The sequence below is a fragment of the Oryzias latipes genome, chromosome 21, assembly GCF_002234675.1.
Source record: "Oryzias latipes chromosome 21, ASM223467v1".
In the NCBI taxonomy this organism is placed as follows: domain Eukaryota; kingdom Metazoa; phylum Chordata; class Actinopteri; order Beloniformes; family Adrianichthyidae; genus Oryzias; species Oryzias latipes.
In genome coordinates this window covers 27020791-27164969 of record NC_019879.2, presented here as the reverse complement: position 1 = coordinate 27164969, position 144179 = coordinate 27020791, and the positions used below count along the sequence as shown (strand labels likewise).

At 39.8% G+C, this 144179-nt stretch overlaps 3 protein-coding genes across 3 annotated transcripts in view; all 3 read left to right on the top strand.

The window, feature by feature from the left end:
- Positions 1–57292, top strand: part of LOC101167579 (transmembrane protein 163) — a 71940-nt gene extending 14648 nt beyond the window's left edge. Inside the window, exons 3-8 of the mRNA XM_004082023.4 lie at positions 43402–43445; positions 44029–44120; positions 46152–46248; positions 50071–50182; positions 51967–52108; positions 52257–57292. Coding sequence (XP_004082071.3) covers positions 43402–43445; positions 44029–44120; positions 46152–46248; positions 50071–50182; positions 51967–52108; positions 52257–52317 — 548 coding nt within the window. The 3' untranslated portion in view covers positions 52318–57292. The remainder of the gene's footprint in view (positions 1–43401; positions 43446–44028; positions 44121–46151; positions 46249–50070; positions 50183–51966; positions 52109–52256) is intronic.
- Positions 57293–78850: 21558 nt separating this feature from the next.
- LOC111946805 (serine-rich adhesin for platelets-like) lies at positions 78851–101879 on the top strand. The gene is made up of 9 exons (XM_023951187.1): positions 78851–79163; positions 81801–81959; positions 82031–82216; positions 98460–98542; positions 98628–98772; positions 100293–100476; positions 100916–101045; positions 101119–101263; positions 101421–101879. The coding sequence occupies exons 1-9, from the start codon at positions 78851–78853 to the stop codon at positions 101837–101839; spliced, it is 1764 nt and encodes a 587-aa protein (XP_023806955.1). The 3' UTR covers positions 101840–101879.
- On the top strand, positions 101880–138315 carry LOC101167330 (polycystic kidney disease protein 1-like 2; the record flags this gene model as incomplete). The annotated part of the gene is made up of 26 exons (XM_023951186.1): positions 101880–102050; positions 103018–103155; positions 104846–104992; positions 105548–105672; positions 106219–106241; positions 106865–107049; positions 107163–107294; positions 110990–111220; positions 112205–112306; positions 113637–113815; positions 113926–114072; positions 115200–115399; positions 115499–115729; positions 119808–120054; positions 121851–122091; positions 122214–122304; positions 124513–124647; positions 124851–125036; positions 126599–126929; positions 127822–127955; positions 128126–128253; positions 130080–130240; positions 130815–131025; positions 132312–132413; positions 132634–132765; positions 137092–138315. Coding segments are annotated over 26 exons (4248 nt in total), but the record flags the coding sequence as incomplete, so codon positions are not given.
- Positions 138316–144179: the final 5864 nt, after the last annotated feature.

Below are 144179 nucleotides of genomic sequence, written 5' to 3'. Positions count from 1 at the left end.
CAGAGTGAGAAGAGAGCACAGGGACCGAGGGGGACGTCGGTCAGTGGGCTAATGCATGCATGGTCATGCACTTGATGCACAGGTCCTATTCTCTGCTGATGATTATGGTGTGAGAGGTCATTGTGGAAGAATAAATAAAACTGGGATGAAGTCTATTCCAACTGCCATTTGGACTTCTTTGAGTGTTTCAGAATTCTATTATTTTCCACAGGGCCCTCCTTTTCGGAGTTGGAGGGATTTTTTTTCTATCCTTCCTGTTAATATACTCCTTTAGATCACACTGCACAACAAAAAAAAGGAATAGGAAGAAATTACGGCATCTGGAAATTTGCTGAATCTGTGTCGGACTAAAGTTGGCGTGAAATTGCGTGTCACTCGCTCACACACAAATCATTCGACTGTCACTAAAGCTGGTTCATGTTTGTTTGGAAATCTCTGGCTTTGTCTCCAGGAACTCACATTTTTGATTCTTAGCTCATCACATCATGACGTTTCCTCAGGATGCAGCGCCTGGTTGTGGTCCATGTGATGTTTTGCTGCATTTCAACAGAGAATCGTAGCAGATAAAAGCATTCTTTTAAAAGACATGTTTACCTTTCTAGTTTTGACACTTGAAAACTAAACTGAGTTTCTGCTACAGTCGCTTTTGTTGTGAGCTCTAACTGTGTCTGGGCCGTTTAGTTTCCACAGAAACCATTTTTAGAGTTTACCTTTCTGGGTGGATACGAGCCGTGGTAAATGGGCGCGGGCATGGGGGGGGCTGCATGAAATATCAAGGTCATTTACCGATCTGTAAACCCATAGAGCAAAAACGTTTATGCATGTTTTCTTTGGGCATACTGCGGGCGACAGGTAATAGTTACTATAATATACAATTATGTTAATCTTACGCAATTATGTGCGATTTTTTTTGCATTAGCAAATGTGTAGGTTTTCGCCGTGCCACGTATGTCTAGTGGACTTTTCACGCATGTACAACTGATGTATACATTTTTTATCGCGTATATGTTCCATATATGACGTTAGAATTATGCAAATGACGCACAAATCACCAATGAATTACAAATAAACACTGCGATGATCACGTATGGTTCATGTTCTATGTTGATTTACGTGTTCTTTTCATGGTTTATTCTGACTTTTTCCAAGGTTCAATTGTGACACATCTGTGAAAATTCAACGGAAAGACCACAATTTTTCTAACTTTCTCAGCGTATTTTCATGTATGACCAATCATTAGCAGTGCAATATGTACAAAATGTATTACATGGCTTTTCAATCTGGTCGCCAGCTATGATTTGTTATTTAAGCATAGAGGAGGCTGCAAGAACAGAAGATGGAAAGAAAAAAAATAGAGGCTGGCAGGGTGAGGAATAGAAAAAGAAAAGTAAATAAACAGGAAACTTTTTGAGATGATGGAATGAGACTAGCCAAATAAGATATTGAAACTAAAGGATTTTAATTGAGGTTTTTTTCATGTGTAAATTGAAATAATCACTTTTTTGTGCAAAAGAAATTTCTACACTCCTTTTACGGTTGACTTTTTGCACCAACTGTAATTTTTCTCAATAATAGTCATCTCATGTCCCTGTTTTCTGTGTCAAAGTCTGCACCTGGTTCCTCCATCATGAGTGGCTGTGTGACACGGCCTTGACTAACTACTAGAGTGTGGCATAAGGGCACCATATAAATAAAATAGGAAGACTGTAGGAATAAAAATCCAGATGTCGTGACTTCACGTCAGACTACAAGTAATTTCCATCCATCAATTTTCTGAACCTCCAATCTAGCCACAGGGGTTGCAAGCCAGTAACTTCTGTGCCGGTCCCAAGCCCGGATAAATAGAGAGGGTTGCGTCAGGAAGGGCATCCGGCGTAAAAATTGCCAAAATAACCATGCGAATCATCCACAACACTTTAGACATACCGGATCGGTCGAGGCCCGGGTTAACAACGACCGCCACCGATGCTGTTAACCTACAGGGTGTCGGTGGAAATTTGACTACTGTTGGTCGAAGAAAGAGAGGAGGCAGAAGGGTCTGTGGCCAGAGAGAGAAGGGAAAAGGCAGGAACATAGGTTTGAGAATAGGGACTCTTAACGTTGGCACAATGACAGGGAAAGGCAGAGAGCTGGCAAACATGATGGAGAGAAGGAAGGTAGATGTACTGTGTGTGCAGGAGACAAGGTGGAAGGGCAGCAAGGCACGTAGTATTGGAGGAGGATACAAACTGTTCTATCATGGTGTTGATAGGAAGAGAAACGGGGTAGGAGTGATTCTGAAGGGGGAGTTTGTAAACAGTGTTCTAGAGGTGAAAAGAGTCTCAGACAGGATGATGAGCCTAAAGTTAGAAATTGAAGTGGGTGATGGTGAGTGTAGTCAGTGGGTATGCGCCACAGGTTGGCTGTGAGTTAGAAGTGAAGGAGAGATTCTGGAGTGAGTTGGATGAGGTCATAGAGAGTTTTCCCAGAGGAGAGAGAGTTGTTATTGGAGCAGACTTTAATGGGCATGTTGGTGAGGGCAATAGAGGTGATGAGGAGGTGATGGGCAGGTTTGGTGTGAAGGAAAGGAATCTGGAGGGACAGATGGTGGTGGACTTTGCGAAGAGGATGGAAATGGCTGTAGTCAACACTTACTTCCAGAAGAGAGAGGAACATAGAGTGACATACAGAAGTGGAGGTAGGAGTACCCAGGTGGACTACATCCTATGTAGACGAGGTCATTTGAGAGAGGTTAATGACTGCAAAGTGGTGGTAGGAGAGAGTGTAGCCAGACAGCACCGCATGGTGGTGTGTAAGATGATTCTGGAGGTCAGGAAGAAGAAGATAGGGAAAACAGAAAAGAAGACCAAGTGGTGGAAGCTACAGAATGAAGAAACTTGTGAGGAATTTAGGCAGAAGTTGAGGCAGGTCCTGGGTGGTCAGGATGAGCTTCCAGATGACTGGGAAACTACAGCAGAGATTATCAGGGAAACAGGTAGGAAGGTGCTAGGTGTGTCATCTGGAAAGAGGAAAGACGGTAAAGAGACTTGGTGGGGGAATGAGGAAGTACAGGAATGCGTCCAGAGGAAGAGGTTGGCTAAAAGGAAGTGGGATGTAGAAAGGACTGAGGAAGGTAGACAGGAGTACAAGGAAGCGCAGCGTAGAGTGAAGAGAGAGGTGGCAAAGGCCAAACAGAAAGCTTACGATGAGCTATATGACAGGTTAGACACAAAGGAAGGAGAGAAGGACTTGTACAGACTAGCCAGACAGAGAGACAGAGATGGGAAGGACGTGCAACAGGTAAGGGTGATAAAGGACAGAGATGGAAAGGTGCTAACAACCCAAGAGAGTGTACAGAAAAGATGGAAGGAGTATTTTGAGGAGCTGATGAACGAGGAAAATGACAGGGAAAGAAGGGAGGAAGATGTGGTTGTTGTGGAGCAGGAAGTAGCAGAGATTGGAAAGGATGAGGTTAGGAAGGCTCTGAAAAGGATGAAGAGCGGAAAGGCCGTTGGTCCTGATGACGTACCTGTGGAGGTATGGAAGTGCTTAGGAGAGACAGCAGTGGAATTTCTAACAAGGTTGTTCAATAGGATTTTAGAGAGTGAGAAGATGCCTGAGGAATGGAGGAGAAGCGTTCTGGTTCCGATCTTTAAGAACAAGGGTGACATGCAGAACTGCAGCAACTATAGAGGAATAAAGTTGATGAGCCACACAATGAAGCTGTGGGAAAGAGTAGTGGAAGCCAGGCTTAGGAAAGAGGTGGAGATTTGTGAGCAGCAGTATGGTTTCATGCCCCGTAAGAGCACCACTGATGCCATTTTTGCTTTGAGAATGTTGATGGAAAAGTACAGAGAAGGTCAGAAGGAGCTGCATTGTGTGTTCGTAGATTTAGAGAAGGCGTATGACAGGGTGCCGAGGGAGGAGCTGTGGTACTGTATGATGTCGTCTGGAGTGGCAGAGAAGTATGTCAGAGTAGTTCAGGACATGTATGAGAGAAGTATGACGGTGGTGAGATGTGCTGTAGGTCAGACAGAGGAGTTCAAGGTGGAGGTGGGACTACACCAAGGATCAGCTTTGAGTCCTTTTTTGTTTGCTATGCTGATGGACAGGCTGACAGACGATCCCTGGACAATGATGTTTGCGGATGACATTGTAATTTCCAGTGAGAGTAGAGAGCAGGTGGAGGAACAGCTAGAGAGGTGGAGGTTTGCTCTGGACAGAAGAGGCATGAAGGTCAGTCGTAGTAAGACAGAATACATGTGTCTGAACGAGAGGGATCAAGGTAGAAGCGTTAGGTTACAGGGGGCTGAGGTGAAGAAGGTGCAGGAGTTTAAGTACTTGGGGTCAACAGTTCAGTGTGATGGGGATTGTGGAAAAGAGGTGAAGAGGCGAGTGCAGGCAGGTTGGAGCGGTTGGAGGAAAGTGTCAGGAGTGTTGTGTGACAGAAGAGTGTCAGCAAGACTCAAAGGAAAGGTGTACAAGACAGTGGTGAGACCAGCTCTGCTCTATGGGTTAGAGACGGTAGCAGTGAGACAGAGACAAGAGGCTGAGATGGAGGTAGCAGAGATGAAGATGTTGAGGTTCTCCTTAGGAGTGACCAGGTTAGACAGGATAAGGAACGAGTACATCAGAGGGACGGCTCATGTTGCCTGTGTTAGCGACAAAGTCAGAGAAGCCAGACTGAGATGGTTTGGACATGTTCAGAGGAGGGATAGTGGTTATATTGGTAGAAGGATGTTGGAGATGGAGCTGCCTGGCCAGAGGGCAAGAGGACGGCCAAAGAGGAGATATATGGATGTCTTAACAGAGGACATGAAGTTGGCTAACGTTAGGGTAGAAGATGTTCATGATAGAGTGAGGTGGAAAACGATGATTCGCTGTGGCGACCCCTGATGGGAAAAGCCGAAAGAGAAAGAAGAATTTTCTGAACCTCCACTTTTATTTTGTCGGGGGGGGGGGTCTCACAGGGTTGCTGGAGCCTATCCTAGCTACTGTTAGGATACACCCTGGTCTGGACCCCCGTCTATCAAAAGGTCACACGACCACACCCACGAGACAATTTGGAACCATCAATAAACCTTTGAAGCATGACTTTGGGCTGTGGGAGGAAACCAGAGTTTCCCGGAGAAAACCCACACATGCACAAAGAGAACTCAACATAGAAAGGTGCCTGCTGGGATGCAAACCCTCCCGCTGTGAGGTGAGAGTACCAACACCACCATGCACCACCCTGTAAAAGTAATTTGTAAAACTAAAAATAAATACAGTGGTAGCATTTTTCTTGTAGTAGAAATGTCAAGTATTGAACAAAAGGCTAAAAGATCCTTTTGCATCGTCTTTGCTCGCGTCCTACTCTCTCATTTCTGCATGTTTGCATTGGAGGAAGTACCCTGTAGGTCTGCAGCAATGTTCATAAAATATGCACAAGGTTTCATGTTAATTTTCAGGAGTTTTATTTATATATTTTATTTTATTTATAAGTTAAGAACAGATGATGACTGCTGCAAAAAGAGTAGCTCTGCATCATGTTTACGCGATGCCTGGTTTCATTCTGCATGGCTAAGCAGCCACAGAAAGAGCTGCTCCATATTCAAAGCTGCGAACAAACAACGCACTGACAGCAATGATTTTTAGATTGCCTTACAGGACTTCTAGGACCGGGCCGTACTCCTGCATACTAATAGGCTGCTACATGATCCATCAGTGCCATCGCCAGCAACGATTTGTTGTTTGAGCAAAGAGGAGGCTGCAGGAGGGGAAGATGGAAATAAAAAAAGTAGAGGCAGTCAGGGAATTATTTGGTGAGGAATAGAAAGAGAAAAGTAGATATATAGGAACTTTTTGGCATGATGGAAGGAGAATAACCGAATGAAAAAGTGTAAATAAAGGATTTTATTATGTCTAATTTTAAAGTAGCCACTTTTTTGAGCAAACATTTTTTTGTTTTACACTCTTTTTATGGTTGACTTTGCACCAACTGTGCTTTTTATCAATAAAAGTGATCCCATGCCCGTGTTTTCTGTCGCAAAGTCTGCACCTGGTTCCTCCATCATGAGCCAAAGCACTGGCTTGATCTCCCTCTGCCTCTGCTGTAGAGCTAATTTAACCCAGATACATAAAATAAAAGCTGAGACTCAGTTATAAATAAAATATCTTTCAGACGCCGATGTGTGGCACAAGTTTGCAGCTGAGAGCAGAAGCAGAATCACGAAGCATTTACAAAGTTAGCTCTGAAACAGAGTTAACCCAGCTATGTGCAGGAGAAAATCTGCTGCTGTTAACTGCTAGTTAAATATTTTAACTCCACTCAGTAAAAGACAAAACTTTAGAACCTTTTTTGGTAAGATTTCGGTAAATTTGCTTTAAGACAATAAATGTATTTAGTTTTTTTAATCTTGAAAGCAACTGAAGCAAAATCTGTAATAAAATTAATTTTCTTTTACTTTACAGACTTTTTTTCAGACGTTTTCAACTGGAAAGACTTATGTGACTCATAACAAATGCACTTCACAACAGCATGACAAGTTTGAAAGTAAACATTCATTCATTTTCTATTCCGTTTAGTCCCTTTTGGGATCACGGGGCTGCTGGAGCCTATCCCGGCCCCTTGCGGGCGAAGGCAGGGGACACCCTGGACAGCTCGCCAGTCTGTCGCAGGGTAGAATGTCCTTAATCACACACCCATTCACTCTCACACTCACACCTAGGGACAATTTAGATTAACCAATTAACCTATGGAGCATGTTTCTGTACGGTGGGAGGAAGCCGGATACCCCGGAGAGAACCCACGCATGCACGGGGAGAACATGCAAACTCCACACAGAAAGGTCCCCCCATTGAGGTTCTGTTTCAGGTCCCCCAGCCGGGGCTTGAACCAGGGGCCTTCTTGCTGTGAGGCACCGTGCAGCCCTGAAAGTAAACATATTTACTTTTAATTTTTTAAGCAGACTATCCTAAAAAGTGTGACTACTACACCAGCCAAACTGCAAAAGGAGGGATTCCAAAACTAGGAAGTTTTTATGAAGAAAATCCTTAGAAACTATTTGCTCATTCACCAATCATTCATAGTTAACAAAAAATCCTATAAGATATACAAATCTATAAAACAAGGAGTTTTAAATAATATTAAATAAATAGTTATAATAATTAAATAATAATTAAATAAATTTAAATAAAAAGAACACACCCAACAAATTTAAAATAGATTAAATTAATTATCGAACCCTGAGAAAACTACTAAAAAGCTTAAAAGATGAGTTTTCAGTTTTTGTTGTTGTTATTGATGAAGGCCTCACATCCTCAGGCGAAGACCACGCTGATGAAATTTGGCTTCGCCGTGGGTTTTAAGGAGGATTTCAGAAAATTAATGCAATTTCAACACTTGAAAATGTAAATAAATATCATGTGTTTTTTTTTGTAATTAAGCAATTTGAGTTTGTGTTTTGCCTTGAATCGAGGTTATCTTTGTATGTAAGGAGATGAAAGAAAGGAAAAAGATTTGAACTCACTAAAAAAAAAAAAGTATTTATTTCCAGATCCGAGATCTTAAATATCTCAGCTGTTGATTTTAGGAAAAAATTAAAAGTTGTAGAGCGGATAGAAGTTAAAAAAAGTTAAACCTGATCAAATAGATTGAATACTTAAAAACAAGGTTGTTTTTTTTTTATCTGGAACTGGCCTAAAAATGGTGGCAGAAAGTAAAAAATTTGATAAATTTACTGAACCATGACCAAAACCTAGAGAGCACTGAGGGGTAATTAACTAAAATGAAGACAGATGTGGATCAAGCCCTGAAACTGGTGCAACTGACAACTCAGAACATGAGCAAAAACAACATAAAAACCCAAAAAAACACAGAACTCTTTAAATCTTTTAAATATCCAAAGTTGATATTGATTTGTACTGCTGTAGCTCTTAAAATAGAATTTATTGGGGGGAATAATGTATAAATATAACTACTTTAAAGATATAAAATTCTCTTTTTGAGCAACACATACTTATTTTAAGACATAATATTTCCAATTAAGTGATTTTTCTTGTTTAAAAGGAAATCACAACTTTTTGAAAGAAATCTTAACTGAGACAAATTCTGAATTTTTCATTTATAATGTCTTATATTCTAAATATTTTAACGTTTTTACAGAGGAACGTTTTCCAGGACTTTCAGTTACTACAAACTGTATGTTGCAGTTTGTGCTGGGATTTTTCCATCACAGCACCATCATGAGTGTTTTTTTTCTTTGATACATCATTTCAGGGACATGAGTACATTTTGTCATGTTGACAGCCATACAGTTTCTTTAATCTATAGACAGTTCCCCTACATGTCCAACAAAAATAACAAAAGAAAAAACTGTCAATATATATAGAAAAAAAGTGCAATCTTTAAAATGTTCTTACATTTATATAATGTCCCACTGGGATCATCTTTTGTTCTTTTGTATAAGTGTTTCCAGTGGTTTTTGAATTATGATTATGTTGTTTTTTAGCCCAAATCAAAAACATGGTGCTGTTTTTCTAGGACATAGTTTCTGCATTCATTAGAAATTCACCTTTGAATTGCCCATTGGGGCAAAGCAACCCCGCCCATTTTCCCTCTCACCGTATGTCCTCATTATCAAAAAATGCCACAAAAACTTATTAAAAACACCAAACCTGTTCACTGGAGTGGACCTTTAAGTAGTCTTAGGGCTCAGATATGGCGCTTGGCTACAGTGCACAGGAGGTTTTGATCTATTTCAACACTGGGGAATGTTAGAGGATCGGAGCAGATCAAAACACTTTTTTACATTTGTCACTTTCCCACTCTGGTTTTGGACATCCAAATGACCTTTCAGAAGTCTGAGGTTCTAAAGTTAAACAACATATTGATGTAAATGTGAGGTTATGGTTGGGAACCTACAGTAGCTTGCATGTCAGATGTAGAATTGAGTCAGAACCAACACATGCAGAAACGGCATGACCTGCACGTCTATCAGCCGTCTTATGTCATGTGGGTTACCAGTTAGAAACTGGTGGTGTGGGACCCGAAACTGCAATAGAGCTGCAGGTTCATGGCAGACATTTAAACGAAGATGCAAAAGGATGTAGTTGTATTTTCTATGTCACAAATAAGCTCTTTTTCCAACGTCTGCTCCTGATTTACAACAATTTTAATCAAAATTGTGTTGATCTCAGACTGAGAAACAGCTTCTTCCCCAGAGTTGTGAGGTCCAGCCACCCCCTCCAACCCCCCAATGACACAATTATGCCCCCCCCACGCAAACACACACAAAGACTTAATATAACCCACTATTCCCCTGTCACTCTACTCTGTTGACAATGCTCTGGCTGCACTGTAACATTTCTATGTGCAATTATTTAATTATTCATTGAAAAAGCGCTGCTGAAATTTTTTTCCGTTGTGAACTGCATAATGATAATAAAAGATTCTGATTCTCATCTGTAGTCAATAAATCAATTGATTGAAAAGACTGCAAAAACAAAATGTGTTTTTGCCTTTAATATCCCATTTCACTCAATAAATTGAGTTACGTTTTGAATTGATGGATCTTAAAAACGTCTCATTTTAAGCAATATCTCTAACAAAACTTTTTTTGTCGCTTTAGTTGTGCATTAAAGTTCTTGGGCAGTTCAGTGAAATCAGATTTCAGAATCAACACATTTTTAATCAAAACTCTCAGAAATTTAATTTTAAACTTAAATGTCCTTAATATGTGTCCTCCATCGTCAGAAAAATGCCACAAGAGCATGTCGAAAACACAATTTTCATTGGAGAGAGTCTTAAATAAACACATGGAAAATACACGGCAGACGTCTAATTGAGAGCAGAAGCTGATGATCACGAGGGACTATATGTTTCTCTCCGAGTGCCAATAACCTAATTGGCTTATGGCTTGAAGTTAATTTGCTGGTATTTTCATCTTCAGTGTCTTGTCATGTATAGTTAGTTTCATGTATGTTGTAACAGAAAAGGTTCTGCAAGAATTAATAGGTGGACACAAGAGGCTGCAAGTGATTGATTGGTTTACTGAGCTTGGATGCGGTTTGCAGAGTTAGCTGTCAGGAGCGGAGAAAGGAAGACAGACTAATAGGGATGGAGAAATCAGCTGTAAAGGAAACAGAGAGGGATTTATTGAAAGAATGTGAATCACTTAAAAGACTTGTCAGACCAGCTACTGACAGGTGAAAAATTAAATAAATTAGAGAGCAAAAGAAACAGGTAGAGAACAAACAAAACCAGACCCTGGTGAACTGGGGAGAATAACTAAATGGTTCTGTCAGGATATTCCGATCAAACTGCAGTGAATCCCAAATCCCTGCCTGATGTATGAAAATCAGTTCAGATTTTTCCTCTCTTCACAGGAAGATGTTTTAGCTTATTGATCTTAAGCAATGAGAATGCAGCAATAATGAACAAAAAAATTGATTCTATTTGCAAACGGCTGACTTCCATCTGACTGAATCAGCTAAATGTTGAGAGTAGCGATCCTAATAGGTTGCTTAGCTCGCAGCCTTTAGGCCCTCCTGTATAGCTTGTAAATGTCTAAAAAAAGGAAAATGAAACAAACAAACAAAAAAAGGGTAAATTGACAAATGTATTTGAAAGTATGTCTCACTGCACTGAGAAAACTGAATCTTAAGGTAAAAAAGACACTTTCTTCAAGAAAAACTATCTTAAGAAGAAAGAATAAAATATGTCTTAGTTACAAAAATCTTTTTATTTTATTATTTGAGGATTTCTCTTAACCCATTGGCAGATTGTTTTTGCCTATTTAAACATTTATTTTAATCATAGGAATGTTTTACTTATTTCTGGGGGGCTGATTTTGCAGTGTGTGTCTGGAATTGTTGTAGTGCTGCATGCTAATGCGGCTAAAAAGGAAACAAAGCATTTATTTCAATGGAAACACTTAAGGTTGGGTACCGTTTAGATTTTATCCTGTCCAGGTGCCGATCCAGTCCTTTTGAAATGGTCCTGGTGCCTGAACATTGCTCAAACCTGTTCTTCAAAAAGGAAACGAACAGGCCCATTTCTTTGCAAAAACATCTAAGTGTGATGAAGGACAAATTTGTGGCTTTCCAAGATCATTCCATATATGTCAACGTGTGTCTAATGGACTTTTCACTCATCCACCACTGATGTATAACTTAAATATAACATTTGTACAGCGCAGATTTCACGCTTAAATGATGTAATTAACGCACAAATCACTAATGAATTGCATATAAAGAGTGCAATAATAATAACATTGATTGAACTGTTCTTTGCATGGTTTATGTGTACTTCTACAGTGGTTTTAACCTGGTTCATTAGTGATACATCAGGGAAATTTTCCCGTAAGAGTATGTGGAATGGAAACGCAGCAAGTAATGAATGTTTCTTTTTTTTTTGGGACAATCTTTTGCAAGTTTTGAAAACACTTTTTTTTGGGGTTTCTGGCTGCATTTTGTGCCAGAGTAGATGCGTCAAAGGTTATCCTGCTGACAGGTTGGAAATTTCACAACAACAAAACTGTTTTGCAACACCAGTGAGACACTTTGCTCTCTGTGTGCCTGTCTCAACATTTTTTTCAACATTTTCTAACTTTTTTCAATCCGCTATCTTTTGGTGAAATGGTTGGGAGCCGGTTTAGCTCGTGCTGGTTTGCGGCGCCTTCCGTCTGTGAAACCAGGGTTCGACTCCGGGCTGCTCCCTGTTCCCTTCTCCACATCCGTGCCAGTTCCAAGCCCGGTTTGAGAGGGTTGCGTCAGGAAGGGCATCCGGCGTAAAACATTGCCAAGTTTACCGTGCGACTTGTTCGCTGTGGCAACCCCTGATGGGAGAAGCTGAAAGAGGGAGGAGTTGGGGGCCATGACAGGAATGGCAAATGGTACATATTCAGTAAATATTACGTATAATAATAATAGATTGGATATTTCTATGCTATTCCAGACACTCAAAGCCATCCATTGTTCAGTCACTCCTCATTCATTCTTGGTGATGGTAAGCCCCTGATGTAGCCATATATGCATACACAAATCCTAATTTACGCACAAATCAAGAATTACGCACGCACAAATCCGACTGAGTCTAATTTCTCTCCATATTGCCACAGCTGCCCTGGGGCAGACTGACAGAGGCATGGCTGTCTGTACGCGCCTACGGCCCTCTGACCGCCACACGCATTCACACTCCACTGGGGCCACAGTGGAGGCAGGGAGGGTGAGGTGTTTTGCCCAAGGACTGAACAACAGGTGGCTGGGGGGGGTGCGGGGATCGAACCGCCGACCTGCTCAACCCCCCGAGGCACTGCTCTACAGACCCATTCACCCACCCACACACATTCAAACACAGATTAAGGCATAGCTGCCACAGACCGACGCCGACCTGTAACCACCAGGAGCAATGAGCGGTTCTTGCCCAAGACTCCGAGACACATGGGCAAGCAGGCCGGAAACCGGGATCTTCCAATCAGAGGTTGACCCTCTGCACCACGGCTGCCTATGAAAGAAGTGTTTGCGAAAACATCCTTTTCCTAAGAATAAACACGAGCATTTCCACAACCCTGACAGGTTACAGAATAATCATTCTTTGTGTTCTGCCTTTTCACTCTGCAGTAAGACAGTATTCTCAGATATTAAAACTCTGTCACGGTCATTAGAGATGCCTCTCCTCTCATTTGCCGCTGTCATTCTCTTATTTATCAGATCTAATAGAGTTTTAGAGCAGCGTGAAAAGGTGTGATGAATCACAGAAGGCAGAATCCCTGAGTCCTGGTATCTGTATTTTATCTGCAGCCCATTTATCACGTCTGTTTTGTCGCTGCAGAGGCACCGTCTGACCCCCTCCTCATGTACTCCCATACCTCCCCTGCTCCAGTTCTGCCTCTACTCCCCCAGTCTCTTGTGCGTACCTTCCTCCCCTCTTTGCTCCCCTGCATTCCTCAGCTTTTACACGTCACGTTCTATTTTCTGCGCCGTCTGCCACCATCCAACCCCACCCTCCGTCTGTGTCAGCATAGAAACACAATCATTTATTTATTCAGTTGTTTTACCCCCCCCCATTCACTCGATTCTGCACACTGCTTGTCCTGGTAAACATTATAGCAACGAAACAAACTCCACGAAACATCAGACCTAAAAATGTACGTTCTTTTTCTGTAAGTGTATCCTGCTGCTTGATATTTGGACTTGGCTGTCTTTCTAAAGAAAAGACAAATCTGTAAGAATGAAGTAATGGAGTACTGTGCATGAAACACACACAGCCCACTACTTTCACAATGAATTTTGTTGGATAAAAGAGAATAAATGTTTCCTAAAAAAAGACACTGGAGAAATTTTGATCAGAATCCAAAGACCTGAGAAATATTCTTGGCTCCTGCAGCAGCTGAAATGCTAATGAGGTGCATGTGCAAACATGCCTTTGACAGAATTTTGTTGTGGATCAGAATTAAAAACCAAGAGGCAGATATTTGAATTTATTGGATTACTGAAACGATCTGGAAAACAGGATCTTCAATCACAGTGCTGATAATAGAAACCATGAGTAAGGTTGAGGTTAGACCACAGGAAACACTGCTACTGCATGCATGAGAGCCATAGAGAAAAAAATATCAACATTCTCTATGAAATTTTCAGAGGAAACTTCAGAGGTCTTATTTTGAAGGACACTGTTTTTAGTGATGTCTTACAAGGATTGCTACAAAATAAAAGATTAAGCAATAATCACCTAAATCTTCTTCCTTGAAACGTTTCAATGCTAAATCCAGTGGGTTCATGGATGGGGTGCAGGATTCAACAACCACGCCCAAAGACGCTGTGATGGGGCTTTGGGGGATCACGGGAGAAGAGGCGTACACTCTGGTTTCTCTTCTTTATTTGCCTTTAATGAGCCACCCGTTTGCAGGAATGTGGGTGTCAGAAGTCAGAGCTCTGTCTCTCCCTCTGGTCACCAGCAGGAACCGTCTCCAGAGTTCTGAAGGCACTTCATCTCCCAGCAACCCCAGCGCACAGTTTGCTTGCCTGCCTGACCCTGATTTAGCTTTGTGGACTTTTTCCAAGCTAATAAACCTGCTGCAGTTGGAACCAGCCGTCTGCCCGTTTTGTGACAGAGGGTGTCTCACCTGGAGGATACAAACGTAGACTGAACCCTGCACCACTCAGAAGTAATGAAGCCACTTGGATTAGCGGTGAAAAGTTTTAAGGAAGGATATTTAGGTGGTAATTTGTTAATCTTTTTATTTTGTCACATAAAAACTGTGCTTCGGACTCTAAAATTGGTCTATTCTCCCCCCCGCAGACAGCAGGTATCCACCTGTAAGGGTTGATTTCCACTGGTCCGTCTGCTGTGCGACAAAAATAACAAATAAAACGTTCATTAATCAGTCGGAACGTTCACATGGCCTCCAACGTTTCTGCGTCTCACACGTTAAAGGTTATCGCCTCTACGCTACCTCTACATTATCGACTACTCCTCTCCATAGTCCAAGCATTACGCAGGAGTTCTGTTTCCATTCCCTTGACGCATCAGCGTTGCAGGAAAAAGCCGGAGAAACGGGAAACATTGTGGAAGAACAGAAATATAACAATTTCCGACATGTAACATGCATTTTACAAGGACAAGGAAGGAGAAGCCATGGGGCCTGATGGCTAATGTTTTATGTGAGCACAGAAAGCGGGACGAACTACCTGACACCGGGGCGGCAGGTCAAACCACTTCTCCAGGAGCCAGGGGGGAGGGGGGGGGGGTGGACCGGAGAGCAAAAGAGACAATGTAAACTAACTGACAGTCGTGAGACGAACTCCCCATGAACGCAGCAGAGACGCACTGCAGACGGACTAGTGTAGATCCGGGGCAAAGCTGGAAGTAGGGATTATTTGTCACAGATGTCCTGTAAAAAAGTGAGTCTAGTTCCTTACAGAATGCAAGATTACAAAATAAAATAAGGATGTAAGAAACGGAAAAAAAACAAACAAACATAAAATCATAATTAAAAAAGCAGAAAACTAAAGACTTGCTTAAATAAAAAGCTTTGAGCTACATTTTGAATCACTGAACTGCGGCGGCCATATTCAGGGGAACAACACAACCTGCAGATACTAAATGATTATGACCTTCATTTTTCATTTTCAGTGTATTATTTATAAGAGTAGTGCCACAGACACTTGAGATTACTTTGAGTTACTGCCTGTAAGCTCGGATGCACCGGGTGTGGAGTTTTGACTCTTTGCCAACGACCAGCTCCAGAAAGAAGAAGCCCTTTATTTGGTCAAAAGCTGTCGATTTTGAGCAAAATGTCAAGCAGCCTGTGTTTTTGCGGAGTGTAATTTACTGTGAATGTCCACTCTTGAAACATGAATTACATGCATGAAAATGGTAAAGCTGTGCTGGTCAAATCATGGACAGGCTAGTCTTTCTGCACAGACAAGCGGTCATTACCCTCTTCATTCTCAATTCTTTGAAAACAATGCAGGATAGTGAAGTAGACGGAGTGAAACATGGGACTTTTTAGTGGAATTCTAATCCTATTAAGTGTATGCTTACTGGCTCTTTCCTCGTCTGTGCATTGTGTGTTAAACTGGATAATGATCATTTTTTACAATCCATGATTTGATGGCATGTGCTGAGACTGTTCGGTGGGTATCAGTACTTACAGAGTGAACGGCTTAAGGGTCTTTGTACGTGGCCTCTATAGTACAATGATGACTACAAATACGGAGACAAAAGTACTCTCAGTTCTCAGGAACAGAGTGAGGTTTCTTAAAGATTGTCACTTCGCATGTCTTCAGCTAGAGCTGTGGTGGCGATCTGGTTCAATTCAGGAATCAGGTTATGTTTGAATAGTTGCTACATGTTTGTATTTTTACTGGATGAAGGAAAATTAATCCTCAAAGTTCTGCTGACTACAGTTCCAAAAGATCTTTTACAAGAAAATAGTTACTGAAGACACAACAACACCTCAATCAAAATGACTTTGGAACAATTAGAAAGTCTTTTATTCTAAACTGACAACAGCATTTTTAAAAACGTAATTGTCTTTAGCTGGACATTTTACAGGCATGTTCTGGTTTGGCGATGCTAGTGGAAACTCAGATGATGTCACATGATTGATCAAAACTTTTTTGTAAAATGCTTAATGAAATATTTATTATATCTTTTATTCAAACTGTCGATTATATTTAAAGGGCCTTTATCATGTTTTTCTTAAGCCTTACAGAGTAAACTATGTCGATATATATGATAAAATGTTACCTTTGGCACACTAAAAAAAACAACATTTTCACAGCTCATTTTTCTACCTGAAAGTAAAACGACTCGATCTCTGAGGCAACGCTTTTCGCTCCTTGTGGGTGTTGCCTATTTCATGATGTGAACCTAGAGTCAGCCTCAGCAGCGCGTCTGCATTTCGCCCACAAAAACAAACAACATCGGAACTTTTGCAAAGATGGATGTGCCTATCAAAGTAAAGCGTTTAGCCGATCATCGGTAGCTCCGCGGAGAAAGTGGGCGAGTGTGTGTTTGCCTGGGGGCAGTGCTGGCAGTGCAGACTCTTCCTGGAAGGGGCTGTTCCCCACTTAGTGTTGTCACAATGTGAGAATCCACTCGTTTTTGCGGTTTGGGAGCGGCTGTTGCACAGGAATTCTCACAAATCCGAGAATGGATCAAAAATACCACTCTGGGGTTATTTTTCGTGAGGAATGAACATTGTAGTACACTTTAAAACCCCAAAAAGTTATCTATCATGATATAGGGCATTTAAAACTAAGTCAGCTGAAAGTGCAAACCATTTCAGCTTCCCTGAGCCCATTGAAAGCCAATTGTTTGCACCCAGAACAACTGAACCAGGGCTCTTGTCTTCTGAAGCAACAGTGTTGAACCCCCCCACCCTCATCTTGGCAGGAATGCACCGATCAGCTGCACCTTTTCAGCAAGAAACAATCAGGCAATCCAGCAACTGATGGATTCCTGCTACTCCTCCTCCCTTATTAAACTGACGCAGTGAGGAGGCCTTCAGTATCCTCACTTTCTCACACCACATGCTTCAGTCTCACCTCCCCCCTTTTCTCTACACCAACAACCAAAGACCTGATTACACCCCTCCCACACACACACATATAGACACAAACTTTAAACATTAATCACATCTATATCCGAAGACATTTTTTTGCTTCAAACAGTTTAACACCAGAGCTTTAGCTCCAGTGTTTACATTCCTTTGACTACCGTAACACAACATAACGTTATTCCTAAGGATTATGAAGTGCACCAGAATTATGTTAATTGCAAGAACGATCAAAGAGTAGCAGTAGCCCAACGAGCCTATGTCATTTTGCTGTCGCCAGCAACATCTCCAGTGTTAAAGACCCACTCTGATCATCTTATGAACAATTTTTAGCGTTCCTATTTGTTTTTTCATTGGGATTATGCCGTTTTTAGTCAAAATTAAAAATCTGTTATTTTTTAGGACATGGTTTCTGCAGAGCGGCAGTAGTTAATGAACCGTTGGTGTGGAAAAGCCCCGCCCCCCTTCCCCTTCACATTGCTGAGAGCTCGGAGCAGGGAGCTTGTGGCCCCCCCAGCATATTTTCATTACAAACTTTTTCAAAACTGCATGTTTTCATCTACTGCTGATTCACAACGATTTGACTTACTAAATCAGATTCAGAATCAGAAGTGCTTTATTGATCCCACACGTGGGAAATGTGTGCGTTACCGTAGCAGTAAACATGTGAGAAAATAGAATAATATAAAACAATAATATAAAAAAACAAAAATGTAGCAGAAATGTAAATAAATAAGGCGGTAAATACTCAAAAATGCAACTTTGAATTTTATTTCTCCTACATATGTCCTCCATCATCAGACAAATGCCACAAGAACATGTGAAAAACAACAAAAATGTATACAAAAGCACTCTCTTCTTCAGGAGTGCTCATACTCCTAAACTACATTTCAGCTGTGTTCTTCATCCAAGACGTGCCCTCCAGCCTAGTGTTGATCATTAGGTGGAAGGAAAATGTTTGCGTCTGTACGACAGGGTGATAAATGGCTGTTTTCACTCTCGACCTCATTTACAGCATGTGAATTGGAGCCAGGCTAAAAACTGTTGTCCACAACCATCTATGTTAGGTATTCACCCGCAAGCAAATAAACAGAAAGAGGATAAGCGCCTTTGAGCGGCTGAGATTTAAACACCTTTTAACAGACCCGTTTGCATACACCTGCGCCACGCACAACCCCTCCCTGTTCAGTGGGCACCATGTGGTCATGCATGGCGTGTTACACAGCTTCAATCATCAGCTAGAACCTGTGATCACAGTAAATCACTGATGCTGGAACAGACACAAAACCACGTGGAAGTTAGGTAACATCCTGCGTGCTGATAATTATGCTTTGACAAGCAAATCCTGTCTGATCTTCGACCTGCTTCTTGAAGTTCAACTCAGTAAATCATTAGTTAGGTGGTTTAAAAAAAACAAACCTAAATCAAATCTGCAAGAACTGTGCAGTCATTCTAAAGGCTTGAAACTATTGCCTAATGGAAATCAGCTGCTTAAAGAAATATTAAATCAAATTGTTTTTACAGATTATTATCTATAGTTCCCACTCACTCATTCTGGGTAATAGGTGTTTATATTGTAATTCAGGATTTACTGCTGTCATCCAGTAGTTTTGCTTGCCTCAGCACCACTGCTCTGCCTTGTACTGATGCCGTATGAATGTCTGTTTAGGTTTCACACTACATTAACCTTCTGATCAGACCTGCATCCAGTGACGGGCTGTCACACTTGTTTCAATGTGGCTAATGGGCTGAAGTCACATTAGCAGCAACTCCATTCATTATTGTCACCCTTGAACACTTGAGTGTTCTAAATGGATGCATTTCCGAACCCTGTGATTTTTATTTATACCTTATCTGCTTCAGTTAAAGTAGGCTGACAGACAGCTGCGAGCATTCTCCTTTCATAGTAACAACATTGGACTGATTATTTTATTCCATCCCGCCATGAGTGCTAGAAAGTCGTATTTTGTTCTTTTTTGTGTTGCTTTTGCAGTATGCTGTTTTTGTAAAGATGCCTTAAAGTCAACCTCATCAGCTCTACATGAATTGCTGACACACATTTTTAGAGCTGGATGTGTGCGCAAACGACCAAAAGACAGTCGATTTATGTTTTACAGTTTTAGCATTTGGAAATCTCATCTATTCCTGTGTTTTACTTTGGTGTTTTAGTCTTTCTGCATAAGTATTAGACATCTTAAAAATATTTTTTTTATAAAACACACTAGCTTTTGTCGTCAACTTCAAAACGTAACTCTCAGAAATACAGTTTATTGTTCTTGTTTTTTTTACTAAGCACTAAACTTTAAAAAATTAAGAAAGAATTAGGAACAAATATTAATGCAAATTCTTCCAAACAAAAACAAACAATTCAAATTAAGGCAAGGAGTCTGCGAAAGATGACACCAAACTATGAAGAAATTTAAACAAAACAAAAAAAACGTACAAGACTGACACTAGAGAAACTGATACAAAATTAAAAATGTGCGTTATAATAACTTATTATCTAAATGCAAAAACTAACTAACATGTCTTTTGTACGCACACCGAAATATTTCTGTTCATGAGGTTGCTGGAGCTTATCCCATCCACTGTTGGGTGAAGGTGGGGTACATCCTGGACCGGTTGTCAGTCGGCCACACAATCACACAAATGCACACACAGAGGACCGTTTAGAATCACTAATCCTCCCAATTGACCCATAAAAAAGAATAAACCTCAACGTAAGGTACTTGACTGAAAACCTAATACATAAGAATCAAATGATTTGGTACTTTTGAAGAAAAAACTGTGGTGTGAAAGAAAATGCAAAACACAAAGGACAGAACTTCACAAAACAGGAAGTGAATCATCACTGAAATGAACTGATCAACCCGGCACAGGATGCAACTCATCCGGGTTTGACTTTAAAATCCAATCAGAGTTAAACACGTAAATCTGATTAAAAAGCAGCAACATTATTTTTTGTTATAGTACTGAGAAGTGTGCTTCAGTTCTGCAGAGTATTTCAGAATGATGGAGCCTGCATCATTTTTCAAAAAGATATTTGATGTCTGTATTTGCTTGGCTTGTAAAACTCGCCATCTGCAGCATAATTATAGGACGGCCTCTCTAGGCAGCCTCACACCACCCTTTATCAGTCAGCACCATTTTTCTATTTTCACTCCCTGATGAGCCAAAGAAGCAAGGTGCTGCAATATGATCTGATGAAAGCATGGGGCAAAAATCTCTGGCTGCTGAGGACAATGTTGAGCCGGTCTCTTTTGTGAGCCTGTCCTGCATCACATTGTTGTTTGTCTTTTGTTGATGACCCAATTTGTTGCATTTTCCAGTCAAAATCTCACAGATTGCCTTATTAAGTTATTTTGTGTAGTCTTTAAACAAGATTCCTTTAATGTCACGTCGGCGTTAATCACAATCCGCTGGAGTTTAATTTAAGTAGGAAGCTTTCGCTGCTAAAACAATCCGTTTTAGCTCTGTCACTATAGTTCCAACATGTCCTTTGCCAACAGGCAAACAAACACCTTGTTAGCATGGATCCACTGCATAATGGAGGTACAAGTGTGTCTGTCATTTTTAACTCAAATTACATTCTACCTGCTGCCTTTAATATGACAGAGTATTTAGGGCCACCATGACAAAAAGAAAAATTTAATTACCAGAAGTTTCTCATGTTCCTTCTTCTCAGAACAAGATATCTATCTATCTATCTATCTAGATATGGATATATATATATATGCATCTATATAAATATCTATATATCTATATAGATATATATATCTATATATATATATATATATATATATATACACATCTATAGATATATATATATAGATATAGAGATATCTATATCTATATATATATATATCTCTATATCTATACATAGATATATATATCATGCTTTTACCCCCCCCCCCTTCTATAACCACCCTCCACCCCCCCCCCCCCCTCTCCCCAACATCCCTCTCTCTTCCTCCCTCTTTTCCTTTTCTGTCCGGTCCAACACAAAAGATTTTCAAACATGGTTGAAATTAATAAAGTTTGGTCTCGATTACAAAAGGGGTTTATTCAGACATACCTCTGGTTTGTCAGAAGATTAATAACCCCTGTTGTTAAAATAAAACATGTCCAACACAAGAGGCCTTCAGCTCTCATCTGTTTGCCCAGCTGTTGGACAGGACAAGTTTAAAAAAAATAAAAAAAATAAAAAAAAGAGTTGCCGCTGGTGACGCCTAAATGACACTCACTCTTTGACATACCTTAAATCTTCTGGCGCAGAGAAAAGCAGCTTTTCATATTGGCTTTTCGCTGTTATGCTAGCCGTCAGTAACCTAAAGTGTTGCGTAATCGCGCAAAACCGCTTTCCGGATGTCGAGAGAATGTCAACATTTTGATTATGTGTTAAGCTCCAGTCTTAAAATGTTAAAGGCTCATTGAGAAGACATTTTGCTGCTCATTTTTTGCTGAATAACTTTCATGATCGATCCTAAAAGTTCCTCAAGCAGTTCTTATTGACATTAAAAAGTGGAGTACAGGAAAGTTTCCCTCATCGGTTGCTTTGGTTCTATAAATCAAGAGACAGGCCCCCCACAGTTGTTTTCAAAGAAATGAGTTGTTTGAAAATAATTGAAAAAGATGGGACTTGGGGTAATTTTATGAAAATCAGACAGGATGATTTTCAAGTTCATGCTCAGATGAAATATGATAATAAATTGCTTTAGTGGGAAAAGCCTGAGTCACAACTGCCCTTACTAGTCGATACGAGCCGGAGGCCTACACGAAATATCAAGGTTGTGGACCGTTTGGTCAACCCATATGGAGAAAATGTTTATGCACATTTTTTTTTGGATGTGCGGATGCATGTGACTAACGCTTCAGCTGTTTCAACTTAACATTTTATCTTCCTCAGTGCAGTTTGCTTGTGCAGACAGATCTAAAACAAACATTTACATCGTTTGTCCAGCTGAAATTTTGGGTTCTCTCTAATTTGGCAGACCATACTATAGTATTTGGGTAGTAATGAGTTTTCAAGAAACCAAATGAAAGAGTAAACAATGCATTTCAATTAAAAAAAAATTAGTAAAAGTAATTAAATATCTGTTGATGCCTGACTTTTTTTTTTTAAGCAGTTTAGTAAAAATGTAGGTCTGGCTGTTGGGAGAAGGTAGTGGATAACTGACTCCAAGTGCAGACAAAAACTGGTATAAGAAAGGTGATTTAACATGGATTGGCTGAAGAGAGAGGATACGGCAGGCAGGCAGGCAGGCAGGCAGGCAGGCAGGCAGGCAGGCAGGCAGGCAGGCAGGCAGGCAGGCAGGCAGGCAGGCAGGCAGGCAGGCAGGCAGGCAGGCAGGCAGGCAGGCAGGCAGGCAGGCAGGCAGGCAGGCAGGCAGGCAGGCAGGCAGGCAGGCAGGCAGGCAGGCAGGCAAAAGTTAGTTCAGTAGCACTTTAGTGCAAATGAATGTTCAGAAGCAAAGGACTGTTACCACAGGGTGAACAATAATCTGGCGCTGGTCCTCTCTAAGGAATAAATAGAGTCTGTGATGCCAGGCAGGTGTGGAGGTGCTGATTTTGGCAATGAGCAGCAGGTGTTGTGCCCCAGGATGAGGCATGCTCAACAGAACCACAACACTGGCGTAAGTTTTAAATCAATCAATCAATCAAACTAAGTCAAACCATCCTTGTCCAAAAACGTTAATAACATTTGATTCCAACCGGCGGGTTTCAAAAGGACTCATTTACACATCTATTCTAGGAATCATGCTTCCTTCATGGGTGTTAAATTGTTAACAAGCTTCATAATTGCCTTGATCAGGTTTTGGAGAATGGAAGATTGTTAGAATTGAACAAAAATTACATTTGCATTCATCGTCTTTGATTAGATTCCTGTCAAATTCATTGCTCGACACTTGTCCAAATGTGTGTTCATAAACCTGTTGTGGGGGGGGGGGGGGGGGGGGACTTACCATCAAAAGTTTTTCATCTCATCGCCAAGCACATGCAGTCATAGGGCCCTAGGGGTGCTACAGCACATGCCCTTTCTGCCTCATAATAAGTGCCCGCTGTATTTTTTTGTCTTAACATTTATACATTTCTTTTAGAGAAATGTTTCTTAATTTCCGTGTCGTTTAAATGCCAAAAAAAAAAAAAGTGTCTTTGCTGCCCTTTCCCGACTTTAAGCCCCTGCCCCTCTGAATCCTGCGCACATCCCTGCTTGTCACCACATTATGAAAGATCTTGATGATGTTAAGAGATCAGTTTTATTTAGTTTGAGGACCTCCACCAAAGCATTGGTAATCCCGTCTCCATGTCTGGGTTTATGACGTTGGTCAGAGACTCTCCAGTACGGTGAGGTTCACCATCTACTGTAGGAGCTGGATCTGAACGACTGTAGCTTTCAGCGGTACTTTTGTTTATCTGTGACCCAGTTTGATGACCTGCTGTCCCGCATTAGTCTGAGGAGGGAAAAATAAAAATATATTAGAGGAGCTTTTCGTTGTTGTCGTAATACAAATAAGAATAATAGTGTGTGTGTGTGTGTGGGGGGGGGTCAGATTCTCCTCTGGGTTGGTTTTAGACTCCGCCCTCTGATGACATCATCAACACTTCATGGGTCAAAGGTGACCCATGGTCATTTGAACTCTGGAATTTGAACTCTGGAAATGCCACTGGGTCGTCGTGCGTCCTGAAATGCGCTAGAGACCTGCACCACCCCCGATGCTCAAATGTGTTGCAGGACCTCTGATCGGATCAGCACACTGACTGAACATTAGAAGCCATCGCCATTGGCGGCCCGAGTCACATTCGGTGTGAACGCAGCTTAATGTTTGTCATCAGCAGCCTCCAAACCACAGCTCCTCCTAACAAAGCTCTAAAATCTCCTCACACTAGACAACAACTCTTGTTTGGCGGCACTTATGTTTGTAAGAACCTCCCATAATTTATGAATTGTTCTACTTTATTGCCTGAAGCAGCGGGGGATCACAAAACAAACGTCAGCAAAAACCCTTTAGCTCTTTGCAGCCATTTCCACTGTGATCAATGATATAGTGATGCTCGCAGAGGATTCATTACCAAAAGCCCTGCTACTGCAATTTGTTACCCGAATGGAATTCGGCTTCTGCTGGTCACCGTGGCCTCAGGGAAAAAGGGATTCGGAGAGCCTAATTCTCCCCTTAATGCACGGATGTTTTATTGAACTCTTTCCTTTTGAGCTGATAGAATTCATAAATAACATGAGAGAGGCCTTCCAGTGTGCGGGATTGTAAATGCAAAGGAAGGAGGAGAGGCTCGTCCGTCTTCATTCTACGAGGTGATTTCCAGTCTGTGTGGGGAAGTCAATGTAAGTGTTTCACTCTTCATCCTCTCTCATGCACATACAGATAGAGTTAGATGTGTGAAAGAAAATGGAGGGAAGAGAAAGCAGCAGGAGGATGTAAAAAAGAAGTGCTTAGAAGGCTTATAAAACACAAGTGACAAAATTAATGTAAGGACACAGCAGAAACAAAGTCCTGGATGAGATTTTTTTCATGGTTTCAACAGTAAATTACTTCTGATAAAATAATTTTGTGGTTTTAAAATGACAGCGTAGAGTAAATCTCATAGAAATCGCTTTCATGATGCATGTTTGACTGACATGAGATCACTTCTCTCCCACAATTAACTCCAGCTTCTATATTCACACACAACAGGCAGAGGCTGGATTCAATGTCAAAACAATTTGAAAGGAGACTTTTAACTGGTTGTTTTCACAGTGAATACAAATCAGACTCCCATCACTTGCCATGGAGCACATAAATTAGGCTGTGCAGTGTTATCAGGAGGGAGGAATGGAAAGTACCAAATTACCAAGAGGCAAAAAAAAGTAACTGTTCACACGGAAACACAAAAATAAAAAGGCTATTGAGAAATTTGTTGAGGTAAATTCATAACACGCTACTTTTTCCCCCCTAGATTACTAAATTGCAAAAATTCAAAGAGAAGGAAGTAAATAGTATTATTTGTACAGAATTTAGATCCATATTTTTCAGAAAACACGTTTTTTTCTCTCTGTTTTTCATAAAAAAAATAGTGGGCCTAACGCTTCAACACTGATATGCAACACTTTGCACCGCTTAAGTGTTTACGCAATCAACTAAACCAGTCGATTCATAAATTTGTTGTAAGTACGCTAACTATGTAAACAGTTGAAGAGTTACGATACAGAGTGGATGTTATTTTACCGTCGCCGGCAACTTCTCTAGTGCTAAAATGTTGTTCAGTTGTGGAACTGGATAAGTCAAAAGAAAAGAAGGATTTAAATCACTGTTAGCACTGATAATATCAACACTTTGCAATAGTTGGTTGTAGTTTTTTTTTCCATTCAACTAATATGTTTAATTGCCTCTAAGGATAACACTTGATATCATTTATACAGGTATAGTCTGGTTGTTGCAACATAGACCTCAGACAACGTAGACCGCATGACGGTTGATCCTTGGGTTTTTTCTGGGTTGTCCGGGAGGATCGTAGGGAGGAGTAGCTGCATCTCAAGGGGAGTGCAGGTGTGTCTTGCAGTTCCCTTTAAGCTTGTATGGCCTACTCAAGCGACTTCATGAAAATGGAAGGTACAATTGTCCTGCACGTGGTAAGTGTATCGTGAGGTATTGGTATGGACAAGCATGCACTTATGACATACTGGTCATCATACGGTGCCTAAATCCGGATTGGAGTCCTAGGTGGTGCAATGAGCTTCATCCTGTGTGGGCGCTACTGTCCAACTATGTAGTCACACGGGGGTCCAAATTTGGGCCCAGGTTAAAATACAGAGTTGTGTCAGAAGGGGCATCCCGATGTGAAACTCTCTGCCAAAGCACCTGTGCGAATCAGTGAAAGCTGATTCACTGTGGCGAGAAGGGAGAAGCTGAAAGGTGAACAACTATGCTGTACGCCACACTCTAGTCGTCAGTAGGAGTACTGGCCCCTGACAGCATGCGAATGCTGCATGCTCAGGGTGTGCAGGTGAAACTTATATCCCTGTAGGATGCCAAACTACACTCTGATTGTCTGACTTCCCCATTTCCAACATTCAGGTTGCACACAAGGAGGGGACACCTGTTACGTGAACAGCACAAAGGGGCTCCTTGGGGTTGGTGAAAATAAGGAAATAATATGAAGCACCCCTGCATCTCACCTACTTCACTCCTACTTACGCCTACGTATTGTGTAACCCTTGTGCTATCCTAGGCACTTTAACATTGGGAGTTGGGTCATCTAGACCCACTAGTCAGTGCTCTGAACCTTTTTTCTTCAATGATTTGTGATCTTCACTGGTGTCCATGGATTACATGAAATCTTTCCACCTTTATCCACCTTTGTCATGGTAGGAATAACATGTCAATGTGAGGGTGGGGTCATCTAAGATACCACAAGAGTTAAGTGTTCACTACAATCTGTCGCCTGCAGCATGCCTGTAGAAATAAATTAGTATGAACATTTTCACTTGCAAGTGGTTGACGACCTTGATATTTCATGTGGACCATCTGCTTGTTTGCCCGTTATTACCCAAACACAACCTGTATCCACCCGTAGGGGCAGTTGTGACTAAGGCTTAGTGTAGCACGGACGCATGGCGGTGGCAATACCTGCAACCTGTCTTTCACTTTGTCTTCCTGTTAATGATACAAGACAGCAATACTCTCAAATGTGACATTGCCGTTACTTCTCTAGTCTAGCACCACATTTGTGCTCTTTGTTCATGGTTAAGTCCTCCTAGTGTGAAAAAAATGCATCAATTAAAAAATCCCTTTTATTTAGCTTGTTCAAAAGTACAACTTTAGCACAGGACCAGAAAAGGGTTCACATTCTGATCACTGGCTTGTTCCAGTTCTGTCAGGCAGACTGACAAACAGACGCAACCACACAGAGCGAGATCTGTGATTGACAGGTTCTTGGTGGCTCTAAAAAGGAGCCCCAACCCGAGAATATGACAGACTCCTTACCTGCTTCAAATGTATCGCCACAGCTCAGTTTACAAGTGTTTTTGTTTCAATTTGTCTGCCTTCCACATGAGACAGGCTGTATTCATGGTCACATGATCGACAAGCGTAAAAAACCCACGCATGCTCAACCAGGAAACTAATTTACGCTCAATCTTCATCGTGTTCTTCACAGAGCAGGAATAGCTGCTGGCGTTTTAGGTGCGTGTGCTTATTTCTGCATGTGTTTCTCCAAAACACACCATATTAAACCGCAGTTTTTCGTTCACAATCTCAGAAATGTTTTATAACAGTGACTCAGGACGGCTTGCTGAACACTGTGCTACAGTACCAAACAGATGAGGTCAGAGGTCCCAGCTGTAACGCAACCAAAGCATTCACTGAAAATACACAGCCTTATTCTCCAGAATTTTGGTTTATTTTGAAACCAAATGAGCTGTTTTACCCCAAAAGAGAAAAGCAGTTTGGTAATGACAGTGAATTATGCTCACAAAAAAACTCATCATTCTCAGAATTCTTCATCCCAAAGGCACTTTTTCAACAAACAATAAAGAGCTCTGTTTTCTGTGAACCCATTATTTACTGATTGAAAAATCTGTTTCAAACTTGCTAATAATAAAGTGCACACATGCCGCATATAGTGGATAGTCATAAGAATAGCAGCATAAACAACAATAATACAGACAGATAATAATAGCTTTACTTATTAAAGCCTGCCCCTTAAAAAAAGAAAGAAATAACAAACAAAAAAATCTTTAGATACATTCCCAGCATGCCAAATAATAATGTTATTACAGTTGAACAGTCTTAATCATGGTGCACAACTGGTACTAATTTATGTTTCTATATTTCTGTATTTTGTCCATATGATTTATTTTTAAGCATATTTGAACATATTGATTTTATTTGGTCTGGATCTAAATTTGTCCAGGTGATGAGTGTTTAACTCTTTTATGCACATCTACACAAATATGAATATTATCAGTCCTACTGACACTTGTTTAATAATTTACATTTGCATTAACTGTTATATCTCAGTCGTGCTGAATGAGTGGGACTGAGGTATTAGCTTTCACTTCAATAAAAATCACTCCAATGAAAATTGGAAAGGTGTGTTTTAAGCTTTAACTGTTTTTAAACAGGAGGGAAACCTCTTAACCTAATCAAAAATAAAAGCATAAAATCCTAAAAAAAACAACTGTTTAATGAAAAAGAGAGATTGGACCAAAATAGGCCACATGGTTGGGCTGATAGAGAGAAAACAGCTCATTATTTTCTATACTTTTGGGTTGTGTGTGATGATATCACTGTTGTGTGACCCTGTTCTTGTTCAATGTGGACACTAGCAAAATACAATGAATTATTCTGTTTGGTTCCCTCATAAAGAAAATCATTTTCTGCATATATAATAGTGCATATTAGGGTGTTTCCCCCAAATCTAAAGTCAATAACAATATTCTGAAGATTACAAGACCTGGTTCGTTATCAAACATAAAAAATACTATACAAAGCATACAATAATTCACCACCAAATAGACATGCAGAAATGACTCATAGTAGGAGACAAGTCTCATAAATTAAGAGGAACAGGAAAATTCAAACCTCTGATGGTACGGACAACCCGAAGAGGCTTTTGTGTTTCCGTGAACTTTACCATTTAGTTATTGATAACCTTGAATAAAAGATACAAATTAAAACCTCATTTTGAAAGTGTTTCCTAAAAATGCTCTGCTTTGCTATTTACTGTGAAAGAAAACTAAGATTCAAGCCTCTTTAGATTCAAACATTAGTTCATTTGTTTTGACTTATTGTTTTAAGTTGACGTTTATTGATAAATATCATACCTGCAATATTGTGAGATTATTATAATGTATTATTTTACTGATATACTTTTGATAAATGTTTAAACAATAAACTATAGGTGACAAGTTTTAATAAAAACCTTGAGATGAGGCGCCTCCCTCTGCAACTGTTGAAGACACTGCACCGTGTGGATAAATCTGAAGGTCACAGCTCCAGAAGACAAGGTCATTTGTGTTTTATAAGAATTTGACATTAAAATCCAAGACCTCTCTGCTTCCTGCTCTGTCAGATAATCCCAGGATGCAGTTGGATCAATACATCCAAAGTTTAAGCCTTGATCCTTAATCTCATGCATCCGTACGGGGAGTTGACCCGTGTGCGTGGTGTAGGTTTTGAGGTGAATAGAGTTGAATTAACTTTATTTATCTCACAGGGTGAAATCCCCTTGTCATGACAGCCCAAAAAGAAAAAACTATTGATAGGACAATTACAGCTTAACAGATATCAGATCAAACAAACAAATAAGTGAACAAATACATCAATAATTTGATTTATTGATTTGATTTATTTCAAGCATTGTAGTCAAAGAAATAAATCGTTTGCACAGATTTATCAAACTCATTACAAGAACTGTAAAATGCATTGGTTATAAAACAGGAAATAAAACAAAAACAAAAAGACACTTAAATCACATTGAGCTTAATTAAAACAGTGATCATTAACTAAAGTCAAGTAGAGCATGATTTATTGCTTGAAAATTGAATAATGCTTTAATAATTGCGCACATGTGTGCAAATTTTAATGACCAGGTCACACAGATGAATAGAATAGATTAGGATAGAATAGAAGGATACAAAATATGTAATAAATAGTCATATCACAAAACACAGTGATAAAATAAGTAATAAGAACAAAACTTAATATGTAATAAATACAATTTATAGAGAAGATCAGTGATGGCGGAGTGAAAAACCTCCGGTAGGGCTCGTTTCTACACTGCGGGTGTCTGAGTCAGTCACCGAATGAGCTCCTCAGTCCCTTCACATTCAAGTTCAGTGGATGAGAGCTGTTGGGTCTGAGCTTGGTCAACATCCTTCTCTCACCCCCCTCCTACCCAGAGTCCAGCTAGTAGCCCACGACAGAGCTCGTCCTCCTGAACAGCTTATTTAGTTTCTTCTTGTCCCGGTCGGTGCTGCTCGCTGCCCTGCAGACAACAGCGTGTTCTGAGCAGAGGTCCGCACTCGTCTAAGGATCTCAGTCTCCTTTTATGGGTTGCTCTGGTGTGTACAGAACGTACCATTGTCGGTCGTGCGGCGTGTATCGTAAGGTATTTATAATTTAAGTTGTACACACTTATGACGTACAGGTTATGCTGTTGTACAGTGCTCTTACGCCACACTCTAGTCATTAGTGAGGTGCAAGAACTGGTCCCTTACGGACCCCAAGCAAATGCCACACAAACAGCGTATGCAGCTCATTTGTTACAGTCAGGCTGCATGCAAGGAGCAACCACTTATCATGCATGTATGGGCTCCTTGTTCAGTGCAAACGGTTCGTGGAAGTTGAAATCATGAAAAATCTGTACGACACAACTACTTACATGTTTGTATACAGTAAGTGTTTGCTACGGCCTATTGCCCTCAGCATGCCCATAGGAAAAAATGTGCATGTACATTTTCGCTCTGCTGGCACAGTGAGTGGTCTACGACCTTGATATTTTGTGTGGGGCATCTGCGTGTCCCGTACAGGTTTGTCCATTCTTTGCCCACATACCGCCAGCTTCCTCCCATAAAGGCAAAGGCAGCTGGGAATAAGGCTTTCAGTGGGATCTATCCAGACGGGTCTGTTTCAGTCGCTGTCTTGAATATGAAGGTATTAATGTTCCAAAATGGACGAGCTTGTAGATTTGATTTGAGAACTTGTAATATAGAATGTGAAAACTTGTGCAGCAAAAATCTGCATCTGTGTGTAAAACTCTTCTGCTGTGAACTGACAAATTTCCATTTGCATGTGTTCATTTAGAGTTACAACTTCAAATCTGTGATTACAACTGCTCAAATGTGCTTCTGCGTGTGCTCATGACTTGACTTATAATAAAGATGCTCAATAGCCCTGGCCCTGTTGTTCTGCTACAACAAAGATGATTTTCCTGTTGGCAGCCGTCTAGCTGCATGTCTGCATTTAAGCACGAAGAGATCATTTCTCATTAAAATGCTGGAAAAAACAGAGTTTTTTCTTTAGAAATGCATTTTTAGTTCACTCTCCATGTTAATACAAAATGATTGGAAGACTTGCTGTCACATTTGAACGTTAATTAGAAGAATTATTGAAGCAGGAAGTCCGAATCTGTGAAGATCTTTCTAACTTTACCAAGTCCTCTAAGTCCTGCACTCTGATTGATTGACTCCGCCTTCTCTAACCCTTCCTACCCCCCTTGTTCCATTATCGGACACAGATCACTTTTGTCACAAATTTCTCGCAAGCAATGTGTCAGAATTCAGAGCGCAGCTGTAGCGCACTTGTGATATGCGCCAGCAGATTCAAGCACACGCAGAAGCACATTTGAGCAGTTGTAATCACAGATTTGAAGTTGTAACTCTAAATGAACACATGCAAATGGAAATTTGTCAGTTCACAGCAGAAGATTTTTACACACAGATGCAGATTTTTGATGTACAAGTTTTCACATTCTATATTACAAGTTCTCAAATCAAATCTACAAGTGCGTTCTTTTTGGAGCATTTTTACCTTCATAATTGAATAGGACGTATGCATTCATGTGAAAAAAAAGATGGTACTCCAGTACAGGAGCATCAGTTCTCTGTTGTTTTTATTGGATCCCTCAAGGTAAAAGAAAATTGAAGGTCAAAGGAGATGTTGGATGCAAGGGCTTGAGTCAGAAACGGATATTTTTCATTTTCCTTGTTTGAACAAAAAGGTTTCTGAAAAAACTCAACTTCAAAACAGATTTTGGCCTTAAAAAAGAGACTGATGTTTTACAGGGTTTCTTGCAACATGTAGAGACTGGAAGCATCCCCTGCAGCACTAGGTGTTAAACAGTTTCCTGCTCTAATTGCAGTTTCATCTGAATCCAGCGCAGTGCCTCTCTGAGCTGTCAAACACTTTAGAGTCCAATACATCACAGTGTTTTGATCTGAGAAGCCAATCAGAGGCTTCTGTGCGAGTGTTACCACGGTGAACAATGATGAAACAAGAGGCCTGTTGCCATGACAGGGCTGCCCCTCCGATGGGTTTTTCTAGCATGTTTTTAAATGTTAAGCTTTTACCAAACTCAGAAGAGAAGAACATATTTTTGGGGCTTTGAAGAACTGCAATTAGGTGGCAAATATTATGCATGGAAGGCTGTGAGTGGGGAGTCATTATTTTCAGTTTCTTTTTAAAACTGAAAAAAACATGAAGAATGAGCAAACATCAGTAATTTCACTAAATCTCTGTCACCTTTAGTGTGGCTTAAGATGCAAACATGGATGCAAAAGTTTGCTTTAAAGACTCACTCCAAAAAAATGGTGTTTTTGGTGCCTTTACCATGTTTTTGCATTTTCTCATGCAGGACATATTAAAAGAAAAAACCTGAAACTGCATTTTCTGCAAATTTCTTTATTCAAATCGTTGTTAATCAGGATTAGACGAAAAAAAATGCAGTTGAAAAAATGGTAAAGGGCGTATAATTATGTGTGGTTTTCCAACGTCCTTAAAGGCCCAAAGTGCTTTTCAGTCACATGGCAATGTTCAGTGTCTTGCTCCAGAGGTCGACCGCTCCACCTCCGCTCCACAGCAAAGCTTGTATTTGTGACGTGGAGACTCAATAGGCAGGTCACCAGCTCCCTGGTTCCCGCCATTCTGATGCATTCACCTGGCACTTGAAGACCACTAGATCAACGCACATCTCTGGTTTCCTCGTCCAAGCTGGAATCTGGTTCGAAACTGTACAGCTGGAGATCTCCTACTTTTTTGTAGCACTGCTAGTGTTTGGTTGGGTGTGTGAGGGTCTGTAAGCTAACAGGAGAGCTTGTGACAGGGAGGGAGGGACAGACTTGTTTCGTGCCAAGTCCTGCCCACAATTCAGAGACGGATTTCTAATGAGCTCTGCAGAAACTATGTCCTAAGAAGCAACGCAGTTTTTTTTTTACAATTTTGGCTAAAAACCGCAAAAGCATAGTTAAAAGACCGCTTTGAAAATAGATCAAAAGATGATCGGAGTGGGTCTTTAACTGATCCCTTTACAAATGTATTTTTTGCAGCAATAAAACAGTTTATATGGTTTCTTTGGTATGACACTCAAAATTGAAAGGCATGTCATGAACAAATATTCATTAAAAATTAGTGTAAATTTAGTGTTCTTTATATTGAAAAATCTGTTTAAAAAAAGAATAAAACTGCAAATTAATAAGCTTAAAATGTTACAAACGGTTCATATGCATTTTCTTTGCCACTCATGAAATATAAATAAATATTGGTAAAAATACATGTTTCAGTGTCTTCTTTGTAAAATGTATAATGAGCTTAATCCTAAAAGACATTTCCCACTATGGGTCAGTCCTCTTTTGTGCTGTGATCCCCCCTCCAGCTGGCTTCTGTTTGGTCTGTTTCATTTTGCAGATCAGTTCTCCAAAGATCTCATTTTTAAGTTGAAGAAATGTAAAGCTGCAGCTGCACAGCGAGCTTGATTTGGGACAAACATTCTGCAGAACTTTGTCAGCCTCCAGCTGAAATATGAACTTCAGCTCGTCAATTGTCAGGCGCCCCAGGTAAACAGTAAGGACTAAGACTCGCATGTGCACCCTCACTCTAACGCACTGCAGTTTCTCCCATTCTGTCCACTGACAGCTTTCTCTGTAAATTCTTCTGGATGTTGAGAATGAATCTTGACTTCAGCTGAGTCAGCAGACGGTCAAGGTCAGCTGGAAGCTTCTATGTTGAACACATTTATGCTAAACAGCAGGAACTGTTATTTTTGGAGTAATCTTCAAAGATCAATCAGAATTTATTAATTAGGATGTTTTGAATTCTTTGAATTACTGTAACTCTTCAACCGTTTACGCAATTAACGTGATTCCAACCCATTCCAAACTGACTGTCAAAGGTTTACGGGACTACAGTCCCACTGCGATCATCCTTTGACCTATTGTCAAAGCGTTCAATGGTCTGTTATTTATAATTATGCCTAAAACTGTCGTTTTCTAGGTCATACTTTCTGCAGATCAATGTTAAGTTAATGACGGGACTGTTGGCCTGCACTCATTTCCCATCATCCCTTGTTTACTCTCCCTTCCACTAGCTTACAGTCCCTCACAACCTAACATTAGCGGTGTAACCAAACTGGTGAGCGATACTGGAGCTATCCAGCCCTACAGTTTTAAGCTTGATGTCAGCTTGGACAAGGAAAACAAAGACGTACACGGATCTATTTGTCTGCAAGTGGATGCAAGGAGCTTGTGGCCAACGATTGTAGCACCGACGTCACAGCTGCAAGCTTTTTGCAACAGCATATTTTTCTGCTCCTGATTCATCACAATAAAAAAAAGGAAATGCTGTCTTAATTTTAATTTTCTTTATATATGTTTTCCATTATCAGAAAAATGCTACCGGATAAACATGTTAAAAGTACCAAAAACACATTCATTGGAGTGGGTCATAACATAAACCAACTGATTGTGATGCGTAGAAGAAGCAAAACTTTATTTTGTGTTTCCAACCAATATCAAAGGGGTTAACTGCACTTAGACTCCCAGGGCCTTTTGGGGTGGGGCTGCTGATACGGAGCTCCTGCTCCTCCAGCGTCCCCCACCCACACCTGCCTGATTGAGGCCAGTTGCTGGGTGTGGAGAGGTGAAGCGTTTCCAAAAGGCATCTGCACGCAGCTTCTCTCACACATGTCCCTGTGAAAGTCTTTGAATTCAACCGCGGCGGTACAGATCCGCTAATTAGTGCTCGCCGCGTCCCAACGGGATTGCTGAACATCATAAAAGCAGTAATTGAGTTTGGTGAAAGGAAACACAGGAAGGATTGTTTATAGTCCTGCTGACTGGAGATACAACTCAAATGCTTACATGGATTTTAACTTATTTATTAAACCAGATGCTTCATTAGTTTTTAGAGCTTTAACTACTGTTATGAATGGAATTCTTTAAATATACTGTCTTCTATTTCGCTCATGCATTCCAGTCCTGCACAGAGCTAGATTTATACAGCAGGGCTGCTGGCCAGTCTATTCTTCTGGCTCCCATTTTCCATTCCATCCAAAGGCTGCAGATAACTTTTCACATGTGGACTTTTGTGTCAACAAATAAATGCACCTAATAAGAGAAACGATTAACTTCATGTGAGCCAACACAAATCCAGCTCATTTCAAAGTCCAGCCGGAGACCTTTCTACAACGTTTTTGCTTCATCTCCTGCTCTTTTTAGCAGGGCATGAGGGGCAGGAGCAGAAGGACCGGTGTATTCCCAGCAGGGTTTTTCTGCAGGGTGAACTCATCCAGAGTGCAGGCCACGATGCAGAGATTGAGCTGTGGGTCCTGAATTATTAAAAAGTATTTTTCAGCTGAGGAGGCGGCCACATCCATGCCAGATCAGCCTGCTGAGGAAGGATGGTGTTTGCAAAATAGATTACTATTTTACTGAAAAGGTCTCCGTATTTTATGTTAGCTTTTTTTCTTTTTTTTAAAGGCAAGTACTAGGCATGAATTATAAGAATAACCCATAAATAATAACCCCAAACATTCATCCGTGGGTCTATGCCTTTTCCTAAAAAGATCTCAATGGTATTTAATTTCTGTTTACATTGTGAGGCAGCAGCAATAAAGATCCCAGAGAGGGTCATTTATAGCAGACCTTTACTATTAGTAGATACAGTGGTTGGCTAACTATTTGAATTTGGAGATGTTTTCATTCCTACTTTCTATCTAGAAATGTATTGATGCTTTAATAAATTAAATCCTAATTGCTCATATTCTATTTAATACATACATTTCTGAGACCTCTATCTCATTTGTACAATCCAAACACTCCACAAAAACCCATTGCATATAGCTTGGTCCATGTTTTCTGCCCTGTAGTTCATCATTATTCCTCTAGGGGCAGTAGAAGGGCTTTTCCTAAACACACTTTTGGAGGGAAAGGTTTTGCTGATTTTCTATTGTTGTCCATTTTCTTAAATGACTACTTTCTGTATTGAAATAATGCAAAAGTTGTTTATAATTAACTCTTTATATTATAGTTACACCATGTTAAAAATGTGTGGATCAAATTTGAGTCAGTGGGTAAATAAGGCGTTTTTTTTGCTGAACACTCATGTCAGTATTTTTGCATCTTAAACCGACATTGTTGTAAGGAAAAACACACTGTTTGCCATTGCAAACAATTTTTTGGGGATTACCTCAAAGGGTCTGAAAAACATCTTATTTCCTTAACATTTGCATTTTCTGAAATTTCGTTGGCGTGCAGTATTCCTCACTTTATAGCGTGGGTTACGTTCTAAATCTGAAAAGTAGGAATTACAGATGTTTTAAGACTGAAACATCTCACTCAACACTTTATAGACTTTTCTCAGACAGGCATGAACATTTTCACACTTTTCTCTCTTGTTTTCAAGTCTCAAAGTTCAAATCTTCATAGAAAAATACGTCCAGTTTCATGGATTAGCGATCTAGGTCTTAAGTAAATGTAAATCCTGCATGTTCTGTAGACGCAGCACAAAGAAGATTGACTGTCAAGGCTGACAGCCAATCAAGTTAAAGTCCCATAATCTGTCACACACCTAGGTGTGTGCTCTGCATTTGAACCATCTCCTTGAAGAATGATGAGCTGCAGACACAGCCTCGCTTGAGAACCATTTCAATCAATCCAACCCCTCAATGCTGAGTGTCAAGCAGGGGTCCCTAATTTTAGAGTCTTAGGTATGACTCAGCCTGGATTTGAACTCATGACCTTGCAATGACAGGGTGGACACTCTTCCACAAGGCCACTGAGGTGGCCACAGAACACAGCGTACTGGAAGGCTGTGCTGAAAGTGAAACAGCAAGCGAATCCGCCAACCGTGAGGAAACACTACAGTAGGATTTACTCTAGATTATGCCTGTGAGTCACATCGTGTACTGTCAATTATAAATGACAGACAATAATACATAAACTTTGGTCCTCTACCGGTTAAAGAAGACTCATTTGGCTGAAGTAACAATGTGTTTTGAGGCTGTTTTTTTCATGCAGTAACCAACAAATTCCGCTTATTACAAAAATGAAAACAGCCCTAATAAGGCACTGTAACCACTCAGACCTCTTCATCTACTAATGTATTTTCTATAAAATACACTTTAGGAATGCTTGCGGTTTACAGCAGAAACATCTTCAAAGTTGCTCTGCCAGGACGGCTCATCTTCTGTCTGAAAGCTCGTCCTCGTTTGTTCACTTACCTGCTACTTCTTAAAATATCAGTCTTCATTTACAGGCAAATCCGGACTGGGCTGCATTGTAGTTTGTGTCACCTCAGAGGTTTTCTGCAGTTTTAAGCTCAGATCTGAAGACATTAGTTCAGTTACTTTATTAGAGCTCAGATGACTCATGGATTTAGAAGATATGTTGATGTGGTGCCAACCTTTGCAATCTTTCTTTTTCCATCCGCTTTCCATTTAAATCTCTCCCTTTTCTGATTCAGTTTCGCCCACACCGTCTCTGTCTGGATCTGTCACTCTGTTTGTCTAACCAGCCTTCCCTCTCCCTCATTTCCAGTCTCCCACATTATTCCTCCGCTCTTTGGTGTAATTGAGTTCCGTATCCTTAAATTGAGCTCCTGCCCTTGAGAAACAGGGAGGAGGGCATAATTACTTATCAGGCTGAGAATGATTCTATAAACCTAATATGGATTATTTTTATGAGTCAATATCAGGGCTGGTTTCATGGTTAATGGATGGAAAGCAGCTTCCACAAATACCCCCCTCCCCCCACACCTTTCAGCAGATAGTTAAGATTTCCCAAATTGAAACAACTCCATTATTATATTTAATCCTCTCTTGAATTCTCTGCTGTAGAAACAAGAAGGCAGATCAATGACTTCAGAGTGGTGAAACTCCCAACAGACACAAAAACAGTGACCTCAAAAGTACAGACCCCTTGACGTCACAACGCCTGTGTGACGCCGCCAATTTGGGAGTCAAACAGAAAGCGTCACTGCTGTGGATCTTTTGTGGTGTCCACTCCACTGTCTGCCTTTGATCTGTTTGGAAAGACAAAATGAGGGGCACAGTTCAGAACCGACGTCATGTGTTTCTACAGCCCCCCCCAGCACACCAACACAACGTGGATCAGCGCCGCAGTGTGCGTATCAAAAGACTGGGTTACACAATATTAAGATATTTTGTTTTTCTTATATATATACAACATGAAACAAACATTTTTTTTAAGAAAAAGCCATTTTCGCATCTCATTTTCCAACATGGATGTGAGGCGACTCGATCTCTGAGGCCCCGCCTTTCATTCCTTTTGGGTGACGCCCATTTCATGACGTCAACCTAGAGCAGGCCGCGGCAGAGTGTCAGTGTTTCTCCCTTGACAAAAGTCAACAAACAAACTTTGGCAAAGATGGCTGTGCATATAAAACGTAAGCATTTAGGCGATCACCGCTAGCTCAGTGGAGAAAGTGTGTGTGTGTGTTAGCCTGGGGGCGGTGCTGGCAGTTCAGACTATTCCTAGAAGGGGCTGTTCTTTTTTCCTTCCTCATATAACCTCATAATAGGGTGAGGGGGTGGGGGGCTTAGCCTGCGATGAGCCTTGGGGGGGGGGGGGGTTTACTAGGCAGTGGCCCCCCCTCCTATGGTTGCCGTATGGAGTGGGCCCCCCCTCTTTCGGTTTTATTTGCACCTTAGACATGTAGGGCCCTTTGTAGGGGGGGTGCTTGGACATCACTGCCAGCAAGCAGCAGATGTCCTCCTAGCACCCTACCCGCCAATTTTAACCGCACCTTAGACATTTAGGGCCCCTTGGTGGGGAGGGTGAGGGGACATCACTGTGAGTAATCAGGAGATGTCCCCTTAGTGCCCTACCCGCCAATTTTAACTGCACCCCCCTTAGTACACACACCCCTCCCCCCTCAATATATACATCCCAACATAAACACACACACATGCACACACACACCCTCTTAAACACACATATACGCACACACATTTTGCAAGGAAGGTGGGACCTAGGACCATCTGTCCCCTGCCTCTTCCCTGGTGGGGGGTACGGGCCCCTTTGCGGCGGCGGCCGTGTCCCCGGGGTGCCGGCTTCCTGGGCCCGGCGGTGCTCTCTCCGCGCGGTGGGGGGGTTCACATTACATCTGAGCCGGGGGTGTTGGTGTCCCTGGGGGGTGGGTTCTGGTCCTTGCTCCTGAGCGCTGGGCCCCGCCAAACTTCCAACTGTGGCCGAGCCTGGTCGGGCCATATTTACAACACCCCTTGTGGGCCCTCTTTTTTCCCCGGGGTTCCCCCCTCCTGGGCGGGGGCGGCGGGCCCCTGCCTTGCTCCTCCCTGGACCAACTGTGGGCCGGGCGGATGGCCGCCTGGAGTGCGGGGCGGGTCTCCCTTGGGGGGTCCTGGCTCGTACCTGGGGTTTGGGCGGGGGGATGCCCGGAACTCCTGGGTGGTGGTGGGGTGCTCGTCTGGGGCTGTGGGCGTCCCTCTCCGGTGGGGCCCTGCGTTGGGCTCTCCCGGCGCGGCGGGGGGGCTGTTCTCCTGGTTGGGCTGGGGCGGCCCTCTCTTTCCCTCTGTGCCTCCCTGCTCTCTGGCTCTGGGGGGCCTTGCGGCGGTCCTGCTGGCCCTGGCCTGGGTGGCGGGCTTGGTCGCCCGGGCGGCGGTTGTTCCCTGCCGGTTTCCGTGTGGCGTGGGGGGGATTCCGGCTGCCGCTGCTGCTGCGGTGGGGGTCTTGGGGTGGGGATGGCTGGGCGCTCTCCTTCCTTCTTTACACATTCCACCATCCATATTAGAAGAACATGAGCACTCACCTGAGCACGGGTGTTGGCTCACCTTTGCACTGGCGGTTTGCGTGACTGAATGACTGAAATGTTTCACACTAGTTGGTGTTAAGGCATAAGTATGCGTGTGAGCACTATCTGTTTTGTGTACATGTCGACAGATGGACATTTTTGCAACTAGCAGGTGTGTTTGACACTTGGGTGTGTGTGTGGACAGGCTCCGCCCTTTTTGTACTGCATTTGAGCCTTACCATGGTGATTAACAACCAGTAAACTTGTTGCTCTATGCTGCTTCATGGTCTTATCCCCCTTCCCCTCCTACTATCACCCTCCTTCCCCCCCTCTTTCTAACGTCCCTCTCTCTTCTTCCCCTCTTTCCTTTTCCGTCCGGTCCAACACCAAAGATCTTCAAACATGTTTGAAATTAATAAAGTTTGGCCTCAATTACAAAAGGGGTTTATTCAGACATACCTTTGGTTTGTCTGAAGATTAATAAACCCTCTTGTTAAAGTAAAATATGTCCAACACAAGAGGCCCTCAGCTCTCATCTGTTTGCCCAGCTGTTGGACAGGACAAGGTTAAAAAAAAAAAAAAAAAAAAAAAAAAAAGAAGGGGCTGTTCTTCACTCTGTGACATCACAATGTGAGGACTCACCTGTTTTCATGGATTGGGAGGGGCTGATGCTCAGAGAGCAGCGTTGCGTGAATTGAGCAAAATACCAAATTTGGCTTTGTATTTGTGAAGAGTTAACATTATAATATATTTAAAAAGCAAAAAAAAAAGTTGACTTTTTATGATTTAGACCTCTAGTATTACAATAATAATGTATCCTCCACATGGGTGAGAAAAACGGAGACTGACAGAGAGAAACAAATAATACATTCAGGCTTTGCAGGATGCTGCTTCGTCACATTTGAATGTTTTTGGGAAAAGTTTGCAGATTTTCTTATTATTATTTGGTCACCGTTAAAAATATATATTTTTAAAAATCACATGCAGGTTCTTGGTCCATTTAAATACTGCAGCCCCTTCAAAAATAATAGATTGGCACCAGTGCTGGATGTAACTCAAACAGTATAAAAAGCCCTAAACCTTTATCACTTTTGAGACAAATAAAATCTGCAAACCAAAGGCCTACCTGACACAAAATGTTCACTTCAGAGTCTCATGGCATCTGTTGGCAGACACCCATCCCACTTGACTGCGGCAATCCATCGTTTTCTCCATCATCCCGTAGAAATTTGTAAAAGAGAGGCTTGAATATACACTGATATTCTGAGCTCGGTGTGAATGTAGCATTATAATTGAATTAATTTTGTTAATAAGAAAATATTTGTATCTATCCTCCTTCGTGTACATCAGTGTTTTTACGGCATGCTCCGTCTGTTTGTGCTCGTCAGTATCTACCTCATGGCATGAGCCCACTGCAGACAGCCATCTGCACAGAGCAGTCTGTGAAGTCCAGGACAAATAACTAAAATCACTGTGGACACCTGCTATTAGAGCAAGGCAACAGCTTCATTCATTTGTACTTTCTGGCACAAGTCCCTGCAACTAATGACCGCATCCAATTTATCTGTAATACAGCGTCCCTGAGCTAACACGATGCAGTAGATTATCCCCAGCAGAACCAGCATGCACTTGGCTACAAGGTTGCCAGACAATGACGCGGTTCTCCTCATTTGGGAGTCAGCTACTTAAATTAAACAATGATTGAGTTAGAATACTATGACAGGCCTGCATTGAAGCTAAATGTTAGCTGTAGAGGTCCTCAGAGCAGATCTCCACTGAACGCTGAGGGGAAAACCATGAACTGACCTAAACGTTCTGGTCCGGTGCTTCCGAGTTAGCTGCTTCTTGTCAGGAACTTTACTGGAATGTAGACAGTCACACATGATGACCTTTACAACCCAGAACCAATTATCCTGATCGTCAACCCATCAATGCTGAAAATGTAGCCACAGGCCCGAGTTACAGAGTGAGACTGGAGACTCAAGGAAAGAAGAAAGAGGCATTTCTGTTCACTCTGACTCACATGCCTTATTTGTTTCACTTCAGTTTGGGCCCTCCAACTTTGGAGAACCCTGAACAACCATGTTCCTATAGAAAAGGATTGTTAAAATCCATTTTTGTTTGACGGAGATCTTTATATCTATCAGAACATGAAAAGATTTAGGCTCCATAATAATTCCTTAACACATCAACCGTTCAGTCCAACTGCTCCTCCACAATCATTTCTGCAGTCAGCAGTGATCTAGAACAAAAAGTGAATCCAGTATGTGAGACTTTCCAAAAGGCCAACATTTTCACTTTCAAGACTATTGAGTAATTAGAAAGTGATTCAAACGTTGGTGTTCTTGGTTACTCTTGTTGGAACCAAACTGTTTTACAAAATATTTTCTGAGGCATCATCGTAAACAAATTAAAGTTTGAGATAGAAAAGGACATTTTTGTGGCCCTAATTAAATATGATCTAAGCAGTACTGAACAATTACTACTTAATTGTAGTCATTGTTGGTTTCTGTGACACAGAACAGCATCATAACTGGCAAATGATACTGAATGGAGCTGGTCTTGGATTTAGATCTGCTTGGGTTTCGGAGAACTAATGAAGGCAGTTTGCATTCAAATTAATTGGATAGTCCTAATTATTAATGAGTATTTTTGTGCAGAACATGCTTAATACAAAAATAAACAGCCTAAAGAAAAAAATACTGATCTAAAAGTACCAATCTTAATACTGGATCCTTTTTCAAAAGTTGAGAAATAACTGCACCTTTTACAGGGTTTTTACAATGTGTTTTTTCTTAAGAAGTTTATATTCTTAGGAATTTGCATTCTCATTATTTCTTTGACATCATGAAATCGTGTCTGGATTCATTAAAGTCCGATTCTGAGAACGAATGTTTGCAAAAAACATGAGAGAAAAAGGGAAAAGAGGGGTTTGTCAAAGGAGAAGTGACTAACCGGGAGGATCTGAGGGAAAAGGGGTCAGGAGGAGGACCGCAAGTTGGAATCCTTTCGCTTGTTTCCTCACTTCAAACCAACATTCAGCTTGGCCTCAAATCTCCTGTTGCCATGGCGATTTAACTGCTGATGCAGTGTCCCACGAGTCTGTCCTGAAAGCAGAGAGTGAACTAAACACACAAGGTCATGCAGCAAGACAAAAACAGCACAGGTGCGCTAGACAAAGACTTGAGTGCAACGAATAAAAAATATATTTGAAAAACCGTTGAAGTTTTAATCCTGTTGTGAAAATTCCTTCATTTTTGGGACTATATTTTGAAGTAGATTGTGTAAAAGTCTTAACCAATACAGCATAAAAATTGTTTATCTGTGAAGAATTTAGCTATTTTGGCCCAGATTTTTGTTTCACCATAATCTAATAAACACACGGTGCGAGACAGTTTGACCTTTTATCTTAACAGAAGCTGTCCTTCATATAAACGATATGCTGAAATCTCATTATTATTCACCCATGTCTGTTTATTCTGTACATTGCAAAAGATGCGCTGTGTTTGTGGGGGACCTAGTCAGGTCCGTTCCTGGAGAGTATTGAGGTGATTTTTTTTTTTCTTCGTCATATGACTTTGAAAAATGATTGCCATGCTTCTTGTCTGTCTCCACAGCGGTATCGTTCATGCGTCACAGTGCGTCAGCCTTCGGATTTGCGGTGAGTCCCCTGCTTTCCTTCTTCTGCACTGATCAATTAGTAACAACTGGGATCTTGGTGATTTATTAATGAATCCCTGTACAGAAGTAGAGTCGGTTCCTTTGTCGCCAAGGTAACAGGGCAGACAAGAAGGACCGGTCATGGAGCTGAGGTCGTCTGTTGAATGTCTTATTGAGGCTGCTAAACAAACTGTTTAGCAAAACAAGATTCTGATTAACTGCTGTGACTCGAAGGAAATTCTCCAGATGGAGAAAGATAAAACAATCCGAGTTCCTGAAATCAGATCAGACAGTGAAAAGAGATTTATTTTATTTTGTCTTAATACAGTTTTGATCTAAAGTCAAAAAATGTCATGTTTGTCTTTATGAAAAGTTAGGAGGTGGTTGGTTTTTCTGTGATTATTTTGACATTTTTTATACTCCTTTGCACTAAATAAAACCTCAAAAGAAATTCTGAATAAGTTGTTAAAATGTTAATTTGGACCAATTTAGAAATTAGGGGCTGTGACATGCTTTATTTTTATATTTATCTGTTGGTTTTCAACGTTTGACTTTTGTCTCCTGGCTGCTTGTTTTCTCCCTAGTTTGATGCCACTCTGGACGTCATGTCATCTGCCATCGTTCTTTGGCGCTATAGCAACGCAGCCGCTGTGCACTCCGCGCACAGAGAGTACATGTGAGTAAAAATAAAGAAACAAAAAATTGTGATGGAAATTTTTGTTCTTTCACACCATGTGAAAACTCGATTCTGATTGGCTGCAAAATGTCCAGTGACAATTAAAAAAGAAGTTCCGGTCACAGCGCCTGGATGCTTGTTGCACCCGCCTAAAGCCAGTTGGTAACCAGAATAACAGACACATAGATGGAGAGACGTTATTCCACAGTTCATCACAAGACAGTAAAGACCTGTCCTTTAAATGGTTCTATGATGGACATGCCAGGATTTCTATCAATTATTTTGATCATCGACAATGTTTTTTTATATTGAAAAATCTAATTTAAAATGAACAAGATTCAAATAATATTTGATTTAATATATATGTATTTTTAAGCAGGATAATGGACGACGAGGTGTCCATTGTCAATAATCACCACAGCAGCCTTTTACAGGGCTGATAACTGCAACACATCCCCCACTTGACCCCGGCTCTCCTACTACCCCCCCCCCCTCCTCCTTGCACTGTCTGGAGGAATGTGCCTGGCTCATGGGCAGATCTCATGGGGGTCCCCCCCACCCTCCATCCTCCCCACCCTCCTGAGCCTCATGTATTCTGTTTTGTCTGCACACGTGCCATTTGTGTTAAACAATGTAGTTTTTTTCTTGTGTCTACGCGCTGTACGCAGTGTTGGGATACGACTTTTTTTTGTCACGAACCCCGCCCCCCCCCACCGTTGACCATCTGCATGCTATACAAAGGTGCGCCGGCGCAGGTCATCTAAGGGCCCGTACACACCGGGACGAATATTCGCCAGGCGTTATTCGCCAGCGTTTTTCGCCACGTTTTTTGTGTTCACACCCAGGCGATTTTCGCTGACGATGAGTGGAGTGAACATGCAATTTCATTCCCTGACATTAGATGGCGCTTAATGTGAAACAGAAATACTCCTGTACACAAGGTGGCGCTGCGCAACTTTACGCTTCTTAAAGTCGCTTTTCACTCAGAAGAAGAGAGCAAGTATTTACACGCTTGTCAGAATCAAACAAAGAAAACACGAATATTTCAAGCACCAGTAGCTCCAACTGGTGCTTGGTTCGGGGATGTTTTAGAATGTCCGTCATTATTGCTTCGCGGCTGTGTAGACGCTACTTGGCGTCTATCTTCTTCGCTGGTATGTGTGCTCAGCAAGGCAGTTTTGTGTTTGAGCGCCCCCAAGTTGTGTTTTACTGTAACTTCAGAAGCTCCAGACACGTGAGCAAAAGCGCCATTCTCATTGGTCGAGTAGATTTCGACGCGATGCGTCGAAAAAAAAAAACGAACCCGAGGCGTTTTTTTTTTTTGACGCTTTAACGCGTGGCGTTTTTTCGCGTCGGTGTGCACACTCTCATTGGTGCCCTTTGTTTAGTCACGAGGCGTTAAACGTCGGCGAAAATCGCCGGCGAAATTCGTCCCGGTGTGAACAGGCCTTAAGGCGCTCGGATGCATTGACCTCAGTGACCTCTCGAAGTGTGTGTGTATTTTTGTTGTTGTATGTCTGACCTTCTCATTTGAGATGTACTGGAACTGACTTTCCCCTTGTTGGGATAAATAAAGTTCATTCATTCATTCAATATGTCCATATTCACAAAGGACATTTTACGCCTCCTCGTCATACATATAAAAAGACGGATCTATGGACACCTCTTTGGGTTTTATCCTTTACATCAAAACTAGTATGAAAGCTGATTGGTTGACATGATGCGTTTTCCTTGACAAAGTTCCACTTTTTTACTGAAGGACCCTCGATCACATTTATTCATTGACTTAACATTACAACTGGTCGCCCCTTATGCGCGGACTGCTTTTGGTGTGAACGCAGCTTTAGACGTAAACACAAAACTCATCAAATGAACTGTTGATGTTAGAAAAAAAAACATTTCCAAATCTATTTTCAAATAATGTCAAGTATGTGAAGCAGTCCATCAGGAAATATTCAATTAAATAATGCAAATGTTTGTTAGTACAGCTTACAAAAAAATAAAATGTACTGCATGTCTGATTCTGTGCAGAGCGTGCGTCATTCTGGGGGTTGTGTTTGTCCTGTCCTCCATGTGCATCCTGGGAAAGGCCATTCACGATCTGGCAACAAGGATGCCACCTGAAGTGGTGAGGCAACACACACAAACACACACGTGCGTGCCAACACACATACATCAGCTTACAACATCAAACAAAAGAGGACATCATTTTCCAATCCCAAATGCAGGATGTGGGCAGATGAAGGTGCAGCATTTTAAAGTCTGTGTGGAGCGGAACACACAGCGTTTCAATGCAACTTGTAAATAAAGTCCAACTGCCTCTTTTTTAAGACAAAAATGTCTGTGACTTTAGAGTAAAAGCTCTTCATCTTTAAGTTTTGAAAGCATTGAAAAACCCATTTTAAACTTTGAAGCTCTTAACCTCCATCTTTGTTCTTCCCGTAATGACCAAAAGTCCAATGTCGAAGGTTTTTTGGAGCTGAGAAATTGCAAAAGTCCTTTTGCAATCAGTCAGACCTAAGCCTAAAATAATGGACTCCTTTTGAACTTTATTATCAGCCACCGAAAAGCAAACGTGAGCTCACATGCGCCCTCTACAGTTGTGGCAAAACCATTGCCTGCCTCACCATGTGTCTATTCAGTGCAGCTTTACGTCAGATTAGAACAGCAATACCCAATAACAAAAACATTTACTGATGGAGGACACAGACAAAGAAAACTAGGGTTAAATTGTATTTTTTAGTATTTCTTTATTCAAATTATTGTGAATCAGGAGCAGAGCTTATTTGTGACATAGAAAATAGAATTTTGCTACAAGCACCAAAAGTCCCGCCCACAACTCAGTGGTGAATTTATAATGAACTACTGCCGCTCTGCAGAAACTATGTCCTATAAATGACGAGTTTTTTACTTAGCCTAAAAACGGCACAATCATAATTAAAAGACCATTTTTGCACACTTTGAAAACAGATCAAATAGATAATTGGAGAGGCTATTACAGCTTCAGGATGTGGTTTCCATGGAGCTGACTTGATCTGTAATTAAAAGACTTCCAAGCTGTTTACTTTAAGCTGACCTCATATGTCTCCCAGGGTTTCGTTATCATGTCTAGTTTCCTTCTTCTTTCTCCACCTTTTTGGCCGACTCAGTAACTCTTTCAAATACTATGATTCAGCTTGTCAGAGTGATATCAGTGCTGTGAGAGACATCTCAAAAGAGCATCAACAACAGCAACATGGTTTCACTTTCAAAACCTTTGCTGTTGTTTTTTTCTGCCGAGCTCACATGCAAGCTGAAAAGCTCAGGGGGAAACAGCAACACCGGGAACGTGTGTAAATGCTGCCACCTCTGGCAAATCCTATCCACTGACCAGACGGGGAAGAAAATTGGACATTTGGATTCGCATCACGTTCCGTGTTGCAACTGTAGCTGTCTGTCTGCATCTGGTACCTGGTTAAGCAGAGCCGAAAGCGGCTCCTGCTTTCTCTCCTCAGAGAAGAAACCAAAGCAACCAGCTGAGATTTAAAGAACGTGCGCCCACTGAGATGCAGGATTTTTACCAAGATAAATGTAACCTTCTGAAGCTAAAAAGGTAAATGGTTAGAAAACTCTGATAACCATTACCCATCAAGCCTCATAGAGCATCAGTAATGGTATTCACAGAAAATAAAGTATTAGGTTCAAACATTGAACTAAAATTTAAAGCCTTTCGGTCACATCAACGGTGGATTATATCAAACCACGCTGAACATCTTTACTATTTTTAGTAATAAAAAAAGGCAATTCTCTTTTCTACTTTTAATGTTTTAATGTTCACTAATGTGAGGTTTTCTTTTGATCTTTGAGTCTCCGATTCCCTATTCTGTTTTGTGGCTGTAAATCTATGATTCCCCTTTGGATTAAGTTAAGACAAACACCTGCTTCTTGTTTTCTTATCTCCTCAGTCAATTTCTTTCACTTGTTTTTTTATTTATTCTGGCTGATTTTAGCGTCAGATGTTTTTTTTGCTCCCTTTTATGTCTATAATTAAACCTTGACAGTGAAAATCAAATATTGCAGACTTCTTTTTGTTTTTTATTTTATCTTTGCGTTTTGTTTCCACAATCTTTTCAATATTATGAATATTTGACGCTTTTAATATTAAAAATCACCAAAAGGAATTATTAATTTGAGAAAAAAATAGATATTTGCTCAGTAAGCAAACCTCTATTTTTAGCAGCAGCCCCCACCAGCTTGAATAAACAATGTAAGGTCATGACACAGCGCTGTAATTGGATTTAGTCTGAAGTTTATCAAGTTCATTAAAAGCTGGACCTTCTTGGGCTTTGCTAATCATCCTCCTTCTGCAGAACTTGTGCTACTGAGCTTGATCTGAAATGATGGTCGACTTTCTCCTTTTAGGGTTTTACATCACAGATTTTCTAATAAAAGCAGACCATCACACCACCACCGCCATGTTTGATGGTTGGTCTTTACAAAACAACACCAACCAACCAACCAACCAACCAGTCACTTTATTTGAACAACTTTCATTAACAAGTAGAAAAGAAAGTGACGGAGATAAAATACATTCATAAACACAAGTTAAAACAATAAGAAGAGTAAAAGTAAAAAATTAAAAACAACAACAATCGAAAAACAAACCCAAAATAACAGATATGAGGAATTTTAGATTGATATATTGATAAATATTAATATTTTCAATGTATTTTGGTTAAGTCTTCTGATTTACCTTAACCCTAGAAAAGGGGTTAACACTACTACGTGTTTTACGTATAGGTTCATAATTTCAAATAAATATTCTCCAAAAAAAAGACAATAAAACCTGTGCTGCAGCAGTAGGGTGAATTCTTGTGCAACTTCTGGGTGGCTTGATTTGGAAAATGACCATATCATCCCCTGGTCTGATTTTAATTGATTTTCTTTTTAAGCAATTCAACACAGGAACAAATTAAAAAAAACACAAATTCATTTTTTTTTTCTTTTAAATCTGTGTGGGTCTTTAAGTCCTTAAAAAGCACAACTCAAATCTCAGTTTCTGGTACCAGAACACATTGTTAACTTGTACTTATATAAAGTCTGATTGTATGCAAATCTCCTGAATGGCCTTGATCAAAAATCTTGTCTGGGAGATCAAAACAGACAAAAGAAAATGTAGCTGTGTCTTCACTGTCCTGTTTTCTCTGCCGGTTCTGCTGTTTCCTACTGAGAACCAATTAAATCAGGGAGCTCAATCCTCAGGGGTCAGGTGTTAGTTATTGCTGAGTGTGTTTCCTATTTGTGGTGAAAAAGCCAAATTATCACATGACTTAGAGATAAGTGACCTTGAGCTCAAGTGGAAAAAAAATATAAAAAAATAAACAAAAGGCCTGCAGGGAGCAAAGCAATATTCTCAAAATGTTGCTTCCTCTTGAATGTGAGCAGTTTCTGTTTTCAAGACCTTTAAATCCTTCGAAGACCCAGTCCAATAAAAATTGTGTTTCTGGTGTTTTTAACATGTTCTTGTAGCATTTTCCTCACAATGGAGAACATATATATAAAAGATTTAAGATTAACACTGCATTTCTGAGTATTTCTTTACTCAAATTGTGAAGAATCAGAAGCAGATGAAAAAACGATTTGAGAAAAACTGACGTAGAAACTAATATGTGTGGGCCAAAAGCTCCCTTCTCTGCTCCATTCTGATGGAACCACTTGCAGACAAATAGATACATTAACATATTTATTTTACTCGTCTAAGCTGGCATCTGCCACAAAACTGCACGGCTGGATAGCTCCGATACTGCTCGCCATTTTTGTTGCACCGCTAATGATAGCTTGGGGTTGTGAGGGGCTGTAAACTAGCCGGAGAGAGTGTAAACAAAGGGATGATGGGAAACTGGAAATGATTTAAGAAATTGAACAAAAGATTTGCATGTATTTTAATAACCCTTCCTGCTTCTGTCTCCAGGATAACTTCCTCTTCAGCGTATCCATAGTGAGCGGCCTCGTGTGTGCCGTACTGGCTGTGGCCAAGTTTATGCTGGGAAGAAGGCTGACCAGTCGAGCCCTCATCACTGATGGTATCACACACACCTACACACACATTTAGACCAATAAAGATCTACAACAGTTTGAGCTCAGAGCTCACGATCCAACAAAAAAAGGATGAAAAAGAGCATGTCTGCTCCTGTTTTTGTTGGAAGGTTGCTAACACATGCACATTGAGACATAAGCAGCACAAACTACACACTCCAATGCTCTCCAATGCATACACCATCAATGTAATAAACCTGAGGTTGCTCTTCTCTGAGCCTGGATTTATTTTCCTGTAGATTTTACATTTAGTGCAGGCAGGACAATAACCTACTGAGCTGGAGTACATCAGATGTAAAAAAACAAAAACAAAAAAGGAAGAAGACACAGTAACTGTGTGAAAGTTCATATTTGTCCACATCACAGGGCTGTCAAAGCAAAGTCTTCAAGATCTACCACCAAGTCTGTTTATACACAGATTTTAAATAGATTTTTTTGGAAACTGGAAGCTTGCAAAAAATGAAAATTATCAAACTTCAAATTGGCCTTGTTTGGACCGGTACATTTATATATAAATAGTGACCGACAATAAACGGTCTGTGGTCTGAAAAAGGTTAGGGACCACTGGACTAGATAACATTTTTGTCTTTAAAAGTGGGGAAGGACAGATAAAAAAAGTCTTCCCTTCTGTTCTGAAGGATTTTAAACACAATCGACATCCATGCATCCATTTTTTAACCCACTTAGACTCCTTTGGGGTCATGAGGTTGCTGGATTCTCTCCCAGCTACTGTCTGGCAAAAAGAATCGTCATCAGCAACCAATACCAGTCACACATAGAGACAATTTAGAGTGACTAACATGTGAAGCATGTTTTTGGACTGTGGGAGGAAGCCCACGCATGCATAAGGAGATCATGCAATCTCCAACACTCGACATCCATGTGCTTCTCAAATCCAGTGATGCACTGAGACAATATCTGGTCCAAACATGGATAGGTAAGCAGAGACATGTAGTTTATGGTGTGCAGTTTGTTCATGACAGTCTAATAATCCAAGATTGCTGCACTTCTGTACAAGTCGGCACATAAGTAAAGCTGCATTTTCAGAACTCAAGAAGATGAGCAGGGTAACATCTCAAACAGCCTTTAAAATCCAGTTTTTCAGAAGAACAGAAATACTGTGGCTCAATAACTCATACAAGTGTAGCGGAGACACCCAGTTTAAAAAAGGATCGTTTAGGATTATTTCTGTTTTATTCCATTTTTGTGTTATTGTTGCGTCAAACACATATGTTTCCTTAGAGTTAATAAGTCTGTATGAGAACTGGACTGAGTGACCCCTCCCCCCTGGTGTCCCAAACAGGAAGTACCTGCTGGCTCCAAGTACATGTAGCTAAAATCCCATACACTTCTATTGAGAAATATACAGCTATTACTCAGCCATTCCATTGGTCAGAATAACCGTTGTTGGTCTGTTACCTTTTATAAAACATGTTCTTGCTAATCCAATTTTTTCCCATGATGTTCTTTCTGTAGTGCAAATTTTTCAAGTTATAAACTTGACAATAAGATGCCTCGATAAAAGTAGGTGGAGCCTGCTGGCCCCCATTTAAACCAACTTGGACCAATCACTGCTTACTGATGTCATCTGATTCCAACATGACAGGTGTTCATGTAGCAAAAATGGCAGAACGAACCAGAAGTAAACCATGTTCCTCGGGTGACATCACATTTGTTCAGTCTAGTTCTTATAAACAGTTCATGATCTGTAGAAACACTAACAGAATATTAAAAATCACAGTTGAGTTGAATGTGGCATTTATGTGTTTAGGGTTTAACTCTCTGGTCGGAGCCATCATGGGTTTCTCCATTCTCATAAGTGCTGAGGTCTTCCACCAACACCCTGATGTCTGGTTTCTGGACGGCACAATTGGAGTTCTTATGGGTCTCATCATTCTGGCTTATGGGGTCAAGTAAGTGACAGATATCGGATTCCACAAATAGCAGAGTGTCAAAGGGACAACATGAGTTAAAATGGTGTTGAAACATGCAGAAACAATTACTTCTGCACAAGGATTTTTATTTTATTGCATTTTTAATATGTTATGTCTGTGGCCACAGGCTCCTGAAGGACATGGTTCCCCGCGTGAGGCAGACAAGAAACTACGAACGCTTTGAATAAATGACCTGGAGGTTGATGAGGAGCCTTGAACCATTTTACGCTCTTCCGTTTTTTTTGGGTTTTTTTGTGTGTGTGTTCAGATGCACAAGCTCATGTACTGTGTGGATCCATATGTGCTGAAAATACTGTAGGTCATGCATTTACACAAACATATGGCTGAGAGACTTTGGGGTTAATCCAAGACCAATTTCTTCCTCCGTTTGGTTTTCAAAGAACATTAAATGAAAGTCAAACCACAGAAAGTTAGTGCTGAATGAATGTAAAAAGTCTCAAGAAGTGATTTAAATTTGTTCAGGAGACAAAAAGCAATAAGACTTGAAAAACCTCCAACATTTTCCTCAAGTTTTCACTGAATTCTGCTAATGTGGTCAAAATAACAGCGATATCAAACTGAACCTCCCACTTTCTTTATAGCTACACGTCTGCAAGTGTTGGTTGCAGGTTCTCTACAGTATTCGCTTCTTTAAAAGTCACTGTTATGACTTTGTGCTTCTTATCAACCAATAATCAATAAATACTTTATTGTCCCGTGAGGGAAATTTGTCTTGGGCTGACGAGCCCACAGCTACAACATAAGGAAAACAACAGAATAAACATGCACAATAAGACGACACCCACTAAAGTAACAACCAGAGACACTTGCTCTAGACCGTTTACAGTTTGTTCAGCAGTTTTATGGCTAATGGAACGAACGAGTTCTTATATCTGTTGGTTTTATATTTGGCTGCTCTGAAGCGTCGTCCGGCTGGTAATAATTCAAAGTCAGAAAACAGAATCTGAGATGGATCGCTGATAATTTTAAGAATTAGACGTGTCACAGAACACTCATAAATTTGCTGCAAAGATGGAATTTCGCGTGTACCTTTGACCTTCATAGCTGTTTTCACCATGTTACTGATTTTTATCTCAGAAGTACCTCAGGTTTTGTCGAGTATTCGTAGGCTAATTTAAGTTGCACGCACTTATGGCGTGATGCTACAGGTGATGTTGCTGTACGGTGCCCCTGTGCCACACCCTTAGTCGTTAGTAAGGTGCAAGGACTGGTCCCTTACTGACCACGTGCGAATGCGGCACGAGACTTGTAAGTGCCCGTGGGACGCAAATACATTGCTCATTGTTCATTGGCAACAGTCCAGCTGCGCAGACTTTTCACGTAAATAGTATTAACGGGCCCCTTGGGCAGGATTTGGGGGTTAAAACAAATAAAATTTCCGTCCAACATGCCTGCATAGGTTCCTTACAACCTGTCAGCCGCAGCACGCCCGTAAAAATAAATGTGAAGGAACATTTTGTTCGTTCCCCGTACAGTTTTGCCCACTTTCCCCCCCACAGACAGCCCGTCTCCACCCGTGACAGCAGTTGTGACCAAGGCTCTAGGCGACCCCAAGTACAGTTTTGAACTCTCCATCATTAAAAGAGGCTCTTTAGCTCAAAAAAACTTGATTCCTTCAACATGAAACCGTAAGGAGCCATTTTATTTATTTATTCAATTATTTTTGTGTGTTTTTTTTTTTTTTACAAATTTTAACCACAGTTGCTTAAGGGAACCAGAGGAAATAACGGTTCTCAGAGAACTTCACCAGCACAACTCTGTAGCCCACTTCATTTGTCAGACTGTGAGGGAGAGGAGATAAAATTCGACTGAAACAAGCAGTACGCCAGAAGAGCCGACTCCGCAAACTCAGCTTCCTGTTAGCATCAGCACAGAGCTAGCTGCGTCTTGACCCCGAAAATCTAGATTAAAATTATTTAGAATTTTTTTACAAAGAAGAAAAATATGGATCCCAAATTGTCATCATGTTTGATGACTCTAAAGGCACAAATTTCTATTTTTACACTGCAGGCTCTGATACTTGTGGTGGAACATAGCAAAACTCTCTTTCCATCGCCTCATAAAAATTAATTGACTTATTTTAAGTAAAATGATAAAAGCTGAGAATATCAGTTCAGGTTTGCGAAAAAGTGCAGAAATGTTAGATTTAAGTTTAATGTTTTTTGGAAAACAAATGAATAAGAGATCAAAATTTCCCAAGTACTGTTGCATTTGTTTCAACGCTTAACTAATTAGTTATCAGTCAATTGTCATTTCCTGGTCAACTCATTGCTTTTCTAGAACATTCCCACTTAAGAGTTTCATGGTAAAGAAATGGTTCATAAGGTATGAAAAAAACTGTGAAAGATTAACCTAGAAATTAGAATTTATTATTATTTTTTTTTAACGTTGCAAATAATTCTTTGTTAGAAATCGCACAACAAAATAACCGGTGCACAACTGTTAACACTCATTGGCTTCAACTGAGTTTTATTTAACAACTTCAAACTCACTGCCAATAAAAGTAGCCTAATCAGTTAGTAATCAGGACAGTTAGGTAAATAAATGCTAAAAAAAAAACTTGTTTTCAAGCAGAATCCGAAATCCTTCCCTACCCAAACAGCTCCTCCTTATCCCTACATTTATCCCTCCAAACGGAGGGTTATGGAAAAATAGTGTTTTAAAATCCAGACATTTCTACCACTCGATGACGTCATGAATAGTCACCAGTCGCTCACGATAGCGCGTAGCTGCAAGCCCTTGAAAAATACACATAACATCAATTTGATTACTTTAGGGAGTCGTGCATAAACAAGAAGTCAATACTTACATTTAAATGTAAACTCCTGTGCTTCAGAGCACTCCCAGGTGAAGAAATGTCTTACCCTACCGGCAGAGGAATACCCAGCTCTCCGTCACTATGACAAGTTCGGACGCCACTACAGCTCCAAATCCCTCTACAATTGGAACAATAGGGAGGAGCCAGAGGGGTAGAGATTGAATTTGGATTTGGCCTTATTGCTAGCTCACCGCTACCTTTTTGAATTATTGAACATTATACATTTATTAGTTTGATGTAGTTTCATGTAGTTTCTCACCTGTATAGCAATAACACATTGTTTTTCTTGAACTTGCGCTACCAATAACTGCTTTTTAACTTCAAGGTTAGTAGTCACCTTTTTCTCAGTGAGGTCTTTCTCCAATATGTTAAGCATTTTCAACATTTAGTGTTATATTTAACAACTTTATTTTAATCTTTTGCAAATACCTCATGTGTTTTTTTGTTTTAAATAAATTATCTTTGTTTGATCACACAGAATTCGTATACTTAAATATTACCAGACAACCCCGCTCCAGATGAACTGTAGTTTAGCTTTTATAAAGGATGGGCTCCCAGATCGTCTTGTCTGTGTTCACACCGATTCATTTTTTACAGGTTTTCATTGTTTGTGACATTGTAATGAATCCAACAGATGTGTTTAGTACTTGAAATATGTTGGTTTCATTTCTAGCCGCCTCCATTTTTGTCCTCAGTTTGAGACATTGAAGCTCATAAATCAGCTTGTGTGAATTTGTCCAGATGCGGAGTTTAACTCTGCGTCTGCTCGCTGGTGTGTTATCTCGATCTTGTGCATGTCTCCTTTGGTATTAATTAAGAAATTGAATGTAAATTCAAAGTGCACTGTCTGTAAATATATTTAGCACACTGTTTGGGAGTATAGACAACGTATAGTTAAAGTACAGAGTGATTAATGTTACATATACTTACAATGTTTACTCTGTAGCGTGCATATACTGTAAATGTTGTTTTACATTTGCTTTACATTACAGGTGAAATGAAAGTTTTACTGTAAGGTTTTGCACTGTAGCTGAATCATTTGGATTGGATGTCTGTGTGATCTGACAGAGCTGCCCAAGGTTCAGCTTTGCACTTGTATTTTATCAGCCAAAAACATGAGAATCCCCAGATTTTTTGAAGCGTTTAGGATGATTTAATGAATTTGAGTAATTATGGAGCAAATGGACTCAAACCTGTGGTTACATGTACAGCAATCTATGACATCACGTCAGGAACGTTTGCTGCAAAATTTGAAAAACACTTGCTGGTTTGTGAATCTGTGAAGAAAGTGAACCCCCTTGTGGCTGCAAACGTTATGGCAGCCGTGTTAAATAATACACAAATCCTGAGAGGGACCGTCTATATTTATCCGTGTGAAGACAGTTACCGATCCTTGGGCAGTGACTGTGCAGAGGCCTGCATCTCCTCTGCACTCTATCCGCTCTGTTCCAGCAGTGTGCTGGACGTGTGACGCTGTTGCTGGCAGATTTTATTCTTTTTTTCTTTATTTCTAGCTCTGTTGTGAAGAAAAAGACGTGGTTTAGCTGTAAAATGAAGGTGTGAATCTGTTCGCACCCTTTCAACTCACCAACAGCACACTGATTTGTATAACTCTCCCTGCCCCCCACCTCTTTACTGCATAGAAGACAATCTTTACAGCGACTTTTTTCCAAGCGAAGCACAGTGTTTGCACATGAAGCTGCAAATGAAGGCACAAAGGAAACTCATGTTACCAGCACCATTCCGACCTGTAGCCGTACGGCAAAAAGGTCACGCTGCACAAACTAGCAATTTATTTCAGCAATGTTTTCAACTAAATCACATCTCAGACTGTTTTTGACTCGTTTCAGCTTTAATTAAGATTTTATTTTTTGTATTCCAGTGCTTGTTACACCCAAACATAAGCTTCTAGAGCAAAGGAGGCGTGTTGTTGGAATCTCTTTTATAAGCATACGGAAACAGATACATTCTCACTGTATATTCATCAATGAGGGGTGCTGGTTGTGACAAAAGGACTTAGCCTCACCTCCACTGCTTTACCAAAACCCTATAAATTAGTACCAACTGTGTTGCTGTGCTTTGCATGGGCTTGTAGGAACCTCTACAGTATCAACAATTACAGATGCATAGCAGCCACACACGCAAACAAATGACTATTTAAAAGATTATTTGTCTGTTTGTACAGTGATGGTAAATAGTGGTATTAAAGATGATGTACTAAATGCACTATTTATGTAAAAGAACAATATTGAAATATCTTTTTTTGTGAATAAAAAGTTATTTTCTTTGATTCAGTAATTAAAGTTTTTTCCTGGTTAATCATTCAATGTTTCTGAGAATTTTATTTAAGCTGTCAACCAAAAACTAGGAAGTTGGTTAGTTAGTACGAAAGCCGCACCTACCTCGCAGAGAGACGTAGTCTCTCCAGCGTGTCCTGGGTCTTCCCCGGGGCCTCCGCCCAGTGGGACATGTCCGGAACACCTCTCCAGGGAGGCGTCCAGGAGGCATCCGGACTAGATGCCCGAGCCACCTCAACTGGCTCCTTTCGATGTGGAGGAGAAGCGGTTCTACTCTGAGCCCTCCGCGGGTGACCGAGCTTCTCACCCTATCTCTAAGGGAGCGCCCAGCCACCCTACGGAGGAAGCTCATTTCAGCCGCTTGTATTTAGGACCTCGTTCTTTCAGTCATGACCCATAGCTCATGACCATAGGTGAGTATTGGAATGAAGATCGACCGGTAAATTGAGAGCTTTGCCTTTTGGCTAATCTCTCTCTTCACCACAACGGACAGCGACCGCATAACTACGGAGGTTCCTCCTATCCGCTTGTCAATCTTACGCTCCGGTCTTCCCTCACTCGTGAACAAGACCCCAAGATATTTAAACTCTTCCACCTGGGGGAGGGACACTCCACCCACTGAGAGATGGCAAACTACCTTTCTCCGGTCTTTAAACACTAATTGATATTGATTATAAACACTTAAAGGAATTGCCCCTCAGGATTAAATAAAGTTGTTTGAATTTGAATTTGAATTAGACAGCCCAGAGGAAGCTTCACCAAAACCCAGTTGATGAAACTGGACAGGTGTTTCTGAAGAAATGCCGAGACTTTAAGTATTTTTGTAGCAAATGCTATTCTGGTGCTCCCCAGGGGTGTGTTCTCTCCCCACTGCTCTAGTCTCTCTACACTAACGACTACTTTAGGAGTCTCTGTGAAACCCCTAAAGTTTGTTGACGACACCACAGTCATTGGACTCATCTGAGAGGGCGATGAGTCGACATACAGGGGAGAAGTGGACCGACTAGTCAGAAACACCTGGAGTTATGGCAACATGAAGCTGTGGAGATGATAGTTGACTTCAGGAGGAACCACCCCCACCCCCTCCATTTACAATTCTCAATAGAACAGTCTCTTCCCCAGACTCACAGATTTCTAGGGTCCACCACCGAATGCGACCTTAAGAGGACCTAACACATCGACTCATTTCAAATGAAGGTCTAGCAGATGTTGTACTTTCTGCGACAACCTCTGCGGCAAGCAGACATGACAGGGACAGACTGCAGAGAACCATCAGGCCTGTGGAGAGGATTATTGGATCCATCCTTCCCTTTATTCAGGACCTGCACTGGTCCAGGATCAGGAAGCGGGCTGGTAAACTCTCAACAGACCCCTCACACGCCAGACACAATCTTTTCAGTCTTCTCTCAGGGCAGATTTCCAATCAATCTGATGAATTCCTTGGCTAGTCAGAGTATGAAACCACAAACACAAGAGCGGTCAAGGTGGCATAACTGTTGCTTTTATCTTTTCCTTCATATTTTTTGTTTTACTGTTTTTACACCTATTTCTGCTTTTCCTTGTTTGCACATGAGAGCGTAAGATACTGAAGCCAAATTACTTGGCCAATAATGCTGATTCTGCGTATGTGTGATCTAGTGGACAACATTTGTCTTCAGCTTTTGATGTCAGTTTTATCCAGAACTATAAATATTTTATCATCTTCCCAACATTAGAATAACGCAGTGTTCAATTTGATCTCACCTTTTTTAGGAATACTGGGAATACTAGGAATACTGTGCTGCAGCGAACAACACGACGAATCGTTCTATTCCATGTTCCAGTAGCTTGTGTTTTAACAGTTAAATTATTTGTCACATTTTGTGGAATTTGTAGTTTGGCAAATGCTTTTATCTCATGACTTTTTTACTGCCGACGCCTGCACTTTTAAATCTAGTCTTAAGAAATATCAAAGGTTTATGAAAAACAGAAATAATTCATCTCTGAGTTTTATGGTACTATATAACCTGGTTTATCATGTTTGTTTGTCATATTTGAATGCAGATTTTGTGATTTTAGTGTTTGCATTCGCCTATTACAGTGGTGTGAGAAAGTTTGGGCACCCTCGATAATTTCCTAGATTTTTCTTCATAAATCATTGGTTGTTTGGATCATCAATTTCAGTTAAATATATCATATAGCTGATGAACACAGTGATATTTGAGAAGTGAAATGAAGTTAATTGAATTTAAAGAAACTGTGCAATAATTACTTAAACAAAAATAGGCAGAAACGACAGCCTCCAATGGCTTCCTATAGCTTCCAATAAGGGCCTGGATTCTGGTTGAAGGTATTTTGGACCATTCCTCTTTGCGAAACATCTCCAGTTCAGTCAGATTTGATGGCTTCCGAGCATGGACAGCCCGCTTTAAATCACACCACAGATTTTCAATAATATTCAGGTCTGGGGACTGAGATGGCCGTTCCAGAACATTGTACTTGTTCCTCTGGATGAAGGCCTTTGCAGAATTAGAGCTGTGTTTAGAGTCATTGTCTTGTTGAAGTATCCAGCGCCGGCGTAACTTCAACTTTGTCACTGATTCTTGAACATTGTTTGTAAGAATCTGATGATACTGACTTGAATCCATGCGACCTTCAACTTTGACAAGATTTCCAGTACCTACACTGGCCACACAGCCACAAAGCATGTTGGAACTGCCACCAAATTTTACTGTGGGTAGCAAGTGTTTGTTTTGGAATGCTGTGTTCTTTGTTCGCCAAGCATACGACCCCTTGTTATGTCCAAATAACTCCATTTTAGTTTGATCAGTCCACAGCACCTTATTCCAAAATGAAGCTGGCTTATCCAAATGTGCTTCAGCATACCTCAAGCGACTCTGTTTGTGAAAAGGCTTCTTCCGCATTACTCTTCCATAGAGCATCTCCTTGTGCAAAGTGCGCTGAATGGTTAAACGATGCACAGTGCCACCATCTGCAGCCAGATCACGTTGTAGGTCTTTGGAGCTGTCTGTGGGTTGAGCTCGATTGTTCTCACCATCTTTCGCCTCTGCCTATCTGAGATTTTTCTGGGCCGGCCACTCCGGGCCTTTGCTTGAACTGTGCCTGTGGTTATCCATTTTCTCATTATATTCCTCACAGTGGAAATTGACAGCTGAAATCTTTTAGCAAGCTTTTTGTTTCCCTCACCTGAACTATGATGTTGAACAATCTTGTTTTCAGGTCATCTGACAGCTGTTTTGAGGTTCCCATGTTGACATTCTTCAGTGAGGATCCAAAAAGGAGAAAAACTTGCTCTTGGCCACTATAAATATCTCTTCTCATGATTGGCTTCACATGTGTATGTAGGTCAAGGGTCAATGAGCTTGTAAAACAAATTTCGTGCTCCAATAATTATTGCTAAAGGTAGACAAATAAATAAAACAACAGGGGTGCCCAAATTTACACACCTGTCTATTTTTGTTTAAGTAATTATTGTACAGTTTCTTTAAAACTAATTAACTTCATTTCACTTCTCAAATATCACTGTGTTCATCAGCTATATGATATATTTAACTGAAATTGATGATCCGAACAACCAAATATTTATGAAGAAAAATCTTGGAAATTATCAGGGGTGCCCAAACTTTTTCATACCACTGTACTTGGCTTCGGCCTGTTGTTGAAAATTCCTTAATACATACAGAAACAAAAACGGTTTGATTTCTTAAGAACCAGTAGGATGCCCACTCTTGATGCCTGGAGTCTGACACCCCTGACCCAAAATGGTTCAAAGAAAAAAAGCTTCAAAGAATTTCAAATGCAAACAGATGGTGAAAAATGCACTTCCCATATGTCACCACATGGTGCCCCCCCAGTACCAGCAAACAGACTTTGTGCATTCAGAAACAGCTCTTGAACAGCCCAGCACATTTGGTGCTTCTGAAAATCTTATTTAAATGGTCAGAATGTATTTTTGCCCCCTTTTAGGGAATTTAATTAACTTGTTTTCCACACTGTACACGATGGAAGGACTCCAAAAGCTGGTTTGGGAATCTTTTACAAGGAATTGCTGTTGTGTACAAAATATGCTATACAAATAATGCTGAGGGATGTTACATCTGTAGAGGTCTTAACTGAACCCTACCACCTCCCAAAAATGAAAAATTAATTTGTGTAGCTCATGTGTTCGAAGAATCAAACAATACCTGAAAACAAGGTCAAATTGTTTTTCAGTGCAGTTTAAAACTTTACAAAAGGTTAAAAACAATTAAAAAAAAAAGGTTTTGTTTAAGAGTATTAATGGGAATGATTGGCTTCTGAGTTTGTCACTTGTGAATAAAGCTGGAGCTGCACATAATACTTTTTTTATTCTCCATAGAATCCAAGTGTTCCAGAGAAGAGAGAACAAAACCAAAACATGACAAATCCATTCCACAGTAAAAGAAAGAGCAACTGTAAACCACAGACTTAAATACTGAAGAGACTTTAATTAACTGAATCAGAAACAGTTGTGATGATTACTAACCAGAACCTGGTGTGAACATCACTCTTGAGGGACAAGAGACAAAAAGAAACTCAATAGAACCGCTTATATTTAGATTTCAAATAAATATAGCAAGACTGAAATTATAAGCTTGTTGAAATTGACAGTAAAAGAACATAACATACATACATTACATACATAGAGGATTACTTAAAAATATTGGTTTAATATTTATTTTATAGTTTGTTTTATTAAAGTATTCAAAAGAAAGTGGAGGAACAAAAGAAGAAAATAATATTATAATATTTAAGTTTGGAGATGTTTTCATTCGTGTATTAAAAAAAAATGTCAAGAAACAATCCTGTTTTTGTAGACTGCATAAAGTGTCAATAATGATGCACTTAGTAAGAATCAGCATCACAAGTGTGTCACTTCAAAATAAGACATTTGATGACTCACTGTTGAAGGGTTCGTGAAATTTCTATTTCTGTCAACAATCTTTGTAAAGTATTTTGCTTTAATTCATGTTCACCTTTTTTTAGAACACTTGGCACTTTGGTAAAGCAACAAATAGACATTTGAAATGTGAGAAATGCTATCAAACAAAACTATGACTTTGGAGAACAAAACTAGGACATAATAGAGAATCAAAGCAATTATCATCGGATTATTATCACAGTGTATGAGTCTTCATTTTATTTATGCTGATCAGTGCTAAGCTATTTAAAAAAAAATGATACTCCTTTGAGGATTTTCCTAAGCAATTCATTACACACATCCTGGCTGAGTGTGCTGGATCTGCCTTAACGCTTTCCTTAAAGTTACCGGTTGGGATTTGGGTTTTCATTGTTGTCCGATTATTGTTCTCAGCTAAACATTTATTTATCATTTTGGCTTCATGTTTCAAACTGCTCCATGATGTTTTTTTCACAAAATAGTAGAGTAATTTGATTTCAAGTTGATGCTATTACCTACATTGTTCTCCAGATTTCCATTGTAGGCAAAAAAGAAACTACTGAGGCCTTCCAGTGCCCTTCATCATCTTTGGAGAGTGAATTTCCAGGAACTAAAAGCTGAATAGCACATAATGCTATTGAGCCTTTAAGAGTAAACTATATCCATATACATTATAACATATTTTCTTTGGCATACTAAAGAAAAATGTTTTAACAAAATATTTGCAGGTTTTTAGAGGAATATTTAGAGGAATACTGGATCAAAATACCAGCTTGGAGTTGTGGATAGTTAAAGAATAATATTATAATACACTTAAAGGCTCAAAAAAGGTTCTTTGAGAAAGGTCCTTTATCCTGTTTTAATATTTGTGCAACATAGTGAGCTTTCAAAACTCAACATGAATTTTCATGGACTTGCATTTGACAAGTCCATCTTCCTTCTCACGGTTTGGAAGGGAGATGGTGTGAAATCCAAAGGGACTTTTTCTCAAAGGTCATGAATATTTTGAAAATTACAGGACAGACTGTACCAACAGAGTAATGATCTGAAACACACACAGGTCATGGCTCATTAGGAGTCTGAGCTTCAGGAACCCCAAAAAGAAAAAAAACAGCAACATTAAGATCAGCTGTTTCAAATCTCAAATTAATTGAGACTAATTTTCATACAACTGCATATCTTGCTTTGTTTTGTTGATGTATTCCTTCCATTGACTGCCCCCCATGATAAACGGTGTAGCCATAAAAATGAGAGAAAGAAAAGTGTAAACATTATTTTTGCTACTTCAAGAAGTTTCCATATTTTTATTGTTCATAACATTTTTGATTTTGTTTTTGACTATTCCATGCACAGGAACTAGATTTGGCATGACAGAGATGCAGAATTGACCACATTTTAGAAGATACACAACACATTGGTTAACCTTTCACACCAGAGATGTCGCTGGCGACACCTAAATACCACACACTCTTTGACAGCTTTTTTCAGCTGATTTATGTTGATCGTGTAAGCATTTTTACTTCTGTGCAGCGCTGCATATCAGCGTCAAGCTGCTTTTCTCAGCTTCAGAATCCACTGGGATTATGTTAATTGTGTAAATGGTTGAAAAGTAAAGCTATGTTCACACCCGCCTTATGACTCGTGTTTAGCGCGTTCTTGAATGTGCTTTTAGCATATGGTGTTCTGGACACTGGATACACTTTGGCTACTGTTTATTAGCACTTATACCATGGTCCGGGTGAATACTTGATTCTGATTGGCTACAGGGTGTGGTAATATTCCACACCTAATAAAGAAGTTCTGGTCACATAGCCCAAATGTTCTATATTTGGGCTATATCTTCTCTGAAACAAACTTTTGCTTCATTGTCTGTACAAAAAGAAATGGTAAGATATTGACTTTCTCGCTTTCTCTTTTTTTTTAACTGATGTTTATTTAACCTCTTAGATGATCAGCATTAATATTGTTTTCCTTTCCATGACAACGTGCCTCACCAGGTATAAAATAGTCCGCTTTTTATGAAAAAGCAATTTAAACAAAACAGAAAATAAGAAGAATGAAGTACTAAAAATTGATCAAATATTTATTTTGTAAGTGACCGTGGCATAAGCAGAATAGCGGCCTTCGAGGCGTCCATTATCAGAAATTATTGGATGATGTGGAAGCCTGAACTTTGCTCCAGCTAAGTGCTTTAATTTCTCATAATGGACACCACAAAGGCCATATTCCTGACCTACAGTTGGAAGAGGCTTGGTGCAAAATGTCGGCGCAGTGTACATCTCATGAATCTCATTCCAGGCTTCTTCTTTCACAACTCTATTCCCACAGGGGAAAGACTCGCTGTTATCTAAATTTGGCTGTGCACAAATGGCAATTATTAAATTTCTCCTTCATAGTTAATTTTCAAACAGTTGGCCATTCATACGTCGCTAACAAATCCGAGTCTTTGATTGGTCAAAATTCAACTGGTTTAACTTTCAATCCTGCATTCAATGGCCGCGTGTAGAGCCTGAAAATAAAGTGAAAAACGTGCTTAGTGAAGGCAAGGATTTCAAACACAGAAACTCGAAACACACTTTTACACACTTTTCAATGAAGATGATCACTTGGACACACAATGCTGTGTAATCCTAGTATTTCAGTAGTCCAAGTTATATCAACACTGGAGCTAAAGCTCTGGTGTTAAAAAGTTAAGACAAATGCCCAAACAACGGCAGCAGTAAACTGAACATTGAGCTGAGATGAGGTTTAGACTAAAGCTCCCACCTCCACAGGAGCCCAGCTGATAAATCTCAAACCCACAAAAAAGGAAACACGAATCAGATAAACTAACAAAAATAAAACGAAAGCAACTGTTTTCCTCTCCATCACAGCTTCAATGATGCTACAAAAGAAGAGCAGCGACAGAGCTGATTTCACTCTTCAGTCAGGCTGAAGGGACTTGTTCCATGAAAATATCAGAGTGGATGCTGGAACCCTGCCCTGGCTCCAAGTAAGAGCCTCAGTTCATCAGAGGGAGGCTGGAAACAGCTAGATAAATGGCCTGCTACACCGACATGAGCTTAAACTGCTTTTGGAACTTTGTTCTGAAGCACTCTTCACAGTGTGCTTGTTGTTCACACGTTCATACTCCTATAGCACTTCTAAATGTTGTAATTATTTTGACAGACAGACTATTTCCATTAAAGGCACATCTTCCACAAACTCACATATCCTCCACTGTGTGCAGTCTGGATTTAGAGCTTGGCACAGATGCATCCCTGCCTCGGAGTGCCAGTCGAAGGTAAAAAAAATAAACAAAAACAAAGATCGTCAAACACACACTCATAGAATTGTATATTGCATATTGTTTATATAAAAATGTTATTGTAGTTATGATTTTTTTGTGCATTTATACCTTAAATGTGTGGTTGATTGTTGGTTTACTGTTGTCAAGTCTGCCATTTATGGTGCCTCTTGCCTGTTTGTCATAGTAAATGAGCACTGATTCTAAACTGACTTAGTTGGCAAAATAAAAGTTATAGAAAATAACTTTTATTTTATATATATAGAATTGTATATATATATAATAATATATATAGAAAATCAATCAGTTTTGTCAGAGGGCAACATTTTTTTTGTGTGCTCGCAATGTGCAAAAGAAGCTGGTGAAATGTAAACGCTGCAGACAATGTTTTCTCTGCCAAACAAAACTCCTAAAGATGCCTGAACTGGAAGCCAGGATCTCCATCCGTACTAGGGTCCATCAAAATATGCTGCAATGCATATTTTTCTTTTCTTTTCTGCAGAAACTCAAAGTGCTTCAAATTGCTTTTGCATCAGATTGCTATTATTCAACAAACCCTTTAGTTTGGAGTATTATTAGATTGTTTTATAATAACATGATATAACATAATAATATGGGTTCATAATATTAAATATTAACCCATTACCAACTTTAGATAACCCCGAAAATGTTCTCAGATTATTAAATGCTACATGTTTCTGTATTTTCTGAGTTAATGGGACTTTTGGAGGTTTTTTTTTTATCATAAGAACCACTCCAATTATAAATTTGGCTTCAGTGTGTTTAACATGTTGTTGAGGTATTTTTCTGATGATGGAGGGAATAGTTGAAGAAAATTAAGAACAGCGTCAACATGGCCACAACTCCTGCCACTCTGCAAAACTATGTCCAAGAAAACAACACATTTTTGATTTGGGCTAAAATAGTCATGATTAAAATATTTAAAATAGATGAAAATATGATTTTTGGTAGGTTTTTGGTATGCCTTGTTTTTATTTTAGTTTGAGTAAGTTTGACATAAAATTTATTCTATTTATTTTGACTACAGTTTTTTCAACTTCAACTTAGAATTTACTGAAGTTCTCTTTCCTGATGGTGCTTTTATTTTGTTAATTTGTACTGCATTTTGGCAGCTTGGTTTAGAAGTGTGTGTAAATGAAGATGGACTGGACTGTTTCCAGATGAATTTCTTGAATGGACACACAGTTCTTTCAGGCATCATCACTGATAATACTAAATGATTGCTTTTGTCATCACATTTGACAGCAGAATGTCTTCAAGTCATTCTGTGCAAGAATGATGTCAGTTCTTGTGAAGCGAGTGCAATGTTGTGGAAAACAAAAATCCTTACCTGACAGGTTTTCACTTTTGCTGAACAAGCCTGAAGAAAGACATAAAAGACTGCAGATGTGTGAAGAGTTTCTCCACCGGAGGTGGCTATTTTCTAGAACTCTTGAAAGTTCTGAACAAAACTTATCAGGATTAATTAAAAATTGTGTAAATAGGACATGTTTTACAGGTGCCATGTCCTATTTACAAATCAGTAACTGATAATTCTCCCTCTATAACAAATGTTAAAGATTTCATTAAAAAGAAAGCAAAAGCTATCATCTATTAAATGTGATTTTTTTTAACAGGATTGTTATTAAGCAATTAGAAAATTTAAAAAGTCCTTTTTGTCTTTGTGTCTCACTTTCAGAACAAATGATGTAAACAGTAAATGCTGTCCAGATTTAAGGAAAAAGGAAATGTCATTTTCTTATTACCATTGTATTCCATAAAACGCTGCTGTAAACAAAGAAGCCAAACCTAATATATGATGATGGTGTAAAGTCCAGATAAAGGAAAAGAACAAGGCGGGCTATTTTCATTTACCTGCTGAGAGAAACACCAGGAAAACATCCTCAATCTGCACCATAGTCTTTAGAGCTCTTAATGGTTTATCAGCAAAACACACATTAAAAGGAAGCTTGAACTGAGGCTTTATTCTGAAATTTCTTCTATGATTTTTCATTTTTACGTTACTGTAAATGTGGTTGTATAATTGCACACAGTCTTTAAAAACAGTTCATTTGCTGAAACCGTGTCTGAAAACTTACTGGTTTACTCTTGTGGTGGTTTGTCTTCTTCTCACACCCCAGCTTCAGGAGGACCACCCACAGACTCACTAGTTGAAGCTTCTCAAACGGAGCGCCTCCAGCACCCTCCCGCTCGTTCGATCTTTTACTTGTTCCGTCTCTGATTTCACCTGATCTGCACCTTTGTAGCCGCTCAAACCTGACAGGGCAGAGCCTGTGAGATTAGACGTGGGCTTTGAACACGTCAAGAGGCACCTATGTGAGATGTCCTAATGCTAGCAGTCAGAGAAATTCCCAGAAACTGCCCATGCCATATGACTGTACTGGTATAACTGACTTAGCAGTGATCAGAGGCAATGCTGTGATTGCAGACTAATTCATGATCTTCTGCTCAGAGGAAATGGGGTTTATAAAGGGACTCGGAAGAGGAAAGATCAAAGGAGTCAGTTGGATATTGACCCTGAAAAAACAAAACAGGCTCAAGCTTCTCAGAGGCTTAGGGTTTGAAAGTCATATTTGTTTGTAGGCAGCAGAACAGCATGTCAAAACCACCTGCAATCAAAATTTTCTTGAAGGGGGGGGGGGGTTGTATTTTATAGCTTTGTAGGACTCTATTATCATTTTAAAGAAACACTAAAATCTTTTTTTAATCTACTTTAGATTCATTTTCTGGAATCTTGTCTTTTCAGTGAAATGTTCTGTGAAGGAGCATGAATGAACAAAAAGCAAAAAAGAACAAACTGCATCCACTGCTGCCTGGTGTCCCTTGTGAAGTGACTCTGCAGTCTTTCACAGGCAGGAACCCATTTCTAGAGCTTCTCAATGAATTCCTAAGCGGTGGTATTGAGAAGCACAACAGGGACTCATAACTTCATCACGTAAAACACTTAAGACGCAATACTGATTAATTATTGCATACAATTTTAGATACTAATTACCTGTAATTTCTTCTCTGTGATTTTTTTTCTCAGTCATATTATTTTTTCCTTCTAAAAACAAATATCATGAAAAACTGCCCAGCTACAACAACGTTTATATGCAAGGTAAAACATACAAAACTTATTTCCAAAATCACCTACTCACGCTGTGCTGTGTTGCTGCTAAGGGTAACACTCACAACTCGCGGCTCCCTGGTCATGTGACAGATGGAGAAGTTCTATCATGAAAATGGAACGTACCATTATCGGGCATGTGGTAGATGTATCGTGAAGGCTCCTTGACGGTGAACTAGCGCCACACTAGTTCCTGTTAAACTGCAAATATTGGTTCCTTACTTACCGTGTGCGAATGCTGCACATGATACGTAAGTGACCATAGGATGTCCTCAAAAGTTGCTTCTGATTGTCTGATTTCCTAATTTTTCAGACCAGGAGTGTGCACTTTTCATGAGAACAACTCTAACGGTCTTGGGGGTTGAAACAATAAAAATTCAGACAACGTGCCTGTATCTCAGCTACTTATCTCTTCTTACCCTCATGTATAAGTGTTCGCTACGACCTGTTGTCCGCATCATGTCAGTAGAAAGAAATATGCATGAACATTTTTTCTCTAAAGGGTCACCATGTGTTCTACAGCCTTGATATTTTGTGCAGACCACCTGTGTGCCCCGTACAATTGGACTATTTTTCACTTGTAGACAACCTGTCACGGGTCCTCCGTCAGCTGCCTCCCTCCTCCCTACTCTGCTCATTGGAACCAGCTGCACCTCATCACCTCATCACCAGAAGACCTTCATAAGGAGATCCATCCCAGCATTCTACGCCAGTCTGTTACACACTCTCCGGTGCTTATGCCTGGCTTCAAGCTAAGTCTCATGTTTCCCAAGTCAAGTCACGCTCTTACCTTGTCTTGTCCTACGCCTTCAGGTTCTACTCTCCACGGGTGCCGCTGGTCCCTCCACGCCTCAGGCCGTTCAAGCCACGCAGTCCTCCTCGCTGCGCTCAGGATCATCCGCCACTGCGCGTCCTCACGCTCACAGGATTCTCGCCGCTGTACCACAGACGCTCTTCTGCAAACCCCACTGGAACTTCCTACCAGACTCTCGTGCTCTACGTTTATTCCTTGGAAGTTTAACATTAATTAAACTTACAACCAAGTCCCTGAGTCCTAGTCTCCTTCCGGGTTTCAGCAACTGGGTCTGTTTCGTCATCGCGACCATGACACAGCCCATTTTCACTTGTAAGGAAAACTGTAGCAAGGATCGGTACCGGTCCGTGGGTCATTTGGTACCGGGAGGCACAGAAAGAATAAATAACTCACTTTACATGTGTTTTATTTATTTCAGAATCTGAAAGATGTTTTATTTTGAAAAATTGCCAAATTCTCTGTTACATCCGTCTATGCCAAGGCGCTGTTCTCGGTCACCTGGTAGGTTACCGCTAAAATAAAACCCAGGAACTTTCAAAAAAAACCAAATGTCTTTGGAAAGTTTCTTTGCCAAGGGGAAAATCCAGGACAGAGAAGAGGAGCCTTTGACTTTCAAAATAAAGAAAACTATATTTAATAGACAGTACTTCTATTTTGCACCATGAGTGTGGGAAGGGAAAAGGGTGACCGCCACAACAATCGTCCATCAAATCCACAAGACCGGTCCATGAAATTTTGTATGACGCCATACCGGTCCGTGGTGTTAAAAAGGTTGGGAACCACTGATGTAGACAACAGAAAAATCTACAATTAATATATAAAGTGGTTTGTTGAGGTTTATCCTTGAATTTGCCAAATTGGAAGAAAACAACAGGTTTTGTGACATGAAGGCAGAACAACATTAAAAAGCAATAGAAGGGAAGTAAACAAAATCTATTTACAACACAATGGGGAAAAAAACGGTTCTCATATAAGTGAAAATACATATTCTAAAATAAAATAAAAACACGTATCACAGCCACAAGAAAGGCTGCAAATATATTCAGATTCAAAATCTCTCCATTCTTTCACTCCTTTTGTGTCTACTGTTTTTCTTTTTTCTAAAGGATTCTGACTTGAGGTTTCTTTTTTCTGGTGGGCTAATCACATTTCTGGTGGATGACATCAGCACTGGCCCTGAGTGAGGAAACCACACTGGTAAGAGATGTGCACCTCACCACTTCATCAAGTGAAAAAATGAGTTTTTTACTCAAAAAGGACAGAAAGTGTTTAGTTTCCAACCAGCCAGCCCCATTTCTTTGTTCTGATCTTGTTAACTCCGTTAACTTTCCCACCTTCAGCTCAGCCCTTTTCTCATCCTCATCCCACAGATGCCCTCCGTTCTAAACTAGTATTTTTATCTGCTGGAAAGAACACACTTGGGGAATGACAGATTGAGTGTTAATTTGTGTGAGAGACAGAAGCTGATTTGTGGCTTTGCATAGCTGTCTCATTCAGTTGCTTAGCGAGCGTCTAATTTCTGCATCTGCATGCTGTCAGACTGATGAACTCGTGTTTGGTTGATGGAGCTTGTAAAGGTATCTTGGCATAAAGAATTGGTCTGACATTTCCACAGCAGTAAAGATATTTTGTTTAATCCAAACTTCTTTGAAACCTGTTAACCAAATGCATTTTTTTTCTTCTTTCAGTCAGTGATGACTAATGCTCCTGCAGCAAACTAGAGTTGCTTCTAATTTGAATCACATGCATTGGAGCAGAGAAACCAAAAGAAGACGTCCATGGAACGGATTTCACTACAGGGGAGTCAGAATCCAGGCCTCAAGGACCGGTGTCTATCACGTGTTTCAACAAACCTGCCATCTAAGCTCCTTATTGGCCAAACTAGGGTTCGGCGCTGCCCGCATGCGGTGGGTCGGAACCAGGCGAGCTGCTCGTCCCTGGAGCAGCTCCCCGGTGGTGACGACTACAGTCGGCAAGCAGTAAACAGGAAAGGTTCATAAAAAAAAATACTGGGCTGAGTATTAGGCTTAAAAAAAATCTAAATGTAGACATTTTCTAAGTAAAGTTAAATGTGACCATTGTCCTGCATCACCGCCACAACTCCCACCGGTGTGTAATTCCAACAATTTTCCGACCCAGGCAGGACAACGATGGAGAATTTTGAGATAATTGAAGTTCCTGAAGAGAACAGTAGGTTTAATGGCACCTGGGCAGGTTTGTTTACTTTCAGAAACTTTACCAGTATGATTAATATGTAAGGAGGAATTGGGAAACAACAGTCTCAAATGTGGCGAGACAGAATAAATACACAGCTTTTGTCCAAAAACATCCTGATCACGATGGGAAAAAAAGTTGTCTGTTGACAAAATTCTATTGAAATGACAGAGGAAACAAAAAAACGAACATCTCATGAACTTAAAAAACGTGTGAAATGATTCCATTCACTGGAAACACTGGGTTTTCCAAAGGGCGTTGCAGCTCCCTGTGTTTGAATTTCTGTGGGAAACTGGTCCAAATGGCTCTGTCAATTCAATTCCATTTTATATACATAGTCCAATAATACATACCAGTAATTGTATAAGAAACGTCAAATCTTAAAGAACAGGATGTCATAGAAATCAATTGGCAATTAGAGTGGGAAAAGTTGCGACCCCTGGGCTCAACACACCTGATCCAGGTAATCAGCAGCAGATGACTCAGAAATTCTGAAAAAATAGCAGAGGGCCGGCCCTTAAGGCCTTAGTTTGACACCTTTGCTCTACATATTTAAGGGTGTATTCAGAGTGGATGCATTGGGTAAAAGTCAACCAGAGTTTGTTTCCCCCGATAATCCAGAACAGATTTTCAGTCTGAATGCACACAACCGCTCTCAGACGCATCTTTCCAAGTGGCTTCAGTTTGTTTTCCATCGACTGAGCTCTGGTTTGCTTTGAGTTTCCTCAGTCGGGACAAGCTCTGTGCTCTGAGCGGAAAAACTGAAAAGCATGGAGCAACTCATTGGAATAAGGTCATATAAACGTAGGCTCATTAATAAACTTGTAACATGATACACATTGCTTTTCACACCGGTTTTCCCAGCAATCTATATGTCATAAACACTTATTTTATTTACAGGACATTATTTTTGTGAAAATAATCCACAAATGCTCTGTCAAAGCTTCCGCTGATCTTTTAGGGTTTCAGCATGATCTGTTAACACATAGTGAATTGCACATTTGTTTGGCGTGATTGTTCTGACATTCTTAAAAGAAGCCAACGGTTTAACCAGAGCACATACTGTTACACACTTCAAACACAAAAACATTTTGACCAAATAATCTTCTGCATGAATTACATGTCTACATGTCACTGAAGGAGCCCGAGGCACAGCAGAACCAATCAAGTTATGATTTTGGCACTGTGGTGCAGTCAGCAAAATTAAAGAAGTTATGGATAAAGACTTTGATTTGTAAGCTCTTTGATGTAATATAGATCTTTTTGAATGTTAACTGAAAAAGGTTTTTACATCGTAATTATGTAAACAAAAGTTTTTTTTGGAGAAACTGAATCATAATAATACCCTAGAATACAAGGATAAATAGGCTTTTAAACATTGCGATTTTCTAGAAAACAAACCCAAACAATATTGGTCTATTTTTAAAACTCTTCTTTGAAAAATATAACTTATAAAAGTAGAATGTGAGACAGAACAACATGTTCTGATGTGGTTCCAAATCAGTGCTGGCTTTCATTAAGTATAGATTTCTCACATAAACCCCCCTCGATTAGGTTAATGTTTGCAGAAATTCATAAAAGCTGGCAGAAAAACGTGGAAAACCACTTATAAACAGACATTATGCAAAATAAAATGTTGTGCATCAAGTGAATAAGACATGTCAGTTACTTATTCAAACAGAGCAATAGGCAGTCATCACCAGTCTTATTTGGTTCAAACAATTTTTAAGATGAAAGTCAACTCTGATATTAAACTGACTGCTGGAAGCTTTAAAAAAGAGCTTTAAGTGCAGAAATGTAAATGTTTTTCAGACATTTCGGCTTTTCTTTTAATTTAGCTTTAAAACACATGTTGTACATTTATGGTCTTTTTTGGGAAATTTCAGTACATATACTTTTGGACCTTGCACATGTCTTAATTTTTTAATTCTTCCCTCAGAACTAAATTAAAATGAAAGTAAAGACAGAGATTTTTTTTTATTATTAACTAAAGGCTTTTCCCATGGGCTCATGATAACACTTTAACCAGGATGAAGATCTGGTGCAGGCGGCACAAGGGAAGGACTTTTGATCCAGCCACTTTTAAATATCTGAAAAAGTCAAACTTTGCTTCGTCTCATGTCTACATTTTCTGCGTGACTGAAGATTACACCCATTTACTTGGTCCTGTCCAGAAAGTTAAAAGTTAGAATAAAGTCAGAATAAAGTGTCCAGCATCAAACGTAAAAATCAGAATGAAATGATGAACACAAAAACTGAAAAACAACTCTTTAAGAGAGAAAAATACAAACTCAGTCCACTATAAACCACTTTTCGACAAATAACCATTTCATGTTGTTCATTATTAAAGTAACTAAGCAACAAACTACGTACTATGTTGTTTCTAATAAAGCAATAATAAAATAATGCAACAAAATAAACTCAGAAAAGTTCTAGAATTAGAAGAAAACAACAATTACAAAAAAGTCTATCTGATTATAGACCAAAGTCCATCATTTAGTTAAAGCTGAAAAACAAAGGGGGGGTCTGAATTCCCTTACCACTCACTAGTGCACTTTATAGGACATTTGTCAATTTTTTGGAGTGTCCGAATCCATAATTCCAAAATCCAGAGCCCTGAGAATTTCCTAGAAGTCGATGCTCAGATCGTAAATATATAACACCACAATACATCTCATTTCATTATCAGAACACAGTGGATTCATACACAGTTTTCATTAAATGTTCGGGGAAAATGGAAGATGTCATAATTGCCATTAAAAAGATAAAAAGCAGTGAGCGTGTGTTCAAATTGCTTTGAGATCCAGGGCACTGGATAGCTGTGCACTGAATAGAGGTGAGAGAGCAGTGAGGGAATTCAGATACAACCTGCTGTATTTTCTGCACTATGAAGCCACACACACACCGGGGCGTATTAAAGAACACACTAAACAGGCACTCTTGAACATGCCTTTAGCGTATGGTGTCCACACTGGACTTTTACTATCCAATCTACCCAAAACTATCGCATGTACACAGAAGAGGTTTGGTGCGAAATGTTAAAGCAGTGCAAACCTTGCAAGCTCCAGGCGTTTTCTTTCACAGCTCTATTCCGATGTATGAAAGATCAAATTCCAGCTGGGGACAAACCGCAATTATTAAATTCTCCTTCGTCATCAACTTTCAAACATTTGGCACTTCAGTGAAGTCACCCATACGTCACTGCCCAAAAGTCCCTGATGGGTCAAAGTTCAACTGATTTAACTTTCAACTTGCGTTCAATGGCCGCATGTTTCGTATATACAACCTGCAAACAGACTTAAAACTTGCGTGCCAACACTTGAACGCAAGTTTTAAAGTGGAAGCCCGAAATGCGCTTGGAAGTGGCCGCTGAACGTGAGTTTCTGAGCCCGGCGTGAAAGTAGCATAAGGCGCACTTAAAAGCCTTAATTTAATAAAACAATAACGTGTGCAACATGATCAAGAGCGCTTCATATATGGATGTATACTGGTTATATACTATATATACTGGTTGTGCTTACTGATGTGGAAGTGATTTTTAGAGGTACATGACTCTCTATCAAAATGTTTGGGTGGGTGTTATTGTGAATATGACAACGCGAAAATGTGTAGCGGTGTCTGACTGCTTTTTTTGTGTTTTTTTTATGAGTTGGGAGTTATAGGTAATGTGAATCCTCTAACACGGCCAACGTGTAGCTCGTTAAAAGAAACAGTTCTCAAGATAATGTGAATGCAGTAAAGACTGAGTGATTTATCTCTCTGTTCTCGCTTGATGAGTCTTTTTGTTCTAGGCACATTATATATGACATGAGTTCAAAAACTGATCATTCACTGACAGAGCGCCTTACTATCGAGTGAGCCCAATGGTGCGGAAAACACGGTAAGTTTTAAGATTAGCTTCTCCTTTCAGCAGGGGGCATCATTTCAGTGTTGAAGGGGGTAATTGCCATGCACATTGGGGCAGATCACAGAGAGAATTTGGTCTGAGAATCACTGACCTCAGTGATGGCGTCACATCTTACACAGGCAGAAATATACTTGAAATGAAAATGAACGTCAAAGGTTTTCTACAGCTGTTCTAGGGCTGGTTACGGTAGACTGTACATGATCTTCCACAGTCCATAGGTGGTAGTCCATAATGGTGGTATTGGAACCTAATGGTACAATTTTCCTTGTCAGCTCAGGTGGATAAGATGAAAAACTAATCAGAGGAGGTTTATGGGGAATCCAGAAGACTAAAGAAGGTAACCCAAAGAAAGTGACAATAAAGATTAAATTAAAATCATTAGTGACGATTACAAACTAAAACCAGGAGAAATTATGTCTTAATCAACAGAAACAGAAACTGTAAATGTTTTCAAGAGCCTGTGTAAGAAAAGTGTTTCAATGTTTTAATGCAGGGACAAAACACTGCTTTGGGGTTGTTTTCCATGAGGAATGAACATTTTAATACACTTAAATACAGTGGCAGTATAATACGTTTAAATGTTTATTTAGCATGGTATAGGCTCTTTAAAGCTTTCGAGTTTGGTAAACTCTACCTTTTTTGGCCTTTTTACTGAGATGTCATTGATGTAGCTTTTATCTACAATTTCCAAAGCCTGCTTGTATAGAGATGTTTTGTTCATGCTTGAGCTCAAACCCTTGAAAAAGGTAAACAGAGTGCATAAAGGTACGAGAATAAGACTTCTAAGTAACCATCCGCATCAATAAACTTCAATAAGGAAAAGAACTGCTCTGGTATTGACAGTCAACATCGAAAACGCTGAAACGGCTGGGCGTGTTTTGTGTACTCTGACGTAAAGCCGTCCTTTTGGTAACTGTTGTTTCCCCTCAGAGGCCACGAATCATGTTTGAAACACAAAAGCAAATAAAAACAGCAGCTGCGGGCGCACCTCACTATTGCTGAGGCTCAAACGTATCCAGGATATCAGCACGTCATTTTACCACGACAAACCGGAGCTTTTTTTCAGTCCCGGAGCTGAAACTAAAAGACAAAAGATGCTGAAAAAGTTGGATGCATGCTCCCGGGGATGACAAAGAGACCCATATCTGCTGCATGGCAGGTGGTCTGATGGACAAGAAAGCCTCAGGTATTGAAGCAAATTGACAAAGAAACAGACACAAGCTGTCAAAGACTGAATAATAAAGACATTCGCTTTGACTCCGTATTTAAAGTCTTACAGACACTGTGTGTTGTCACTTTTTATAGTTACTGCACTTGTTTGATCCCCAAGCAGTGACAGTGAGTGGCTGTGTAGTGAAGCAGTCATTCAGCTGCCTTTGTTATCTGCTCAGATCCAGACCCGCTGTGCAGTCAATGATGCCAAAGAAGCAGTGCATTACTGCTTTTAGTGGGCCAATCAATTCAGGCTTCTCTTACAGCGGGGAAACCGCGGGCGCACCTTTTCCATGGCCAAACCTCATGGAAAATGATCCAATTGAGTCACAGTGTGTGGAAACTTCTTTGTGCGATGTGTGCGTCACCCAGACTTCATGTTGACTTACTGTAGTGTTAAGGTTAACAGTGGAAATGAGGACAAGAGGCTTTCAGAGCAAATCCGGAACAAACATGAGGCAAAATAAGACTGTAGACAAAAGACAGTTACAGTCATTTAAAATTATGTATATCTATATAATAATACATAAAATTACTTTAAAATCTGATTATTATTTTCTTAAATCTCAAAATTGCAGAAGGAAAAAGGAAAACAATGAAAAGAGCTGGACAAAAAAAATAAGGGTTTTGTCGATTAAACTCCAACTTGGTGACTGTCCTAATGCTCTCGCCTCACAGCAAGAAGGGCACGGTTCAAATCCCAGCTCTGATCTTTCTGTGTGTAGTTTACATGTTTCTCCGGGAACTCCAAAATACATGCTTCATGGGTTAACTGGTTACTCTATGTGTGCACGCGTGAGTGTCAATGGGTGGCCCTGTGACAGACTGGCGACCTATAGATGGTGTTCACAGCTAATGCAGGACAAAACAAACATTGATCCTAAAGCCTACAAAACAGCATTTCTGTACCTAGAAATAAATACATAAAAATTGAGTTCATTTTGTTTAAAACATGGATTGTTGCTGTTTTCATCTGACAGACATTTCCCAAATCAGATGTTTTGTTGGTCACGTATGTAGGCCTGTCAGCGTACATTTAGGAAAATTGCCCGTAAAAAGATCTGGACTAATTTGGATCTCTCCATTTAGCGAACTGCTGACTCTTTTTTATATGGGGTTTCTGGAGTTAATCCCACTTACTTGGGAAGTTGGGGTACGTCCACAACAGATCACCAGGCTGTTGCAGGGATACACACTTATGTTGAGACAAGTTAGAGTCACCAGTTAATCTCTGAAGCATGTTGTTGAACTGTGGGATGATACTGGGGCTCCCTGAGAAAAAGCACAGGAGAACATGCAAAATCCACACAGAAAGATCCCAGCAGAAATATCTCAGCTGGATCTTTCGGGGGCTTCTCGCTGTGGGGCGACAGTGCATTACGTCCCAGGTCACCCCAAGTCTGAAATATATGACGACAAATGACATGATATAGAAAATAACAGTCGCTTCATTAGACGTTTCTTTCTTTTTGTGATGCACCTTGAGACAATCTCACTTTATGGCACTGGCACTTTATGAAAAGAAAAAAAAAACGTTAAAATATTAATTCTTTCACTTTATGATGTTTTACTTTCTTTTTACTGTTTTGATTTCTTGAAGGTAAATTTTTTATTCTCTGGCTCAAATATTCTGTTTTTTCTTTTTTTTGTTACTGTTTGTCCACATGTTTCTGAACACGCAATTAGCCAAGAGATGCTAAATTTACCCAAACTGCATGTTTGACATATTTATCTTTTGATTCATCGCTGTTAACTGCTCAAAATCCAAATTAATGGTTGTGATAAATGCACCGCTTTGAGAATCTCTCCTGGGAAAAGATGCTTTGTAAACTTTTTGCTTTTTTAAAGTTAAAATTGGAGCTGATATCAATGGGTGAAGCTGCAGTTTTGTCCCTATGTGCACAAAGCCAAAGCTGTGATTGGCTCCTGAGTGGCTCTGGATGTTAGATAAACAGAGTGAAAGTAGAACAGAGGTGTGTGAGGGATGCTCATTTCTGAGCCGTTCAAAAGCGAAATGTCAGCAGCCTGAGTGGAGGAGAACGTTAGATTTCTTGGAAACTGGAAAGAGAAACAAGGAGGCATTTTTAAGGTGATAGCAGAAAGGATGTGCTGGGCAATTCTGCACCTGCTGATCTTGTGGACATCCATCAGTCAGGCCTCGTCTGAAAATGAGGTGAAGGTCGCACCTTTCTGCCCCAGCGACCAGAAGGCCTTCGGAAGGTCTTGTTTTGCATTTGTGAACCAGCAGCAGTCTTTTCCCGCTGCTCAAGATTGGTGTGAGAAGAGTGGAGGACACCTTGCATTTATACCTGATAAAAACACTCAGAATTTCTTTGAGAAACACCTGGACCCCGATAAAGACGCGTGGCTGGGAATGGCACCTTCCACCTCCACCCGTAACCGCCAACATATGGAAGGTAAGCCAGTAGAGAAACCGAAAACAACTATTGTTAAGGATCAGAGATTTCAAACAAATTAAATAAAAATGAAAGTTTTTTTTTTTTTTTTTTTTTTTTTTTTTTCTACATTTCAGCAATGATGCACAATTTTTTTTTTAGATCCACGTCTCTTTAAAAAAAAGAACAACGTTCCCAACTCTGCAAAAGATAAGCAGGCCACGTTATTCAGATTAAAACTCAAATTTAAATGTTTATTTATTTTTTAACCACTTTTGGGTGGAATAATCGTCCGTTGAATTTATAAAACATTTGAACATGTTTGTGTTCCATGAACAGATGCCTGTTTGGCCCTAATGCTACAGGAATAAAGCCAAACATGCACTTGTAGAACTTGGAGGTTAAGTTATCAAAGATTCTCATAAATCACTTTAAACCTGGTCTTTAAAATGGTCATCCATAAAACAGTGTAAAAGCATCTATTATCAGTCACCGTACATGAAACTAAAAAGCAAATCTCTTTTTTGTTGCTAATTTAAAGGAAAGAAAATGTTGGATTTGCCTTTGAGTCTGAGGAATCCTTCTTTCTTTTCTTTTAATTTGCTTTATAGACTTTAAAGTTAGCGATGTACCGATCAGGTATTTTTTTTACCCTGATCTGATTCAGAGACCTTTGATTTAGAGTATCAGCTGATACGATTCTTTTGAAACACATTCGAAATATGAACAAATGCGAAGCAAACAGATCCAGGTTATCCCCGTTTTTATTTAATCACAATATTTTATCATATACACTTCATCTGTGTACTTTTCTTTGAGGTAGTTAACTAGTAAACATTAAACAAATAAAAAAACAGCAGTAAACTTAAAGACCTACTCCGATCATTTTTTGATTGATTTAATTATGATTATGCCGTTTTTAGCCCAAACAGCATTTAGTCTACACCCGATTCACCACAATATTAATAAAGAAATACTCAGAGAAGCAAATTAGAGCTTAATTTTTAAAGTATATATATCCCCTATCATTAGAAAATGCCACAAAAACATGTTAAAAAATACCAAACACTGCGTTTTTAAACTATCCAGAAAGGAATATGAAAAAATAAGCAGATAAAAGTGCAACAACATGTCATAAAGTAAAGCCACTAATGTGTTTTTAAGTGCTTTTGAGTTATTTTCTGGCTTACTAAGAACAAAATGTATTGATGAAAACCAACATCTCTACTTTTTCTGGTTAGAGCTTTTTTTTTTTATCAATGTTTTTGACCGCATGTCATTCTGGACTGTGTTGATTTTGTAAGGTCCACGTTTTGTTGTTTTTGAGATACCCAATGAAGTTTGTCGTAATAGAGGCTGCTTTGTCGTCATAAACTTTCAAAAAGTTAAACTTGCACAGACTTACTGGCTCATTTATTAAGCACACCTGTCCAACTGCTCGTTAACACAAATTTACTATCAGCCAATCACACTGCATTGACCATATCTACATGTATTTAGGCATGTAAACATGCTCAAGACGATCTGCTGCAGGTCAAACCAGCATCAGAATGAGGAAGAAAGGTGACTTTAGTGACTTTGAAGGTGGAATGGTTGTTGGTCCTAGACGGACTGGTCTGAGGTTTTCAAGAAACTGCTGTTATACTGGGATTTTCACGCCCGACCCTGAGGCAGATGGTTTACAGCAGCAGAAAACCACACTGGGTGCCACTTCTGTCAGCTAAGAGCAGGAAACCGAGGCTACAATTCACACAGAATCACAAAACTGGGCAATAGAAGATTGGAAAAACGTTGTCTGGTCTGATGAATCTCCATTTGTGCTGCAACATTTGGATGGTAGGGTCAGAATTTGGCGTTAATAACATGAAAGGATGGATCCATACTACCTTCAATCAACAGTTCAGGCTGGATGCTGGTGGTGTCATGTTGTGGGAGATATTTTCTTGGCACAATTTGGGCTCTTTAGTACCAGTTGAGGATGATTATATTGCACAGCCAACCTGAGAATTGTTGCTAACCATGTCCATCCCGTTCTGACCACAGTGTACTGTGTTCTGATGGTTACTTCCAGCAGCACAAGGCACCATGTCATAAAGCTGGAATCATTTCACTGGTTTCTTGAACATGACAATGACGTCACTGGACTCAAATGGCCTCCACAGTCACCAGATCTCAACTCAATAGAGAACCATTGAGATGTGGTGGAACGGTAAATTGGCATCATGGATGTGCAGCCGACAAATCTGCATAAACGGCGTGATGCTGTCATGTCAATATGGACCAAACTCTCTGAGAAATGTTTTCAGTACCTTGTTGAATCTATGCCACCAAGGATTAAGGCAGTTGAAGAAGGCAAAAGAGGGTCCAACCCGGTACTAGCAAGGTGGACCGAATAAAGTGGCCTGTGTATGTAAATTGGTGGTCACAATAATGAGAATAAAATCAATATCCGATCCCTGATCGGGATGCAACATCCAACTTCAATGAAGTCTGAAACCATGTGATCGGGTCAAGCCATCCCTAATTAAAGGACAAAATGAGAAGAAATACGTTGATGAATGGCTTTTACTAGAAGTTCTCTTTTTTCTCACAGTTCAGATTTACACATGCATTCACTTAATTCTCATAAATGTGTTTGTCTAGCTGTTTCATCTTCAGGTGCTCTCTCATGGCTGGATGGTTCACCTCTCACTTATTCAAAGTGGCTGCGCACCCCTCAACCAGGCGCAGCCTGTGGACACATCCTCAGGAGCTCCAGCTTCCAGTGGGAGGCCACAAGTGACTGCTACCAAGAAATGAATTTCATCTGCCAGTATGGTACGTCCCCAGTCCGAAACAAGTAAATTGGATTAGCCCGCCTGAATAACCGGTCTTCGTGTCCCTCTCAGAGTCTGGAAGAAAGATTGTGTGTGCTGGTCATGACACCTCCTTGGAGTGCAGTTCCAAGGAGGTGCTAATGATAGACAGCAGCTTCTACGGCCGTGAAAGCATTCATTACTGTCGATCCGGAGTCTCTGCACCGGCGTCCCTGCAGAAAGAGTGCGGCTGGGTGGATGTGAAGGCAACCATCACAGGTAAAGAGTTACAAGTGTTAGTGGTTCAGTATTACAAAGATAATTTTGTTTTGTTACCTGTCAAAATGTCACGCAGATGTGTAACTGAGTTTTTCTTTTCTTTTCTTTTTTTTGCATATTCTGACTTAAAAAGATTGGTGTTTTGTTTTTGTTTTTAGTACACCTAAACCAATCTGGTCTAAATGACATTATTTCAACGGAATTGGATTAAAATGACCAGGAGTAATTGGTATAACTATTAAAACATTAAAAAAACAAAATAATGTCATTACGTGATCCTCTTTTTTTCTTTTATAGTGCCTTGGAACAGTTTCTGCTGTGTTTTGGCACTCTTTCAAGTTTTAACAACCCAAACTGGTTTTTATAGGATTAAAATGAACAGAAACGTTTCAAACTTGAAACTAAATCCTCTATTATTATGTAATGTTTGCCAGGAAGCTTAAAGAACACAACGCCACACGCCAGACCTTTGTTTGACCAGACTATGGAACCACAGACATCAGCCATAAAAGCTTTTAAAACTAATACATAACACATAAATAAGTGATATAATCTCCCTTTCAGTTGAAATGTTTACTTATGCATCAGCTCATGAGTGCTCAACAGTGCAAACAAACAGGACACCCATTGTTTTTCTACATGTATTCCTTTTGTGAAGCTTTCAGGAACGATGCTGAAGTATCAGGATGAACATTTTTAAATGTAATGTTTACAGGACAATTATAACAATAATCTGTAAGGCCAATGGCACAATCAACCTGTAGCTTTAATCTGAACAAAAGAGAAAAAAAATATTCACATTTAGAAAAGAGATGGAGCTTCACAGCATGATCTGGAACTTAACCCCATAGTCTCTGCACCCACCATTGCATCTGCTAATCATACAGGTGCTGTGACCATTAGAGTCATTTACATTTACAATGTTACATGGAGGGTTCAAAAAAGTTATACGTTTGAATTTTAGGTTTAAAACAAACATTGAAAAGAGTTATAGCACATAATTGTGATCCCCTTAGGTTCAAAAATATAGTTTATTGGAGTTGCATCTGTTCTTTTACATTGTATTTGTGTACTTTAGATTTTTGTTGGAAAGCATTTTTTTCTGTTTAATATTTATCTTTTTTTAATTTTTTGCAGTAAAAAATGACAAAATTTTAAAACTTGGAATTAAGGTTTTTGGGAATTTCAGGTTTATTGTGGAATTATTGTGTTATTTAATAAAAAAATATCGTTATAAAAGAAGCTGATGTTGTAATAAAGGATGGATATTTAGTTTTGCCACAAAAAAACTATTTTAAAGTTACGTTTTTATGGCAAATTGTAAAGTAGTAAAAAACGTTAAAAAAGACTGATCTACTAAGGGCTAGGGCTTTGCACATTTAGAAAAAAAAAGAAACACCACAGTCTTAATCATCCACTTATGTTTATTCTTAGTTTCAAAATGTCTTCTTTTTTTAAAAATGGAACTTCCACACGTGATTTAGAGTTTTAACCAGTTGTTCCTGCATCTGGGAAGTCCATGGTGGACAATCTCTTTCTGCAGAGTGACAGTCAATACTTTGACAGAATTAGTGCTGCTGAAAACATGTAAAAAAAAGAGCTCTAATGTTTTCAGTTGATATCTGGTTGGGTTTCTGGTCTGAAACTTCATGATGGGATACTTCTGTTACTGTAGAGGAGAAAGTTTTTACATTTATTGGGAAAGTAGCATTTCATCATTCTTTTCTATTTGTGGCCACAAACTAATTAAAACATGTAAACAAAAGAGGCTACTAATTACTCATAAGAACATTATTGTGTGCTGTTGGGTAATAAAATAGATATAGACTAATAAAATATGATGGACAAAGACATCATTAGTTTAATTTTAGGTTAGGAGTGAGCTACAAATGCATTTTAAAAATCCTGGCATTGCAAGAAATCAGTTCAGAGAGAAAATTTAATTGGGTATTAAAAGGCCAGGCAAAGGTACACTCAATTTATTCACCAACCAGTCCAGGGACAGTGGTAACCTCAAAATTGGTATTTCATGGCCAAAATTTAGCATCTTGTCCCATAATGTAATAATTTTGTGGCCGCATATTTGTGTTATGTTCATACAGCTTAACTATTTTGTGCCAACAAATCAGTCTTTCATATAATTTAACTGATTGGTTGAGACACATTTGTTTCTACGATTTAACTATTTTGTGGCCATGAATTGCTTGTACTGTATTAATAAATCAACCACTAATCAACAATTTAACAATTGTATGATTACAAATTTGACGTTTCTATGATGATTTAGCTATTTTGTGGTGACAAATTAGTATTTTGTTTGTACAAAGTATCTCTTTTGTTGCCATGAGCTAGTCGCTTGTACGATTTAACTATTGTAATGCCACAAATTAGTTTGTACAATTTATTTTCTGACCAAGGATCAGTATTTTCTGAAATGTTACTTTTTTTCATTTTTACCAGAAATCAGTATTTTCTATAATGTAACCATTTCACTGCCACAAATTAGTCATTATGTTTTCATGCACAAGCAATTTTGCACTTTTAATTTGGGCTATTTGTAAAATCAGACCCCATAGTCTTGAATTCACTTCAAGAAAAGTCATTTTCACTTTTCATAAGCTTTAGTCAAATGCCTTTAGGAATTTCATCTTCCTTTGTTCTTTAGTTTGATGCACTTGTCATTTGTTTCCTTTAATCCACAGAAATAAAACACCCTTTTTTATGTCTGATTAAAGTGGTAACAAAGACTATTTATTCTGTTGTGGAGATTATCAGTTTATATCTACAGTCAGGGATATTTTTATTCATCCAACAATGAATCACTGTACAAAGACAACAATATTGAAGTGATTTTAAATATTTTCATTGAAATCCGTCTGTTTTTTTTTATTCCGTCTACATTTCTATGTCCTACAACTGTGTTGCTGCTGTTCTTTAGTATTTACGACTTTAAACTGACGGTCTAATGTTCAAAAATGTCTCTTTGAAAGATTTCTGCATCGCTTCTGTGTGTGAGTGGGAGAGCTGCACTGACTTTATTCCCTGGAGGATTGATTTCTGACCCTCATGCTGACGTTAAAACATGGCCCACTGTGTCGGAATCCCTGCTGTAGTTTATCAGCTGCTCATGGTGAACCTTTTTGTTTTTTTCCAGCTCGCTGTCATGGCCAACGCATCTGCAACATAACCAAAGTCATGAACTCGTTGGATGAACTCTGTCCTCGGCGTAGGAGCTACCTGTCTGTGAAGTATCACTGCAGTGATGGTATGTTATGCAGATTTTTAGGTTTCTGGATCCAAACACAAACTTCCACCACAATGAGGATAATCAATTCTATCAACACTTTTCTGCAAACAATCGTATATTTTGCTAAGCAATGTCTGGGAGAGATGAAAGTTGATGCTCTTCTCCCTGACCAGAGTAATATTACTGTGTCTTTTTGCTCTATGAGTCTATGGACAAAATAAAGCATTGTGTGCACATAAAAAACTAGTTATGAATTATGAATTATAAAACAACAAGATTCATGCTGCAAAAATGTTCACAATATATTAAGTGTTTCAAGTTTATGCAGCGATAGCAGTGAAGTGCTTAGACTACGGTCACATATCCCAAAATGCAACAGCGTGACAACCTAAATGCAATTTTTTCAGAAAATCGCCGGGTGACAGCACAGCGGCTTTTGTGGTTGGGAGGTGGCAGTGGCATTTTTACATACCACACAATCGCCACGGAGGTTTAGTTAAATTTTTTACGGCTACTGGAAAATTTTTGACATTGGTCAGTGGCTGCTAGGACACATTTAGAGGTTGCGTGATAGCAGTCCAGTGACTGGGGGGTGGCAGGAAGGCAGCAGCGTGATAATTGACTGATAGGAAGGTCTCGATTGTCCCCAAAATCGTTTGATGATCTGCCAATTTCAGACTGCTGTCCCATTGTTAAAAATCGGACAGCAGCAGGGGGCGGGCACTCAACGGAGGCCGTTGACATGGACTGGGAGCTTGGTGATGAACGGACAACAATTTGATGATCCCGGCCAGCAGGGGACCTAAACATTGTGCTTGCTGCACTACTCATAGTAGAAGAGCAACACGCAGAAGAAGGTTGAAAAGGAAGAATCTGAGTTTTGAATGATGCAAAATGACTCACTATTTATATACCTCTACTACTTGATATCGACGGCTGCCGTCCAGAAACATTTACACATCGTCCAATTAGAGCTGCTGCCTTTCGGTAATCAGGCTGCCACCGCCGTGTGGCCACCCAGCTGTCGCCTGATTTTGTCATGGCGTCCTCCACCGACGTCTGAGGGCCACCGTCTGCATTCATGACCATGCCAGCGATTTCTAAGAAATCCGGTGGCAGCAAGATATCTTGAAATTCTGCGAATGGCTCCCCATCACGCGGTGGCAGTTGTATTTGTGACCATATTTGCAACCATAGCATAAGCCGATTATTGTTAGTCAGCTGATTTTGACATGGAGAAAAGCGCTCTACAGACACCTCAATAACCAGCAGCATCCGTACGGGTAAACCCAAGTGTGTGTAAGGCTACGTTCACACTGCAGGGCTCAATGCTCAATTCTGATTTTTTGAAAAAAATCTGATTTTTTTGCAAGGCCGTTCACATTTCCAATTAAATGCAAACTTTTGTGATCTCCTGTGTGAACGTGAAATGACCCACAGGTGACCAGTACTCAACGGTGAACGACGTCACTCGTCGTTTGCGGAAGTAGCTACCGTTAGCAATGGATGTCAGCAACAGTGTTGTCAACAGCGGAGCTCTTTTAATTTATTTTCACAAAGGAGCCAGCACAATTACAATCTTCTCATTTTAAGAAGGCATTGGAGCCAGGACCGTCTGTACCCACTGTTGTGGAATGGAGATGTTTATGTGCTGCAGCCACGCACGCATGTGTGTGTGTAAGAGAGAGGAGAGGGCGCGTGCAGCGAGGAAGGGAGTGAGGGGGGCAGTGGGGGCGCGCATTCATGTTGTGTGTTAGAGAGGAAGGAGAACGGCAATAAAAGAAGGTTTCCCCCAGAATAAATGCTATTGACTCTTTATTAACCCGCTCTGGAGAATCTGAGGGTCCGAACGGGGAAGTGAACCCCGGAGGAGGATCCGCCTTCGGTCCCCCGCGCTTCTGACCACGGTCGGAAAAGGGAAAAAAATGTCATCACGGAAAGGTTCAACACAACGTTCGTCCATTTCGCTGGAGATGTTTTCAAAAACCGCCCGGTTACGATAAGAGCCCTGGAGTTTGGCCTGAATAGAGCTGTAACCCCAAATATGAATCAAATCGGTGACCTCGCTTCCCTTCAACTGACTAGTCTCAGCAGCATCGTCCGCCATGGTAGATGTTTATGTTCTATTTCCCGCCTACTTCACCGCAGAATTACAACGTTTGTAGCGTATCGATGACGTACGGGTCGGATACATGTGGCCTGGCCGTTCAGACGGCGGTCGCATTTCAAACGATCGGATACGTATTGGATTCAGGACCACATACCCAAGTGGCCTGGGTCGCATTTGAAAAGATTGGATCTGTGTCGTTCAGACTGTCATGAAAAGATCAGATACAGGTCACATAGGGGCAAAAAAATCGGAATTGGGTCGTTTCAGCCTGCAGTGTGAACGTAGCCTAAGGCCTGACATGCCCAGGTCTGCAGATTCATATTCATGTTGACCCATACAGATGACTAAGGCTCGAAGTAGTGCTGACGCATATTTCTGCCTCTCAGGTGAAGCTGTGATGCAAAGCATGTATAAAAACCTGCATGATGATTAATGAGACAAACAAACATGAGATTAAAATAATCTTAAACATAATCAGCATTTCCCAGAGCAACACTTTTTAATGCCTACAAAGGCCCTTCATCTACTGCGCAATCAAGTAAAGCAGGGGAGTCTGCTTGATAGCAGCATTCACGGACTGTTGGATCAACAGAAACTTCAGTCCATTTAAGAACCCTTAATGCCAACTGCAGTTGCTTGGTTTGGATGATTGCTTTCATTAACACAGAATATGAGCCTGAGAAAAGATAGAATCTCGTACCAACAACTTAGGTCTTGTTGAATTTTATTTATTTGTAATTTTACGAGGTCTCACTGCTACTGTGGTCTCGCAACTGGCATTTTATAAGCTTTTTTTTTCAATAATGTAAGAGCGAACAAATATTAAACAAGATAAGTAAGGCTGTCTGAAGGAAATCTAAAAACTGGTTTTACTTGAGAGGAAACTTCCTCTCACTGCAATCCATTGCAGTGTAGAGATGTAGGGCATAAATGTTTACCGTCCTGTACCCACAAACACTACAGAGCTGCATGCAGTATTCACTTGTGCTCTTGTAAGCCCAGAAATGAAACCTAAAGCAGTGAAAATAAACTTCCCCTTTGTCATTCTTGTCAATGCGCCGATGCACTGAATATAAATGAATCCATTGAACCCAACAGCAACAACCGGCATTTCAAGAAACTGAGACATTGTTTTTAAAGTTTGACCACAAAGTGTTCCTCTTTACAACTTTAATGTAACTGCCAATCTTTCTCCAACTTATTCAACAACATTATTATTACTTCTTATAGATTTTATGAAAAGGAAGATGTGTGGCATTAATTAAAAGAACTCAAACAAATCAACAGGAAACAGAACAAATCTGTGATTCATTTTCTTCAACTTTCACGATGGACTGTCAGCAGCTGGTGCATGAGGCCTGGCCTGGTGTCAAAAACGTACATATTTAAATAAACGGAAACACGAATGAAACTCGAAAGCAACAAAAGAGTGACAAAATACATGACTTGACAAGGAAAAACCACACACTTCATTTACTGCTCCCTGACCCCTAAAAGGCTATATGGCGCAAAACTTTCCAATGTTCCTGATTTAAATGTAATTTGGACACATGCTCTATAGTTTTTTTTTTTTTAAACAGCAAATATAAACATTTTACAAATACTTTTTTTATTAATCTCTTGTGTTAATATAAATAACATTTATTTAAAAAAAAGATTTTATACATTTTTGTAAAATGTCAAATTGTTTGAACGCATTGGATTGTGGTCTATATATACCAATCTACTGAGCATCAATGCACAAAGTTTTGCTACAGAGACTTCTAGGAAATTTCCTGGGGCCCCGAATTTTGGAATTGGAGGTTGCGTCCAAAATCCTTTACTAGTGACTAGATTGTGCACAATATAGTGCATTCGCCATTCTATTGTCTGAAATCTAAAACGGAGTGCCCGAAAATCTCCCAGAAGTCTCTGCAAAAAACTATGCATCAATGTTCACTTGATTGAGGAAAATAGACCACGATGCATTGCGTTTGGACATTTTTTGCAAATAAAAATGTATTAAATGTTTTTTTTTTGATAAGCCATCAACATTTTTAAAATTAGATCACAGTGGATTCATAAATAGTCATCTTAAAATGTTTGTATTGATTAGGGTTTTACTTTGTGAAATCAGTAATGTCATATTTAAAAACAAAAAAGAAAGTAATGAGCATGGTGTCCAAAATTGCCTTTAAAATCCAAGACACTACATCAGGGGTGTCAAACTCATTTTCACAGAGGGCCACATCAGCATAGTGGCTGTCCTCAAAGGGCCATATATAACTTATACATGCAACTAAATGTTATGAAAATTAAATGTAACTGCTCCTTAATGTTAAATAACGCATTATTTATTTATTACAACTTTTTAAAGTGACAATTATAGTTGCATAGAAAACATGTGTTTGCTTGTTACTCTAGCATAAATCCTTTTACATTGGATTCTGTCAGGTTAGGTCATATTGACAGTGTATAAGTCCCAATGTACAGTTGCCCAATCCGATATTTCAAGTCAGATTCCCCATATGGATAAATGCACACCAATTTTCATTTTAAGAAATTAAAAACCTTTATGCTCTTGTGGGCCACATAAAATGACATGGCGGGCCACATTTGGCCCGCGGGCCTTGAGTTTGACACATGTGCACTAGATAGTCCTAGCGATTGATCTGGCAACACTGATGCTTTGCCTCACGTGTCAAACTCATAAAGTGAAACTCTGTGTCGGTGCGCATATCGCTCCAGGAAAAGTCATGAGACCGACAAAGCCACTGTGTCGGTGTGTCACAGAGGAGCCAAACAAGGAAGCGCATCAACCAGCAGTGTTGCCAGATTCTGCGGTTTTCCACCAAATTGGGCGGTTTTACTGATGGTTTTATAATTGGTCTAAGCTATCTTTTATTTAGAAAAATATTTTATTTTGATTACCAGATCTTCTCAACATTTTTGTCACTTGGGTGCTGTATCAGTCCAGCGGCAAGTTTAACAGAGAAGGAAAAAATCTTTAACCGCCGGATCCGCACCCAGCCTTCAGCCATTGAACGATTCTCGCGCGCGCCCTGTTTTACCCGCCCACCTATGGTTGATGTTTTATTTTATTGAGTCTTTCCTACAGGTGTTGAATGTGGAGTTTAATTAGGTTTCATGGAATTATTTCATAGTTTTAATAGTGTTTTTGGCTTTTTGTCCCCCCCGGTCCCTTTCGGTTTCCGCTTGATCTAGCAGAATACCATTCCATGTCAAACTGACTTATTTTACAATAACCATGTTTCAGAGGTTAAATGTTGAATTTGTTCAGCAGAACTGTCAAACTTAAAAGCACCTCCTCAATGCTGGGACTTTATAGACCAAGACATTGGAAAGAGGAAGCCACAACTACAATGACAAATATTGTGTTTACAGTAGTTTAATTAATCAGTATATCAGTGGAGATTCTCAACTTGTTTGCCTGCAATGATGTTCTTAGACCAGCAGGAGTCAGTATTGAGTAACACAGTATTAACACAGTATCAATACAGTATGGGCAATATGCCGAAAACGCTTTCTGAGTCCTTATCTACTAGTTAGGAAGTATGGAAGGAATTTGAACAAAGACATAGGTTATGTCCAAATTCCCACCCTAACCCCTATATAGTGCACTATATAGCATGTTCGCCATTTTGCATTGCTGTCCAAATCTACAATTCCAAAATCGAGTGCCCTGGAAACGGACACAAGCCTGATAAAATGGAGACTGACTTATATAGTGCACTAAGTAGTGAGGGAATTCAGACAAAGCCTAAAATAAACTAAGGATCATTAACACAAATTTTTTTGAAACCCTCAAATACAGACACTATTTTTTTCCAACTGAGTTGGTTTCTGTAGAAATATTTGTTTTTAATCATGACAGATCTAAAAATGGAAAAATTTAAAGCTTTAAAAGTAGCTGAAAGTAAACGGTTGGCAGGGCAAATATCAAATTGTGATCCTATAAAAAGTCAGCTGCTGCAGATGAGCCATAAGCACCATTCCACTGGCATGTTCAGTGTCAGGCTTGACTTAGTGTTTATTTCTTTGCAGCCTCACCGCACCCTGGCCTGTCACATTTATAAACATGAAGAAGCTAGGTGCTGTGCATACTTGTGAGTTCATGAATATGTATTCAATGTTTCAATCGCAGACGGGTTTCTCGCAGTGAATCTTTTCCGCTCTGCGCTTTACCATCTGACTTTCATTGTGTGTTTCCTATGGGTGCTCATTCACATACACGGTGCTTTAATTTTCTACATTTTAATCAAGGGGAGAAAGCATAAGGGTAGCCCGAGATAAGTCCATACATTCATATGGATTATTGTAATTCGTCTTTGTGACACTTTCTTATTTCATCAATTTAGGGAGGAACTTTCAGTTGTGTTTGGATCTGAGCTTTTGAGGTTCAGATCATCAACACATTGAGTACATTTTCAGAAATATTTGGGGTAGAACACAGGATTTGTGGTTTTATCAAACTCCATGCAACGGGTGGATGGATACTTGATTCTGATTGGCTGCAGGGTATCCATTGAAAAGTGATACTGAACACCTTAAAATAGAACAAACAGAAACTTGGAACAAACACAGCTTATCACAACAGCAAGACGGTAGAAAAAATCTCTGTCCTTCAAAAGTCTCTATGATCAATGGTAATGTTGCCTTTAATTTGAAATTGTCTGTTTTTCTGGTTTGCTTACCTTATTGTTTGATACAGAGTGAATATGTATAGATTAAAAAAACATTTATGACTATTTGATAAAAGAAAATGTATGTTTGTTGATCCACATTTAATGATCAGTGTTAATGGTGAATGTTTCTTGCAATAAAAGTGAACTAGGAAACTACTGGGGGTCTTTGAAACAAATGTTAGCTTCAAAATTGGTAGAAGCAGTACGAGGTGAACTTTCCTTTTGAATTGAGGCTTTGGATCACTGAACACAACGTTTAGCATATTTACCACTTTACTCCGCTGCCGCAGAGCAAGGTTGGTGCTCAGTAGTCGCTACCATGACAGCATTGCACTACCTATCAAATAGTCTGCTTCTTGTGAAAAAGGATTTAAACCTAAAAAAAATAACAACATTTAAAGTCCAAATTTTTTATTTCATTTACATTTATTTCGTAAATATCGTAAATAAACAGATGAGGCAGTGTTGTGAGTTGTCCAACGCAAAGCCTTGTCATTTGGTTTATCAATGGACACCTCATCAGGCATTCATCCCTTACATAATCCAAGCACCCCCAGACCATCTTGTTCTCATCATCCTTTTAAATATAATTATGATGTAGATTGACCTGTAACCAGTGGTTACTGCTGGTGTGGCACTGATGTCATCAGTTAGATTTACAAACATATGAACCCTACAGAATGGCTTATTCACCATTTGATTGGAAACAGTTAAAGTATATGGTTTAAATTTTCATTTCAACATTTTTCTTCTAATTTACAAACTGTTGCATGGAAAAATATCACCAAAATTGCTACTATAGTGACTTAATTTTGCTCAGACAAAAAAAAAAAATCCATGCCCCACTCCTTCTTAAGAAACACATGGATATTCTGTTGTTCCTTTTCTTTCTTTAGTTTTAAAAGTCTCTCTGTCTCCATGGAGATCACTGCCAGAGACTAGTTCCTAAATTTATACACGTAATCCTCCATTTAGAAAATTATGCTAAACAATATTAAAAAATAACTGGACGGCTGCAGTTGACTTGTCACTAATTATATTATTCTTTAGCCATAGTGTCACATCATCTGGGATCTTCAGCGCCCCCTGCCTTAAAGCAGGGGTACTGCATGCCTCACCTACTGTATTTCTTATGCACATTTTTTATCAGATTAAAAAAAAGACTAAATGGGTCACTAACAGTCACCAATGTAATCAGACAGTTGGCCAGAAATAAACAAATGGTCTGAACCCCAACCCAGTAAAGCACATGCGCCAGCTGCAGCTGTAGTGTGTGTGGTACAGGCCTGCCTGCTGCTCTCTCCTGTTTTTGAACAGGATATTTGTAAAATCGACACTTTTTTTATCCAAAGAATGTACATTCATTAATTTTATTTATGTATTTTTGAGCTACATTGCCTCTCCTGACTGCATGCCACTGCCTGTAACAGGACATTTAATCCTTCCTTTGTCCCTTTTGTTCACAGAATATTTTTTTTCCCAAAAGTGTTACATTTATCTATTTTATCTATAATAAATTTAGCAACAAGTTTGCTAATAAAGACTTTTAAAATCAACACTGTGGTTCAAGGTCTAACCAGTGGCAAAATTGAAAACTAAACTCACAATCCCTGCTGCTTGCATCAATCTTTATGTACTGAATCCACATCTGCATCCTTGTAACTGCCTGGTGAAGACGGGCTTTGGACACCTATGGTGGTACAAAGTTTAGAAACATTCAACACTGTTCTTCATCATTGTCATTTGGTATTAGAGCAAATCAGTTTATGACAGTTTTGAATTCTTGGCTTCTTGCTGGGAAGATCCTGTTCATTAGAAATACAGGTTAACCTAGTTTTAGTAAAGTTTGAAACACTATTTTATTAAATGTAAATGGTAAATGGCGTATACTTATATAGCGCCTTTCTTCCTACAAGGACAAAGCGCTTTACAGTCACAGACCCATTCACCCAGTCACACACACACATTCACACACTGGTGGCAGCTCCGCTGCCAAACACAGGCGCCCGCCTACCACCAGAGGCAAGGTGGGGTTCAGTGTCTTGCCCAAGGACACTTTGACTCAAGGGCGTGCAAGGCGGGAATCGAACCTGGAATCTTACGATCATGGGTCGACCGCCCTACCGCTGCACCACGGCCAATGTCAATAAGGTGCGATTGACATCCATGTAGTTTTATGAAAACTCGAGCAGGAACTATAGCTTCAAAACATGCCAACTTCCTCAGTTTTTGAATGACACTTAAATTAGGCAGCAACATTTTGATCTCCCGGCCATAATTTACTTTTTAATTGGACAGTTTAAGGCTCAAACACAATCTGACGAGCAGCAACTTCTTTTTAAATGGAACTTTGTTGTGCTGTTTTCAGTAACTTTATCCTGGCTTATGCAATTTTGTAAGAAATTTTGAGAGGAAAAATCACTTTCGTATGGTAAATATCTTTTATTCTTGCTAACTTTTAACTTCTGTGATTAGTCTCTTCCCTATTGTGAGGTTTGTTGTTTATTGACCACATTCGTTTTTCCTTCACCAGGGCTCTCACTGTCTGTGAAAAATGTAGCTGCTGTTTTAGAGGATGTTGTCATCGAAGTGAAGCTGCTCGCAAACGTGCAGGATCTTCTCTGCAGGCTGCAAACAGGAGATGGGCAAACAATTTCTTTCCGTCCTCCTCAGGGGTGAGCGGCGAGTTCACGGACTGACTTCACTACGTCGGTTTTCAAAACAAACTGCAGAACTAAAACTGTTTTTGTTTTTTTGCCACATTAGAATAAGTGGCCTCCAATGTTTTGTCACATTCTTCTGTCTTTTTTTTAATGCACCTCCTTGTGACAACATCCATTGGTTTAAAAACTTACTTTCTATACTTTTGTAGCATCATTACACGAGAAACAGCTTGACAGCTTCGCATCTCACAAAACTCTGAGGCAGACATGAAATCATGTCTCTTTCTCTATTCTACCAAAACAGAAAGTATTTTTCATGGCAGGTAAACCCTTACAGTTTAACCCAAACTTAATAAAAAATAAAAAGATATTGCACTGAGATGTATGCAACAATTTGAGAAGTTTGCTCTCTTAAAAAAAAAAGAGAGAAAAAGCTAATAAGGAATTTTAATCAAAGTAGGACCGATGTATTACTAGACGATCAAAAGACAGCCAGAGCCAGAGATGTGTTCAAATGTAAAACAGTCGCTTAGTAACCAGACGCCATGACAGCTGAGGGAAGATCAGAAGCTGGGCTTTACTGTATAGCCGTCATGAAAAAGAAAGTTTGTCACCGCTAAAGAGATAAGATCACTTTAAATCCCGCTTAGCCTTTAAGAAAAAGTCATTTTTTTGTCCAGTAACCTTTATTTGACATGTATTCACTTTGCCTTGAGCCTAAGCCTCCAACTGCCCTCACGGAGGGAAACGGGCTGTCTGAAGAGTAAGAGTGAAGTGGGTGAAATGCAGGCATTTCGTACAGATTTTTTTTTATTTTTTAACCCCACAAATCCTGCAGACTGCCCAGAGAGCCAGTTACTGCTGCTCAAGTAAAAGGTTTAACTTTTACTTAATATGCCATCTATAGTTGATTGTTATTGTTTAACCTACATTTTTCTGAGATTTTTTGTTGTTGTTCTTTTGGCATCTACTAGTTTAACTATTTCTGATATTTTTCGTTTATATTAGTTTTAAATCCTAATGTTCTTTTCTTCAGGTTGAGGAGCAGTGTGATGCACAAGTACACACACCCAAGAACATTTGTTGTCAAATGTGAGTGCTCCAGCTCCAGCGGTCAAATGCACTTTACGGCCCATAAAACGGTTACTATTCAAGAACCCGTCAGAGAGATTGGTGCCATCAGGTGCTACACAAGGAAAAAGTCTTTTTCTGAAACCAAATGCACAGCTCTGCGTGGAGAAGCATTTCAAATTCAAATGGGAGTAAAAGCAGGTGAGCATTCATTTTGTTTGACACAGTTTTCTCCTCACATTTTCAATATTTTTGTATTCAATCTTTCTTAAAATTGAAGCAATTATATTAAAAACAACTTGTTTTTCTTCTTCTCAGGTACAAATGTGGCCTACAGAATTCAAATTGGTGAACAATTTCTGGCTGGTTTATCTGTTTTTCAAGGAAATGTACCCAAAAACATCTCAGTGATGGCAGACACAGTTAAACAGCTGGGAAGCGGCTGCCACCGACTAACAATTTATGCTTCCAACATGGTCACAACTCCGGAAGTTTCCTCAGACCTGCAGGTTGGTCAAAGTGATCTGGTTTTCCTTAAAGACCCAACCAAAGGAAAATTGTTTGTGTTCTTGTAATATTTTTCTCAATATGGAGGACATTTTTAAAGAAAATTAAGCTTTTTTATTCAAATCATTGTGAATCAGGAGCAGATGAAAAAAATGCAGTTTGAAAAATCTCGTAGGTGTGAAGTAGAAGCTTAAATCGGTGAGCTTCCTGTTCCGCTCCATTCTGAGGCATCCACAGACCTTACAGTTTATTTATTTAAAATAAGGGACAATGCACAAAAGAACATTGATCACGTGAAAACAAAAGGTTGTACTGTGCCAGGTTGCTAATGATAATGTTAGGTTGGTGTTGTGAGGGGCTGTAAACAGATGGGTGACGGGAAGTGGGGACGTCGCTCCGCACCAGCGGCCCCATCCATAACTCAGAGGTGAATTTTGAATGAACACCTCCCTCAAAGGATGATCAGATGGGGCTTAAACCAATATCCTTCTACATTCCACGTTGCCGGCCTCACGATGTACCACTTTTATTCTACTTCGTTTTTAGACACAATCTGTAATTCCTGGAGGCTTTTGCGGCAAACCAAAAGATACAAATTCCAGATACACAATGGAAATCTGTCTATTAACTTGTTCATTTATGTTTTTCTAAAGCATGAACATGCATCAAACAGCTAAAGAATGTGATTTGACTCAGTCACACTGGTCTGTTGTTAGCACATCCTGACAAATGCAAGACTGTGATCATCAACTGCTTGAATTTATTCAGAATTAAATGAAAGTTGAAATGTTGGGAAGTTTCTATTATTTCTAATCTTTCAGGATCCAACATTGTTGACACTTTTTACGAGACAAACTATTAAAGTGGCTGCAAATAATACAGAATTTTCCAAACAAGCACGAGGTCTATGATTGTAAACAGTGATTTGGGGCAAAAATTAATGTCAGTGCTTTTTGTTTGTCTTCAGGTTTGTGTTTTGGAGAAAATATCTGGGCTTCAGGCCTCCATCCTGAAAGACACAGTCGACCCTTTTGGTGCTCACCGTGTTGCTGTTGGAGTTTCCCTCACACGTGGCGCTCCTGTGTTTCTCAGCTTCCTGATGAAAGGAGAACACAGCTCACTTGTTGAAACTAGAAAAATGGATGTAAAGAGGGGAACGTTTGTCATTCAGTGTCCAGCTAAAGGTAAGTCCACATTGTTCAGTCAGAACTGAGACAGAATAAAAGTCAAACATTTCCTCGTGTAGACATTAAAAAAAAGAGTCATAAATACACTCACACACATATGTGTATATATACATATACATATGTATGGGAAAATAAATAAAAGCACATTTGGAACGAAAGAAAGCAAAAGAAAACATGAAAACTCTCACTTTGTCCAAATCAGCTCAGAGGTTTGGTTGAAAAATTGACACCAGACTGTGACAGCCTCCCTGCTCGACACTCATGAAAAGGTTGGATTCAGGGGGTTAAACCACCAAATGGTTGCTGCGCACAGCTGTGTTTACAGCTCACTGCTCCTCGAGGGAAATGGTCAAAGGTGGGCACCAATTTTGCCCACCCAGGTGTGACATCTGATGTGACCTACTACTGGAAAAAAAATCTTTGAGGAGTTGAAAAGGAGCCGAATTTGTCATATTTTCAGTCATAAGTCTCTGTGAAGTTTGATGTGAATTGGCATTTGTGATATTTTTCTGCTCACATGAAGAATACAGCTGCCGTGCTCCATCTGTGGTCTGTCCATCACTGCTGCTTAATGCAAACTTCTCTTTGGAATTTTATGTTCTTTTTATTAAAGTTTATAAAAAAATATTTTTATTTTATTTTACATAAAAACAGTTTTAAGTGAATCTGTGCACTCCGTTTTTCGGGAAATTGCCTTTTATGAATAATTCATAATGGTGGTTAGTTCAACTGAACACCAAAACAATCAATTCTTTCCTGTGTGTTTGTAACAGAATGTGTCCAAATAAAAATCCGAGCACGGAACGCTTTCTCGTCTCAAAAAGTTGACAGTTTGACCGGCTTCAAAAAGAAACAGGTAAGAGAATGTTTACACCAATACGTGCAGTTGAATTTTACCAGAGAAGTTGATGCATTGATGAATCTTTGTTTGTTTTCCTTAGGAAAAACGACTTGTCAGAGATTCGAGATCTGTGGTGGAAATTTCTGCATCTCCAGCCTCTGTGACGAGCACGTCTGACTCCATCGTATTATCACTGTCTGATGAAACAATCCTAAGGGGTGTATCCCGTTTTGAATGGAACTGCAGTAAGACTCCTTCATTTTAGCCATTTGTGTGCAAAATTTACATAAAGTGCCTTATGTACATAATGGCTGTGTGACATGACCATTACCCTTGTGCTATCCTATGGGGTCCAGATGACCCCACCCTTACATTGACGTGTTATTCCTACCATGACAAAGGTGGATAAAGGTGGAGAGGATTTCATGTAATTCATGGACACCAGTGAAGATCACAAATCATTGAAGAAAAAAGGTTCAGAGCACTGTCTAGTGGGTCTAGATGACCCAACTCCCAATGGTAAAGTGCCTAGGATAGCACAAGGGTTACGAAGAAATTCATATTCAAACTGTATCTGAAAAGATGGACGAGTGTTTTATGTTTTAAAACTCTTTCAAACCAAAGCATGCTTCAAACTGGGTTCGTCATCATCGTTTTGTGTGACACACACCATGATGTTTGTAATTCTTGAAGACAAAAGTGGACTAAACTTAAAAAAGTGAATTTTTATTTTTGTATGTTTCTATTTGTATTTGTGCTTTTGATATTTTTGTCCTCTGTGATTTTATGAAAACTGCAGGAATTGAATTAGAAACAGCTGCAAAAATTAAGGGCCATAAACACCAGCAGATTTTGAAATATGAGGGAAATATGAGGGAAATATGAGGGAACACAAAAATAAAATCACATTCTCAAACTAATGTATTCACATTTTGTTATATTGTCCCTAAAACCCGTTTTGAATCAAAATAGTGATTTAGAATTGAATGGGATAAAAAATGATAAAACTTTACCAATCGCACAAAGGGGAAATTAACTGGTGTTTTACCATATTCTTGGGACACATATCAAGAAAATTAAGCTAGTATTTTTATATTCAAATTATTGTGAATCAGTAGCAGACAAAAAAAAACTACCCTTTGAAAAAGATCATATTTGTGATGTAGAAAACTCATAGTTTTTTTGAGTTGGGCTTAAAACGGCATTAGCAAAAGACCACTGTGAACAAATTATAGCGCCCGTACAGTTTACCCCCTTTAATTGTTCATGAGATGATGGCTAAAGGAAGTTATCCAGCATGTTTTGCAACCAAAGTAACTTTTTTTTTTCATGTGAAGCAGCAGTTAATCACCATCATATATCGAAGCAATTAAAGAGTGAAAAATATTAATTAGAACATTAAATCGTGAAGTCATTCCAGTATGTTTTCAGGCAGAACAGGTTAATGTGAAAGTTGTTTGTTTGCAAACTAGAACTGTTTCAGATAACAGCAGTTGTGCTTATCAAATAGCAGGTAAATTAAATCCATTTCAAGCATAAATCCACCTATTTTTTAATTTTTCACACGTCTAAAGTAAAAATAAGAGTTACATCAGTTTTTTTAATGAAGCATGTTTGTGTTATTGGACTGATATGTTGCTTATTCTGCTAATTGTGATAAGGAAGAGCATGCAATTCATTTTTTGGCCAAACCGAGAGTAATCCATTACACGGATGATGAATGATGCACTGACCCTGTGCCCGGCTTGTCTCTGTTTTCTTGCAGAAGGATCCTGTAACTGCAAAGACAAGTATACTGGTATTAAAAATCCTGCAATTAAAGGAAACTGCCTGGAACCGTTTCACTTTGACAAGTATAGCTTGGATTTAAAGGGGGGACCCTCGAAACCTGTCATCAAAGATGTGTGCATTACACTCACACCAACTCGGTACAATGGAAATGACATAAGGTACGTTAAAAGGTCTTTGTGTCTCCCAACATTAAATGGAGTAAAACAAATTGTTTTCTGACACTTCTATGCTACAACTGACCAACAAATGTGTTTTAAGGGGAAGCTACCACATTGTTGATTTTTTGAGGATCTATAGATCAACATAGATCAAAGCTGAGAATATAATCCTACTAGACAATAAGTACCAGAATCACTGACGTCGTCGGGCTCCAACATGGCAGCGTCCGTATTGCCAAAAAATGGAGACTTCATTTAATTGGAGCCAGAAGTAAACCATTTTCTGTGGGTGATGTCACACTCACTCAGTCCAGTTATCATATACAGTCAATGTGTACAACCAATAAACATTAGCTATCGACTTGCATTTATATTAGTTTACTGTATACTCAACTTGCTTTTTTGGAGATTAACTTTTCCAATATCTTCTTCTTCCCAGAGTTACTTGCAAGGATGGTTGTACAGTACAAGGAAAGATAGAAGATGCAAATATTGAACTGAGTTGTGATAGCAGCTGTCCAACAGTTGATTGGTACATTCAGGAAACAGATGATGAAAGTAAATGGGATGTAAGTAAAACATTACAATAAAAAAATACAAAGAAATTGGCTTTATGAAGTGAAAATGCTTATTTACTCCTAGGCAGACACAAAGGACTGCTACATCAGTGCAAAGCAAATCCCACTAGTAGAGAAAGAAAGCCGCAAAACTAGTTATAAAGTGAAAAAACAACGAATTTCAGATGCTGGAAAACGGAATCAAAATGTCACTGTGGTTATTATTTTTGGTGAGTTGACATTAATACTTAACTTTAAAAACATATATATATACTTCTAAAGTGCTTGGATACGTGAGCCACTGTTTGTCACACGGATCATAATATGAAGTATATAAATATCTGCTCTAAAAATTCAATCGTCATAGTTTTAAATGTCTCTTTTTAGGCCAACCTGCTCCACAGTACTTAGAATATATTTTAAATACAACTTCATCATCATCCTCTTCATCCTCACCCTCCTCACCGTCATCTTCATCATCACCCTCTTCGCCATCGTCATCCTCATCATCCTCCTCACCATCATCTTCATCAGCACCCTCTTCGCCATCGTCGTCCTCTTCGTCATCCTCATCATCGTCCTCCCCCTTACCCTCTTCGCCATCGTCATCCTTGTCATCCTCCTCCTCATCTTCCTCCCCTACTCAAACGAACCAAACCACAGAAGGGACCCCAACAAATGTTGAATTGCTGTCATGCGTCGCGACCCCGTCCACGGGAACCATCCTCGACGCTTTTAACCTGACCTGCACCACTCAGCAGCCTTGTGTGGGCTGTCAGTTTTGTTTTACTGCTGACTGTGCGTAATTCAAAGCAATAAAAAGTCTAACCTTTTCGTCTTCTCAGAATAAAAAACACATTTTTGTTATTTTCAGACAAACAGTTGCGTTGCAGGGAAAGTAAAGAGGTGCAGACGGTCTTCCTTCCCCTTGGAAACATCAGTTCAAACTACAGCCTGCTTATAACTGTGACTGTGGCAAATGGCAGCGAATCACTAAACACCACCTTCACAGTCCAGGTTTGTAAATAAAAAAATAAACTTTAAATGTAATCAACTTTAGACTCTTGAAAAATGAAGCTTTTTTTCTCTTAGGTCTTGGATTTTACACCAACACCCAACTCCACTGATGATCTGCATGCTGCAGTGGTGAACACGTTGGAGAAGCTACAGACAAATGGTCAACTTTCAGGAGAAACCGTTGGACAAATCTTTTCGTCTGTTGCTGAAAGCCTAAACAACAAACCTGATGCGTCAAAGGTGAGCTGAGGCATGAACCGAACTCTGATTTGTGGAGTTGCACTGAAGCAGGAACTGACTGAGAGGCTTTTATCAATCTGATGAAAATAAGATTGAAATGGCGAAATGAGGAGTCGCTGTGGTGACCTGTCAAGGAAGCAGCGCAAATACAAACCACAGAGGTTTAGCAGAGATTAAACTATTGGGCCAAAGAATTTATTTCATTCTGATTTTATTTGTTTATATTAAGCTTTAAAGATAAAGAAAAGACAATAAAAATTACAAAACACAGATATATCAAACCTATTTCAGATATTATGTTGTGTAAATAAAATATGGAGAAAAAATTTATAGATTTGATAAATACATGTACTCCTGTTGTACATGTACTAAGAGCACAATTAAAGTCCCACTTAGATACAAATAGTGTTTTTGATGTTTTTAACATGGCATTTTTCTGATATTGGGGGACATAAACAAAGAAAATTAAGCTTAAAATTATAGTATTTCTTTATTAAAATCGTTGTGAATGAGGAGCAGACAACAAAAGGCAAATGAGATTATTTGTAGTGTTGAAAATATTCTGGGTGGGCCATAAGCTTCCTCAACCACTCTGCTATGCAACAGGGAGAGGAAAGGGGAACAATGTGGGCCCACTATAGGTTTTTTTTTTTTAAATAAAATGAAACAAATGTCAGACTGAACTGTTCATTTCCTTATGCTCATATTTCTTTTCTATCTCCAACAGCTCAGAGAGGAGATGGTGGACACAATGGTCAACATTATCAATGAAGCTCCTCCCAGCACTCCAAAAGATGCTCAGGCTTTAGCTGAAGGACTGACCGCTTTAGCCTGGGAGAGAGCTGAACTCCGTGTGTCTGCTCAGGTACTGTCTCAAATTCCACTTTAAACATGCGGTACTTCAGCCAAGGTGCATAGAAAAAAGGTCTGTATATTACAGTTATTACAAAACAATGAAATCAAAGAGAAAAATATGTCTGGTTTGTGAGATTTGTTGGAAATAGGAAAGATGTTCACTCAAAGGCGGGGGTGCTCTATTCGTCAATCGCGATCGACCGGTCGACCTTCAAGGACATGAGGGTAGATCGCAGGCCAGCAAAGATAAATAACCAAAAAAAAAGAAATTTATATTTCTTCTAGAAAATCCGTCAGCAAATCAAAATCCTCACAGAGAAAAACAAGAGTCTTAAAGTTCCCTTTAGGCCTTATCACTAGAGAATGCAATACGCCAATATTTTTAAATATTTATTTCGCCTCTGTCTTGTCTGCTCCCATTTAGTGGACAAACACACCACTTCCTCCTGTGTCTCATTATGAAGCTGCAAGTTCGCAGACGCAGGAAGTGTCTGATCAAGACATGTATGATCCAGTCCAGGTGTTTTTCCATGTTAAAGATAAACGCTGGATACGATGGCTTGAAAAGTATAAATGTCACCAAGCTCATCGCAGGATAGTCACAAGCAAAATCAGTCTACATTGGTATGAACTAGGCCGCGCCATTGTGGATACAATTGATGCGTTGGCCGATCACTGTGAAGCACTGTATAAACCGGCCTTAAGTGCTTGGAGGACGCCCACACAATACGCTCTGATTGCCTAATCTTGGAATTCTAACAATCTGGCTTATGTGAGGAACATGCATTTATCTCTTGAACAGCGCTAAAGGACACCTTATGCAGTGTCCATGGTTTGGGGTGTCAAAAAAAAACGAAAAATCTGTGACATGTGGCGTGTATAAGCGTACACCACGACCTGTCACCCGTCGCATGCCTATGGAAAAATGTGGACAAACATTTTAGCCCTGTGAGCTCACCAAGTGGTCTACAACCTTGACTTTTCATGAGCACTTGCTGCGTGTCCCAGAGAAGTTTACCCATTTTTTGTCCACACAAAGCCTGTATCCACCCATGAGGGCATTTATAACAAATTAATTAATAATCAATGTAACATTCCAGTTTGTTTGTTTTTTTACATCCAACCTTTTTTTTGACTTTCAAGCCTGTGTACAATAAACAGGGTGTCTACTGATTTAAAGAAAATACCCTTTAAATCAGTAAACACCCTGTCTATTCTACACAGGGTATCTACTAATTTACAGAGTGTCCACTGATTTAAACAAGACAGATTTAAGTATTTTTAAGAACTTTTTAAGAACACCTAAAATCTAGTTTAAGGCTGTATGTGCAAGTTTACAGCTTTTGGCAAACCTCCAGTTTGCTTTAGAAGGATTTCCCTTTAACCAGTTTAAACCATTGCAAGTAATTCCTATTTTCATGCTGATTCTCCATAAATTACCACTTCCCGCACTAACAAGCACGAGCCAATTAGTTAGCTATGGTTGAAACAACTCACAACCAAGCCTTACGACACAGCGCATCCTGGAAATGTGTTTTTTTTTTTTTTAGTGAATGAAAGTCACATTAGTTTCACGGGCAAAAAAAAATAAATAAAGACCCAATTACCAAAATTTGAGACAATTTGATGCATTAATGTCTTATGTTAGTAAGACCTTTCTCTGCAGCCACTCTGATGAAACTTGAAAATCTCACACACAGATATCTGCTTCCTCACTGTTCGAGACCCTCAGCTTATCTCTCATGAACATGAATGTGAGCAGAACAGAGGACGGCAGAAACCAAGTGCTCGCAGCTGCCAGCACCATTGTGGTGGGAATAGACACCATGCTGAACTATTCTTTCATGGTGAGTTATGAACTTCCAAGCAGATTGGGTTTTCTTCTCGGAAGGGAAGTTGAACTTTTAACAGCCTACAGTCCCAGAGCTCAGCCTCTGACACTTTTTAGCTCTTTATAAATCTTTTCAAATCTGTTAGAGCTGGAGTCTGCTATAGCCACAATCAAATGTAATCTATTATTCAAAGGTTTGCACCTGCACTTTAAAATTTAAGGTTGTTTGCCACTTTTCCACAACTTTGTTTAACACAAAATCAATGTTGCAGAATTGTTGTCTCTAGTTCTGCCAAATCTGATTAACATCGCAGTTTTCTCAAACTGATCTGTCTGTGGTTTCAGTTTAGGTATTGAAAAATGTAGTTCTTTTTGGGAAAGGTCCTTGGTTAAGGACTTCAAATCTTCTCTATTGAAACGTTTCCCCTCTCACTGAAGTGGCCTCATGAACAGAGAGGAGGTTTTCAGTCCAGATGCCATGTATTCACTTCAAGATGGATACATGAGAACCTTTACCGACATACTTGGTGAAGGGCAACCATGAACTTACACCGCTGTAATGTCTTTGCAGAAAAACGTTTCTGATGCTCTTCTCAGTGCTTTAAGTAACATCCAGAGTGCACTGCTGAAACTGAAGGAACCCAACGAGGGACCGACTCTGCTCAAAACAGTCCTCATCAGAGTGCTGGTTAACAGGTGAGTTCCTTTTGACTAAAACGAGGAAGCAACGTTTCTTTTTTGAAGGCCCACTCAGATTATTTTTGATCAGTGGTCTTTTAAATATGCCGTTTTTAGCCAAAGTTTTAAAAAATGGTTGTTTTCGAGCACAAAGTCTCTGCAGAGCGGCACGAGTTTATTCAAAATTAATCTCAGAGTTGTGCCCAGGACTGTTGGCGCAGAGTAGACACCCCGCCCCCCTTTTCCCTCTCTGATGCCCATGGCAGTGTTTTCTATGTCAGGGCGTCTTTTTCAAAGAGCAATTTTCACCCGCTCCTCATTCAGAACAATTTGAGTACAGAAACGATGGTGGATGAGACATTGTCTAAAGAGAAAAAAGAAACTCTGCTAATAAAAAAGCTGCAGTGGATTTAGATTATCAGGAATGGGTTTTGCCCATGCATTGCTGTGAGAAGATGGAGATGATGAAAACGATGATAAGAATATGAAAACAAACGAGAAAGTAAGGGAAAACATTAGTGTACAATGTCACTTTATATAATTTCAAATGTGTTTTTTGGTTAGGCCGTGTAGCCCCAGGTTTGAAGGTAAACTAGAGAATACACAAAGAAACCCTGTATGAAGAAAGCAGCTGCAGCTCCACTGCAATATGCAATGAAACACAGTTAAACACAGTTAGGTGTACCACCACACAGTCTTACTCCAGAGTGTCTACCCTGAACAAACACAGCTAATTGACCAGAGCCTGGGACCAAAACCCATCCCAATGGAAACAACTGACAGCTAAATACTTCTGGCAGCTTATTATTGTGGTTTTTGGTGTTTTAATCATAAATAATCATGCTAACAACAATCTAATAACAAAAGTTATTTGGACAACTGCAAAGTTGGCTTTTTTATTTGAAGCATTTGAAGTTTTTTTTTTTCCCCTTGGAACATCATTTCTTTTTTGTTGTTTGTTTCTTTTTATTTACAGTTTCCTTTTTTGTTTGCACCTTTTTGTTGTTGCTGTTTTTTTGCTGCGATGATGGGTCAAAAATGCAATTTTAAGTTTAATTTGTTTAATATATGTCCTCCATTATCAGAAAAAAAGTCACAAGAACATGATAAAACACCAAAAAACAGGATTTTTTAATCAGGACTGGCCTTTAAATGAACTGGATTTATTCTTTCCATTTGGTGCCCCTGACATAAAACCAATTGCAAGCAGAATATTTCACTTTTTTTGTGAGATGTTTAAAAAATAATTCTACTGTACTCTCTCTTTTCCGCAGAGTGACACCAGACAGCTTACTGGCTCAAAATCTGAGTTTTGTCGAAAGCTCCCTGCCAAACTTTACTCTCCCAAAACTACCCACTAACCTGTTACCTTCAGATGGACCAGTGGACATAAGGGTGAGACCATTTATTGCTTGGCTTTGTGTGTTTGCAGAGTACGTGTTAGATTGAAGTTTTTCTCAATTTTTGTGCAACATGGCTCTAAAACCTGCTTTGCTTTTTTAATGCAGATGCTAAGTCTGGCTAAAAACCCATTTTCTTGGAATGAGAAGGGGAACATCAGTGGCCTAATAGGCTCTCTGTCCCTCTCGACTAAAGATGGGTCTGGTATCCCTGTGGAGAACTTAAGTGAGGACATTGAGGTCAGTGCACCATCAGAAGTTTGCTCTAAATTGTTACCACCTGTTGAGGGAGAGCTGCTGTCAATTCACACATTTCTTTTTGCAAGATGGCGATGGGATCTGGCCTTTTAAAACTGGTTTCTACATCATATGTTCTGATAAAGTGATGAGTCCTGCCGAATGCATTACCTCTAAAACCATAAAATGATTGCTGAACATGGAAATAATTCAGTATAAACCTTAGTTTAAGGTTTGCTTTACATTCCGCTCCCTTACAATTTACGGGAAATGAGAACTGGACTGAGTGAGTGTGATGCCATTGATAGAAAAGGCCTTACTTCCAGCTCCAATCAAATTAAGTAAATTCATTCACCACTTCTTTGTGTTTACGAACATCTCCATGTTGGAACCAATAACCGTCAGTGAGGCAATCTCACCAATCAGGAGTGAGCTTGTTGGAAGTCCACACACTTGAAAACGCCCAACACGAAATCTGGAAAATATTTCAAACGTTTGATGTTAGATCACCTACTTTTATTGAAGCATCTGATTGGTTAGTTTAAACCAGGAATGACTTGCAATAAAGAAAAAAATACCATGAAAAATAGAAGATCAGCAAGATCGTGTTTAAAAAGGTACCAGAGCAAGGATTGGGTATTCTAATAAATAGAATGACTGAGCTGTTTATTTCTCTGAAGGAGTCTGTCGGATTTTAGCTTCTTGGAACCAGTGCGTACTGGGAGGGTACCAGGGGGCACCCAGTGCAGGTTTCATATAAATACAATGGTCCTTACATGAGATTCTAGTTGCAACACCAACACCATGGATGGAGAACACTTGTACATCTTCTTTGTTCATCTTTGTCCCTTTCGGGGGTCATGGGGCTGCCAGAGCCCATCTTGGCCACTTGTGGGCAAAGGCAGGGGACATCCTGGACAGGTCGCCAGGCAGATGGAGACCATGCTTTTATTTATTTTTTTACTTTAAAGCTTAAGTTCATGCCTGTATGGTGCTGAACTAAACACAGCATTAAGCATTAGCTCAAGTCTCACTCTCTCAAGGTTTTGATTTTTCGTAAATTTCTTCGTCCAATTTGAAAAAATTTTTGTTTGTTTTTGTTTTGTTACAACCCCATTATGTTCTGCATCCTGATTGGCTGTAGACCATTTCAGTCAATCTCCCTAATCGGCTATGTCTCCTGAGCAGAATGCATTGGAAATTTTAAAGTCCTTCTTCGATCCTCTTTTGATCTCATTTAAATGTGTTCCCAGGGGTCTTTAAATTACAATTTTGCCATTTTTAGGCTAAAATCCAGAGCGGCAGTAGTTCATTAGAAATTTCCGTCTGTGTTGTGGGCGAACCATCTTCATGGAGTAAGCCTATCTCCATTTCCCATCATCCGTTTGTTTACACTCTCCCCCGCTAGTTTACAGGTTACAGCCTTAAAACATCTGTAATAATAGTATTAAGTAAAGCTGACTACTTTGTGAATTTCGTCTTTCGCATGTTATTTTTACGTAACTCCCACGGTAAACAAGGGACCGCTGATCTGGATGAGCATTTGCTTCAACTGTCAGTTTGTTCTGGGTTCTGTCCCTTTCCCCGTGCTTCCATGATTCTTTTTTTTATTTATTTATTTACCCAGAGATGACTAAATGACTCTCAGTGAAGAAAGTTCTGAGCAGTTTGAAGGTGGTGTTGACTTTGTTTCCCAACAGGCCATATTTCCCCCAACCCATACTGAAATGCATGAGATGAGCCTTCTATTCGGCCCACTTTGGATCCCCAGGTGGGCTACAGGCTCTGAGCGTGAAAGTACTTAGTGTGCTGTGCTTACTCCATCCCAGGTGTTTTCTGTTTGGGCCTGTGAATGCATACATTAATTAGAAAATGCACAAACAATATAACACAAAATAATAGGGCGCCAGCTTTTTGTTGAATCAGTAATTGTATTAACATTCAGCCTGCTGCGGTTGTTTGCATACATTAATGTAGAGGAATGGTGGAGGATTTTAGCATACAATCACAATCAGCTGCATACAAATAGCAGAGGTAAAAATAATGTCAGTTCACAAAACTGCCAATTGAAGGATTTAAAAAAACCTTCAAGCTTTAGCTGTTGCAAAAACAGTTTTTTTTCTAACTAAATGAACAAAAATATTACAAAACCAAAAGTGGTAGATTTATTGAAGTTTGTACATTTTTTATTTTAGTAAAATATAAATTGATTTTTAATTGTTTTGTTTTCTTTGAGGCAGATTCTGTTGCCGAGGCCAGCTGGAGAACAAGTGAACACCACTGTTTTGGACCTAGTAAATTACAGCACAACAATCATAGATGTTCCCTCAGCCGACACCTCCCTGCTTATAAAGGTAGGTTTTATGATACTTTACTTAATCTGAAGCAATTTAGCAAGTTTTTTTGATGCTGCTACACAGTTTTGCTTGAATAGAAAATTAAATTAATGATAAAAAGCTGCAGTGCCTCACAGCAAAAAAAAGGCCCCTGGTTCAAGTCCCGCCTGGGGGAACCTGAAACAGAACACCAATGGGGGGCCTTTCTGTGTCGAGTTTGCATGTTCTCCCCATGCATGATTGGATTTTCTCCGGGGACTCCGATTTCCTCCCACCGTCCAAAAACATGCTTCATATGTTAATTGGTTACTCTAAATTGTCCTTAGGTGTAAATGCGAGTGTGTCTGGGTGTGTGATTGTGGCCCTGCATCAAGCTGGTGACCTGTCCAGGGGTCCCCCCCGCCTTTGCCCCCGAGTGGCCAGGATAGGTGCCGGCAGCCCCGTGACCCCGAAAGGGACAAAAAGGGTTTCGAAAATTGATGAACAAAATGCTGTAGCCTTCCTTTTTTTGGATTTGAGCATGATTTTGTTTTTGCTAATTCTGCAAGTAATCTTTTCAAGATGGTGCCTTCGTTGGATCCTTTACCATTCAAAGTATACCTGGGTTTCATTGATTATCCCACGGAGACCAATCATGTCGCCATGACTCAGATGCCTCTGCAGGGGACAACAGAAGGTAATGAATACAGCATTAGTCACATGCACCCTTATGTATTTATATTTGTTTTTCTATGTACAAAAATATACTTAGGCTACTCTCCTGACATGCTAATGGTAAGCTATATCAACAACCAGGAAGTTAGCAATAAACCTTTGAAGTTTGTATCCGTTCGACATTTCCCACTAAGCCTCTTCCAACTATAGGTGGTGGACATGCGGTAGAAAACAGTAGAAAAACAAAAAGACACGCCTCCCTGCTTGTCCAGCATGGGTCATCTGCACGTTTTGAGCCCGTTCTTCAATTGTCCGGTGTATATGAGGATTTGACTGATACTGACTTTAGCTTGTGTTGTTTGAGAGACAAGACAATATTGTTTTCTGATGTTTTTCTGAATGGATCATTTTTTAGTTAAAAAGTACTACATGTGTGTGTCTGACACAGAGGAGAAATACACATGGATTGTCCGACCTGAGCAGCTCAAGGGAAACACTGGAGCCCATTACCTTGTGGTGAGACCGATCGTGGGTCCAGGTATAAAATCCGTCAATGCCAGTTTATCAGTGACCACCATCGCATCTTCATGTAGATTTTGGGATGAATCTATATTACAATGGAGCACGACTGGATGTAAAGTAAGCAAAGCTTCTCCAGTTTCTTATCTTATATAGCAGAACACATTTTTCATGACTACCTCTTTCAAGGTTGGTGTTAAGACAACATCCATGGTCACCCAGTGTCTCTGCAACCACCTCACTTTTTTTGGGAGCTCTTTCTTCGTCACTCCCAATCTGGTGGACCCGTCGCAGACGGCTCAGCTCTTTGCAACGTTTACTGAGAATCCAGTGGTCGTGTGCTTTGTGGGAGCTCTCTTTGTGACTTACCTGCTGGTGGTTGTGTGGGCGCGACGAAAAGACATTCAAGACACAGCCAAGGTAACAACTACTGAGTCAACACTGTGAGAAAGCAAAGAAAACAATTATTTCTTTGGGAATTTTTAAATTATTTTACGCAGAAATAAACTTTTTATTTTCAGTTTCTAATTAAAGGGTCTATATCATGTGAAATCAACTTTTTGTTGCTTTTAAGTGTATTATAATGTTCATTCTTTACGAAAAACAAGCCCAAAGTGGTATTGTGATCCATTCACACATTTCTGAGCGTTTAATCCCACTGTACACAATTTTTCTGCTTAAAAGTGAACCAGAGTTTGTTCCCCCGATAATCCGAAACAAATTTTCCGTCTGAAAAAAACCCAAGTGGACCATGGAATAGGACCAGGAACTGATCTCCCATCTTCTGAGGTGACCCTGGTTCGCTACCAATCAGAATAATCTTCGGTTCGCTCTTACATTCCTGACATTCCTGATTCTGGATGCAATCCCGAAGCGGAGCAACTGAACCAAAATGGTTACCGTAGCCGACGTAAACAGAGTAGGAATGAAGGAACCAATGAGCCACGGACTAATATAAAGCGATTTTCGTGTTATCAAAAAGAAAAAAAAGTGTCCAAATGTTTATTTGTTTTATGTTAACACAGAGGAAAACGCTTCTTACATGCTTTTCTGCGTCTTGTTACGCAGCACTTGCCTCTGTGATGTCCTCCTGAAAGCTACCTTGTAGTTTCAACAGAATTCAGTTAAAAGACTGCCGTAACACCACAATGAGGAGACACAGAAACTCATTGAAATGTGGTCGGATAAAAACATCTGACGTGTCAGAAACTCTTAGCAGCGTACATTCTTTGCCGTCTTCTCGCATTGCAGCTCGCAGGACTGAAAGGCTTAAGAAAAGCATGATATAGGCCCTTTAAAATGCAATTTGAAATCTTGAACAAACATTGTAATTATCCCTAATATTAACATATTTTGTGTGGTGCAGATGAATAATTTTTCCTTCAAATGTTTGGTAAAAAACAGGTGAAGGTGACAGTTCTGCATGACAACAACCCTAAGGATGAGTACCGTTACCTTCTGTGTGTTCGCACAGGCCATCGGATCGGAGCCTCTACCTCCTCTCAGGTGAACAAGCACATTTCCAATTCCCTGGTTTTTTAGTAAAGTCTCCATTGTGGCTTCAAAGATTTTCCTGGTGGAGCCCATTGCTGCATAATTGACACACATAAACATAAATCATGGCAAACTCATCAATACTTAACAGAACAAATGAGTGGGAGGTTAGCATGGTTGATGGCTCTGCAGAGAATTAATAAAAAATGCAAAACAGCAGCAACGGTTTGAATGTCAAATGCTTTTATGGAGCCCGACTGCTCAGAAAGAGAGGACAAATTTAGAAAAAAACTCATTTTCTGATGTGACCATATGTATAATTGGTTACATTCAGAGGAGGGCAGGTGTTTTCAAACCTAAAATTGTGATCAAAACAGGCCGGGTCAAAGACAAAAGACAGCAAGTATCAATAGGACAACCAAAAAAGTGAGAGAATAAAACATCTAAACAAAGTGGGAACTGATGACTTTTTAGCTACATAACAGGTTTGAAAATCTGATCCGTTGGTTCTTGCTTTTAACAACAGAGGATTTAATAACTTTTGTGGGACCACTCCTCTTGTTGACAGCTCATTTTTCAAAGCTTTTGCCTGGCTGTGGACCACCCACTCTGTTTGTTAGAAATCCTCTAATTTATGTCTCTAGTTCCTGAACACTTTGCAGCACTTAACAGCCTAAGATTTCAATGGAAAGAGCCCTTAACAAAAGCTTGAATATTTAACTCAGCTCAGAAGGTGAGGCATCATGGTGAAGTACAGCTGCTCCCAACATAATGGCCTCACAAACTCAATGAACTGGAATTATTGTCTGTTTGTTTGGCAAACTGGTTCTGGTAAATTTTAGTTTTAGAACAAAATAAAGAAAAAATGATTTATTAGGGAAAACTTTTCTATCCTTGTAGTCTCATCAAGACTCTGGAAAACAGGCAGGATTGAGGCTCTCAAGGACCAGGGTTGGCCAGCCCTGGTCGGGGTTTTGGATCGTCAGACAAACAAAGTGTATACTTGTATAAACCCCTTTTGTATGCAAGGCTAAGCTAAGAAGAGGGAGGGACAGAGTGGGATGTTAGAAATGGGGGTAAAGGGGTTAAGATGGGGGAGATAGAGGAGGGTGGAGAAGCGGTCGATACAGTCATGACATAAAAGTTTCATAATTAAATTGCATGACTTAGTTCTCACATACACACAACTTTTTACAGGTCCTATTTTCATACGTAGAAGACTTTTTAATGACTTTTTAATTAAAGCAAATAGAAAACAATCCAAACAATCTTTTAACTTGTTGAACTATAAACAAAAAAGTGAAGTCCAGTTTTTCACTGACAGGCTTGTTTGTTTTTCCAGGTGATAGTTACGCTTCTGGGTGTGGAGGGAAACAGCGAGCCGCACCACCTGACAGACCAGAGGAAACCTCTGTTCGAGCGAGGCGCCGTGGACATGTTTCTGATAACCACACCCTCTTTCCTGGGGGAGCTGCAGGGCATCCGACTGTGGCACGACAACTCGGGGAGCCATCCTGCTTGGTACCTACATGCAGAAATCTTGAGGGGAAAATTAAACATTCATCAGGATTTAAATTAAACACAAGCTATTCTTATTGCTTCTTTCTTGAATTAACATTTGTTGTGTTTAGGTACGTGGCCAATATCATGGTACAGGATCTGCAGACTGAACAGAAATGGAATTTCTTGTGCAATTCTTGGCTGGCATTAGATGTGGGTGATTGCTGCATCGATAGAATCTTTTTTGTTTCAACAGAAGAGGAGCTGAAGAGGTTTAGGTGAGGAAGAAGCTCATTTGATCAACTATACAGCTCCATTAAGTACTGCAAAAAGAAAAAAATCCACTCAAAACCAGAAGCTAATGAGATGCTGCGGCTGGGCTTGTGTCATTTTGAGCAACCTAAATACCAAAGACATTTTTTAAACAGCAGGGTTTTCAGTTTTTTTCCCCTGAATCACAGGATTGTGAGCTTTTCGGCTCTAGAAAAGGTTTGTAATCATTTTGTAGATATTTCAGATAAAGAGTAAATGATAAAAAAAGAAGAAAGTTTTAATCCTAATTTGGTTAAATGCCTAATTGGACAGTAATACATTTTTAAAGGGGGTAAAGGTAAAACTACTTAGTCATCTAAAATTATGTATATCATGTGATCAATATGTTCAAAGGGGCAAACAAAGTCATGTTTGTTTTCAATTCGATCAAAACAGAATCTGATTACAATAAAACTTTTTAGTTTTTCCAATGGATCTCATAAATGTTTACTGAGAAGGTTGAAGGCTGTTGTGCAAAATCCACCAGACATGTTCAAGATTGTGCTAAAGGGCATTCTTGAATGCGTTTTTAGCATGGTGTTCAAACAGGACTGTCACTACCCAATATTACTACCCAGTACCCAAGAGGCTTGGTGCAGAATGTCGAAGCGGTGCACATCCTGTGAATCTTGCTCCAGGCTTTTTTTTCACAGCTCTATTCCCATATATGAAAGACTTAGTGTCATATGATAACAAACCTCCATTTTAGATTTCCTCGTCATGATCATACTTTCAAGGAGTTGGTACTTCACTTTTTTGAAAAGGACGCTACCCATACGTCACTGTCAAATCTGAGTCCTCGATTGGTCAAAGTTCAGCGTTTTTTCGATTTATCAGTCAAAAGGTCAACTGGTTGAACCTTCAACATGAGATCAATGATCGTCTGATTTTTCAAAGGCACGAAACGAGGGTTGACGTACGTTTCCATAGACTTTTTATTGGAAGTGGCCACCAAAACGCAAATCGACACGACCAGTTTTTAATATACCTTTATTGGAAGTGGCCGCTTGAATGCGCGTTTCAAATAATGATCTTGTTTTTGAGCATTCAGATGCAGTTTATAAAGGTTTCCTTCCAAATGTTGCTTTTGCAGTAATCTCTTCTTCATGAAGACAACAAGGGATTTCTGTGACGGACACCTCTGGTACTCTGTGGTCAGCCGACCAGCCGGCAGCAACTTCACCTGCGTGCAGAGAGTATCCTGCTGCTTTTCCCTGCTGCTGTGCACCATGCTGACCAGCATCATGTTCTACGGGATCCCAACAGACCCGTCTGAGCAGGTCATGGACCTGGGTACTCTGTTTTCTTGACAGTTCATTCATTTACAGAGACTTAAAAAAAATCTAATAGCATCTTATTGATCTTTTGCCATCTCTTTCTCTGCCTTTTCAGGTCATTTCGAGTTTACTTGGCAGCAATTTATGATCGGAGTTCAGAGTTCCCTCATCATGTTCCCAATAAACGTGCTCATAGTTAGTATCTTCAGAAACACTCGTCCACGAGAGAGTTCTTGTTGTGGGGGCAGAAAAAAGAAACCTAAATCCATTCCGAAGGATGGCACTTTGGAGACAGTTTCCTCACAGGTGGACACAAAAGCTTCTTTGGACATCATCACTAAGGCAGGTGCTTTTTTTCTACATGAGCTATGAATGTACAAATGAACAAAACTTCCAAAAAATAATTTAGAATGCTTTTTAACAAGCAGTCACATGACCAAGTAATTGTTCATAGTCTTGTTTGTAAATAAATTCCATTTCTACTTGTCAACGGTAGAGACTTTAAATTCTAAATTCAGTACAGTGATCCCTCACTATAACGCAGTTTACTTTTCACGGTTACGCTACTTCACGGATTTGCGTCGTGAATTATGTTCTGCATTCTGATTGGCTAAAAAGTCACTCTGCATCTTCTCTACCTGTGCGTCAATAACGTTGCAGTTAAATATGTACACGTACGTAAAACAGCTTGCCAAATTTACAACACATACGTGCAAATCATCTTGCAATTTCGAGTTTCTCTAAAACCCATAGAAAAAAGAGCGACAACAACAACTGCCAATCACTGTGTTCTTCTCCCGAACAAACACAGCTGCACCGCGGGCTTCAAAAGAAGAAAACACTGTAGAGAGGAGTCAGGATGCAGCGGCTCAGTCTGAAGAGCAGTAAATACACCTGAGTCACTATTTGTACCAATGGACTTTGTATTTTCTTCATAATCATTTTAAATTTTCTCCCGTTTAATCCAATTACTCAAGTCCCGGTGGGCGGGGCTAATCTCCGCGATTTGAAGCCTTCTGTTCACATCGATGATTAAAATGATTATTTGACAGTACAGTACAGAAGTTATTTGTAGAAAAAAACGTTTCTAAAGTACTTTTTTTGTGAAACAAATGCTTGAGCCTGTAAAATGGTTTGTTCTTTCTTTTCAATGTATAATAGAGTATTTAATTGTATAATAATTGTAAAAAAAAAAAACAGAGGTTTCTACTTCACGGATTTTGCCTATCACGGGTTCTCTTTGGAACGTAACCCCCGCGAAAAACAAGGGTTTACTGTAATTGCGAAATCTGGGGACTATGGTGTCTCACTGTGACCAAAACACCTATATCAAAATCAGATTTCAAACCTGAGAGTCTAGACCAGGGCTGCCTAAATCCAAGCCTAGATGGCCGGTGTCATACATGTTTTCCAACCGTCCTGCCATTGAAGGTCCTTATTGGCTAAACACACCTGATCCAGGTAATAAACAGCAGATAAGGCAGGATTTCTAGAAACTCAACTAGAAATCCAGACCCTTCGGGCCTGGATTTAGGCACCCCTGGTATAGACTGAAGAAATGTTAATACCATCTCTGCTACTTGTCAATTTTGACATGTTTCTTTGCATTTTATGTCTGTATTAAAGTAGAATTTGTTGTGTTTGAAATTCTGTCTCAGGACGTCACAAGACTTGCTGATTTGCTCTGTAAGAGGACAAAGAGCAGGTTTGGACCTGAGGAAGAAACTGAAATCAATACTATCCTCTTCAAGATGGAAGACGTCATCCAAGAGAGGCGCAAAACAGGGGACAAGGGACTGTTTCACCTGCCAGGTGTGTTGAGCAGGTTGCTCTTGGTACTTACCAGTACAGCCTACAAACTATAGGAAAATATAAGAATCTGAGGCCCTTTACCTTTTCAGGCACACTTTTGTTTGCAGAAGGTGACTCCATTATGTGTTTCTTGTAGTTCTGAAATATGGTGAATTTTTTCCCTGTTTTTGGAGCTGGTATTGTAACCACAAGAAGGCACAATGCAATGCTTTTGAGTGCTAGTCCCAAGTCAGAGTGAATGTGGAGAGTTGGGTTTCTGACATAGAACCACAGCCAAATCAACAATCCAAATAACGAACAGAAGAGAGCTTGGTAAAAGTCAAAATGTTTTTTACTTAAGTTTGCTTGTGGAAACAAGATAGTTACATTTCAAAGTTGGGTCATTTATAGTTACAAAGTAATGCTTTGGATTAGTTTATCCTTTTTTCTGCCCTCCAGCTTAAACCAAACAAAGTTGTCCTCTGCTCTAACAGGAGAGGTATGATTCTGTGTTCAGCAGTGCCTGGTTTTCATTATCCATGTGATTAAAGACAAATGTAGAGGAAATACAGTATGACGTCCTGCCACAAAACATACAAAATCAAATATTCACAAATATTATTGCCTCAGTCTATATGTGACAAGCTCTGCACAGGGACATTCGGATAAACAGGTGGTGCTTTCACTGTTGTTTTTTTTATTGTTTATCAGAAAAGTACTATGCATGGTAATAAACATTTCATTAAACATGAGAATAAACACAAAGAGTTATGGCTAAGGGCTAATTTTCACTTGTTTTCCACAAAAGATATTGCAGGTACACAGTTGAACAATTTGGTGTAAATGAAAAAATAAAAATAAAATGTAGCTTAAATGTACAACTTAATAAATTGCTTTACTATTATTGGTGTCAATCAATAAAGTGGGTTGTCTTGAGGCAATGTCTAATTAAACACATGGGCTTGCACCTTTGCAGTGAAATTTATTCCCAGCTGGATATTTTACATGTAGTTTCAATTATGTTTTTAGAAATTAACATTTTCTTTGAGGAGCAAACGAGCAGTAGAAAAGAGCAAAGAAAAGAAGATTAGAACATAATTAATTATTACAGACAAAGTCCAAATATTAACACCAAAAGAGAACTGAAGACACAAAGAACATTTTATGTAGAATTAAAATACAACACAAATACAAACTCCAATTTGGGGACTGGTGTCAAAGAGTGCTGTGTCAAACTGGTCTTATCGAGCCAAAGTAGGAAAAACATGAAGCCGGCCAGCATCAGAACTGTACATTAGAGGAAGTGTTGTGTTCAGTGAAAACAGACAAAAAGCTGAGATGCAAAGAGTAAATATGTATTTAGAATTGGAAACAAACAGAATGACCAGTTTCTCAAATTAACTATTCAGCTAAAAGTTAATAGCTATTCAGAAGTCCAGTTCTATGACCTCCATGCAAGCAAAGTTCAGGAAATAATCCAATCAGGTTTCCACAAAATCATTATATAGAGGTTTGTACGCCTCCTACTGCCCAGTCCGAGGTTGTTGAGTCCCGGTTACAGTATAAGGCTTGAGATGGCCTAGCCTAGCAGATCAACTGTTGGAACCTGACCTGCACAAAACACAACCAACGATGAACGCCTCCCACAATTGAAAAATGAAATAACAATGGACCACTATTTTCAGTTTATGCCTTCTGCTCTTTATAACAAAAAAACCTAACAAACCAATATCCAGAAAGAGTACTCAAATTCAAAAAATGATTAACCAATTTAATGAATATAAAAAATTAAAGGTGCATTTTTTTCTCATACAAGAGTGGCAAGAAATACAAACACATCAGCATTACAAAACCATTGTGTAAACAGTAATTTGCATCATACAAATATAACCTGTTTAAAGACCCAATGCCAGCACTAGCAGATTTTGATGAACACAAATTGCAGTATTAGGAAAATTAGTGTCCTGATATAAACAAGAACACCCACCAGTTCCCCGTTGTGACTTATGAAGCGCTTACGCAGCCCTGCTGCTCATGAAGGCCTGGCCTGGCTTCCGTATACAGAAGACATTGCTAATGTTCATTTATAAAGGCAAGTCTCGCAACAGTCAGAACCACCAAATCTTGCGATCGTCCCAACAACATGGCAGTGGCCTGAACAAAAACCACAAATCACATCAAGGCTAAATACAGCCGACATTGGTGAGGGTTAGAATGAGGTTATTCCTCCAATTGTTAAGACGTCGTATAGGAACATAGATAAAATATCTTAAAAGAGCTTGGAGAGCATATATGTAATACGTAATATGCCACCAAAGATGCTATGACATACATCATTACAAAAGCCTAACATAACAGTCAGTGATACGTACGATTTCCGACTTCCTGAGTTGTACGTTGTCACATAAAGCAAGAACTGTGGTGGGAGCTTCATGGTATTACAATGTGATGATGTTTTGATGGATATGCCAGAAGGTAATATGCTAGTTAATAGTCAACAAAGTGTTTCAAATAATCTTAAACAATTTAAATTTATTTTTATGTTTAAAAATTCATACCGTTGCCAAGCTGAATGAAAACACTGAGAAAAAAACAGCGCTCATTGTACCCTAAATAAAAATGTACTTTTTCAGAGAGCAGTGCTCATTTGAATCCTCCATCAGTGGTGGAAGCAACTAAGAAGAAGAGCAACAAGATGCAGCATTTGTACAGGAAACTGTGTGACATTGACAAAGAGCTTAGTTTGTTGGATCCTTCCAGCTTCCAAAAGCCCAACAGTTACAGCCAGGCCTTGCAGCAAGTCCAAAGCATGAAGGGTCTCATTGAAGTTCAGCTGTTCCCACCAAGCCATGCCAAAGAGGATGAGCCAACCCATAACAAGTAATGTATTTCTACTATTATTATAGTTTTTACATGTCAATTACTACTACCTGCCCCCCCCCCCCACACACACACACAAGATTTCTCCTACAACTTACACTGACCAAAAATATAAACCCAACACTTTTGTTATTGCTCCCATTTTTTATGGTATGAACTCAAAGATGTGAAACACTTTCCACATACACAAAATTACCAGTTCTCTGAAATATTGTTCACAAATCTGTCTAAATCTGTGATAGTGAGCACTTTTCCTTTGCCAAGACAATCCATCCCACCTTGCAGGTGTGCCATATCAAGATGCTGATTAAACAGCATGATTATTGCACAGGTGTGCCTTAGACTGGCCACAAGAAAAGGCCACTCTGAAATCTTCAGTTTTGTTTTATTGAGGGGGTCAGGGGACTCAGACAACCAGTCAGTATCTGGTGTGACCACCATTTGCCTCATGAAGTGCGACACATCTCCTTTGCATAGAGTTGATCAGGTTGTCTATTGTGGCCTGTGGAATGTTGGTCCACTCTTGTTCAATGGCTGTGCGAAGTTGCTGGATATTGGCAGGAACTGGAACACGCTGTCGTATACGCCGATCCAGAGCATCCCAAACATGCTCAATGGGTGACATGTCCGGTGAGTATGCTGGCCATGCAAGAACTAGGATGTTTTCAGCTTCCAAGAATTGTGTACAGATCCTTGCAACATGGGGCCGTGCATTATCATGCTGCAACATGAGGTGATGTTATTGGATGTACGGCACAACAATGGGCCCCAGGATCTCGTCACGGAATCTCTGTGCATTCAAAATGCCATCAATGAAATGCACCTGTGTTCTTCGCCCATAACAGATGCCTGCCCATACCATAACCCCACCACCACCATGGGCTACTCGATCCACAACATTGACATCAGAAAACCACTCACCCACACGACTCCACACACGCTGTCTGCCATCTGCCCTGAACAGTGTAAACCGGGATTCATCCGTGAAGAGAATACCTCTCCAACGTGCCAGACGCCATCGCATGTGAGCATTTGCCCACTCAAGTCGGTTACGACGACGAACTGGAGTGAGGTCGAGACCTCGATGAGGACGACGAGCATGCAGATGAGCTTCCCTTAGACGGTTTCTGACAGTTTGTGCAGAAATTCTGTGGTTATGCAAACCGATTGTTACAGCAGCTGTCCGAGTGGCTGGTCTCAGACGATCTTGGAGGTGGACATGCTGGATGTGGAGGTCTTGGGCTGGTGTGGTTACACGTGGTCTGCGGTTGTGAGGCCGGTTGGATGTGCTGCCAAATTCTCGGAAATGCCTTTGGAGACGGCTTATGGTGGAGAAATGGACATTCAATTCCCTAGCAACAGCTCTGGTGGACATTCCTCCTATCAGCATGCCAATTGCACGCTCCCTCAAAACTTGCGACATCTGTGGCATTGTGCTGTGTGATACAACGGAAGATTTCAGAGTGGCCTTTTCTTGTGGCCAGTCTAAGGCACACCTATGCAATAATCATGCTGTCTAATCAGCATTTTGATATGGCACACCTGCGAGGTGGGATGGATTGTCTTGGCAAAGGAGAAGTGCTCACTATCACAGATTTAGACAGATTTGTGAACAATATTTCAGAGAACTGGTTAATTTGTGTATGTGGAAAATGTTTCACATTTTTGAGTTCATACCATAAAAAATGTGAGCAATAACAAAAGTGTTGCGTTTATATTTTGGGTCAGTGTATAAAGAAGTATAAAAAAGAACAGTCATGCAGTTGACAATACAGTTTCTCGCTCCCTACTCCCAGGTTTCGCCCAGCAGATGGCGCTGCAATGAATGGCGGAGGGAAAAAAAGTTTGTGCTGTCGTGGAATGCTCCCCTGGTGGTTCGTCTTTGTCGGCTGGTTGCTGGTGATAGCGACCAGTGTTGTGTCAGGATATTTTACAATGCTGTACGGACTAAAATTTGGGAAACAACGCTCCATAAGCTGGTTGGTATCGATGATTATCTCCTTCTTCCAGAGTCTTCTTTTCATTCAGCCTCTGAAGGTGAGAAAAAAAAAACCATTTGAAGGGTCTCGTTGAAGACCCTTCAAACACACATGACAGACACATGACGAGTATATTTGCGGAACAAATGTTGACCCACCATCTGAACACTCCTACCACAGGTGATATGTCTCGCAGTCTTCTTTTCGTTGATAATAAGGAAAGTAGAGGAGGAAGACCTACATAATGTTGAATTTGTTGAAGAAATTCAAGGTGGAGTATTATTAAGACTATGGGGTAGAATAACTGTCAAAATGAAACGTATACTGTACTTATAGACAAACTGTGTAAAAATATATATAGAAATAAAAATAGTTTCACGTTTAACATGTTCAAATGATACACCTTTGTTTTGAATGCATTTTTTTTTTTGGTCATTCTTTTTTTTTGTTAAACTACTGTCAAAAATAAGACTCGGGGTCACAGGTACATTTATCGATTCAGCAAAGTGTGCATGAGTAATGATTCTATTCCCACTCTTTTCTTTCATTTTTCAGAAATGTTTTGTTGTCATATGGAAAGAGCCAATTTGTTTTAGTTTCATCAACACACCCTTAAAGCTGCGTTCACACCGAATGGTATTCACACAGTAAGGGCGTCCATTTTCAGAGTTAAGTCAATGTACAGACTCGATCAGAAGTCCTGCGGCGTGTTTTGAGCGTCAGGTGCAGTAGTCTGGCAGCAGTGCGTATAGGCCGTCTCGGCATGAAGCGGCACAATGTTTCCAGACTTTTGTCTCATCCCAAACCATGAGGGAGTGAGCTTTTTCCCGTGACATGTTCCTGATGCAATCAGTGGGTGCAGTCCAAAACCTGCATGGAGGACAATCTGATGGTTTCCCTTTGTTCTCCTAAATTCTATGATGTTTTTCGTATTTGTATGGAGACAATGATAAAATGTCCTCTAATTTTTTCCTATTTTTCCCTCCTCTGACTAATTCAGACCATCAAACTGGTTCATAAAGAGACGGAAGTACTGCTGAGAGCAGCCGTTATTCAGATACAGCTCCAGACTGTAGAAAATCTGAATGATGTCATGATGTGTTTACAGATGTTCTTGTTGAGCTCTTCCAAGTAAATAAAGCTGATGTCTCAACATCAGTGTCTTCCATCTATTGACTGTATTGCACACTTTCTCTTTCGGCTTTTCCCATCAGGGGTCGCCACAGCGAATCATCCTTTTCCACCTCACTCTATCATGAACATCTTCTACCCTAACATTAGCCAACTTCATGTCCTCTGTTAAGACATCCATATATCTCCTCTTTGGCCGTCCTCTTGTCCTCCTGCCAGGCAGCTCCATCTCCAACATCCTTCTACCAATATATCCACTATCCCTCCTCTGAACATGTCCAAACCATCTCAGTCTGGCTTCTCTGACTTTGTCGCTAACACAGGCAACATGAGCCGTCCCTCTGATGTACTCGTTCCTTATCCTGTCTAACCTGGTCACTCCTAAGGAGAACCTCAACATCTTCATCTCCGCTACCTCCATCTCAGCCTCTTGTCTCTGTCTCATTGCTACCGTCTCTAACCCATAGAGCAGAGCTGGTCTCACCACTGTCTTGTACACCTTTCCTTTGAGTCTTGCTGGCACTCTTCTGTCACACAACACTCCTGACACGTTCCTCCACCCGCTCCAACCTGCCTGCACTCGCCTCTTCACCTCTTTTCCACACTCCCCATCACACTGAACTGTTGACTATTGACTGTATTGTACACGAGATATACAAATATACTGTTAATGCTTCCATGTAGCGATGAGGCTAAAAACTTTTTACAGAAGTTCCTCCCATACACGTCGTGCATTAAATTTATGAGCACATTTTTGGACAAGGTTCGAGCAGCAAATTTGACGCGTGTCAAAAGGGCGGTAGACACGAATTAAATGTGGTCTGATTCCGCCATTGTTCATAAAACTACATTCTCCGTTATTTATTATATGACTGCTGCAACATTGAAGGTTGGTGCAGATTTTTGTGATCAACCATCTACAGTAATAAAATATTAATAAAGTAATACTGAAAAAATAAATATCAGTTCATCAGTAGCTGTTTATACTCTATTGCTGAGGCATCTTCAATATCTAACATTTACCTGCGGTTTGGGCTGTAAGTGTGCACGAGGACTTTGTCGAAACGATGTTTTGTGACTTGATTTGCTCGTGACATTTTTTGACGGTAATTTAACAAGAGAGAAGGTTTGTATTTCAAACAAAAAAAATAGTCATATTCAGAACCAACATACCAAATGTAAAACGAAATGTTATGTTCCTTTTCTTTAATTTTATTTTAATAAAGTGAGAAGAACAATGTTTATGAGCATACATTTCATTTAGACAGTTAACTTACCCCTTACAACACAAACATTCTGGTTTCGGTAAAACGGTTGGAGATTTTAACAAGTGTAGAAGCATCAACAGGTGAGAAGAAGGATCACGATGCAAGCGGATGGAAAAGCCTTCTCTATGAACCCCCTCCTCCTGCGGCCATTGAGAGGATGAAGAGGAACAAGATAATGCAGCAGAAGGCTAACGCTCTGCTCAAAGAGATACTGAGTGAGTACACTTAGAGCAAAATGCAAGGCTCATCTCAGTGAGGATTTGCAAGTCAATTAGATTTTTGCTACTACAGCAAACCCAGTTTCTTGCCTTAAAGTTTTATTGGATTCATCCCAACTGTTTATTGACACAAACCACACTTTGTTATTGCTTTATTGGAAATAAGGCGAATGGGAGCTATACTCTGTATGTGTGTGCAGTTTATATAGGCTTCTTGTGGATGTTGCTGTTGGTGGCATATGGCCAGAGAGATCCCAACGCCTTTTACCTGAACCAACACATCAGGAATAGCTTCACTGGGGAGGCCTCGGACAGCATGAGTCTGCAGGATGTGTTCACGTGGGCCAACACCACCCTGCTCAAAAACCTCTTTGGAGAGTATCCAGGTAAGCATGTACCTTCCAAAAGGACTCTGCCTTTTAAAAAGATGGTATTAAATGGGGTTAAGTTGGACTAGTAGCTGTCTTCTATTTTCTTTTACACCTAATGGAACTTTGAAAAGTTTCTTTTAGTAACTTCTAAATTAGGAAAGTATTGAAGGATGTGTTTTCCTGTTGCCCAAAGGGTTTAGTTGCTAAAGTCATTTACTGAATGTTTGCAGAGACGCAGCCCTGCTTCCGTCCTGGCATATAAAGCAGTTATTGAGGGAGCAGAAGTCTTTTAAAATTTCATGCCATATTGTTTCCACCTTTTTAGTATGATTGATTCATTGTTTGCTTTTTTGGCTTGGTCTACTCCTAATAACTTTAGTCATGCTAGTAGAAGTTGCAGTAGTTTTTGATATGGTGTGATAAAAGCAAATGTAATTTTTATTATCTTAAGTGAACTTCATTAAAAAAATAAGTTTTATACAAAGCAGTCCAGATATATTTAAGAACATAATATATATATATATATATATATATATATATATATATATATATATATATATATATGTATATATATGTACCCATTACATAAATTACACAATGCAGCCATGAGGGGGCCCAAGCCAAGGCCTCATTGTGCTGGTCTTTACACCTGGAGTGATCAAAGCAAAGAAAAATAAGCTCATATAGAGATACTCGAATTGTTCCTAAAAGAAAACATAATAAATCTTGAAGATTTGCATGAAGCCCATTAACAAAGTGCATAGGAGGCTTTTCAGTGCAGTGGAGTTTAAGAGTTTAGCTGGTGACTTTTTTGTTTTTCTACACGTTGCAGAGGACATGCATCCCCATTTAAATCTGGAGCTTTGAGTCTAATGCAGGCAGCCACAGGAAGACTATGCTGAAATCTGAACACTGGTGTGAACAGTGTCCTCTTTGGCTTAATAAACTGAGACATGCAGAAGCATATGGCATCAGCTGCAGAGGCGTGGAGCTGGTTGTCAGATCTTAACAGTAACCCATTTTAAAGGGACAGCAACCAGACTAAAGGAGGGTGCAGAGAACACCCAGGGCAAGAACAGATGAAAAAAGTCTGTATTTTGCAGATAAATTCTTCCAAGTGGCAGCATTAGGTCAGATGAATCCCCATTCTTGAAAGAATCAGACTCATGTGATCGAGAACACAAGCCCACCACCTTTGTGTAAACAAACAGTGGGCTGCAGGAACAAAATTAATCCAACTGAAAACTTACATAAACCCACCTAACATCGACAATAGAAGAGTGGAAAATGTTTATTTATTTATTTATTTTTACTAAATCAATATCAGCTTTGAAAAAAACAAGGAAGCAATCTGCCTTCTGTTGGCAACCATACCTATGTCAGTGTCTCTTCAATTCCCTGGCTACTGTGGGTATGTAGAAAAAAAAATGCAGTGAGCTGCAAAGGTGGGATTATCTCATTTGTATTCACACTTAACTGAATGAGTGTAGCAAATCAAGTGGTCAATGAGAGCACATGATAACAAAGCATCTGCAGTCATGACGAGATAAAGAAAAGAAAAAAAATCCATATTTCAGGTTTTATCACAGATGGAAACTCCAAACTGGTGGGCGATGCCAGAGTTCGTCAGGTGCGAGTGAAGGAGGACTCGTGTCAGATTGCTGGGCTCATGCTTCCGTTGGTGCCAGAATGCAATGCTCCGTACTCATGGGACCTGGAGGAAATGGGCTCCTACGAAACTGGCTGGAATCGCACTGGCCGAGAAAATTTTTCTGCAAGCACTCCAAGTCCCTGGAAGTACCAGACGCAGACTCAACTCAGGGGAAGACCATTCTGGGGCAAAACAGCGCTCTACAGGGGAGGAGGCTTTGTGGTGGAGCTTGGCCCTGATTTATCAAATGCAAGCAGGTACTGCGAAGGGGGGGGGGGGGTTCTAAGGGCAGGGATGTCCAGTTTAGTTTAGTCAGTTTGTTAGTTCAATTTAGTATTTTCCTAATGAATTATATGTATTCATGATCCTTTTGATTTTATGTTTAACGTTTTCAATTACTGATACGAAGCCCATCGAGACGACTGTTGTTGTGAATTTGGGCTGTACAAATAAAATTGAATTGAATTGAATTGAAACTTACAGCAGAGTGAACTGAATATAATGTCTCAACAATCTAAAGCCTTAGTCACAACTGCCCTTGTGGGTAGATAAGGGCTGTCTGATGGCCAAAACTGGTCCAACATGTATGTGGCAGGCTGGTGGAACAAAATATGAAAGTCAGAGTACTCGGTGAACCTGTAGAGCAAAAATGTTCGCGCACATTATTTCTACCGGCAGAATAATGACCATTCGAAGCAAACACCTCTACAACATGTGGGGTAAAGTTCTGGTGAATGGCCGTACAGATATTTCATCAAACCCTGTGGATTTTGCAAGTAGCCTGTCAGTGCTGTTTACGTGATAAGTGTGCAGTCCTTGCGTGTAGCCTGACTGCATCACCTGTAAGTCATGTACCACTTCTATTAGTCCTGCGGATCCTTCACGATACACTTACCAAACATACGTCAATTCTATGTTCCATTTTCCTGACGTCCCTTGAGGTGACAGTGCAAACCTCAAGGGAACTACTAGACAAACCTGCGGTTGCCTTAAGATGTGGCAACTCCTCTGTACAACCATCTGCAGGCCTGGACAACCCAAAAACCAGCAGGGTCAACCCCCTGGGTGGATGCATGTGACTAAGGCTTTATGCTGGTTTGACGGATCCTGAACCCTTCTTTAATACACTTTTATTTCCTTCTTCCACAGCACACTTGAATATCTTTTTGAGAATAAATGGCTGGATTTGTACACAAGAGCCATCTTTGTTGAGTTCACTGTTTATAATGCAAATGTGAACCTCTTCTGCATCATCACTCTGTTGATGGAGACCACAGCAGTAGGTAAGAAGCACTGCTTTGGATGATTGTAATCATGATTCATTCTCAGCTTTATTCCAGATGCTCAAAATTAACATGGCATTAGATTTATTCTTTTATGAGTGGGTGCCAGTAATTGCATCTTCTGTAAAAAACGGAGTGTATCAAAATCAAACACTGGTTTACTTTTGCAGGAGTGTTTCAGTTCTACAGTGAGCTGCAAAGCATCCGCCTTTACCAGTCGACCGGCGGTCTCTACGTCTTTGTCATGGCTGCTGAGATCATTTATTTACTTTTCATCCTTTATTACATGTTCTTGCAGGTAAGAGTTTACACTTACGGATGCATTAAAATCACTGAAATTATTCCTAATTGTTAATTGTAGATGCAGTGCTTTACCGTTTGTCACAGGAGTTACGATCTGATTACGTAGGATTCTAGATGTTTTAAGGCAGTAAAACTCCTCACAACACACTTAATACACTTTTCTCGTACAGCCATGAATATTTTCTAACTCTAACTCTCTTGTTTAACTCTTAAAATTCAGAACCTTTAAAGAAAAATATTTAGTATTATTGAATGTAACAAAAATCTGCTATCGTAAAATTTGTCATGCGGAACACATTCTGCATAGGAGACAGAACATGGAGGAGATTGATTGACAAGGTCGACAACTAATCAGGACGAAAAGCAGTGCGCCGTTTAAAAAAAGATTTTAAAAAATTTGCAAACTTGCACTGAAAAACATCTGTGAAACAGTGAGATAAACAAAAGGTGAACCACATTTTAACAAGGGAACTCGTCTGTTTTTGTCCAAAAGAAAAGTTTTGATTTTTTTTTTGTCATTGTAACACCTGGAGTTAAAACCTTTTAGGAGTCATTTCTAGCAACACAGAAACATCCTGGTTGCATAAATGTAACTTTAATATGTCAATCATTTCCAGGCGGATGAGTAACTTTAAAGGGCCTTTGCAAAAAGAACTTTGAGCTTTTAAGTTTATTCCAATGTTAATTCCTCAACAACTCCAAAGGTGTATTTTGATACGTTCACGCATTTTTGAGCAGTGTTTTGTTTTTGTGGGAGAAACGCAGACGTGCTGCCGAGGCCGGCTCTAGGTTGACATGAAATAGGTGGCGCCCACACGGAGTTAAAGGCGATGCCTCAGAGATCGAGTCGTCTTACTTCTGGGTAATGAGCTGCGAAACTCACTAATATTTCCCAAAAAAATCTTGTTCTTTAGTGTGTCAAAAGTAATATATGATCATATGGATGCAGTTTACTCTGAAAGGCGTAAGAAAATCATGATATAGGCCGTTTAAAAATTACAAAACATTTTAACATAAAAGCCTTTGATGAGTCCACCGTGCACATGCATTGATGTGATTTGATAAAAAAAATCTAGTGAAAAAAACGACATTTTAAACAAAAATATCACATATTTTTTCAGCTGTAAATTATTTTGTAATTCATCTCAGGGTCAGCTGTTGGTTTATCGAAATCTTCCTTAATCATATTACAGGACTGTGATTTGAAAAGGTTAACTGAAGCTCAACAGTCAATAAACACAACCCTTTGTAATTAGTTTAAAAATTAATGTCATTTGCTTTGTCTTGACTTTATTAAGTTTCCCTCACATAACCAAAGGTCATGCGTTTGTAGCTGCTTGTTACTCAATGGAACTGCGTTCCTTTTCTGTCAGGCAGCACAGTATCACTAATGCAGCACTGAGTCATAGTCTATTAACACACTTCTATTTTCTTCAAGGGCTGTTTTTCTGCTAATTTGGGTTCCTCCATTAACTGAAATTTCTCTGTAATGATATAATTTTGTGGCCACTTTTGTGGCTCTTTTAGGCTGTTTTCTTGGGGATTCTAATAAACAAAGCTAACCTATATAATGTAATAAAGCACATCTTTTAATTATTTATGAAATACTTTGAAGTTTTTCTGACCAAGTCTTGTGGATTACTCCATATGCATCTAAAACTTAAAAGTTTGATGGGCCAAAGTTTTTTTTTTTTTTTTTTTTTTTTTACTAATAGAAAACTTCATTCCAGCTTTTATTTGCCAACAAACATGCTGCAGAAGTCAAAGTTGGATTTCTATTGTCTTAAAAATGACATTTTCCCCTTTTTTCCTTTCAAATAGGCCAAATTAATGAGGCTGCAGCGGTGGGATTATTTTAAAAATAAGTTTTATCTTCTGGAGCTTAGTATTATTCTTCTCAGCATGAGTGCTGTGGCCATTTTCATCAGGAGGACACTTCTTGGAAACCGAGATGTGGCTTTTTACCAAACCCACAGAGACCAGTAAGACCAACACAACTACTGAGAAACAGTCATTCACTCCTGAGCTTGATACTATCATTATATTTTAAAGGCCCACTCCAATGAAAATTGAATTTTGGGTGTTTTTACCATGTTCTTGTGGAATCTTTTTCATGATTGAGGACAGATAAAAAAATTAGGATTAAAACTGCATTTCTGAGCATTTATTCAAATCTCAAAATATGAATTGCTCCAATATTGCTCGACATTTTTGGTAGTGTTCTGTTGGTGTTGTGAGGGGCTTTAAACTAACGGGAGAAAGTGTAAACAAATGGATGATGGGAATTCAGGTCAGGCTTAGTTCATGCCCACCCTTCTGTCTAAAACTCAAAGTTGAATTTCAAATAAATTTCTGCCGTTCTGCAGAAACTGAGTCCTCGAAAACAACAAGGGCTTTTTTGATTTGGGATAAAATCGGCATAATCATCAAAAGACCACTGGTAATTCTTTTACTGTTGATCAATGACTGGAGTGGGACTTTAATGCTTCTTTTGCTCTATTGTCCCTTTCGTATAATTTACTAATCAATTTGAAGACATCTTGGTTGTGCGTCTAGATTTGCCAGTTTCTATGACACGGCCACAGCCGACCTGCAGCTGCAGTATCTCATCGCGTTCCTGGTCCTCCTTGCCACGGTCAAATGTTGGCACCTGCTCAGACTGAACCCCAAGATGAACCTGATCACAGCCGCCCTGCAGCGAGCCTGGAACGACATCTCCGGTTTTCTTCTCATTTTTGGGGTCTTGTTTGTGGCGTACTCCATCACGGTGAGTATTTGGAGCTTCACCCATTACAAATAAAAGCTTTTTCCTAGTGAGTTTCACGAGCCAGGTTCTCTGAGATAATACAAATATCCCTGCAGCGCTGTGAGCTAACATTAAGATGCTATTAAAAACAACCAAACTCCATGGAGGAATGTTATGGTAATGTGCCTTCAGGTTTAGAGTCTTTACTTAAAGATAAGTTAAAAAAAATCCTATTTAGATTTGATTGCAACTTATTTGAATGCATACTGTATAAGCAATAATAATTCTTGCTTGAACATTTCCAATCATACACGCCTATTTCAATACAGAAGCTGCTTTACAGCAGACTGAAAAGCTATTAAGGATGTGTTAAAAATTTAAAGATGTCAGCCCAGGTTCTTCATTTCTTCCTCCCAAGTCTCATTAGTTTCCTTTAGAGCGAAAGGAATGGGAGATAGTTTAGTTTAAGTATCAATCATTGCGTAGCTAAGGCAGGCAAATTGCAAAAAAGGAAAAAACTAAGCTGACAAATTACTTTTAGGGTGTATTCTGATGAAAAAGTCTGTTGGTCCGGATCGAGTCCTGAAGCTTGCGCTTGGTCTGTATTCAGACTGCCTTCAACCGGACATTTGTGTTTCAAACTGAATCTTTGGAAACAAAACCCCAAGACTAAAGCTCTTTAGTCATTGGCCAGAAATTACGAGGGCGGGGCAAAGCAACGAGAGAAAGAAATCAAAGTCTAAAAAGTTATAAACCTGTAGAGAAATTTATTAAGGAGAATCTATGGTCAGAAAAAAAAAACTTTTAAATAATGACAGCCAATGAGACAAATAAATAGATAAAAAGTCACAATATAATAAAAAAAAGAAATAACCATATACAAGTCCAAGCTGAGAAATGTGGATGAAGCGGTTTGAATCAGTGCTGTTGGGATGAGGCGACTACCTAAACATACTAATTCTTTCATGAAATGATTTCATCACGCCATTTTTCAAGATATCAGGATGGTTCAGTAGGCTCAGACATTGAATGAGCGGCTCAGAGAGTATATGAGATCCTTTTTCCCCTCATGGATTGGCCCCCCCAGAGTCCGGACCTGAATAAATTCTCTGGGATGTGCTGGAGAAGACTTTCTGCAGCAGCTTAGCTCTCCAGCCATCAATTCAGGATCTTTTAGGTCAAGTTTCCCTCTGCTTTTAGATATGCATGATCAAAGCAGTTTCAGTTCTCTTGTTGTAATATCACCAAATTGAAGAAAGTTTAATTCTGAAAGATCACAGCTCATGCAGTGGTCATCATCTTTTCAGAGCAACTTGATTTACGGCTGGAAGCTTTCATCCTATAAGACCTTCACAGACTCTCTTCTGACCGTCATCAGTTTGCAGGCAGGCATCTTCAACTATGATGAGGTGAGTGCTCACAGGCTGGAGAATTTGTGCCACACTGAGATTGTATGTGAACACCACAGACAAATGAGATATGTGTATCTTAACTTAATTTTGTCTTAACTTACGGCTGACTCACTTTAGCAGTATATTTGCACAAAAAATTGGCAGTACAGCTTTATTCACACATTTAGGCAAATGTTTGACATCATTCTGATGACTGAATGTTAGTATTTTCTTCCAGGTTTTGAATGATGACCCGGTGCTTGGTGGATTACTCGTCGGTTCCTGCATCGTCTTCATGACATTTGTGTTGCTTAACCTTCTCATCTCCTTGGTTCTTGTGGCGCTGAAAACGGAGCAGTTAAACCACAAGGTAATGTTCATGTCAGTCATTTAGAGCGGGCTCCATTCTTCTACTTTTTCTTAAAAAAAAAAAAAAAATCCAAACATTTTTTTTTTTATTCACAGTGCAAAAGCTGAAGCTTAGAAATGCAGTAACCTTTAACTCTCTTTTGATGTTAGTTTAGAAGCTGCACTGATATTCCTGGGCAGATTTGACCCGGGCCATATTTAGTTATAAAAAAAAAAAACGAGTCATAAGATTAAAAAAAAAAAGTCACAAAAACTCTGTTTATATGTTATTCTTAACTCCTTTACTAACAATATTTACTTTAGCGATGTGTTTCACTGATCACAGATCATGTTTTAATGAGGTTAATTGAGCGTCAGCACACATCCGCCTATATGTGTACGAGACAGAGATGCATTATGTGTTTGATCTGAGTCTTTTTAACTTTTACTTTGACTGCCGGGTCAACCTGACCCAAACAGTAGCTTTGCAGCATAAACACATATAACAGGTTTACAAAAAGACTAAATACATTTTTATTTCAAATGTTGATTTTAAGTATTTCTTTTTTGATTGTTTTGAGTTGTTAAATGGGTCAATTTGACCCAGAACATAACAGAAGTTTTGTGAAAAGAAAACTGAAAGGGCCAAACAGTGTTAAAATGTTTGGGCTCACGAGCTGATTGATGAGTCAAACAGCTGGGTGTTATTTTACACACACTCACACCCCTCACCCCTTTGTGTCTCTATGTCTACAACTTCCTGACGTGTACCGTTTTTTAGTCTTCTCCTGAAGTAAGTCCAAAAATAAAGCCATTTGGGGAAGTAATGGAGAAAGTTATACAGCAAAGCTGCAGAAAAACACTACATTTAACCTGTAGACTGTTCATATTTGAAAACATTAATGACAAAAAAAAAAAGTGAACAGTGAGTAAATAATTAATTTCCACAATTATTTTTTTATACCTCCATTTATTGCCATGTCAGCAAACATAATGTCTCTAATGAGATGGACCAACCTGCTGTGACATTAATATGGCATCCCATGCTGTGTGTATTGGACGAGTGATCTGTCAAAATCAGAAACATTTGCTTTCTTAGAACATAAAAATATATATTTTAGGTCATCCTGGAGGATCTGGTAATGGGATAAAATGCCATCAAACTCTTGCATCCCTCATACTAAGATGCCTTTGTATAGAGTTTGTTTTTCTTAGATGACATTTGATCGATAAAAAAATAAAATACAATGATTTTATGCCATACTACTACCTCTATAATTTATGGCTTATTTTTGGCTCTCATTCACTCGTACACTCGTTCTAACGAGTTTTATTAGTCTAAGACTGTCCTTATTATTGGTGCTTCAATTGGGGTGTGAAGACGTTGGGGGGTCCAACTGTTTCTTTGGCAAATTTCAAAGTAAAATCAGTCTAGAGATTGAGCTTTTTGCCACTTCAAATTAAAAGTCAAATGTTTAATGAATACATTGAATACAACCATCAAAAACAAAGCAAAACTGTTTAACCATCCATTGAATTTCACCAAAAACAGTGACATCAAAAATTATCACCATTATTTTTATGAAACAAGAAACTGGTTTGGCTTCAAAAAGTCACACCTGTACTAGGTGAGGGAACATGGCGCAAACTATCAAATGAAATGTGTCATCAGTTGGTAGAAGTTCTGGTATCTAAAATTCCATACAAATTAAATTCGTTGAATTGATTGATATGAAAGCCCATGGCAGTTTTAATATGTTTGTCCATAAACAGCAGGCTGCTGCAGATGGTGTTAATTTGCAGACCTAACCCTTCTCATTAAAGAGAGGCATGGGGCTGTCTTGCAGTAACAATAAATTGACTTCATAGGGACCAGCTTGCCAAAAATTCAGATTCTTTAAATAGGAGTTATAACTGGAAAAAAAAATCTAGTTGTTGTGTTTTTAAAAACTGGGGGTTGGACTTAAATTGAATAAATTAGCAAACACAAATGGGAAAGTTTTGCAGGAAGAGGTGAAGAAAAAAATAAAACCATGCCATGTACTCAGTTATTTTGTTTGCTTCTTGGCAAAAAAGCTCAGCCAGTAATGGCACATTCAGCCCACCAGATAATTATTATGAACAGTGTAGTCTTCATGGATGGAAGAGTCAAAAGTTCAATATCTAGAACATTGACTGTCCTACCCAAAAATAAATCCAGAGCCTGCCATCTGTTGTTAAGATGTGCTCCAGTTCCGTCTCTTGAGGATTTGCCTGAGTCGAACAGAGAGGCTTTAGAATTAGCCGTAATTGTTCAATCATCCTTCCATCGATTCATTTCTGCCCCCAATCCTTTCATTTTTTGAAATGTGGAGGAGCAAACTGGAGTCTTGCCTTAAAACTGTCATCTAGAAAGTCATCCATCAGCTTCAAAGAGAGACAAACAAAACTAACGACCACATGCACATGTCCTCACACTCAGTCCTTTAGTTCGCTCAGAATTATAAAAACCAAACTGCTGCACACGTTCATGTGCTAATGGAAAAAACTTGAAGAGGCAAACGACTACACATGCGTCAAGAGTAAGTCATAGACGGATGTGGTGGATGGTATGGTACTTTTCCCAAATAAAAATTAATTCAGAATCAGAAACGATAACAAAAATTATTCAAATTACTGTATGGATGTTTTTTTTTTTGTCCTGGTATCAAGTGACACACAGACCAGTAGGGGTCTGAGGCCTGGGAGTTAATTTTAACTACTCTAAATCCCTACCAAATTGCAATAAAATGCAGAACACTGGATTTTTCAGCATTATATACCCCTTGTGCTATCTTAGATGACCCCACCCTTGCATTGACGTGCTCTCCTTACCATGACAAAGGTGGATGAAGGTGGAGAGGATTTCATGTAATCCATGGACACCAGTGAAGATCACAAATCATTGAAGAAAAAAGGTTCAGAGCACTGTCTAGTGGGTCTAGATGACCCAACTCCCAATGATAAAGTGCCTGAATAGCACAAGGGTTACACTAGTGTTTTGAAGGATTAGGGATTAGTAAGTGAACTCAGACATATCTTAGGTTAGGTAAAATGTCACACATTTTTGACCAATAAACTACAAAGATGTCTATTAAAATGAATAATCTGTGCATCCTGGCCAAAATGGTTTTAAAGACCTAATTCAGTGAAAATCATGTTTTTGGTGTTTCTAACATGCTCTTGTAGCATATTTCTCATGATACAGTACACATAAAAAAAATTAAGATTAAAACTGTTTTCTTTATTCATGGTGAATTAGTAGCAGATAAAAAAAATGCAGTTTAAAATAGTCTTTAGTGGTTACGTTGAGCAACAATCGGCGGGCCGCAAGATCCCTGCTCCACTCTATTCCAATACATCCAAATACAGACCAATAGATCCATTTACGTCTTTGTTTTTCTCATCTGAGATGGTATCTGGCTCAGAAGTGTATGGCTGGATAGCTCCAATATTGCTCGCCATTTTTGTTGCACTGGCGTTGTTAGGTTGAGGGTGTGAGGGCTGTAAGCTAGCGAGAAAGCGTGTAAACAAGGGAAGGATGAAAAACCAGCACAGGCTTACTCTGCGCCAACTGCAAAAACTGTCCTAGAAAATGACACTTTTTAAAAATTTGGGCTAAAAAAGGCACAATCCTAATTACAAAGGATTCCCAGTTAGACTAGGCTTTGAAAATAGATCAAAAGATGATTGGAGTGGGACTTTAAATATGGTTTCAAGTAGGCCTGTTTTATCACCACTTCAAAAACAGGACCTACTTTCCCACAGAATACTTTTTTTTAAATTGCCCTGATGACATTCTTCAACAAAACAGAACAGCAAGAAACAGAAACAGGCGCCATCTCATTTGCATAAAGGTAAGGTAGGACAATGCACATGGGGCAGGAGAAAGTTCCTGAGTTGGGTCATGGCATAAATTTTAATTATCAGTTCTAATTGATACATTGTGCATTCAGTCAACCCGGCATTAATCATTAATTTGTTTTAATGGTGTTGTAGATTGCCGTGTGTCCTCTTTAAGCAAAGTGTGTCAGTCTGGAACCAGAGTTTAACAGCCTGTCTTTATTCAGTGCATGATTTTTTTTTTTTTAATCATCCCGAAAAGCTATGGTACAAAGGAAATGTGTGTCCTAATTAACTACAGTTAATAAACTGAAGCCCCAAAGTGGCGCATCTCAATCTAAGCAAAGAAGTATGAGCTGAAATCAATGCAGATATTTGATCTGCAGATAAATCCTGCTTAGTATTCAGGAGCCGCTCTTCAGCATCTCTCATGTTATCTGAAAATGAATTTGATTGTTGCTGCTTTTGTCTTTTGTTTTTTACACAGCCCTCAGAAGAAGAAGAGGTTGTTGACCTCCTGCTGAGCAACATCTTCAGTCTCTTTGGCATCAGATATAAAGACACGGCGACTGACAGCAGCTGCTTGCCCCTTAATAACACTACAGATAGCTCCAAGTCCCATTAACTGAACTTTTGTCAGAACTCTGACAGAAACATCAAGAGATAGAGCTCTGGCATGTACTTCTTCAAATTTCTATGCAGTTATATAGCATCTTTGTGCTCATTTATTTAGACAACGTGTGAGGATCTGTCTTTGTTTAGGTTATTTTGCCTCTATGTATTCAATACATCAATACATGTATTTGCATCACGATGTTTATTGTTCACACTTGCTCTGAGTGAACCATCACACCTGATGCTTGGATGAACAGCTTATTGTCAGTCAGGCTTTATTCACACTGCAAGCTGAAATGAACACAATTGTATTTTTTTCACCTTCTTGTTCATATCTAAATCCTACACAAACTTAAATTTTTCTCCTTCAAATCCAGCCAGAACCATACAAAAACTGCGAGGCTAAATTGGTCATGTTTCTTATCTTTTGCAACATGATCTAAAGTCCGCTGATGCGATAGTCCTCAGTTTTTTGCCAGTGCTCGCCGGTTACCATTAGTTGTTGTGGTAAGTTTACTGATTTGCTGGACGCAACAAACTAAATCTGTAATTCTGCTAGTACAACACATTTTCTCTGCCAGCAGGCGATGAGAAAGTCAGTGGAAAAAATACCCTAGTTTTTGTTCCCTCTCCATTCTTTTGGTTTCTTATTCAGTTGATATTAGCTCTGCTTTTTTCTGACGACTACCTTCAGCTCTTTTTTTGTTTTTTTGTTTTATTAGCCACTCATGTATGTAGAATAAAAATACTAATTTGACTGGCGTGCCTTGACAAAACTCATTGAACTGTCTGTAAATTAATATAAAGCATATTCTTTATAAATATTGGGTTTGAAAGTCACCAAGGTGATGTATCTAAGATCTGTTGCATGTTATTCCTTCATGTCTACTGTGACTGTTCTTTTTCTTTTACTCAGAGACAAAGTAGTGAATGGCAATACAAAAGGAAGTTCTCTACATTGTTACTGATTTAGATGTTCCACTTTAATTAGAAAACACATATACAGCTCTGATGGTACTTTTTGCTTCCTTTCTCAAAATCACCAAGTTCTCTCTAAAATGCATCAAAGTACATTTGAATAAACTTTAAAAAGTGGTCTGAAGAGTGTTTTTCCTTTCTGAACTGATTTCTATTTAAATTTCTTTTTTTTTGGTAAAAAGTCTCCATCAAAATTAATTAAATTGTTTTAATTGATGAACCTGTTGGAAGCAGAAGAAAAGGAAAAATAAAAGTGGTCAGAATTATGATCTCTCAGAGGAATCATTAAACCTTTTTAGATAACTAAAGCTCATTGTCTAAGTTGGCACACGTCTCCAATGGATCTTTTTTAACTAACTGTTCCATCGTAACCAAATTGCACTATTTTCTAGTTTAATTAAAAATCAATCTGAAGTTGCTTACCGGTGAATCAGTCCAACTATGATCTCTGTTGAGACTTACTGTCTTCTATGTTATTACAATTTTTTTTTACTGCTTGCAGAAAAACACTTCTTTCTTTTTTTTTTTTTTTTTTTTTTTTTTTTTTAACTTGTCCTGTCCAACAGCTAGGCAAACAGATGAGAGCTGAGGGCCTCTTGTGTTGGACATATTTTATTTTAACAAGAGGGGTTATTCATCTTCAGACAAACCAAAGGTATGTCTGAATAAACCCCTTTTGTAATTGAGGCCAAACTTTATTAATTTCAATCATGTTTGAAAATCTTTGGTGTTGGACCGGACGGAAAAGGAAAGAGGGGAAGAAGAGAGAGGGACGTTAGAGAGAGGGGGGGGTAGGAGGGTGATAATAGGAGGGGAAGGGGGGTAAGACCATGAAGCAGCATAGAGCAGACAGGTTTACTGGTTGTTTATCGTTACGGTACGGTTCAAATGTAGTACAAAAAGGGCGGGGCCTGTTCACACACACTCAAATATTATCAACACACCTGCTAGCCGCAAAAATGTCCACATGTCAACATGCACACAAAACAGATAGTGTTCACGAACGCATACCTATGCCTTTAAACCAACTAGTGTGAAATCTTTCATTCATTCAATCATGCAAACACTTCTTTCTCTTTCGGCTTTTCCCATCAGGGGTCGCCACAGCGAATCATCCTTTTCCACCTCACTCTATCATGAACATCTTCTACCCTAACATTAGCCAACTTCATGTCCTCTGTTAAGACATCCATGTATCTCCTCTTTGGCCGTCCTCTTGCCCTCCTGCCAGGCAGCTCCATCTCCAACATCCTTCTACCAATATATCCACTATCCCTCCTCTGAACATGTCCAAACCATCTCAGTCTGGCTTCTCTGACTTTGTCGCTAACACAGGCAACATGAGCCGTCCCTCTGATGTACTCGTTCCTTATCCTGTCTAACCTGGTCACTCCTAAGGAGAACCTCAACATCTTCATCTCCGCTACCTCCATCTCAGCCTCTTGTCTCTGTCTCACTGCTACCGTCTCTAACCCATAGAGCAGAGCTGGTCTCACCACTGTCTTGTACACCTTTCCTTTGAGTCTTGCTGGCACTCTTCTGTCACACAACACTCCTGACACTTTCCTCCAACCGCTCCAACCTGCCTGCACTCGCCTCTTCACCTCTTTTCCACACTCCCCATCACACTGAACTGTTGACCCCAAGTACTTAAACTCCTGCACCTTCTTCACCTCAGCCCCCTGTAACCTAACGCTTCTACCTTGATCCCTCTCGTTCAGACACATGTATTCTGTCTTACTACGACTGACCTTCATGCCTCTTCTTTCCAGAGCAAACCTCCACCTCTCTAGCTGTTCCTCCACCTGCTCTCTACTCTCACTGCAAATTACAATGTCATCCGCAAACATCATTGTCCAGGGAGATTCCTGTCTTACCTCATCTGTCAGCCTGTCCATCAGCATAGCAAACAAAAAAGGACTCAAAGCTGATCCTTGGTGTAGTCCCACCTCCACCTTGAACTCCTCTGTCTGACCTACAGCACATCTCACCACCGTCATACTTCTCTCATACATGTCCTGAACTACTCTGACATACTTCTCTGCCACTCCAGACGACCTCATACAGTACCACAGCTCCTCCCTCAGCACCCTGTCATACGCCTTCTCTAAATCTACGAACACACAATGCAGCTCCTTCTGACCTTCTCTGTACTTTTCCATCAACATTCTCAAAGCAAAATGGCATCAGTGGTGCTCTTACGGGGCATGAAACCATACTGCTGCTCACAAATCTCCACCTTCTTCCTAAGCCTGGCTTCCACTACTCTTTCCCACAGCTTCATTGTGTGGCTCATCAACTTTATTCCTCTATAGTTGCTGCAGTTCTGCGTGTCACCCTTGTTCTTAAAGATCGGAACCAGAACGCTTCTCCTCCATTCCTCAGGCATCTTCTCACTCTCTAAAATCCTATTGAACAACCTTGTTAGAAATTCCACTGCTGCCTCTCCTAAGCACTTCCATACCTCCACAGGAACGTCATCAGGACCAACGGCCTTACCGCTCTTCATCCTTTTCAGAGCCTTCCTAACCTCATCCTTTCCAATCTCTGCTACTTCCTGCTCCACAACAACCACATCTTCCTCCCTTCTTTCCCTGTCATTTTCCACGTTCATCAGCTCCTCAAAATACTCCTTCCATCTTTTCTGTACACTCTCCTGGGTTGTTAGCACCTTTCCATCTCTGTCCTTAATCACCCTTATCTGTTGCACGTCCTTCCCATCTCTGTCTCTCTGTCTGGCTAGCCTGTACAAGTCCTTCTCTCCTTCCTTTGTGTCTAACCTGTCATATAGCTCATCGTAAGCCTTCTGTTTGGCCTTTGCCACCTCTCTCTTCACTCTACGCTGCGCTTCCTTGTACTCCTGTCTACCTTCCTCAGTCCTTTCTACATCCCACTTCTTTTTAGCCAACCTCTTCCTCTGGACGCATTCCTGTACTTCTTCATTCCACCACCAAGTCTCTTTACCGTCTTTCCTCTTTCCAGATGACACACCTAGCACCTTCCTACCTGTTTCCCTGATAATTTCTGCTGTAGTTTCCCAGTCCTCTGGAAGCTCATCCTGACCACCCAGGACCTGCCTCAACTTCTGCCTAAATTCCTCACAAGTTTCTTCATTCTGTAGCTTCCACCACTTGGTCTTCTTTTCTGTTTTCCCTCTCTTCTTCTTCCTGACCTCCAGAGTCATCTTACACACCACCATGCGGTGCTGTCTGGCTACACTCTCTCCTACCACCACTTTGCAGTCAATAACCTCTCTCAAATGACCTCGTCTACATAGGATGTAGTCCACCTGGGTACTCCTACCTCCACTTCTGTATGTCACTCTATGTTCCTCTCTCTTCTGGAAGTAAGTGTTGACTACAGCCATTTCCATCCTCTTCGCAAAGTCCACCACCATCTGTCCCTCCAGATTCCTTTCCTTCACACCAAACCTGCCCATCACCTCCTCATCACCTCTATTGCCCTCACCAACATGCCCATTAAAGTCTGCTCCAATAACAACTCTCTCTCCTCTGGGGAAACTCTGTATGACCTCATCCAACTCACTCCAGAATCTCTCCTTCACTTCTAACTCACAGCCAACCTGTGGCGCATACCCACTGACTACATTCACCATCACCCCTTCGATTTCTAACTTTAAGCTCATCATCCTGTCTGAGACTCTTTTCACCTCTAGAACACTGTTTACAAACTCCCCCTTCAGAATCACTCCTACCCCGTTTCTCTTCCTATCAACACCATGATAGAACAGTTTGTATCCTCCTCCAATACTACGTGCCTTGCTGCCCTTCCACCTTGTCTCCTGCACACACAGTACATCTACCTTCCTTCTCTCCATCATGTCTGCCAGCTCTCTGCCTTTCCCTGTCATTGTGCCAACGTTAAGAGTCCCTATTCTCAAACCTATGTTCCTGCCTTTTCCCTTCTCTCTCTGGCCACGGGCCCTTCTGCCTCCCCTCTTTCTTCGACCAACAGTAGTCAAATTTCCACCGACACCCTGTAGGTTAACAGCATCGGTGGCGGTCGTTGTTAACCCGGGCCTCGACCGATCCGGTATGTCTAAAGTGTTGTGGATGATTCGCATGGTTATTTTGGCAATTTTTACGCCGGATGCCCTTCCTGACGCAACCCTCTCTATTTATCCGGGCTTGGGACCGGCACAGAGGCAACTGGCTTGCAACCCCTGTGGCTAGATTGCTTGCAGAAAAACACTATTGTAAAAAAAATACCCAGAAGTGTGTTTTGGGGATACAAAGTTTCTTTGACAAATAAAAAGCAGCATTTTTGCAGTGAAATTAGGGCAGATTCTCTTTCAGTTAAAGACATCCAAAACAAATTTTCATGGCTTAGCTGATTGGCTATTAAAGGAAATGTATTTATTCTTTAACTTGTTGTTGTCTATAGTTCCTCTGCAGTAGGCTGCAGCCATACAGATATGTTCCAAATTGTTTTTGGCTAAGTTTAATGCTGTGTTGACACCAAATCACGGTTCATATGTCAAATTTGCGTCCACTTTCTCTCATTCAAAGCATAAATTCACTGCTTGTCATGTGTGCAAACATGTGTTTATAAACGTGATGCTCCAGACAAGTGTGGGAGGAGCTACTGTCAAAAGTCAACTGTTTTTTTAGCCTCATCACTACATGGAAGCATTGACTCTACTCTATATCTGATTTACAATGTATGGAAGACACGAATGATGAGAGATGCGATTTGATTATTTTAGTTCTACAGAAAACATCGGTAATCACACCTCCGTGTTTGGGTTCATAAGATTATTCAGACCTTCATCCGAATGATGGCCGCTTCTAGCGGCACTTCCATCTCTTTGTGACTCAGTTTGACAACTAGCTGTCCCGCATTAATATGATGGTGGTTCAAATAAAAAGAAGAAAAAATTAGAGGACCTATTTTATACTAAATTTCCCAAAGCTGTGCAGATGTTTCACTTTTAAAACACAATGTTTTGAGTCTTTAACCCTTGTGCTATCTTAGATGACCCCCCCCCTTACATTGACGTGTTCTCCCTACCATGACAAAGGTGGATAAAGGTGGAGAGGATTCCATGTAATCCATGGACACCAGTGAAGATCACAAATCATTGAAGAAAAAAGGTTCAGAGCACTATCTAGTGGGTTTAGATCAGTGTTTTTCAACCAGTGTGCCGCGGCACACTAGCGTGCCGTGGGAGATGGTCAAGTGTGCCGTGGGAAATTACCCTCATTAATCATTCACTGATCTAAAAACATTTTCCATCTCCAGGAAATCAGCTCTTTGTTCATTCAAACAGGCCCTGATAAAACACTGAGTAGTGAGGAATATAAAAGATCTTAAAATTACTTTTTCTTTGTGTTTATTTGATTCTATTAAAGACATTTTGATAAGAATGACGGTATTTACCTGCAGCTATAGCGGTTTGCGGGAAAGTCCCGCCCCTTTACCTGTCTCCGCCAATCATTGTTGAAGGCTTAATCACATGTCAGCAGTCTGACCAATCAGAAGTGGTAAAAGTCCTTACTTCCTTGTTCTTAATTCTGCTCATAAATTCTCTCAGTTCCAACAAAGATACCAGCTAAAGCTCGTTTTTAGCGGTGTAGCTTTCCACAGAGTCCGGTGTCAGACCGTGAACAAAACAATGAAGCTCACAGACGCGAGTCTTTCTGCCCTTTTTCGGCAGTTTTCACACTACATCTCCCATGATGCATTGGCTTAAAGGGCCAGTGTCCCAGCGCACAATGAGTGCGCGTGAAATGTCTAGAAACCTCAACGGACAAACAAACAGTTTCTAAATTTTCTAATTTAACTTGTATTTCATCTCTTAGAAAAAACAGCCGCAACTTCCTGCTTTTTTGGCCACAATTATCACAAAATGCACGTGAGATGTGAGATTGCGGGGGGGGGGGGGGGGGGGGCTGTCGATCAATAGAGACCATGAATTTCTGCTTTTTTTTTTTTTTTTTTTTTGGATGCTGGTGTGCCGCG

Bases quoted from the DNA above. Each gene is read 5' to 3' on its own strand.
- LOC111946805 (XM_023951187.1), top strand. From the start codon at position 78,851: ATGTGCTGGGCAATTCTGCACCTGCTGATCTTGTGGACATCCATCAGT. The intron at 82,217-98,459 runs GTAAAGAGTTAC...TGTTTGTAACAG, and splicing joins TGTGAAGGCAACCATCACAG to AATGTGTCCAAATAAAAATC. The intron at 98,773-100,292 runs GTAAGACTCCTT...GTTTTCTTGCAG, and splicing joins CCGTTTTGAATGGAACTGCA to AAGGATCCTGTAACTGCAAA.